The 106,172-nt window shown below is 42.3% G+C and overlaps 1 protein-coding gene across 5 annotated transcripts; it reads right to left on the bottom strand.

Moving 5' to 3' along the window:
- Positions 1–20,967: 20,967 nt before the first annotated feature.
- On the bottom strand, positions 20,968–105,111 carry qkia (QKI, KH domain containing, RNA binding a). Of its 5 annotated transcripts, XM_085441125.1 has the most exons (8): positions 104,695–105,111; positions 71,381–71,523; positions 60,719–60,835; positions 52,245–52,388; positions 31,412–31,499; positions 28,177–28,617; positions 26,110–26,184; positions 20,968–24,869 (listed from the first exon to the last, which is right to left on the bottom strand). In XM_085441125.1, the coding sequence occupies exons 1-8, from the start codon at positions 104,837–104,839 to the stop codon at positions 24,853–24,855; spliced, it is 1,170 nt and encodes a 389-aa protein (XP_085297251.1). In that variant the 5' UTR covers positions 104,840–105,111; the 3' UTR covers positions 20,968–24,852. The 5 variants fall into 5 exon arrangements, with proteins under 5 accessions (XP_085297251.1, XP_085297250.1, XP_085297254.1 ...); XM_085441124.1 differs by lacking the exon at positions 20,968–24,869 and having other exon boundaries at positions 25,330–26,184; XM_085441128.1 differs by lacking the exon at positions 20,968–24,869 and having other exon boundaries at positions 25,330–26,184; positions 28,318–28,617.
- Between the last annotated feature and the right edge of the window lie 1,061 nt (positions 105,112–106,172).

The raw sequence follows: 106,172 nt of genomic DNA, 5'->3' as shown, positions 1-106,172 counted from the left end.
GTGCTGCATTAACATCATCTAGCAGACCTTCTGAGGGTACTTCACGTAATCTTGGTAACCGGCTACGGGGGATCCAGGTTTCAAGCTTGGCCATGATCCTATTTTTCAGGTCAGTTCCTCTCGCACTCAACGATCCTTCTCCTATCGCACTTGGGGCTATGTACCCAATCTCGGGTGGGGGTGATGATATCCCCCCCCTGACCTGGCGTCCTGACTCCTCCTTGCCGTAGCATTTGTGTTGTACCTCGTCAATCTCTAGCTGTGAGAGCAGTCCCTTCTTTCGAATGTTGGAACACTGAGCTACTAGTTGTTTCGCCGTCATTGTGGATGTTGGGTATCGAAGAATCCATAGGTCCCTCATCCTATTCATGTAGCCCCTTCCGCCGGGGTTACTTGCGTAGTAGCATTCCAACAACGCCCTGTTTTCGTCCCTTGCCCACCGATGCCTTCTTGTTCCAGTAGCCCACTTTTCGTCAGGGTGCCCTGGTTCCTCAACACCTGACGCGGACCTTGTTGATCCGGGCGACGTCCGAGCCGGCATGCCTTCATATTTATCTGTCTCGCTCATGTCTGCGGTAGGCTTGCTTAGCATAGGGGGTCTAGCCTTAGGACCCTTACTGGATACAGACGCCCCAGGCAGGAATCGAACTTGCGATCCTCTGTTCCAAAGGCGTGTAGTTTAACCACTACGCTATATATATATAGCGTGTAGTTTAACCACTACGCTATATATATATATATATATATATATATATATATATATATATATATATATATATATATATATATATATATATATATATATATATATATATATATATATATGTGTTGAATGCTGAACTGTAGTCCACGAACAGCATCCTAACATAATTCCCTCTGCCAGTGTCCAGGTGACTCAGGGATGTGTGGAGCAGGTGAGATATGGCATCGTCTGTGGAACGATTAGTCCGGTAAGCAAACTGAAGTGAGTCGATGGTGGGAGGAAGTGAAGAAGTGATGTGATCTCTCATCAGTCTTTCAAAACACTTCATCACAATTGAAGTCAGTGCTACTGGACGGTAGTCATTGTGGCAAGCGGGCTGTTGTTTCTTTGGAACAGGGACAATAATGGACCGTTTGAAGCACGTGGGAACCACAGCTTGGGCCAGGGAGAGGTTGAAGATCTCCGTGAACACCGGTGCTAGTTGATCAGCGCAGGCTCTAAGGACCCGGCCAGGGATTGCATCTGGTCCTGCTGCCTTCCTGGTGTTCACCCTCCTGAAGGTGTTCCTCACGGCATGCTCTGTGATGACGAATGCATTTTCTTCACTGGTGCACTCCGAGCCGTTTGTTGTTTTAATTGCTGCGGCGTCGAAGCGAGCATAAAACGTGTTCAGCTCATCAGCCAGTGAAGCATCGGCATTCATCATTGAAGAAGCTGGTCGTTTATAGTCCGTTATAGTCCGCAGTCCTTTCCACAGGCTCCTAGAGTCGCACTGTCGTAGCTGTGACTCTAGTTTTTCCCCGTAGCTCCGCTTTGCCTTTCGGACCGCGCTGCGCACGTTGTAGGACGCAGCCTTGTATAGGTCCATATTACCGGAGACAAGCCCTTCATTGTAGGCAGCGGTGCGTGATCTCAGAGCGTCGCGGATGTTTTTATCCACCCACGGCTTCTGGTTGGGAAACGTTCGGATGATAGTTCTTTCTGCTGTGTCGTCCGCTAGTTTCCCGATAAATCCCACAACCGCTTCCGTAAACATGTTGATGTCATCAGAGCTGCGCCGAAACATGTCCCAGTCTGCGTCATCCAGTGCGTCCTGCAGCGCGGCCACCGATTGGTCCGTCCAGCGAGCGACCTCCCTCCTGATTGGTGGTTGCTGCTTTAGCCTTTGTTTGTAAGCAGGTATGAGGAAGATGGCGGAATGGTCCGATTTTCCAAATGCCGGCAGGGGTTGAGCCTTGTAACAGTTCTTGAACGGGGTGTAGCAGTGGTCTAATGTCCTCGTGCCCCGGGTGGGGCAGTTGATGTGCTGGTGAAGGTTGTGAAATGTCCGTTTGAGATTCACTCTGTTAAAATCTCCCATAACAATGAGTGCGGCACCTCGGTGAAGTGTTTGTTGATGTGTGAGAGCCTCATGTAGCTCACATAAGGCAGTGTCCGAATCCGCGTGAGGCGGAATGTAAACAGTGCAGGCAATGACCGCAGTGAATTCCCGAGGGAGATAGAAAGGGCGACACTTAACGATCAAAAGCTCCAGATTGGGCGAGCAAGAGCGTGTGAGTGGGGAGATGTTTGTGCTGTCGCACCATCTGTTGTTCACCATCAAAGACACTCCACCACCTCTTTTCTTCCCCGACTCCATTGTCCTGTCCATGCGGTAAACCGAAAAGAACCCCGTCGGCTGCACGGCGTGGTCTGGTATCGCTGGGTTCAGCCAAGTCTCGGTGAAGCAGAGGAGGTTGCAGTCCCGAATGTCTCTCTGGAACTTGATTCTGGCTCTGAGGTCATCAAGCTTGTTCTCGATGGATTGAACATTGGCTAGCAGGATACTGGGCATGGGTGCGCGGTGTGCGCGAGCCCGTAGCCTGTTCCTGATGCCGGCTCTTTTACCTCGAGGCCGTCGCTTAGGGTCGCGTCCTTTGTTCTCTCTCAGGATCTCCTTTGGCCAGGTTGGGTCCGGAGTTAAACATGGTGAAATGTTCGTGTACTGCAGACCAATAGAAACCAAAGTGTCTCTACTGTAGCGGATTTGTGTGTTTTGCATGATGCCCATGCAAGATTATCGCAGATATAGCAAAAAGTGACGAAAAACTGCAAAAAGTGGAGAAGTTAGGGCAGAGCATCCAGCACGGCAGCCGACCTCACCGGCGCCATTTTGATATATTTTGATATATAAAAACACCCAGCACGCCCCTGCGGGCGGTTTATCCTTCAAGCTCGGGTCCTCTACCAGAGGCCTGGGAGCTTGAGGGTCCTGCGCAGTATCTTAGCTGTTCCCAGGACTGCGCTCTTCTGGACAGAGATCTCCGATGTTGTTCCCGGGATCTGCTGGAGCCACTCGTCTAGCTTGGGAGTCACCGCACCTAGTGCTCCGATTACCACGGGGACCACCGTTACCTTCACCCTCCACATCCTCTCGAGCTCTTCTCTGAGCCCTTGGTATTTCTCCAGCTTCTCGTGTTCCTTCTTCCTGATATTGCTGTCATTCGGAACCGCTACATCGATCACTACGGCCGTCTTCTTCTGTTTGTCTACCACCACTATGTCCGGTTGGTTAGCCACCACCATTTTGTCCGTCTGTATCTGGAAGTCCCACAGGATCTTAGCTCGGTCATTCTCCACCACCCTTGGGGGCATCTCCCATTTTGACCTTGGGACTTCCAGGTTATACTCGGCACAGATGTTCCTGTACACTATGCCGGCCACTTGGTTATGGCGTTCCATGTATGCCTTGCCTGCTAGCATCTTGCACCCTGTTGTTATGTGCTGGATTGTCTCTGGGGCATCTTTACACAGCCTGCACCTGGGGTCTTGCCTGGTGTGATAGACCCCAGCCTCTATGGATCTTGTGCTCAGAGCTTGTTCTTGTGCTGCCATGATTAGTGCCTCTGTGCTGTCTTTCAGTCCAGCTTTGTCCAGCCACTGGTAGGATTTCTGGATATCAGCCACCTCCTCTATCTGCCGGTGGTACATACCGTGCAGGGGCCTGTCCTTCCATGATGGTTCCTCGTCTCCCTCCTCTTTCTTGGGTTTCTGCTGCCTGAGGTATTCACTGAGCACTCGGTCAGTTGGGGCCATCTTCCCAATGTATTCTTGGATGTTCCTTGTCTCATCCTGGACTGTGGTGCTGACACTCACCAGTCCCCGGCCCCCTTCCTTCCGCTTAGCGTACAGCCTCAGGGTGCTGGACTTGGGGTGAAACCCTCCATGCATGGTAAGGAGCTTTCTTGTCTTTATGTCAGTGGCTTCTATCTCCTCCTTTGGCCAGCCTATTACCCCAGCAGGGTACCTGATCACGGGCAGGGCGTACGTGTTGATGGCCCGGATCTTGTTCTTACCGTTCAGCTGAATCCTCAGGACTTGCCTGACCCTCTGCAGGTACTTGGTGGTTGCAGCCTTTCTAGCGGCCTCTTCATGGTTCCCATTCGCCTGCGGGATCCCCAAGTACTTGTAACTGTCCTCTATGTCTGAAATGTTGCCTTCTGGTAGTTCAATCCCCTCAGTTCTGACTACCTTCCCTCTCTTTGTTACCATCCGACTACACTTCTCCAGTCCGAACGACATTCCAATGTCATTGCTGTATAGCCTGGTAGTGTGGATCAGTGAATCGATGTCTCGTTCACTCTTGGCATACAGCTTGATATATATATATATATATATATATATATATATATATAAGAACAAGATCCGGGCCATCAACACGTACGCCCTGCCCGTGATCAGGTACCCTGCTGGGGTAATAGGCTGGCCAAAGGAGGAGATAGAAGCCACTGACATAAAGACAAGAAAGCTCCTTACCATGCATGGAGGGTTTCACCCCAAATCCAGCACCCTGAGGCTGTACGCTAAGCGGAAGGAAGGGGGCCGGGGACTGGTGAGTGTCAGCACCACAGTCCAGGATGAGACAACGAACATCCAAGAATACATTGGGAAGATGGCCCCAACTGACCGAGTGCTCAGTGAATACCTCAGGCAGCAGAAACCCAAGAAAGAGGAGGGAGACGAGGAACCATCATGGAAGGACAGGCCCCTGCACGGTATGTACCACCGGCAGATAGAGGAGGTGGCTGATATCCAGAAATCCTACCAGTGGCTGGACAAAGCTGGACTGAAAGACAGCACAGAAGCACTAATCATGGCAGCACAAGAACAAGCTCTGAGCACAAGATCCATAGAGGCTGGGGTCTATCACACCAGGCAAGACCCCAGGTGCAGGCTGTGTAAAGATGCCCCAGAGACAATCCAGCACATAACAGCAGGGTGCAAGATGCTAGCAGGCAAGGCATACATGGAACGCCATAACCAAGTGGCCGGCATAGTGTACAGGAACATCTGTGCCGAGTATAACCTGGAAGTCCCGAGGTCAAAATGGGAGATGCCCCCAAGGGTGGTGGAGAATGACCGAGCTAAGATCCTGTGGGACTTCCAGATACAGACGGACAAAATGGTGGTGGCTAACCATAGTGGTGGTAGACAAACAGAAGAAGACGGCCGTAGTGATCGATGTAGCGGTTCCGAATGACAGCAATATCAGGAAGAAGGAACACGAGAAGCTGGAGAAATACCAAGGGCTCAGAGAAGAGCTCGAGAGGATGTGGAGGGTGAAGGTAACGGTGGTCCCCGTGGTAATCGGAGCACTAGGTGCGGTGACTCCCAAGCTAGGCGAGTGGCTCCAGCAGATCCCGGGAACAACATCGGAGATCTCTGTCCAGAAGAGCGCAGTCCTGGGAACAGCTAAGATACTGCGCAGGACCCTCAAGCTCCCAGGCCTCTGGTAGAGGACCCGAGCTTGAAGGATAAACCGCCCGCAGGGGCGTGCTGGGTGTTTTATATATATATATATATATATATATATATATATATATATATATATATATATATATATATATATATATATATATATATATATATCCCTTGCCACTGAGAGTACACCTTTGCTGGTTCTGTGGAGAACAGCTGGTTTATTCTCCTGCCTTCTATCTCTCTGGTGTACCTCCTCAAGCGGCTGGCCAAGGCTGTGAGTGTTTGCTTGGCAGTTTCCAAGGCCTCAGGTATGGACAGCTTGCTGTATTTCTTATGTACCTTCTTTATATATACATATATATATATATATATTAGGGGTGCAACGATATTCGTATCGATATTGAACCGTTCGATACAGTGCTTTCGGTTCGGTACGCATATGTATCGAACAATACAACATTTGTAATTTATTTTATCAATTTTCCTTCTGACGATGCTGTCTGTGTTGAGCGCTCAGTGAATCTGTGTTCGACTACTCCGCCTAGGCTGCACTGTCCAGCGCAGATCCACTGAGCGCTCAACACAGACAGCATAGTCAGAAGGAAGAGCGCAGGGCACCTCCCCCACCCTCATTCAGATCTGGCGTTTGGAATTATTTTGGTTTTCATGTGACGTATGACCCTGAAGGTAAGCGAGTCATGGACTAAAGTAAAACAGTATGTTGGATGTGCCATGCAATGCTCAATTACATTGGTGTGAACTAGTGTGCTAGCGCAGTTAGCTCGTTAACGTGTTGGCCGTCTAGCCCCATGCACGGAGCGATCGGCGGTAGCTCGTTAACGGAGATTTGCCGTGTTGTGGCGTTAAGGTCATTTCAACGAGATTAACCTGAAAGCACTAGTGGGAACACGACGAATATGACTGCACATTTACGCCGACATCATCCTAGTGCAAAGACAAGTGGAAGCAGACAAAAAAAAGCAAGCATGCTACTAACTTTAGCCGAGTCATTTAGACAGCTGTTAGCACATGATTCTCCTTATGCTGCTGAGAATATAGCCCAGAAGAAGCGGATAGTATAGCTTTTATTTTGGAAAGAGCCATTTCTCTGTAATAAACTCTCTTTTCCAAAGATGAGTGATTCCTCAATCAGATACAGGGCTTGCAATATCGCTAGCCCGACGTCCGGAGCTAGCGATTTTTTCAGTCGGGCTACCAAAATCTATCTCTTCCCTGCCCGTCGGGCTATTGTAGGAAAAATATATGTCAATGCTTTTGCATTCTTTCAGAAATGTAGCTGGGTAATTATGTCATTGGCATCGGTGAGCCACTGTCAATATGTGACATATTGAAGTCGCGTTTGAATTTGCGCTTGTTTTTTTGCTTTCACTTTGCAATCGTGCGAACTGTGTATAGAGAGCGACAGCACTGATCTGTGAGTGATGATAATTTGTGCACCAATTCCTCTGACATCGTCTTATTAATCGTTAGCTTACTATGCAAACATGACAAGTGAAATCTCCCGCAGCAAGCTTAAACATGTGAGAGGTTGATCGCACAGAGAATCGCTGAGCTTATGTGAGTGAGTGTGTAAAAGCATTTCAGTTCTGCTGAGCCAAATAAGACAGGTCAGGGTGAAGAAGTGACAGCCTAAAAAAAAGCTTACCACAAAACGGAGAAGTTATGACAAATCAGACTATAAGGCAAAAAGAAAGTGCAGCTTTATGGTTTCATGGACAAAAGAATTTCTGTGGCTGCAATATGACGAGCTAAATAACCAGGGCTGCACATAAGTGGTCCGCAGGTGCGCATTCGCTGTCAAAATAAAAAACACGCACAAGGGTTAGGGTTAAATTTAAAAACTGTACTTTTGAGTTAAAATATATATTTATAATTTTAATAAATGACAAATTAAAAATGCATGAACATTTTTTTGTATCGAAAAAATATCGAACCGTGACACCAAAGTATCGAACCGAACCGAACCGTATATATATATATATATATATATATATATATATATATATATATATATATATATAGACCGGAGCAGTCAGCCGAGACTGCAAGACCAGACTGACCAACCTGTGCACTGCCTGGATTGATTACGAGAAGGCCTACGACTCAATGCCCCACCGCTGGATAATGGAATGCTTAGAATTGTACAAGATCAACAGGACCCTGAGAGCCTTCATCGGGAACTCAATGGGTATGTGGTGTACAACACTAGAGGCCAACTCCAAGCCCATAGCACAAGTCACCGTCAAGTGTGGGATCTACCAAGGAGATGCTCTGTCCCCACTGCTGTTCTGCATAGGCCTGAACCCCCTCAGTGCGATCATTGACAAGACTGGCTATGGATACCGACTACGGAACGGAGCAGTTGTCAGCCAAGAGTGAACGAGACATCGATTCACTGATCCACACCACCAGGCTATACAGCAATGACATTGGGATGTCATTCGGGCTGGAGAAGTGTAGTCGGATGGTAACAAAGAGAGGGAAGGTAGTCAGAACTGAGGGGATTGAACTACCAGAAGGCAACATTGCAGACATAGAGGACAGTTACAAGTACCTGGGGATCCCGCAGGCGAATGGGAACCATGAAGAGGCCGCTAGAAAGGCTGCAACCACCAAGTACCTGCAGAGGGTCAGGCAAGTCCTGAGGATTCAGCTGAACGGTAGGAACAAGGTCCGGGCCATCAACACCTACGCCCTGCCCGTGATCAGGTACTCTGCTGGGGTAATAGGCTGGCCAAAGGAGGAGATAGAAGCCACTGACATAAAGACAAGAAAGCTCCTTACCATGCATGGAGGGTTTCACCCCAAGTCCAGCACCCTGAGGCTGTACGCTAAGCGGAAGGAAGGGGGCCGGGGACTGGTGAGTGTCAGCACCACAGTCCAGGATGAGACAAGGAACATCCAAGAATACATTGGGAAGATGGCCCCAACTGACCGAGTGCTCAGTGAATACCTCAGGCAGCAGAAACCCAAGAAAGAGGAGGGAGACGAGGAACCATCATGGAAGGACAGGCCCCTGCACGGTATGTACCACCGGCAGATAGAGGAGGTGGCTGATATCCAGAAATCCTACCAGTGGCTGGACAAAGCTGGACTGAAAGACAGCACAGAGGCACTAATCATGGCAGCACAAGAACAAGCTCTGAGTACAAGATCCATAGAGGCTGGGGTCTATCACACCAGGCAAGACCCCAGGAGCAGGCTGTGTAAAGATGCCCCAGAGACAATCCAGCACATAACAGCAGGGTGCAAGATGCTAGCAGGCAAGGCATACATGGAACGCCATAACCAAGTGGCCGGTATAGTGTACAGGAACATCTGTGCCGAGTATAACCTGGAAGTCCCGAGGTCAAAATGGGAGATGCCCCCAAGGGTGGTGGAGAATGACCGAGCTAAGATCCTGTGGGACTTCCAGATACAGACGGACAAAATGGTGGTGGCTAACCAACCGGACATAGTGGTGGTAGACAAACAGAAGCAGACGGCCGTAGTGATCGATGTAGCGGTTCCGAATGACAGTAATATCAGGAAGAAGGAACACGAGAAGCTGGAGAAATACCAAGGGCTCAGAGAAGAGCTCGAGAGGATGTGGAGGGTGAAGGTAATGGTGGTCCCCGTGGTAATTGGAGCACTAGGAGCACTCAACATCGGAGATCTCTGTCCAGAAGAGCGCAGTCCTGGGAACAGCTAAGATACTGTGCAGGACCCTCAAGCTCCCAGGCCTCTGGTAGAAGACCCGGGCTTGAAGGATAAACCGCCCACAGGGGCAAGTGGGGAATTTTATATATATATATATATATATATATATATATATATATATATATAAGAAAATATCATTTTCCTAAGTGAACACATCTCAAAAGTTCTTCTTTATTGTTGTTTCAACACCCATCCAAGAGCGAGAATATAGTGTTTGCAGGAGGCGCTGAATTGAGAAAAAGGAGGACAAGATCACCAGGAAACCAGACAGAGAAAATGATACAGGAAGAAGACAACAGGTAAGTGTGCACACACACACTTACATTAAACATAGTTGTGGTGGGGAGTGGTCTGCAGTGCTGCTGCAGGGGAGGTGGACACACCTGAGCAGCATCATGCCTCGCCAGCTTCAAGTCTATGCTGACTGTTTAATGCTGTTGTTGTGTGTTTGTGACAGCAACTGTGAGGTAGTAAAAGTGTCAATAGAGTGTGCTGAATAGCATGTTCACGTGCACGTCATCGGGTCTGCCGTGGTATGTTTACACTAGTATTAGGATTGTAAGAAGCATTTTAAAAAGAACTTTGGCTGTTTCAAATTCAATTTAATAAAAGTACTTTATGTGATATTTTTGTTTTGTTTTTTTACACTTTGTCTTTATCTCACATTACAGTATAATCTACTACTACTTTATTATCTTCAGTAGCATGTCTCATTACTGAAGTAATCAAATCATGTTGGCATGTTGGCTGGGGCTCACCAAAACCTGTGCTCAGGGGTCTGTAACTTGATGATACAGGCATGAAGAAAATAATTAAAGGATAGATTTAACATCGTAGATTGTAAGTGCCATTTGTCTGGACTCCAGGACAGCATCACTGGATGTATCACAGTAAACATTATGAGGATGGAACCAGAAACGTTGTCACCCAAATGTTGTCTAAGGTTCTCAGTATTATGGCTAATATAATAGTAATTACACTTTTGCACTTTTGGTACACTTTTGCACTTTTGGTGGTACTGTGTATTATTTCACACAGTCTGGGGTTACTTCAATACAACAGAGATGATCTACTACAACTAAGCCGTGGAGATCTTCAACTAACATCCGAGTATCTCATCCCCCCGGAGATCGTTAAGCAACCCCCGGGGCTACCCGCAACAGCAAGCCGCAGGAGGAGACGTTGCGAGCGGAGGCAGAAGAGAGGCAAGCGGGGAGGCCTGTGGGCACGGCTAAAGACTAGTCCGTTTAAACCACCACTCCCGATCATATTCCTCTCCAACGCCCGTTCAATCCGTTACAAACTGGATGAAATACGACTGCAGATCGCCACTCGACGGACTTTTAATAACTGTTCGTGCATGATTTTCACTGAAACCTGGCTGGACAGCGCCATTCCCGATGCGGCTATCGATCTAGCAGGCCGCACCGCCTATCGAGCCGACAGGTCTGCGGACTCAGGTAAGAAGACTGGCGGGGGGCTGTGCATCTATATTAACAACCTTTGGTGCACGAACGTCACGGTAACGGAAAAACTGTGCAGTACAGAGGTAGAACTGTTGGTGTTAAAGTGCCGTCCATTCTATCTCCCTCGGGAATTTTCTGCCGTTTACATCTGCGCTGTTTACATTCCACCAGATGCTAATGCTAAGCTAGCGTTAGCACAATTGAGCAGCAGCATCAATAACAGCCTGGTAGCACACCCGGACAGTGTCTTTATTGCGGCTGGGGATTTTAACCACGCGGACCTGAAATCTGTACTTCACAATTTCCACCGTAATGTGAAGTGTGCTACCAGAGGAGATAGAACGTTGGACCAGGTGTACACCAACATGGCGAATGCGTACAGAGCCCAGGCTTATCCCCACCTGGGTCTGTCAGACCATCTCTCCCTTCTGCTACACCCAATATACACACAAAAGATCAAGAGCACTGGGATTACAACCAAAACCGTGAGAACATGGCCGCAGGACGCTATTCCGATGCTTCAGGACTGTTTCCACTGCACAGACTGGGATGTATTCAAGGTGCAGGACACTGACAATCGACACGCATTGGACAGTTACACCTCCACTGTCTTGGACTACATCTGTTTCTGTGTGGACAATGTAACAACTTGGAAACGATTCCGTGTGTTCCCTAATAATCCACCCTGGATGACACACGGAGTTCAACAACTTATTCGAACGAGGAACAACGCTTTCAAATCCGGGGACCAGGAGGCATACAGTGCTGCCAGGGCCAACCTGAGAAGAGGCATCAAGACTGCCAAGCAGCAGCACAGGAGGCGTATCGAGGCCAGGTTTGAGAACAACACAAACCCAAGGCAGGTCTGGGAGGGCATCAGGGCTATCACGGACTACAAAAGAAGAACACCATCACCCTCAGCCGACAGTTCTACTCTGGCTGAGGATCTAAATCTCTTTTATGCCCGTTTTGACAGGGAGAACACCGACCCTGTCCTGTCCCCTCTCCCCTCAACCGACCCTGCTCCGGTCCTGAGCACTCATGAGCTGAGGCGTGTGTTCCGGAGCATTAACACCAGGAAGGCGGCCGGGCCGGATGGAGTGCTGGGCCGGGTGCTAAAAGACTGTGCTGCGGACCTGGCGGACGTCTTCACCTCTATATATAACACCTCGTTGTCCTGTTCACTGGTACCATCCTGTTTCAAAGCTGCAACCATCGTTCCCATCCCAAAACAGTCAAATGTCACATGTCTGAACGATTTCAGACCTGTGGCACTCACCCCCATTCCTGCCAAATGCCTGGAGAGACTGGTCATTAAACACATCAGAGCTGCTTTTCCACCATCCCTGGACTCGCACCAGTTTGCATACAGGGAGAACCGGTCAACCGAGGATGCGATCGCCACAGTGCTGCACACATTACTGAAGCACTTGGAACACAGGAACACCTATGCACGGCTCCTCTTTGTAGACTACAGCTCGGCTTTTAATACCATCCGGCCATACAAACTCCGTCCCAAACTCCACCAACTGGGACTTAACTCCTCTCTATGCAACTGGATTGTGGACTTCCTCACTAACCGTAGACAGAGTGTCAGAGTGGGTAAGAATACCTCTTCCACCCTTGTGGTCAACACCGGTGCCCCTCAGGGGTGTGTTCTGAGCCCTCTGCTATACACTCTCTTCACCCATGACTGTATTTCCTCCTGCGCGTCCAATCTCATTGTTAAGTTTGCAGATGACACTACAGTGCTCGGACTTATATCCAACAATGATGAGACAAACTATAGGACAGAGGTGCAACAACTAGAGTCATGGTGCCACGACAATAACTTGGTCTTAAACACCAAAAAGACCAAGGAGATCATTGTAGATTTCCGGAAGAGGGGCCATAACAACCATCTGCCTCTCTTCATTGGTAGTGAGGCGGTGGAGAGGGTGAGCAGTTTTAAATTCTTGGGGGTAACTGTGACCGAGGACCTGTCCTGGGGCAACCATATCACCTCAGTTGTACGGAAGGCCCAACAGCGCCTCTACTATCTGAGGAGACTGCGGAGCGCACACATTCCCAGATCTCTGATGTTGAACTTCTACAACTGTGCCATCAGCAGCGTTCTGACGTATGGATTTCTAGTGTGGTTCCCCAGCTGCACCAAGGCCGATCAGCAAGCACTCCAGCGGGTGGTGAAAGAAGCTGGCAGAATTATTGGAACAAGTCTGCCAGAGATCAGTAATATCTTCCCCACTCGCTGTCTGAGGAGGGTGCACAGTATCCTGCGGGACCAACATCACCCTGCGCGCCACCTTTTCCATCTGCTGCCTCAGGGAGAAGGTACAGGTCTATACAGGCCAGAACATCCAGACTGGCCAACAGCCTGTATCCACAGGCTGTGAGGCTCCTGAACTCTCTGCCCCCCTCTCACGGACAATAACCATATCCAACTTCTTAACCCCTGGTAGAACCTCAAAATCCCATCCTTTCGTGAACCTCGGGACCAAAAATGGTCCCGAGGTTCTACCAGGGGTTAATAGCAATGAACTGGTCTGCATTGGTGCATCATATCTTTATTCTCTTCCCCCTCCTGCCCCCCCCTCTTTCTTAAATAGATAACTATCATATCTGATATCATATCTCACAGTACAATAATATTGAATGGGTTGCATTGTTGTATTTTGTCATGTTTCTCAGGTCTTTGTCTGAATTTCTACGAACATTATTGCTAAGGATTGTCTTATTGCATTGGAGTCACACTGGGTTAAATATGTACACTTGGGTTTTAAGGGGTATTTATTATTTTCTTCTTTTTTTTGGGTTGTATGGAAGCCCCAAACGCAATTTCATTGTTCTTGACAATGACAATAAATAAATAAATACTAAAATACTAAATACTAATTACTTTACAATGTAAATTGCCTCCAAGTGACTGTTGCTGTGATTTGGTTAAATAAATGAAATTGAATTGAACTAAACTAAATATTAGCAGCAAGTGAAAATATCAATTTGTCGTTCAAAATTATTCAAGATAACTAAGGTTTGTTTGTTTTTTTACCGTGGTTTGGAAATGTTTTTGGAGTCGCAAGAAGAAAATAAGCTGAAGGGATTGTCACCTGCAAAAAGCTCCAGAGGGGCCAAGTTCAGCTTGATAAAAGGGGAGACGATTTTTCTAAAAGATGTCTCACCTGCTAAAACTTGGAATGACACATATTATTATCCACTTAGGCTGCCGATGTCTTCTGATTCGCTGTGTTGACACATTTCCTCGATAGTAGAAATGTTTCCATCCTCCTCCCAAAAGTCCTGCACATCTCTTTATCGCAGTCTGGCTGACATACCCTGTTATTTTGTGCTCCGCCGCCACAACTTATATTTACAGTAAACTCAACTTGACGTGAATGCAGCAATGCCCCGTGTCACTATATTTTTCCCCCCCATTCTTAAACTGTTTTGAGGTGGGGGACATGTAGTCAGCGGGGACAGAAAAGCGACAGATCTGACAGAAGAAATCGCACATACACGCACACCAGTTAGACATCCTCTGTCAGCAATAGGTGACACAGCAGGCCTGCAGTATTCACACCTGTCTAGATCGCTCAACACAGAAACAGCACAAAAAGCAGTGGGAAGGCCTGTTGGATTGGCGACGAAGATTCATCATTTCGCCCAGACTAGAGCGCCGTGACAGATGGTTCTGCAATTTGATGTCTTGTAGCGACATCTTTGCATCGGTGCGTATGTGGCTGACGAGGAAAATGTCAGCGGGCCTTTAGTCATTTGGATGCATAATTCAAAATAAGTTATTATGAAGACATTGAAAGCAGGGGATCTGGTGACACGTGTGCCACCTACTGTGTTTTTTGTCACCTGTGCAACGAAACCAAGCGACTGATTTCAGAGACAGGGAGAAATACCCACGTCTGTCACCAAGTAAGTAATTCTTCTCCGATCTTGTGCTCTCCGCTATCTCGCTGTCTCAGGATGACCACAATCCAGCTGCTGGACTGTGTCACTCTGCACAGGTGCCCAAAAAACTATAGAGTTTCATTCATCAGTCTGAGCTTGAAACCTACAACAACTGCACCCACTAAAACAACTCACTACACACACATGCACAGCAAGAGAGGGAGAAACAGCTGCACCCTGATGAATGCCCTACATTCATTCCACAGGAAGCCGGTTCATATGTCACCACTGATGCAGCCCTTCCACTCTCCTCATTCAAAAACACACACAGGCGCACACACACACATATACTGAACTCCAGTTCTCTTTCTCTGATTATACTCCCAGCTGGTCTCTGCGACAAATGCTCCTTTGATGCGTCTTCCCGGAGGCCAAAGCCACCATCGGCATTCTCCTCCTCCTTCTCCTCCCTTCCACTTCTCTGCTCTCTTTCTGTCTCCCCACCAGCAGCTTCCTGCGTGACATTGAAAGTCGTGAACTTGCCGTCCCATTCTGCGGCAGCTCTGTGCTCCAGCGCGAGGACGACAGAAGAAGACAAAGAAAAGAAAAAGATGCCTTGTGATCTAGATTTTTCCTGCAGAGATGCCAGTTTGAGCTGGAATGAGACGCCCACTTCAAACCCATTTGTTTTTATTACTTACGGGTGACAATAAGTCATTGGGAAGCACCCAGAAGTTGTAGATTGCTCTAATTACCCAGCGAAGATGGGTCATTTTCATTGCAGGTTGTAAAATTTCTCTGGTTTTAGCAGATGGGCCTTCCTCAGTAACCTACAGTAGACATGTTATGTTTGATAATCAGGGTAAATACCTGGGAGAATGCCCAGCAGCCAACAGCAAACATCTTATATTGGCTCCATGAAATAGGAAAAGGAGAGGGACTCTTGTTTGTTTTGATGAATTTAATTTTCCACCTGGGCTTGCCGTGAGCTGATTGTGTACGGAAACACCACTTCACATCCAGTTGGCGTGTGTACAGAATGATTAATGTGTAAGCATACATACCTTTAGTCATTCTCTTGACGGGATTATGCTTCTCTTTTCAGCCTCCAGGCCCGACAAAGATTTTTATTTATACGACTCCAGGAAGAGCCGAGATTTTAAGCTCCTACCTTAATTTTGAAGGCCGTCATCTGCACCTGACAGGGTACTATTTAGATAATAACTCATGGAGCTTTGATATCATTATGGATGTAAATTAGGGGGTTTCGATGATTTTACTCGCTCACTGTTTAAGGACCACGGCCCTAACTTGTGTTACTCTGAAAATAACCATATATTTTTTTTAAATTAGGACTTTTTCCCCCCTTTTTCTTTTTAAAGTCAAACAAAGAAAAGATGTAAGTGATATCTTATTTTGTTTGCCACAAACTGAACTTGCACAATGCATAAATGTGACAAAACATAGAAATTACCATCAGGCATTTTAATGACTCCAAATGAGACATTTTACAATATGTTGCCTGAATTCAACAAACTGCTGGAAACACTCCTCAGAGATTTTGTTCCTGTTGACATGAGGGCATCACTCAGTTCTCGCAGATTTTCCAGCTGCTCGTTTGATCTCCAGTTCCACCTCATCCCGAATGTGCTCTATTGGATTGAGATCTGCTGACTATGGAGGACATTTAAGTACAGTGAACCAGTTTGTGACATGTTGTGTTATCCTGCTGGAAGCAGCCATTAGAAGGTGGGTACCTGTGGTAAAGGGTCAACATGGTCAACAACAATATTGAGGTTTGCTGTCGTGTTTAAATGATGCTCAGTGGGTACAAAGAGGCCTAAAGTGCGCTAAGAAAATATCTCCCACACCATTAGCAGCCTGAACCGAGGCAGGATGGATCCACAAATTCGGGTCCTACGATCAAGTCCAGACAACATTTTTCTAGTCTTTGATTATCAACGTTTGGTGAGCCTGACCAAACTGTAGCCTCACTTTCCGGTTCTTACCTGATAGGTGGCACCCGGTGTGGCCTTCTGTGCGGTAGCCCATCTGCTTTAAGGCTTATTTAAGGCTGTTGCGCGTTCAGAGATGTTCAAGATATGTTTGTGGCTCACATTTTATTTTTCTCTGTAAACCCTAGAAATGATTGTGTGTGTCAGGCACCAACTGCCACGTAAACTCACTTAAATCACAGTTCTTCATCATGTGGACACTTGAATCCCATGTGATTGGCTGGTTAGGTGTACCTAGTAAAGTGGCCTGTGCATGAGCACTAAAACAGGCATATTGTTCACAGAGTTGGGCTCAGCTGCAGACTGGCTAAATCTCATTTAGCATGTGGCATTTCAGTGCCTGCAGTTCTGCATACATGTGGCAACTCCTCATGCTGTATCTGATTTAATGAGATACCTGCGGTCAGTGTTGACGCCTGGTGCTTTTTGTGCAGGAGGTCCTTGTTGCTGCTCTCCCCACCACAGAGCCATCCCATCAAATATAAATGACTGCAGACAGAAATATTAACCATCTTCCTTGGATTAAAGTGCTACTGAGTGAAAACCAGATAAATGTCTTGCACAATTAAAACAGTAAAAACTCCAACAGGTCAGAAAATACCCTACTGATTACAACCTCCTCCCCTTTCCTTTTATAGCTGTTAAGAAGGTTAAGTGGCCTCCAGGACTCCAAGTAAAACATTATGTTTAAAATGGAAAACATAAAACTCAAAGATCAATTCGTGTATGGCAGCAGAGGCGTGACGTATTAAATTTTAAACACACCGGTAAGATAATCTAACCCCTTGCAGTCTTGAAAGCATTGGCAGATGCACGCGTGACATTTAATGAGTGAAACACAGCTATTTATAGGAAGCGAGTATGTAAACACTGCATGCTGCTCATTCAGTGCGACACGCAGCCTTTTAGCGAGCGGTCGACCTCGTGATGAGTTCGCCGTGTGCAGCAATGACAAGATGACACATCACTCCGCATCGTCAGCCTTTATTAAAACAGATCCGCCTCTAAATAGTATCACTGCTCAGTTTGCTGTAGAAGTGTCAACTTTTTAACCTGACGCCAGTATACTTGGTGTCACCTGTCACGCCTGATTACTAGCGGTCGAGAACGATTGACTGGACCAGACAGGAGTGAAGCGCGAGGATTTGGTGCAGCAGTAGTCAGCACAGATTTTAAAAGTCAGTGTGGATGCCGTCTCCAGAGAGAAAGCTTTAACTGTGTGACCCTCTTTGAAGGTCAGCATTTTACATTTTACCAACATCACACTCAAATCCAGCAGAGGGCTTGATCTCACTTTAAAGGCTTAGGTGAGTTATTTTTCCAGGATCTGAACCCTCACTTTTTTTTTTTTAAACTTCCTGTAAGTATAGCACACCTACCTACCTTTTCAACTCCCCAAAGTCACAGCAAATCCAAAGAAATGATGTTACCGATAAAAAGTGTGAAAAGGACGAGTCCAGGTAGAGCAGTCAGAGGGAAGCTTGTAAATATCGTTCTTTATTGCACACATGACATTTGTTCTCCTCATATTTATTCTTTTTTTTTTTCCTCTTTTTTGGTGTGAGCAACAAAAACTGGCATTACATGTTTTACACCCTATTGAAAAATTCTCAGTCTAACCCCGTATAATAAAAAACAAGATAACACAAAACAAAATAAAGACTACTTCACATAAAAACTTACAACTCCACAAAAAAGGAAATCTCACAGATATTGCATCACTAAATGGATGAGAAACTTACAATATATCATACTAGTATTTTTTTTTAGGAAAAAAATTGTTTTATACTATTAAATGCATATATATATATATATATATATATATATATATATATATATATATATATATATATATATATATATATATATATATATATATATATATATATATATATCATTATTTTTTTTTTAAAAGGAAGAAAAATCCAGTGGGGCGAATTTATTTCTGTATTTTGGTAGCATTTTTCTTTCAACCACCTGAGTGCTACATCACTGAGACCAGTACTGATTGGTTAAACCTGCCATTTAACTCATTGGAGGAATGTTTGTTAAACAGAGGTGAAGAAGAAAAAGAGATTGACAGGTGAGAAGGTAGTTAGTAGATAAATCCACTGAATGTCCTGTGACAGATTTGGAAAAGACAGTGAGAACTCTGCCAGAGATGGCAGCAGTATGCAACCAGCAGCAGTTCACTGCATACTGTGGTCCGATTAGAAAGTTCTCAGTGGATCAAATCGAAAACAGGACCCATTAAGCCAAAGTTTAATGGTGGGAAACATCTGTGACCAAATTCCCCCCTCTTTTTTTGGTCAAATTTCCCAGTTTAAAGAAAAAAAACAAAAGAAAAAAAAATGTGCATTGTGCTTGGGTATTTAGTTTTGTGTGCTCAACAAGCCAAGAATAAAAACAACAGCTTTTGGTGAGATAAAGGGAGGCAGAAAATTGGCACTTGAATGATAAAGTACAAAAATATATAATTTTCCAATAGAAGAAAGAAAAGGCACTTTTTAAACACAGCCGCGGTATTTTAGGCAGCGTTTGTAGTTTACTGTGCTTCAGACAAGAACTCCCACCGGCTCACTGTCTTTTTCATCAGCTCGTTTGTTGACGGGAGCCACTGAAAACCTCTCCGACATATAAAAAGGCAAGGCTTGTGACAGCTAGTGGACGGATGTTTAGCTCAAATTGCTCATTACGACACAGACAAGCCCATCGAAAAAAAAAAAAAAAAAAAAACCACATTAAAGGCCAATCCTAGATTAATAAATAAAAAGCTTATGTCTAACAATCAAAAATGCACAGCGAAAAAAATAAAATTACAATTTTTTGGCTTGCCTGTAATGTAATCTCTGCCTTTATTTGCTGGTGTATAAGCAGGTGTTAAAGGTTAAAGTAAAATAAAAACATGTTAATGTTAATTTTACAAGTCGAGAAATGTTAGTTTTGATGTTAGACACTTTAATTCTTGCTCTCCGCTCGCTGAGACAAGAAGAGAATTACAACAAGTTAAGGCCAAGTTGTTTTGGTTGCTGCAGATATTAAAAAGGAGGAAAACCCTCCCCCAAAATAATGATCTGGAGGCAACAACTCAGCGGGTTAAAGTAATAATCGGGATTAATGAAGTTAATCTTTTGCTTGTGTGTCAGTGTCAATACCTCGAGTAAAGAGTGGAGGGAGAGCTGAATAAAGAAAAAGGAGAAGAAAGCTCAATGAACCCCAGGACGAGTTTAATGTCAGCAGGAGGATGAAAAAACACGAAACAAAAAAGAAACCACACACACACTGGCAGTGTTTCAGACGAGGAAAATCCACCCTGGACAGAAAAAAGGTGATAAATACTAACAAGCTGAAAGCCATATCAGCATTCTTACACTGGAAGAAATAGTACGGTTGTTTTGATCCCAGAGCACTTCATATTGGCGTGGTGTACTGGTGTGTGTCTAAGCGTTATAGATGCTCCCAAATGGCCTAGTATTAGCCGTTATATCAATAAGCTGAATGGGGAGAAGTGTTCACCAAACAGGCAACAGCTGGTGATAACAGTAATGCTCCAATCCAGGCATAATAAGCCAGGGATGCAATAGAGGGAAAGTGGGGAAAAAATAAAATAAAATACAGCTTTAGACGTTCACACGACTGCCATCTATAAATTTGCCCCCGCGCCCGAGTGTCTGTTGTAAATAACTCACTACATCTATAATGTGCAGTGATGAGATGTTCTGCTCTTCACATTCACAGTAAAATTAATCCCTTTGAGATGACTAATATGAGTATTTTTGCACAGCTTGCGATTAGTCCTGCACTAACTAATGGTTAGAGATAGTGTGTGTGTGTCTGTGTGTGTAGGGAGGAAATGGGAGTTTTATCTTCTGGGGATTAGGACGTTTTGACTTTGCGTGTGGAGATGTATTTGTTTTTTTAATCAGTGCGCGCCTCGTTGGAGAGAGAACAGCCGACCCAGAGGTTAACCCGTGACCTCGAGCAATGTGGGGCTTGTTGTTTCAGACAGGGCGACACTTCCTGCCGTCTCACGGAGGGGGCGGCGGAGGGTCAGTGACACAGGCGGATAGGACAACTAACAAAAAGTTGCTTCGGAGAGAGACGACAAGACATAGCAGCAGTGTTGGGTGCAAGTATGAAGAGACTTTTTTTTGTTGGTTTCTTTTTTTGTAGTCAGCACAGAGGTGAGAGCGCGTGAGCGGCAGTGAGGGACATTTATCAACTCGTGCAGTTTCCTGTTAGATCTGTGCGTGTGTGTAGTGTGGTTTTATGTAGAGCACACGCGTTCATGTAATGTGCGTTGTCAGTCAGTGGAAGTGGTGGCAGGACAACTGGTTTTAATCGTGTTAGTCCGTGAACCAGACCAGAGGTAATACATTCATGAAACTGGTTATAAACACAAGACAAAATATCAGCAAGTTAGTAAAATTCTTACTAAGAATGTTTTATTAAAATAAATGCCAAGAGGTTAATAAGAAAAAAATAACAGCATACACCATGAAAACTAAATGCAAGCATGTAAAAATACTCGTGACAAGGAAAAAAAATAAACTAATAAAGTAGCTAATGAGTTAAACAAGCTGGGAATCAGCAAGAAAACAAAACAAAACGTAACAGGGAAAAAGGCAACACTCCCCACAAGAGACAGTTTTCAAGATGTAAAAGAGATGAGGGGAGGGGGCGGGGGAGAAGGAGGAGAGAGGGTTGTTTAAGGGCGAGGGGGGTTGCAGTGGGTTTCATTTAAAAAAAAGAAGAAGAAGAAGAAAAAAAAAGCACTCAGAAACATGATTAATATACATATAAAATGAGATTAGAAAAATACATTATAAACCTGTAACAATGGCTGTTAATTACATTATCATACATGTAGTAGGCAGGCCAGAGAGAATACGGTAGGCATAAGAGTCAACCTTTCCCCTGATGGTCTTATCCAGCCTTTCACAATGACACAGCAAGTTGTAACATTGCAGAGGGAATTTTCTTAATACTGTCAAATGCCGAATAACCATCTCTTGCTCCACTTTAATATTGCATTTCAATTTAATAAAAATAATAACACTGAAAAAGAATATTTCATTGACCTTTCACTGTAACAGCGTGATGAAAGAGCTATGAATAGAGGGGGAAAAAAAACAACAAAAAAAACCAAAACCGCCAAGTGTTATATTGGATTTAAGAATTCCTCGATTTTAATATTATTTCACCTTCCAGCAATAAACTGTCAGTTATTTCAACAGCTGAGAACTGTTTGGCGGTGAAGCGGGCCTCGCTTGTTTCATTATTCCAACATTTCAGCTGTCCAATTTAAACCTCATGATTGTATTGATAGTTTGTTGTCAAGCTGACGCTGAGAGACGTGGACTGGATGCTTTCAGTTTGCAGCTGTTGAAACAAAAACAAACAGGCGTAGTGGGGACGACCCTCCCCACCTGCTGTTCGCTCTTCCATCCACTCCCTTGAACATCATGTATTTTTCTTAGCTCATAATAAAAACAAACAAACAAACTATAAAAAAGGAAAAAAAAAAAAAAAAAACATGTTCCGGCAGACTACTGGGTCACGACTGGCAGTTCAATTTGTTCTAGGAAGTTAGTCAAAGTCACCAAAAATCAAGACAATATCTCATTTGATCGTTAGAATCGAAATAACAATAATAATAATTAAAAAAACAGAGAACACAATCTGCTCATACAGCAGAGTAAAGGGCCATCAGGTAAAAGGAAAAGAGAAAAAAAATCATTTCAGGAAGACAAAACCATGGCACATGTTTGTAGCTGGTCAAAACGACTGCTATTCTTTTTGCATAGAATAACTTCGGTAACGCCACGATACGGTGGCGGCTACCCTGCTCGACCTTTCAGAGCGTGTAACACCAGCCATTCCTCTCTGCGCCATCTTGGTGGGTGCTGGATATTATTGAACACAACTGGAATACTAGAAAACAGAAACCACTGTCGATAAGGCACTTTGATTTGATCTTTTTAAGCTCTCTAGGCGTCCGTCTCACTCTGATGCTCGCTAACTTTCCGAAGGGTCGTGACTGTTTTGGTCTTCCTTTTCCAATCATATTCAAGGTCAACAGCACTTCTCCCCCTCCCCTTCCCCACTTGGTCCCCCCCCATTTCCCCTATACGGTTTTAAACTTTTTTTCTTTATTTTTTTCTGATTTTGTAACTGCAAGTAAAGTATCAAAAGCTAAAATTGCCAAAAATAGATCTTATTTTTTCTCATCTCCAGCACCCTGTAAAATTATCTTTTTTTTTTGTTCTCTTCTGTATTTGAATATGCAATGACATATCTACATTTTTATATATTTATATATATATTTATATATATAAGACGTATGTATAAAGCAATTTGAACAGGCAGGCATGGCTTTCACATCCTATTTTTTTCTTGAGAGAGTTAAACAAAAGATTGTGGGCTCAGAAGCTAGACTATGATCACAGGGAGGTGTGACACATTGTGGATGCGCTTTTGGATCGTTTACCTCGAGTTTAAAAAAAGAAAAAAGAAAAAGAAAAAAGAAATTTCATCAGTAAAAAAAACAAAACACAAAAATGCAAGTAGGCTCAGATTATGCCAACTGCACGATTCAACTCATGTAAAGTCTTCAAACTGGGGTTAAAACTTAAAATACATTTAAAAAGAATTAGTCAAACGTGGAGATGGAAAAAAATGGCAAAATAAAACATCTGTTTGGCAACGTGGCTGATGAAACAACTTAATATAGAATCCAGGTAACATGGCAAAAGCATTTATGTACAGAACTTCAAAGTACCCCCCTCCCCCCTTTGCTGTCACTGTGTAACATGTTGATTTAGTGTTGATTAGCATCTCTTCACCTTAAAAGAAAACAGAGCAGTAATGGGTGAGAAATCATCTAAACTGACTGGCTGGCTGGCTGTTACAGCTGAAGGCAGGCACTAAAAATTCACACCCTTTTAAACTCTTAAAAATCACAAAGAGAGCCCTCTGTGAGACAGATGCATAACTGCAGATATATAATTCACTGGCAAACCCTTTGGCTAAATATGCACACTTAATACTTTTTTTTTTGTCTTTGTGATCACAGCTCAGCTAACTCATTGAGATTTTTTTTTGTCAAAATACATCAGGCACTGTATAGTGGATGTAGTGTGGATGGGGGGGCAATTTCCCTCTCCCTCCCCCCGAAGCCTCAACACACCCTACTTTCATTGTAGTATTAATTAAAAACACACACAAAAACACACAAAGAACCATCAGCCCAAGTAGTGACCTTCCCATCTTGCCCTTCATCATTTCTTAAGCTTCTGCAGCCTGCTTTGAACATCAGTTGGCGTACTGCTTTAGAGCTAACCACCTCGCCTTGGTTTTGGCTGGTCAGGTTTAAGCAAAAGCTAATTAGTCAAATATGAACAACAGGGGGAAAAAAAAGGACAAAATCAAGTGGAGAAAATGACAAAAAAAAAAAGCATTAAAAACAGACAGGAGAAAAACAAAACACATAAATCATAAAAAGCTCCTTTAGCAATCATTTCAGCCATGCTTTTTAAAAAATTAAATAAAAACAAAGACAGAAAGCTGTTTAGAGGGCACACCCAGAATGTGTCAGCTCAAAAGTACATCTTAGAGCTCAACAACTGAACTACACGTGAAATTAAACAAGTTAATGTGAGTGTATGTTCTCTTTCCTTCTGTTTCTTTTTCTCTCCCCGTGGGTGGGTTTTGGGACAGGGTGGGAGCAGGTAGACGCTCTTATATCTATATTTTGAGGGAGGGGAGGAGGGGCTGTCAATCTGAGGGCCATTACTCTGAAACCAAATGGTTTGCGTCAAATAAATACTCAACTTTGATTCATACAAGTGAGGTCACCACATCAGAGTAATTAGAGGAAGGGGGGTGGGGTGTGTGGGGTGGGGGTCTTTATTGCTATGTAATTCAGTGCAGATTTATGAGTCATACCACAAACACGTCCACCCAGTGTGTGATTCATGAAGAAAAAGAAAGAGAAAGAATGGGAATCGAACTCAATGAACAAAGGGAAAAAAATATTTATGAATATCACACAACTTTGTTGGGTTTTCGTTGTGTTTCTGTGAAGATTCTGCGTTGGTTTCTACTTTTTTTCTCTCTTCTTTTTTTTAATTTTTATTGTCAGAATGTGTTAGGGTAACTGTACGGGCAGGCGCCTCTCTCTCTCTCTCTCTCTCACACACTTGCGTCCGAGAGGCTAGCAAAAGGCAATTACCAGTTAACTGATCAGCAGGCAGGCTTGGGGCGGCTCGTCATTGGGTGAAGAGTTCAGAGGTCAGAAGGTCATGTGTTAGTTGCCGGTGGCGGCTAGGTGGTTAGAAACAAAAACAAAACAAACAGAAAAAAAAAGATAGAAAGGATATTAGTGTCAGCAAGAAGAGACTGGAATGACATCATTTTAACAATAAAATGAATGCAATCTCTTACGTCGCCCCCTGCTCTTAGTCCCCTGCCAACATGAGGTGAACCCAGCTAATCTCACTGCGATCATGGCGCCGCAACGGCATGATCCAAACTACTAAGCCCCACCCTGAATCAGGTAGCTTGGTGGTTTAAATAAAGCGCACATTGCCCCCAAAACCAAAAATAGAAGCAAAGAGAGGTCGAACAGACAAACAAAGTAACAAAAATCTAGTGTTTTAGTGTCGTTCGAGTTGGAATGCAAGCTCCAAACAGTGTGATTAGTGTTAAGGAGACTTAATAACTAGAGTTATGTGAAGCATAACTAAGACTAGTGTTATATGTGCAATGAATAGATGAATCGCTGTTTTCCGATTCGTTCTCTTTATTTAGCAGTATATTTTTATAGAATATAAATATACACAAAACCATAAATACATTTGATATAAAATGCTCAAATATAAAATGACAGTACCTCATGTACAACTGAAATATTAAAAATGTACTTTAGCTTTATTTCAATATATTTGCAATACACTGGAGAGAATGCAAGCTACCTCAGCTTATGTCTGTGCGTGCCTATCTTCCAGAGAAAAATCAAAAAATCAAAAATAAATGTAAATTTCAAGGTGAAATGGGGCCTGGTAGCAGCACGGCCACTTGCCTTATGCCTGCTATGTCTTTACGATACAGTATAGAAATGAGTCTCCTTTTTCTCTGCTCCCTATGAGTCGAGGAGATAAATCATGTATGGGAACAAGCCTGCCCCATTTTAGGCTCTAATCTCACATCAGAGGAATGTCATTATACACTTTCAACACTGCCTGCAAAGTACTACCTGTCCTGGCTTCACAGCTGCAAAAACCCAAACCTTTCAACATCACTTTTGCCTGAGCTTTGACATATACACAGTCTGCACATACTGCATATGTTAAGTACTAAATGTAAACAAAATGTGCATACCACAATCAACCATTTAGCTGGCGTGTGGCGATACGGGGTAGGAAAGGTGGCAGGGGGACAGGAAAACAAAACAAAATGCAATACAGACAATGTAGAAATTCCCAACTAAGGCATCGAGGCATAATACAATAATCACTGAAATGCATAAGTCAACATCAAAGTGTAGCTAAGAGACTAAACTGACCTCTGTCAGCGGTCACAATCCTTTGGTAAGGATGGACCCGCGTGTCATGCCGTCTCACTTTAGTAGCCATTGCACCTAGATTGTAACAGGTCCACAGGGTTAGAAACCGTTCACTTTGAGGAGGGCAAAAACAGTCATTTGTACAGTGATAACATTCACATTTTAACCATTATAATGCTCGGATTACACAACAATACACAGAATAACATAATACAGATTATAGTACATATACACACAAGCACGTCTTCTTTTTTTCCTTTTACATGTAGAAAAAATGCAGTAGAAAAAAAATTATACAACTTTTTGGAGATTTACTTGGTATTTAAAAATTCATAACTTAAGTACTAAAATTCCACAGTGCTCAGAGTTATATATGTGGGTGGATGGGGTGGTAGGTAAAGGGTACAGGCTCCAGGGCTGTCTAGAAAAATAATGTGATTCTTCCTGTGGGATCCAAAAGGGGAACAGAGAGAAATTTGTCTCTTCATTTTGAAAGGTGGGGAAATCCAATACAGCTCTGATGGTAATTGAATAGTGCCAGACACCACCTGCCTCTCCCTCTCTCCTTCATTTTCTCTTTCCCTTTTCAACATTTCTCTCCAGGTCAATCTGCTCACTAGCGGCACAGGCTGTCATTTCCTTCCTATATTTGTCACAACTGATTTCTTTCTACTGCAGCGGTTGACACCGCCTCGTATGCATCACAAAAACTGTTTGTGTGCCACACTATGTTCAAGTATTACAAATTTCAGATGTGTGCATGGATTTAAAACAACAACAAAAAAATGAAATAGAAAAACATTTCCCAGAGGAAGCGAGGACATGCGAAATAAGTTATAAAAAAAGATTTTCTTCTGGCATTATCAAGAGCTGATTTTTTTGGCCCATGACTACACAGCTAACTACACTACTCTGAAGTAGCAGATGGCCTGACATTTCTTTATTCTCAGAGAAGCCGTTGGTGGCTAGATACAGTAGCGCAGGAAACTGAGCCAAGTCTGTGAGTATGTGTGTGTGCGCGCGCGAGTATGAGAGGGAGCGTGTTCCACAGGGCCCTGTGTTGCTGAAAGCACCAATCGATAGTGTGAGTAAATAAAATGCACTAAGCTGGTGTAACCCTGCAAGTTAAAGAGAGAAAAGCCAGTCAGCTGCCCATGTCTGTTCTACACATGACTCCCAGAGGCACCTCAAATACACAGGTCAGCTAAAACCACACTTGTGTCTGCAAATGAATCTGTGAACATTAGTGAAGTGCAGTGTCAAATTAAATCTGGAAAGCGGCTAACAAAGGTTTCTCCTGCCTAACGCGGGAAACGGCTTTTCTTTTGTGTTAACTAGAGCCTTAATATAACATATGGGGACGGTACCAGGCCTAAACCTAGTTCTTTCTTCTTTGGTAGCAGATGAGCTGAGCTTAAAGCACCGTCGGGGATAAACACAACATATATTAGACCCCCCTCCATATTGGACTTTTTTTCTGACACAAAAAGTAAGTGGAGCGTCAGGTGTTAGCACAGCGCTCCGGTTCAACGGGGCTAGAGCTAAGACAATGGAGAGAAGGAAAAAAGGGAGTGAGTGGGGGAATTTAATGAACATCCCCAGTGGGAGTGAGAGAGGGACTATCTGCAGGCATTGAGGCCTGCCTGCAGACAACAGCGCAGAGAAATAATTTCAAAAGCTGCAGAAATCCAAGGGGATCTGCCGCCAGACTGAATAAACCTCTAGGCCAGTGCATGAAAGGGTTAGGGAGTGTGTTACTGTCAGTGTGCCTCGTTTCACGCTGAGGCAAGTGCAAGTCCACCTATAATAAACCTTGCAGACAAGAGGCAATATAAACCTGAGAGCGCAACTGTTTGGCAAGAACGTAACTAAACAGTGAATATCTTTAGTCTATAGAGAACTTCCCATTAGCCTGGCCCTCACACAAGGTAATTATTGCCCCCCATTGCCATTTAACAAAGTGTCCATGAGCAACATAGCTGGTCATCCCATCACCAAGAGCTTCATCAGTACATCCACCCTGTGAGTTTGTCTGTTTTGATCCTCAGGTGGACACGACATATTTACCTTTCAACAAGTCCTGACTGTGGCTCATGGAAGCCGCGTCCAGCACCCCAGCTCCGGGGTAAAACAAGCTGGCCTCTTGTCCAGGCTGGCTAAAGCTGGTCGCTGTACCTGCGGCACCCATGCTTCCCCAGGCTCTCTTACCTAGAACCCCACTATGCTCGATGGGGTACTCCAGCAGGGAGGTGGGTGCCAAGGCATAAGGGTACTCGTAGGGGGTGGTGTAGATAAGCCCGCCATCCGGTGTGGGAGGCACCAGGGTGGGGGTGCCATTGGGCAGCATGGCAGCCATCTGAGTGGGCCGGATGAGGTTCATGATGGGGGCCCCGGCTGGCGTCTGAGGCCGCAGTGCCTGGGGAGGCAACACCTGACCTGTGGAGGTCGCTATGAGGCGAGGGCCCTGAGCGGCTGCTGCCGCCGCTGCAAGAGAGAACGCAAGGGTGGCTGCCATAAGCAAGAGAGTGAAGGACAGGAACAGAAAGAAAGAGGACAAGAGATAAAGTGTAGTGTGGTTGAACAATATCACAGATGAAAAGTGAAGTGTGAAAATACGAAAGGGGGAAAGGAAGGGTGAACAGGAAGTGGCAGAGAGAGATAGAGAGAAAGGGGAGAGGAGCAAAAGGGAAAATTAGTCCATGCAATGATCATGGTGGTGAACCACAAAAGCGACAATCTTTTGCCAACATTGCCAAACAAAATTTAAAAAAATAAAATCACCCCACACACCAAAACACAAGACGCACAAAAATACTGAAATAACGCCATCATCCCAGTGCATCTGAAGCAGACCGATCACCACAGCAGCTACACATTCACCTACTGGAAATGATATGGGTGAGTTAAACGACACGCATGCCAACAGAAACAGAGCTGTTGACTTCATATAGAGGAGGAGGCAGTTTTTATGGCATAAATAAATAAATAAGCAAAATGAGGAGAATTTTGAACTTGATGTGGAGGTCAGAGTGGGAGCATTTAAACTTAAAGAAATGCCCATCCTCTGCAAAGTCAGCACTCAGTTTGTGTTGGATGACAAATGGACATACAAATATAATTCTTATTAGAGCTGGGCGATATGAGATTTTTTCATATCACGATATGTTTTTTTCATTTCAGGCGATAACGATATCTATCACGATATAAGCCAAATAACTATTTGTAAGATTTAAATGTGCCGTTGCTCACAAGTAAAATGTGAAATAATCAGCAGCTTGTTTTTATTTAAATATTTATTTCCCATAATAAGTTCAACAGGGTAGATGTACTTAAGGAACATGAGACTTTTTCAGATAAATAAAGACAAATATTGCAAACTACACAAAAGGCAGCCGCTAAAGCGTTTAAGTTTCAAAATAGAACAAACGAAACAGACTAAATTGTCAATTCCACTTAGAAACAAAATATTAATTCTAAAAATAAATCTTAGTTTGTTTTACAGAAGAACAGACAAAACTGACTAACTTTTGTCAATATCAAATAAACTGAGAACTAAAAGGAAATTCTCAATCTCTCCTTGTTGTATAGCTTAGCTTTTCAAACAGTTGTAACAGTTACTTTAGTCTGACAAAAGCCGAATGACGAATTAGCGCTTCCAGTCAGAGACTGAGGCTACGTCCACACGTACATGGGTATTTTTGAAAACGGAGATTTTCCGTTTCCATTTTAAAAAATAATCCCGTCCACACATAAAGGCAGAAATGAAGGAAAACGCTGCTATGAACATGCCAAAGCAGCAGGTGGCGCTAGATTCCTAACCGTGCAGAAATGTTGGCCAATCAGAAGTCTAGAAGCCTCGGTGGGAAAAAGTAAACAAAGCTGGGGCATAGAAGCAGAACCGAGTCGTATGTGTGGACGGACAGTAACTGTGTGTATATGTAAGCATTTAAACACTGCAGAGAGTAGAATTAACAGTAACAGTATTGTAGAAATTCATTTCACCGAAACAATAACGTGGCGCACAGTGTGACGCATGCACCAGTTTATTGTATTTCCAGACTTGCTTTCGGCACAATTTACAGTGCACGCTACTCTGTTTTTTGTCAGACTTGAAATAGCCGAAATACCTTCACACTACGGAACTTCTATGGCTCTTCCGTTTGACAATCTCTCCGGCATTGGAACCATCATCTGTTTTCTCTTCGGTCACGCTCGGTTGATTTTTCTAGTCGGCACACTCATTTCCTCCATTACGCGCTGGCTCCATTACCCGCTGGCTGCTTCCCAAACAAACACACGTGCGGCTTGGCACTTGTGCTGTACGTAACAAGTCACGCGACGTGACGCTGCGGCTGTGATTGGTTCGGCTCTGCGCTACTTAATTTGGATTGGCTGACCTTTTTTTTTTTTTTTAAGAGGACAAGAGCAGCGAGGTCTATCGCGATAGCTTAATTTCTCTATCGAGTAAAAGTTATATCGCGATAGATATCGTTATCGTTCTATCGCCCAGCTCTAATTCTTATAGAGGCTAAGCATTAGCATGTTCTATAAGCTGTGCCACACAAGCTTCCCCAAAGGGAAGCCTATTAAATAAAGTGCTTTTGTAACTGCAGTTGGGTGGTGGGCTACTTCATCATGGCTCCCATTTAGGCAGATGTTAAACGAGAAAAATTCAACAAAGAAATTAATCGCTTAAACTTTCATTAACAAAAAAAAAATGTGTACAGAATAACCAATTTTTAGAGACATTTTTAATTAAATTTTGATTAATTATAAAGAAAATAATCACATGCACAAGTTCAGATTAACTTGCCATTAAGTCAAACATTGGGGCTGTATATGATTTACATTTTCAAACATAATTTGGTGATTACAAAACACACGTGAATCAGCAACTGACATGCAGAACTGAGCAGGTGAAATACAGCAATGTGCTTAATATTTAAAGTCTGCCAGGAGCGAGTAAAACAGGGTGAATGCATGTGGATTGCAGGGGAAAGGATGGGTGGATGAAAGGATGGCAGAGAGGACAAGAAATATGGAGAAAAATGGAACAGAGGTATTCCTACTTATGGTTGGAAAACAGTTTTGAAAAAGAGGTCTGCTCATAGTCAGAGATAATATGATGTATGCACACAGTGGAGCTGACTGCACATTTATTTAATGAAAACCAAAAGTATGAGTTAATGGGAAATATTGGAAAAATATCATTAAAATATTAAAGGTTTTTATTATGTATGGAAGAAAACTGATGGATTATGGAAATTGGGGATGCGGTTGCTTTTCACTGCAGCTCACTTACGTGTTTTGATGTTGTTATCTCTGTATGTCCCATTGAGAATAGCTAGCTCCATCAGCTGCATCTTCTTCAAATTGTCCTCTCCCTCCGCCTGTTAAAAAACAAAACATTTTAATACTCACATTAACACACCTTACATTAATTAACATGAGCCGACAACTATCGGACAACTAAAACAATCCACATGAAGACCATTTCACCTAACCGCATGTCTGGCTGTTGCCGTTAAATCATTTGGACACGACGTGTCATCTGCTCTCCAGAAGCACTGGTTGGACTGGGTTTAGGGAAGCAGATATGAGATAAGCTAAAGGGCTGTTGTCGTGGCAGAGTGCCTTGTTGTTACTAAAATGCTGACAGAGACATTAAGTGTGGGAATGCATATTCATAATCCATATCAGAATGATAATTACTGTAATTTTCTTTGCTCCCTTGTGCGCAATCAAATGCGCAATAACCGCACTGGCTAATGTCAGTCCTGTCAATTAATGTTTGGATAAATAAATACAAAAGCAGCAGCCACTGTCATTATCGCCAAATTAGGGGACTGAAATTATTCACGGAAAGCAATTAAGATAGCACCCCTCCTTCCTCCTCCCACTCACCCATCCATTCCTCCCAGTTTCTTTTCTGCACCTCGCCCCACCCCACCCAAACTTAATTTCCCCTTAAGCTACCGAACATCCAATAACCATGACAACACAAACCCCTCCCTGTGATTTTCCAGGTTGTACGTCATAATATAGGCACAGTCTTACGTGGCTTATTCACAAAACCGAGGGTGCACGTGAAGCCTTGCTGACCTCAGGTTAACCTCAAGTCAGTTATTGATTTTATACCTTTTGCTGGTTCATGGTAAAATTGTGACACTTGTTCCCTCACTAGTTCATCTCGTAGGCACATACACTCTGCACCAGCATTTAAACGCCTCATGTGTGCACAGAGTAAGGCAAACCTGTCAGGGTGGCAGGAATGAAAGCAGAAAGGCAGATACTGAACCTCCTCCGTTTCTCTATTTTGTCTAGGTGCAGAGTGTGTCTCCTGGACTAATTCACAGTTCAACAACAGCCTGCAGCTCCATTCACAGGACGATAAGGGAAGAAAAGACGTGGAAGGAGAGAGAGAAAGAAACGGAAAAAGAACGAGGGCTCAGAGTTAAGCCCTCCCCTGAGACTCCTCTTCAACACAGCCACCGAGAGAGGAAGAGAAAGAGCGAGGTTAAGCAAGAGAAAAAGTGACAGAGGCTGGTCTCTTGACTAAATATAAAGCTGTGGCTTCAGAGCAGTCACAGCATTCAACAGTGTGTCTGCGTGTGTGTGTCTGTGTGCACACGGCATGTTTAGTGTACCACAGAGCTGCCAATTAATGAAGCAAGGAAATTTCTTTTCCTTCGCTACCTCCACTGTGATCTGTCTCTCTTTTCTTTTAATAGGGAGGTCTTAAAGCATGAAAACGACACAGAATTATTCCAAGCTGCAAAGGCTGATCAAACAATAACTAGTGATTCAACAGACATGTTTTTATTTTCCAGGTAATTAGAAATTGATTGATTAAACAAACAGCTTTACATTACCAATAATTAACATCTAAATGATCATTAATTTCATTCAAAATGGCGTTCTAATATTCACCTCTGAATCAAATATTTTACATCTAATCAAATGACAACTTATGCTAACTAGCACATTCAGAAATTGGTTAAAAATAAATAAATAAATCAAGCTACAGGCTTGAACGGTGCTGTATGACAGACAAGTCAAGACAAGGTGTTAAAATAGCAGCCAAGCACTATTTTACTCCCTCGCCATTAGCTTTGGAGGTGAGCAAAGGGCCGCTTGACATGCAGCTTCAACACTAACTGAACACGGCCCAGGTCAGTCGCTAACATGGACCAATAAACCCTCTTCAATAGAGAGACAAAATCAGTACTAATTAGATGCTGCAATCTCTACGTAAACAACCGAACACGTGAATGAACAAGCCCTGCCAATAAACATTAAATCCAATATCATCTCTGTTTCTTCCATTTCTGGGATCACCTTTAGTTACTTACGTTACAAAGTCAATATAATCATAGTGTCTACAACCTTGCGCAGTCCAGAAAGTGGGACAAGCCTGCCGTTATTTGCTAATGACTCTCATAAATCAAAACAACCATTTATTCTCCTGCTTCCCTCTATGTGTGTGTCTGGGTCTCCCTAAAAGTCCATAATCCTTTCTCTGGAGCTGGCTTAAGCAAACGTAAGCTTCCCACGTCCACAAGTATGCTCGGGTACAAGTGATGTAAATTTCATCATCAGACCCAGAGCATGAGGGTTCGTGCAAATGTCTACATACCTGCCTGTTTTCCGGAACCGTGGAGAGAATTTACATTGTAATGCACCAACTACGCAAGCGCCCCGGGTGGAGGACTTCAAGAAGACTTGAAATAAAATATTAGAAGAATGAGTACTCGGCTGCCGGGTCTGTATCCGTAATAGAGTATAATCAAGGCAGTCAAATTGAGGGATGAAAAGTAAAGAGAAAAAAATACAAAATGAATCACATAACTACTGCAGAGGAAAATCATGACGAGGGGCTGCATGTGTAATACTTTCAAAGCTCAATATGTTTATTCTGACAATAATAAATCACACAATCTTGCCCGTGTCCCTACATGGAGAGCTGGATAAAGAATACCAATTCTGCTAAAACCACACTTGCATTCAAGTTTTATTTTACACACAAGCAGAAAAACCTCTAACTGTAATTTAAATGAACTGTCTCTTATATTAAGATCAAGCCCTTAATGAGCACATAGCATCCCAGCAAGCTTAGTGCAAAGAACACAGCATCAGTTTGGTTGCAACAGACTAAGACTTAAAAAAGAAAAAGACATAATAATTAGCACATTTCAGGGGTGAGACTCTAAAGTATATGACAAAACGATTAGGGGTTACTTAGTAGGAAGCTACAGATCAGGACATATGCATTCAGGGATGTGGGTGTTACATGTGTTGTGTGTGTTGAGCAATGATGGATCTGCAGGGCTGTGGGGGTTAAATGGGTGCAAGGGGAAGGGGGTGCCACCATCCATCCAACTCTGCATAGGTGGCACACTGCCTGTTGAGAGGAGAGAGACAAAATAGAGGGCAGCGAGAGGGGAAAAGCACAGATGCTGCTGCTGCTGCAAGGATGAGGTGTGCATTGTTGTGTGTGAAATGTGTACATCCTCAGTGGAGGGCTGCCGATATAGCTCCAGCCTCTAACAGTTTGCTCACTAAACCCCCCAAACGCAAGACAGATCATTTCTGTTTTACATCTGAAACAAGCTCATTTTCTGCATCAAAACACAAAATCCCTCTTGCAGCATTGCCACCACTTTTCTCTGTAGTAGGTTTTGGGAAGTGCTGGTTGTATTAGTGCTACAGTTTGAGCAAAACAACAACTGAAAAATGACAGGCTCAAAATGGCTAAAGACACAGCCATTTACACGGGCAGGAAACAAAAGACGGTACTGCAGAAATCATGTTGCTTCCCCCCGCAGAAGCACAGATTAGATAAATGATGAACGGTACCTGAGAGAGCAGTTAACACTTAAATGTTGTCTTGCTCAAGGTGTCGTCACAATTAACAGACTCCTCAGTCGGCATGCACAATAAATAATAAAATCTTCATTCTGATGCTGCACTAAGTGTGTGTGAGAGCTTCTTTGTGTGTGTCTGTAATGATCTGGCTGCTGGAATTCCCTAGAGATGAATAGCTCCTGGATTACAGAATGAGAGGGATGGGGAAAGGAAGTTTTCTCTTATCATCTCTTACATGCACACATGAATGTGTGTAACAAACACGCACACACACACAGACACACACACGCTCCTGTCCATCAGTGAAAAAGCCACTCAATAAAGCTGCTCTATCCACAAGAATCAGATTCAATCAATGAGGCCTATTTGTGAAATCAGCAGAGCGGTAAAAGCTATCAGGGACAAGCAAGACGGAGGGATGAGGGAAGGTGGCGGAGGAGGAGCAGGCAGTGTGATGAGCTAAAGCAGGTGAGCCATGTCCCAATGCCTACCTGACAACCCGGCGATGAGGTCACTAGATGCATGCTAAATTACTGTCACGCTTCACTCTCCCGTGCCTCTTCTGATCACAGCTCGTGTCAGCCTTTTATATGAAAACAAACTGTAGCTAATGCTAGTTTTTATTAGACAATAGTGTTTAATGGCATTTACTGCATGTGCATCCCATGAATGATTGTGTACACTCACTCTCGCCCTGACACCCCGATTGAAGGCCCTTTCCTTTCCCCTCTCACCCACAGAAAAATGCAACAGGCGCCTGGATTAGGTTGGATGAGTTTCCTCATGTCTATGACTGCAACTGAGGGGGAGTTTTTGCTCATATCTGGCAAGAGTCGCAGTCTATGCAGCTCAGCTCAGAGAGATGAAATGATGAGCAGTGAGAGATACAGAAAGAGAAGTGGAACAAAAGGGTAACAGGAGGAGAAAAAGCGCTGCGGAGCAAGTACAAGAGAAAGCGTGAAAGATTGTCCTTGAGTTGGTGGAGAGATGGAAAGATAGGTAGGAAGAAGAAAGGAATAGCTGAAGAATATGAAACGAGAAAAGACAGGCAGAGTAGTGAAAGCCAATTTGTCTGCTCCCTAGTGGGATGACACTGGCTAAGGCCTGCTTTCCTTCCCTGGCCTCTCTGCCAGTCATCACAAACAGCCGTACGCACACATGTGAGTATACGAGCGCACGCACGCACGCACGCGCGCACACACACACACACACACACACACACACACACACACACACACACACACACACACACACACCTTAGGCCTTAGCAGGGCTAGGGTCAGGCTGTCTCCAAACTACTCCAATTACCTCAGCGGTAAATACTGCCTGCCCTAGCTGCCTCCTGGGGTATAGGGAGGCAGTATGTGTAGAACTGAGAATGAGAAGGGAGGGTAAGTTTTTCAGCAGAGGGGAGTGAAGGAGATGATATTGGGAGTCTCGGGAAGGGAGGAGTAGGTGACTTCATGTATATGGGTGGAACTGGCAGTGGCGGCAGCTGGTTTCTCCCCCCGTATCCCTCCCTCTTTTCACTCCCTTTTGGTTCCTTCCCAAACTCTAACATCTGGAGGGAAATGATTACTCTTGCTATGCTGCCAAGACGACTTATCAACAATTCCACACTCTCCAGAAGTGGAGGGTGTGAGAGAAGAGGATGGAATGAGTACTTGTAGCAAGCTTCAAAACATCTCCACACTAAATAGTGACAAGAAGTTTAATCAATGCAAGATAGTTAAAGCAAACTTGGAACCTGGACGGGGGGGAAGAAATGAAAACACTTGTGCAGCAAACCTAATTCCAGTGTTTTCATGGACAAGACTGTAAATCAAAGAGATGCTCTGGAAATGAAAAAAAAAAAAATCCAACATGCCACTCATATATACAAGTGTGTCTTTCCACCAGGGAAAGACACAAACATGCACGCACAGAATAAAAACATATTAGACCTTTATCACTTTTCAGCAACAAGACCATGTATCAATCAACTACAGGGGAAAAAAAAAAAAAGTCTTATAAATGGGCATCACATTTTTATCTATTCTCTTTCATTAAAAAAGGCCCTTTAAAGGGTCTAGTAGAGTAAGTGCTGTTTGCCCTTTTTCAAATTCACTGTTGCACTTTCAAAGGCAATTTTCTTGCCTCTGCCTTGCTCCTCAGCTTTTGTGAACATATCTGCCAAGAGAATCAGGCCTCAACTGTATTTTCCCTTTCCCCAAAGACTAACAATGCAATCTCCTGCAACTTTGCTTTCTCGCAGCCTCATGCCTTCACAACATTCCCGTAAAGCCTCTTTATTTCTGCTGAACTTCTTTGCTCCCGTCCTCACAACCAGACAGCTGTTAGCGATGTGCGCCATTAGTCATGCTAAACCACCAACACACTTGCTCATTAGCATAGAAGTGAACCTGACTCCAGTCAGATTATTACAAACGCATCACGGCTGCTCCGCCCCATCGCTGTCAATCAGACAGCTTATCGAGGTACGGTTGAAAGTGGCACATATAGTGAGGCGTTAACTCTTCTGTTAATACTTCTCTTTCTACTTCATAACAAAGCTCAAGTGCCAAAAGCTCAGGCTCAGAAGTGCCAACTCTGCTCCGTCTGGAGAAGCATCGGTTGTAGCTCAGTATGTAAGACATATGTTGCAAAAGGGTATTAATTTAATTGCATACTTTATTCCTACAGCTTCTCTGGGGTTGTTCATAGCATGTGGTGTAGGTATGGGTGGTAGAAACAGCCTGAGCCATGGAACTGGAAATGGTTACTGGATCTATGGGGCTTATTACAGCCTTTTATTGTACTGGAGAATAGCGAAGTGGGCAGCCTTGGTGCTTGCCGATAGCCCCATCAATATCAACTGACAGACCCATACAGACTCTGCCACGGACAGGAGAAAGGACAAGAAAATAAGAAGGGAAACAGAAATACTTTTTTTTACTGAACTAACTAGAACTTAAAAAATATATATCTTTTTTTCTTTCCATGAAAAGCTTTTCCAGTAATAGGGAAATAGCCACGCAGAAATTCTGAGTGATCATGTTTATCCTTAGAAACTGGGCTGGTATTTCATGTAACATATCAGCATTAAAAGCAGATTAAATTTCATATGAATAACCTAGAGAAAAAAATGTACACAGATTTAACAGAATGATTCAGATATAATTAAAGCTTGTTGGCCTGCTCTAGCTTTGACAAACCAATGACGTTACAAGCTAAGAGAATAAAGGATCGTGCAGTCCCACCGTGCTGTACAACCTAACTAACAGCTGTCGGATTCTCCTGAACACTCTCATCTTCGTTTTGCTTGCCTGACAATAAAATTCCCTTTGCCTGCTCCCACATTCCCAATTTTCACTCACAAGCTCTACCTTATTCATCCATTTCCATTTCATTTCCCCCCCCTTCTGCGCTGCACTCTGTTCCTGCCCCTATCTTTATCCCTCATTCCAGCATACTGCCAGACGGTGTATTGTTCTGTCGCTGCGATCCCTTAATGCCATCCAATCGAGCAGGGAATATCTTGAAGGGATTTGGCCAGGGATGATTTGGGAGCTTTAAATACTGCTAGGGGATTTGCATCAGATTCAGAGATCCTGACTCAGAGCTGATCACTGGAGCTTTCTCCCGAAACAGGGATCCAAGTACCTGCTGCAAGATGTGGATTCAACCCTGGAACTATTTGGATGGATGTGCACATGTGCAGGCCAGCAATTATATTTTAAGACAACTTCCTTGGGTGTCCTTGGGTTATCTGGCTCAGTGCAACCTGGGAAAGCTAGAACTGTGACTCTCAATAAAGGAACAAGTTTCAGTTCACTCATTGTGCTATAACTCTTAATTACCAACATCAACAAGAAAGCAAAGGGTTTACCATGATTCTGATGATTTCATTCACTAAGTAGCACAGAGCTATGAGGCATCCTAGCACTTCCTACAATGCACTGTTGAAAAGTATATTTAGTTTTATTTAGTATGCCAGTATTGCAGATGTTGACTGCATCCTCTGCTCATGCAAAACCACATTCAACATAGCTGTTTGGAAGAAAAATACCAAACAGGCAACGGAACTCAACTTCTACCACGGGACGACCAGTCAGCAATCGCCAACAAGTTAACATCACCCCTAACAAACAAAAGCAGCGCGGAAGAGAAAGACAAAAGAAGGGCCCTGCGATAAACAAATCAAACCAACCCAAGTGAGATTTTTAAAAAAAACAAAAATCTGAGGGAAAGCATTTATTCTCAAGAGACCATGGAGGAGGCAAGAAAGCCATCAGTCCAGAGCTGGCTGGTGGGACTGAGAGAATGGAGTTTGAAATGACTTGAACGATGGCTGGCAAAGCGAGGCATCAAAGCCTGTAGGAGCTGAATTTGATGGGCAGCCTTTGGGCTTTCAAAGCGCTGAGCTCTACACAATCCTATTTTCCTGCCTAAACACTGGGACACACTGTCGCTGGAGAGGCAGAGATGAAAGCTCCGAGTGTGTGCGTGTTTGTGTGTGTGCTTCCTCTTCACAGATGTTGCAGCTTGGCCCTGGTATGGGCCCTGAGGAAGTTCAGAACATACTGTGGGTGGACAGTATAAAGTGGCGTGTGCAAGAGACAAAAAGACAAAGTGGCAAAGAGACAATGTGCACAAGTCTTGATCAGCACTGAGCTGTCGGAGACAGAGTTCTAACTGCAACTCCCCTGAAATTGACTCGCAGCCATGTGCACATTTCTGCATTTCCTTGCCTCTCTGTAAAAGGATTAAAGGGACCTTCAAAGAGCAGCAGAGAGATTGGCCAGGGGCCTGCAGGGTCCCTTTCCTCACCACTGGAGGACCAGGGCAGATTAAAAGTGCCCGGGCTGCTCAGCCTGCCTTGTTACCCGCCTTTGCTTTCTGCGCAGTGTATTAGGACACTTGAAACTCCCCCCGGAGGAGCCAAGCACAACCAGGTGGATTAGGAAGGAGGTTATTTTACAATGATGTGAGGGACCTGGATGGGGACCAAAGAGCACGTGTATGTGTGTGAACTGAAATTAAAAGGACAGTACAAGTGGGCCAGGCAATTTCATAAGTGGTGCCTGTGTACACAGAATGCACCCTCACAGGGGATCATGGGTGACTGAAATCTAAATGAATGAGACAGGAGAAGAAACAGGCCTAATTCTCCTTAGACAGAAAAAATGAACTAGATGGATTAGCAACAGGATGAGGTTTCAAGGAGAAATGAAGAAGTCAAGAGAGCGCGTGAGAGAGAAGCTGCTAAGTGTGGCGAGTTTGGTTCAACAACAAAGGACAAGCCATCACAAATGAGACCTCTTCGGTTGTTCAGCTAGTTTATATTGACAATTAATTACTGACCAATTACCCACTGTGAAATTTGATGGTCTAAGAATATAGTTATCCTCATTTTACATCCAATTTACTTGGCTCTCATTTGTAATTTGCATGGCAGCACACATGCATGGCAGTGCGCTTCTTTCTTCTTTCCACAACTCTTCCCAGCCGTGAGTAGGTGAACGCCAGAGGGATAAAACAAGCAGGAGGTGGGGAAGGAGATGAAACACACCATTCAGCATGAATATTATTGTAATCTGAATCTTCTCCTTGCTTTGGGTTTTCAACATTTCCTGTGGTTGGCTCTGTGAGCAGACTGACGATGAAGGAACAGTGGGGAAAGTGGAATACAAAGCAACAAAACCATTATTCCTTGTTCATATGTCACTAAGTGCGTGCAAGCAGCTTACTACAGGTGCACATCTAGGTAGGTGCACACATGCAAGGAATTTTATCAAAACCGTTTGACAACTTCTTTCCAGATGTGGGGACAGCCGACAGTCAAACTAGACTAAGACTGTTTAAAAATATGGTCCCAGTTTAATTCCAGGCTACTTCACTCTTTGCAAAAATGTTCTGTTTGTGGTCATTACGCTGACAGACTAACTATAGTATTTTTCAACACTAAATTCATAGCATAAACTATCCGTAAGGTGCCATTAAAAGTAAATGTATAAGAAAAGCTTATGTGGGTGGAGAAGCGAGGAGTAGGCCAAATTGCTAAATCTTGAGATAAAGTTAAAGTTCAACAATCAAATAATATTCTAATGAAAAAAATAATAAAAATAATATCTATGTGTACAACCAAAGTTCTACTGAATATTCGTGTCCAACATGAAACTAGGCTTTGAAGCCGAAGCCTTCCAGGCCCTCGTCTTTTCTATCAGCGGTGAGTCTCAGTACACCGGTGAGGATAAAGTTGGAGCACAGCATGAGAACAGAGCTGTTCAGCAGATTTATGTAACCATTAACTAGTCCAAGACTATGTAAGGTTACTCTAACGTGTTCTCAACCTTATCTGTACTTGTCGATGTGCTTTGTTATGTAAGACGAGATCACCAAAACGCAATATAAGTGAGCTGCCTGGCTATATGATGTGATGTTAGACTATTCTATATTTTCATCACATCTTATTTGAAGTGTTCCCTGTTTTTCCCTGTATTTTAATCTACATATAGGGGGGAAAATGGCCAATTTTAGTTCAACTCAAATTGGTTGAAGAAGTCTGCCTGCCTGCCTGCCTTTGAGCTTTACGGCCAGTAAATTAAAGAAGAAAAGGACAAGGCCGGGGAAGGTAGCCAAGATTAGACAGGTTGCTCCCTACGGGATTACAGTTTCTTTAGGGTCAGAACCACCTGTCTGCCGCCCAGGAGAGTGGTAGAACTGGAGATGACGAGGGATGGGCAGATGGAGATGTGGAGGGGAGAGATGGCAGGGGAGGATCCCTAAGGGGAAAGACCAGACCGAGTCCCTCCGGTCAGCATTTGAGCTGAGAGGAGGGACCTGGCACACAACACAGAAGCTCACCAATTACCACATATAGTAGAGCGATAGAAAATGGAGGAATGTGTGTAACTAGATGATCAAAACTGGGTCCAAACAAGTAACAGATAAAGGAATAGAAGAAAGTATTGAATAGCCTTTGTCCTTTCAATCACTTCTACAGAAGAGAACTTCTGTTCTCATACTTTATGGAGTAAAATATGAGAACGACAATGAAAGAAATGTCTTTCGCTATAAATCATGAATTGATGTAACTGTGCAACTGTGAACACACAATAAATAGCAGTGTTACAAAATCAAGCGTACGCGCAGCAAGACCAGCACAATTACAGGTGAGAAGTGGAAACCTTTTTCTCAGAAAAAAAACGAGAAGAAGAAGAAAAGAAATTAAAATGTATGCAAACAGATTTATATGCCAACAATGCTGGCCTTTCATGGTGATTGATGGCTTCCCTTTCTGCACATTTCAGAAGTAATAAACACAGAAATATTTCCTTCTCTTCTCTCTTAGAAAGGCACAGAAGGAAGGTTTGGGTAAAACAAATGGCTCAGAGATTCCAGATGTGTGGTCATTTATTTTATACCCAGCTTTCCCCGCTGTACTGAAATGTTAGCGAAGGTCTTGTCTGAGCCCGCTTTCAAATGTAGTAAGTTAACACCAAACGGAGGATGGCTGTGTTTCATTGTTGATTTGGTGTGTAAAGTATTACTGAAGAATGGGTGTTGGGGATAAGTTTGTGATTTATACAGCCAATCCAAAAAGTTAAAAGGAAAGTCTTTGAGGAGGGGATGTATAAATGTCAGTCTGCACGCTTGATTAAAGAGCGCTTCAACCTGACATGGCCGATCACGGTCACTTCTTAAAAAGTAGCCCATTAAATGACATGCACTAGTAATCATTATTGGCATAAGTGTCAGAAAATCCACATCTGTTTCCTGTGGTAACAGTTCAAGTGTTCCACTTCAATTACCCACTTATCACATCTAGACCATTAATCAGAGCTGCTTTATACATCACTATTTTAGTGTTTGCTCTTCACTGCTCTCCTGGTTACAAGGTTTCAATACGAGTCTGTGTGGTACTTGTCTCAAATGTATTAGCAAGGGCACAGAAAAGGTTGGATAAATGAGTAAAGAGTGTGAGCGCTGAAGATGGATGATGATGAAAGTGGAAGACAAGAGGATGGTTAGAAGTCAGAGGTCTCAGTGCCTCCAGGCCACATTCTCTACCACTTCACACACACGCAGACACACACATGCATACACACAGCCAAACCAAGAAAAAAGCACAATTGCACTGAAGCAGGAGCACAGTGATGCAGCCTTGCAGTCTCTAGCAGGGGTCACCATGTCAAGGAAGCCAATTAAAAAGATGATTAACATTCATGTGGGAGAAGCGTCATTGACGTGCAGGTGGGACCACACACCATTCACTCACTCACCCACCCACCCACACCCACACACATATATCTATATAATGGGTGCACTGAATATTGCAGTCCAGCCAGTTGTAGCTGCGATGTCCTGGGAGGTGGAGAGCAGGAGGTTAATATGATCCTAGCCAGCTCTTTCATTAGACTGATGAAGGTAATAACAGCCTACAGGGAAGGAAGGGCTGCCAGATTGACTAAAACCATATACCCACAACCTGAAAGCAACGTCTGCAAGCCTACTTGAGCTACCTGGCATAGTGAGATAATAGCTACTTTTGTCATTCACCGCATTTAAATGCAGACAAACCAAACATGGAACGAGAACTGACATGACGTCATGCGATGTGTGAGTCTGATGCCCTTTCATTCCGTAGCTGTACTGCAGACCTTTCAGCTAGCTTAAAGAAGACAAAGGTAAAAGTATATGAAGAAATGATGAACCAGTCATTTGCGATACTGCACATAAATACAGAGCCAGTATTGCAAACACCAATAACAATACATTAAGGTGCAAATTTATGCAATGCAAATTTAGTTGGCTAAATATTAAACTTAAAAAACATATCCATCCTATCTGATCAATACCAACACCAACATTGGTATCGATACCATCAATATTTGGATCAATCTGCCCAACTCTATCATGAAGTTATACTTTTACACAACTACGTAGCACCTGTTGCAGAGTATTTTTTTTAGAAGTCATGTTCATTGAGCACAGTTAAGTGCATGCATCACCAAAACACATTATGAAGAAATGTGAGCTTCTATTCATGGGTATAGCCGATATCATGCATGGCTGAGAATGTGAGGCAGGGGAGCAGATTAAGAGTAAATAAAAAGAGGATGGTCGTGATAGGTAGCCCCAACAAAGAATAAACATCATTAATTGGGGAGGCACACATGGATGGACACAGCCAGATGGTGTTTTGTGCTCATTTGTCATACACTGCTGACAGAGAAAGAGGAAAGAGTGAGAACCAGAAAGAGAAAAAGGAAGAAAAAGGTGTTTATTGATTGCAAAAATCTGCACACTGCTGCCTAGAACACACTTTTACTGTGCAAATCTACCTCCGCTTGTTCTGCACCGTCTTCTCTCTGTGCCTTTCCAGACTGAGTGGTTCTGATGGTGCTGCCATTGTACACTCTGCCAAGCCGGATGCATACTGGTGAGTACAGACCCAACACCCCACAGATAGCCAAGCTTGGCATCCATTAAGGTCCATCTGTCTGCCTTTCACAAAAACACCCTCTACTGTATGTTCTTTCTCAAAGGTGGCCCACAGGAGAGAACAGAAAAGAGAGAAGAGTGACAGGAGACTCAGGAGAGCAAGAGACAGGAACAAGAAAAACGGGGTTGAGTGGATTTGGGGGGGAAAAGAACCCTAGTGTTGGCATGAAGGGACTCCAAATGACAACCAGCTGGGCTCTCACTTTGCTGCTTGCTGTTCAGGCATTTATAAAATTGAAGAGAGAAAAGTGGACTGAAAACAATGTCTTATTTTGCATTATGTGTACTAGAACTTCTAAAGTTAAAAAAAAACAAAAAAACAACAACAGTAGGATGGAGTGGAAAGTAAGAGAGATGTAGCACAAGAGGGAGCAGTAAGTCTGAGTCAGGACTGGGTTTCCACCATCCCACAAATGGAGAGTAGTGCTCAAGGCCATGGGCTGCTCAGGCAGCTACCATGCTCACTTTGTTCTCTGCGATGACAGTTTCATTCAGAGAGGCATGCACTCGGCTCCCCAGGGCCAACGTGCCCCTGCACCAACCAGCTCTTTCTTTCTCTGTTTGCTGTTCTCCTTTCAAACACAACCCTGCCTGCTTTTTGGATGTTCAATGTGTATGTGTGTAAGAATGTCAAAGGAATCAAAGCTAGCCGGCTACCCCTATTAATATACTATGGGTAAGTGCTTTACTGTCACTGCACTGAATCAGATGTAGACCCTGCTGACATGAGAGCCTGTAGACCAGATACGGTCATAAAAATGCCTGAAATTTAAAACAGAATTGACTCACTTTTTCTAAATAGTATAAACTTTGTAAGCAGCTCAATTATCACTACACAGCAGAACATTTTGCTTTGTTAGAAAGAGTGAAGTGCCAAGTGTTTTTTTGGGGATTGAGCAGACACACTATAAGGCAGAAATATAGCTCTCAAAGAATCTGAAAAAGTAGATTATTGGCGAAATCCATAACGGCACAGATGCAGGCTGTCTCACCCGGTCTCCAAAGAGCCAATCAGAAGTCGAACAAGGAAACATACTAGCCAATCGTGTCTAGACTGGAGGTTCACGAAAGGATTCCCTGTGCATTGCAGGACATATCAACTCACTCCTCTACTAAAAATGAAGGTAAGCCCAATTTTTGTTTTTCTTGCTTTGCTATATCTATAATATGAATTAGCATTTCTGGTGAGATGAGCCATAAACACAGATCACGCCATAAATGAAGCTGTGATACTGCAAAGCGATCGAACGGCCAATTCATAGGCGACCTGCTTTACCTCCTGAATTACAGCTACCCCACATTTATGTCTGGAACAAAAACATTAAGACAGCTCATCCAGTTCCTGTATCAGAAATCTGTGAGCTCTATGCAGAGTTTAAAAAAAAAAAAAGGCAACACTGCTGCTCTCTTTTCCTTCCTCCTGCACACTCTCATACACAGAATGTTACACAATGCATCTCTTGGCTAACATAGTTATTAATAATAATAATGGATTGCATTTATATAGCGCTTTTCGGGGCCCTTAAAAAGTAAATCTCTACTAAATAATTTGGAGACCACGTCTGCCACACAGCTTGCAGTGAAACAGTCAGGCCACATCTCAATCAGTGATATCACAGCAGGCACTTGCTCCTAAGAAAAGTAAAGTACCTACACCGGCCTGATTAAGAAGGGGTGTGGCCAAAGGTGCGGCGTGCCTAAATGTTTCATACAGAGGTCATGTTATTGTATTTAATGGGGATTATAAAGAAATTGCTGTGGCACCCCCTGTGTGTGCAGCTGCCAAGCCAAGACTTCATTACACACCAGAAAAAACGTTTTCCATCGATGCTTTGTTTGAGGTTGTGAGTACAAGTAAGCAGTAGATCATTAATAACATGTGGAAGTAATTCAGATGGATTTGGACCTAAGCGTATGTCTGTTTACACAAGTCAGCTGCAAGCCAATTCTTATTTGTGATGACAACATCATTCTACATAATCTTGGCATACACAAAAATCAGGGTTTTGGGGGGGATTTTTTGCCTCTCTCTTAATTGGCCATGATATTCTGTCAATCACAGGATAATGCCTTCCTATAGGCTGATAATCTTTGCTCTCCTGCCCTTCTAAGGATAGTGGGGAGAAGTGCAATGAGCCAGTCAGGGTTTATGCATACAACTGTGCAAGCTGAGGTTACCGAAAGTGCATTGGGGTTCTGCTGCTTGCTCTGTTTGAGGCCTTAACGAAGGACTCAAGAGATGAGAGCAGCATTTTTGTCGGTGTCTATGCGAACGCACGCACGTGGACGCATTTTTCTGTGCAAGCGCATGTGTGTGTGCGCACTAGCGTAGGATCAGTGAAGTAAATCCACACTTGAAAGAGTAGCTCAATCAAGCTCTTCCACCAATCTCCCCCCGCCTCCCTTCCTTTTGCCTCTCAACTTGCCGTCGTTCCCCTGCTCCCAGTTCATTTAGAGTTGAAGAGTTCACAGGACTAAGGAGTGAAAGAGCAACACACGGGGCAAAGATGAAGAACTACCATGAGCAATGCAGCAGCCACTGGCTAAATGACAGATAAAATGTAAATACATCATACAAACCCACAAATGAGCCGAATGATTTTACAAGTCATGCTTTTTAAGAAAATTACATGAGAAATAAGCTCATATTGTTTCTGTTAAATGCACTTATTTAGCCTAGGGAAAAAAGTTTCATTTTGAATAATTAAACGAAACCATTACTGTTAAACAAGCTTCTACAAACTATTTTCTTACTAAAAAAAATAAATAGTATGAACGTGACTGAGTTTAGTTGGCTAAGCAAGTGGGAGGAGAGGATTTTCACTGCCAGACATCCTGGCTTTTAATCCCAATTCAGTCAATTGTGAGATTATTTAAGAGCAAAATTATTATTATTATAAAGCCTTTAACTTCAATTTAAGGCCAGATTTGAAGAACCTTTGGTTATCCCGCATCCTCCCCTCTTTGCTTCCTTTCTGCAGCAGGGACCTCGTCAATGACAAGTAAAGCCTTTTCCTTGGAAGGGAATAAAAAGCATGACCTCATTTTGTGTCCTGTGCGATGTAATAAAGGCGATTTTACGCTGCCAAACGTAGAGGAGATGCCCTTCATTAGAACTGTGCATACTCAGCGTGTCCATACTTTAATCCAATTTAGTTTAGCATGATAAAGGGCATTACAGCCACCCAGTCCCACACATACTCACGACACGTATGCATTCAGATGCAGGAAATAACAGAAGAAAAGAAAGAAAGAAATGCAGAGCCCTTAAGAATTATTGGGTAGATAATGCACTGCCCCAGTATTTAGGAACATCAGACAATTATATTGAACCCAGGGGCCAGTCAGAGTCCTCTGTGGTAAGTAAAATCTATAACAAAGTCAAACTTGGTTTATTTCTTGCGTCAATATAAAGTAGAGTATTAACTAAAAATATGTCTTAGCCGAACAAGCTTTAGCATTTTTTAATAGATATGAATGTGAGGAAAATGTGCTTCCCTTATTTCATTATATTCCAAAGCAAAAACAGGACACATGGATCCTGAGAAATCAGAACATTTATATGCAAATTTGATAGGTTCAGAAAAAACACTATCTATCTAATGTCTAACTAATGGAAAAAACTTTTCATTATGGTTAAATGAACAAAGATGCTTTGCCTGAAGGAAAAATAGCCTTTGGCAAACTGCATCTGGTCATTAATTAGATCCATAAAACTCTTATTCAAATTAAGAGAGAAACTTTATGAGCAAAGAGATTTCATTAGTGTCTCAAAAGAGCAAGAAGCTTTCTTGTGTTTGAGAAATAAAAGAGCGGCTCTTTACTCCACTCAGTGGTTCAGGTACCAAATTAAAAGACTGTGTGTAATGTACTTGTAAGGGTGCAAAATGCACAGAGATTTCTAGGAAAGTGATAAAGTTATTTTCATGGCACTTGATTCGGATTAGTTTTAACATTGAGCAGCTGCCATTATCTTAAAAGGTGTTGCTGTGTCGTGTTGACACGTGTGCCAGTGACTCATTCTACTTATAATAATGAAGCTTCCAGATATGGCCTTCATCTTCAACTGTGAATATAAAAGTCTTTCAATATCCTCTGTACATAATTACAAGTCCCCAAACTAAAGTCAGGAAATGAGAACCAGTTCCAAATTGTCCAATCCATCAGAGTAGGATGTTCCCTGGGTTACTTTTTTCTTTTTATTGATGCCAATGTGTTTTTCTGACTGTTGAGTCTTGCAAAAACAATGTTGTTAAACTCATGAATCTACTTTGTTGGAAACTTCTAACAAAAAGGAGTCAAGATGAAAAGGAGGAAACGGTGCAAAGCATGGCTTCATTTGAGAGAAAAAAGGATAGCAGTGCTAGTTTTAATGGCTTTAAAATGATCATTTCAAGTACGGGTGGAAACACCAGCAATATGCCGAAACATCTGTCTACACAACTTGGGCTTAAAACAGGAATCCATTAGACACTATTGCTTCTCAGCTAGGCAGCATACATGTTACAAGGGTAAATACTGCATGGTATATCCGTACAACACAGGCGAGCTTAGCAATTTTTTTCTTCTTTGACTTCAAACAACATTTTTTCCCCCCCTCACTGCATCCATTTTAAGTTTTGACTGACTGTTGCTACAATAAAATAAGGGAATTCAACCAATAAGGTTAAAAAAAAAAATCAATTAAGTGTGGTATCAGTGAAGTCATATCAGTTCCCTAAGGAGCTGTGAAACACTTCAGTATTCAAAACAGTCAGCGCCTAAACAAATGACAAGTAAGCCGAATACAGACAAGAAATACACCGGCAAGATGGCACGAATTAAAGCGCCTTCCACACTGTCTCAAAAGGGCCTTATACCGCTTTGACAGACAGGTTAGAAACATCACAGAAGACAGGAGATGCATGATGCCGCTTCCTGTGGCAGACGTGAAGCTCTAAACTAGGGCTGCTCGATTATGGCAAAAATGATAATCACGATTATTTTCACTGAAATTGAGATCTCGATTATTTGACGATATTTATTTAACCCTTTAATACCTACCATAGAACCAAGTACGCCAGAGCTTATATTATTTTTTTACATGTTGTAGTGCCATTTGTGGGAGCATTTCAAGTTGCTATACAACTGTTATAGCCCATATTTTAATAATATGTATGCATTAAGTCCATAGTAACTACATTAATTGCAAAAAAGTGCAATAAACTACAAAAAAAAAAAATTGAAAATCGTTTTTGTTTTTTTGTTTTTTAGGTTTATCCCTCAAAACTTTAAATACAAAAAAGTTGCAAAAAATAGTTTACAACAACAGGAAATTTATTTTGAGTGTCTTCATAGTTTTATTTTGGAGATACACCAATTTTTATATACTGCAGGAAAAACGAAAAAAACAATCCTATGATGCAAATTTGCAAAGAAAACAGCAGGTGCATCAAAATAAACTATTTCCAGCTGTGCAATTCGAGTTCTAAGCATCCCAGAAACTATTCAGAAAAGTCAAACATGACCAGTATAGGCTTTTAAGGCCTACAAGTAAAAAACTACATTTTCCGCGAAAATGACGTCACTTCCGGTTTCGGGCAGGAAATGGCGGACATGCGATAGTTCGCGCTGACGTCTGTTTCACTGTGGGAAGTGTTACGAACAGCTGATCGGATCGGCAAAGCGTGTTTCTGGAATATTATGTTTTTGTTCCTGCAAGCGCTTTTTATGCAATTTTTGCAAAGCTTTATGTGGAAGGAAACCGTGACCTAGGACAAGCTGATGGCATGAGATGTAACACAACTCCTCTGGTTTCATATGCAAAACAAAATATTGCGCTAGCTTACGCGGTTCCGGTTCTACAGGGATTTAAAAATAGCTACACAAAACAGAGCGTGCTGCTCTGACCAGCTTTAAAGGGTTAACAATAACAACGTATTGAATAATGACTTTAAAAAATAATATAAAATAGTGTGCAACACCACTGAAGTTTTTTTTTTTTACCTCTCTTTTCAACCAACAGCAGTCACTCTCCTCTCCAAATAACTTCTGCTTAGCTTTCCGAGCTTCCCTCAGGTCCTCTTAGTCAGCGGTCTCCAACCTTTTTTGCACCATCGACCGGTTTATGCCCGACAATATTTTCACAGACCGGCGTTTAAGGTGTCACGGATAAATGAGGGAGGGGCTAATAATCGGCTCAGTCATTTTTAATGATCGTTGAAAGCCCAGATCGTAATCATGATTAAAATTCGATTAATTGAGCAGCCCTACTCTAAACTGGTCTAAACGAAAAGATACCGTTCAGGGCCCTAGAATGATGCAATGACAAGGATTTGTTTTAACTCTTTACACTATAAAACAACATTTTACAGTCTCCCCCATTATGAGTTTTGACACCTCAGTATATATCAATAAAAATGTGGTTTGACGACCATTAGGATGGTTTCCAGGTCTTTTCAAGCATACAGTAGCTGCATAGGCAGAGACTACCCTCACTAACTTCTGATGTACACCCAGTCATTTTGTTCTATAAGCAGACCAGAAATATGAGAGAAAGCACTCAAGGAGCTTCAAGGGGTAAAGAGGTAAACCCCATTTGTTTTAACAATTACTTTCCTGATGTGGCAGACCCAATAAAATAACTAATAACCCTGAGCTGACACATGTAAACATTTGAATTAAAATATAGCAATTTATAGTCTATGCTTGTTTTTCCTAATACAACACCAGGATTCAGAGAGCCTTTCCCATGAGAATTTCTATATAAAGTTTCAAACATGTTGGTCTTAGAGCTAAATAGGTGACTTCAACTTAACTCTTGGGATTCAGGTTTCCATTTTATAAGTCTGAAGAGAAGTTTGTTCAGCTACTTTTTGACAGATTGATTAACATACAGCTCTTACTGGTGTGCATCTGAATATCCCTGTAATCTTATAACCCCTATATTGATGTGTTCAGATAAAATTTTTTCCCACTATTGAGCTCATTTCCACAAATGTTGACTTTCTTGGGGTATCGAAGGCATCATAACTCTGACACTCAAACATTACATGCTTGTAATTGTAATACAGTTACAACTGGGACAAACGCTGTCCTTGTTGCGTATGTCCCTCCCCGGGCGAAAGAATCTTAATGTGAAGCACACATGTAGGAATAATTATGCATTAGCACGATAGAATGCATGAAGGACAGCGGATTAACAAGGTTACAAATGCAAGTAACACTTTGTTTAACCTTGTAAGGCTGATATTGGTTGGCCCCATTACCACAGACCTCCAACCCTGTGCATTGCCACCTGCTGGTAAACCTGTGCCTTCAGCTGCCCTGCCCACCTGGTCACCACAGCTAAAAGCAAAAATATGCATTGCATGCCAAAAGCACTACCAGCAGCTATCACCAGTGGCACCATGTAAGAGGAAGTCTTGGCAGAGGGGAAGCGGAGATGAAATGTGGCAGTCACAGGAGGTGTGTACAGCTAGCTATGTTTTTCCACTCCGCTGGAGGTACAGCCAACCTGTTCTCCTCAACTATATATGGAAGTAAACAGGATGCTAACAGCGGGATAGAGGTAGTATGCCATATGTAGGTCGGTAATCTTGTTGTTTTGACCAAAAGCTTCTCATAGGACCATAAATTTAGAGTCAATATAAGTCCTTCATCTTCTGGGAAACTCAAATGGAGAACATTAAATCTCTCATTAAACCTCAAGCTGCTACCATTGCATCCATCCATACATCCATCCGACCGGCAAGAGGCAGAGTACAAAATGTGTACGTATAAACTTGTGGACAGTATGTACTTACTGCAGGTACAAGGAGCTTCTTGACCTCCTCCACTGCTCTCCTCATCTTGATCTCTGCTCTAGCCTGTGTGTCTTCCACTGTGATGAGGACATGAAGGTCTTCATTTAGGTGTTCCCAGTTTGGCTTTCCTCTGTTCTGCTCCTCCTGGACAGAGAAATAGGAAGAGCGAGAGAGACGTTGAGTGAATGTGACAGTGTGGGTGTGTTAGAGTACCAGTGCAGTAACACGGCATATCAGAGAAAGTGGAGGCGAGAGGCAGGCATACACAGAGGACGACGGGGCCCTGTGAAGAGAGGCGGGATGACAGGGCCGGCCCTTTAGTCAGCTATTTAGCTTTAACTTTGAAAGGACACCCTTCTTTAATAGATCCCTCGCTTCGCAGAGACAAAGATGACAGCTAGCCCTGCAGCAATTAATATCAGTGAAAGATGGATGGATCAGAGAGAGATGGATGGGGATATTTTTATTTTATTTTATTTTTTAAACCGCAGCAACTTCACTTGTTGGAATAAAATTATAACATAGCTAGGGCTCAGAGTATGTGAAAGTACATGAGTGTGCATCTGCCTCTGACACATTTTGACATACACTGTAAGGGCAACAAAGGTTCGATGAAGGAGTCGTTTTCCTTCCTACAAAGGCAGCAGCACAGTACTCTCAGGGTCCCAAACTAGCAATAGCAGCATCTAAAAGGAAAAAATGGGTTGTATTCAAAACCACCATCACTGCTAGATAGCCTTTCAACACAGTTAAATAGGAAGCAGGCTCAAAATTGAAATTTGGCAGACTGAAGTTTAGAGAAGCTTTATGTTTTCAGTTGCCTCCATGAAAAGCCCAGTCATACCCAAGTCGTGTGAAAAAGGTAAAATGGGATATATGTACAGACAAAAAAAATCCTACATTTGCAGCAAAAAAATAAAAAATGGGATCAATTTTCAATTTAGCATAGCTACTTTCCTCCCTCTTCTTGTTGCCCGGCTGACAGTAAATCTAGCGAGCAGACACTGAGAGCGCTCTAAAAAGCTTTTGAGGTTGGATCGCATGTCAGCGTACAACCATGAAACCCAGTGGTTTGAAAGCAGACTACTTCCCCTTGAGGTGAGGAGTTGAGGTCTAGGTTGTCTGTAAAAGATACAACCTCAGATTTTGATGTGTGACACCACATTATAGCACCAAAAAGGGGAAAAAGGGATAATAATGCTCAAATGTTTCAGTTCGTGAAGACAAAACGTGTAAAGTGAAAATGAATCTGACTGCATTGTAAAATCAGAAATGTTTTTCCAAAGGAGGTCAGAGTCTTGAGGAGTCAGCTGCATACTCTCCTGCTGTTGTTCATAAATACTGTATCGTTTACTCCCGCCCATACAAACCACCTCAACTCCAGATCACGGCTCATTTCTGAGTAGTAGGCGAACTGCTGCAAGGATGTCTAATTACAAACAATGCATTGCAGTGCTCTGCATGGGGTCCACCTGACATGATTTCAATATACTCAACGAGCACCTCAAAGTGAGGTGGAGCACGCACGCACGCACAGTACTAAGAGCTTGAGCTGAGTGCCACCCACCTGCTTTCTACTCCACAGAGAGCTGTTGCCATGGCACTGCTCTTTACAACACACACACACACACACACACACACACACACACACACACGAAAGTTCAATATTCCACTCTCGTTTTCCCCTTTTCCACACATGGGTGTGGGTGGGAGGGTTGTTGGGGGGCTAGTTTTCAGCAGTCAGGCCATTATTTCACCATGGCTGTTTGCTTATGGCCTATTAGGGGACATGGGGACTGGAACGTGACTCAGCACTTTCTGGAGGGGACAAGACAGAAAGGCCACAAGGGCTGCCACTGTATGCAGGACACAGTATGAAAACACATGGCTGACACGTAAAAGTATTTACACTGACAGACTCCTGCTCAAGTTGGAACCAAAAAAAGATTAGTCGGTCACATGCTCGTGCACATATGTGTGCAAAGTGTGACCACCAAAGCTCGGACAGATTCAGATTTGGTAAGGATTTTATCCAAATATATTGGGGGGTGGGGGCGATGCGTACACCCACACATCTCACACCAGCATGACTGCCTGAGAACAAGGTCACTGTGTGCCTCTGAGAGAATGTGACAGCATGACAAACAGGAGGAAGGCTGGAGGGGGAGGTAAGAGGAGACCTACCAGGAATATTGGGAAGGCCTTTGAAGACAATGTCCATGCTGGCCAACATCAAATGCCACTGCAATAACCACGTACCGGAGGGCAATGGATTTTGGCAAAGCACGTAGCATGAAAAAAATAGCATGGGGATTGCATCTATAAACACCATCTAAGAACAGGATCAAGGGGAAAGGCTGCTAGTCAGCTATGTTGCCCGACTTCCAACGTCTGTGCAGCACCTGTTAGCCCGTTGCATTTCACACCTCTCAGAAAACTTAAGGCCTCAATTCTCACCACATGTTAAAAGGTTACAAAAATATAGCACTGATATTTTTGACGATCCCTTTTTTGGTTGTCCTAAAAATCGTGATTCAACGTAGGCTTTTTAAACTTATTTCATGATCTGAGTAGTTATTCTTTACAGTCAGGTACACTCAAAAGGATCTTTGGCCATGCGGCGCCACAATTTTATTGTTATTTTGTTGGTATTTGACAGTCTAGCTACTGTTTCAACTCTGCCTTTGCTACTCTGAACGGCCCATTTGCTTTTGATCCTAAAGGATTTCCCAACTAAGGTCAGAACAACTGAGGCTGAATGCAAGCAGGCCAAACAGGTGCAGCAGAGAGCTGCAAGGACATGGAAGGACAAGAGAAGATAAGCAACGCTGGAGAAGAACAGTAAGCACTGAGGGGAAAAGATATAACTACATATTAAATGAAAATGAGCCAGATTACAGAATAAACACAGAAAACCAACATATCCACCCCCAAAATGTAGATGACAGTGGTTAAAAAACTCAACTTATCAATAAACAAGATCAAAAATGACAGAGTGAACATGACATTACTAAACAGGTCACCTTTAAATCTTTGTGGCTAAAGGACATAGCCACCTATCACAGAGGAAACAAAGACATGAATTACTGGGTAATACGGCAAGTGTAGCTGCACCCTCTGCTCAATGCCAATCACATTAAGGGTGCTCAAAACAGACCAAAAACAGCCTGCAACACAACTCCGTTACAAATAAGGCTTTTCAGATTGCAGGGAGTACAAATCATTCTCTCAGCCATCAATACCATATGGATGTTGATTTCATTTTAAAGTCAAAGTGACTTTGTGCGACACTTTGTGTCCATTAGGTATTCGGCTTCAGTCAGTGTATTGCAAACCAGGCCTCAAGTGACCCCACAGGCTCTAAGCAATGGGACATATTGTTTTTAGGGTGTATTTTATCCATTAGCTACAACAACTAAACTAATGTTACTAAACTATTGTTAACAGTTGGTCATTACAGTGATTAAGTATAAATTCAAAAACATAAAAACAGCTTGAAAGAGTTAGAGCTATAAATATAAAATGAGAGAAAAGAACCAGGCAGATATTTTGACTCGACATTGTTTCCCTTAAGTTGTTCAGCTTAAGGTAAACATTGCTAATAACCAGCCATTAATATTAACTAATTAAGGTAGACTAAATTATTCACTGCTTTCTCTCTCCATGCACCAGCATCTGTGCACTGAAAGCATGAAGCCGTAATACCTGCATGTATACTCTGCTATTCTCACAGTGTGCCCTTTTGCGGTTGGATGGTGCCAAGTTAACCAAGGCGCAGCCCCGATGTCTACCAGCTTTTCTGGTGTGTAATCAGCCTGGCAGCCTGTGCTTCTTCCACAATCAAATATTAATGTTCACAAATTAAATTGGATTTTATATATAATTTAGAAATGTACAACACTAAATATCCGCCTTAGTCCTTTTCTATGACAGTCACCTTTTAACCCCCTAAAGCTATTTGCAGAGGAAAAACTCCAAGGCAACTAAAGTAACACCTGGACTCTGAAGACTTAAGTACAAAGAAGCTATTGTGGCTCTATCGAAGTGCATCCAAAGATGAGGAGCTAAAAAAATAAATTAAAATGTAAACAAAACAAGTAGGTCTGCTGCAGAGCCAGCAGGCTAATGGAATTCAGTGTATTGACTGCCAATGTCACATATTAACTCTTAAGCAATAAATGCAGGAGCTGTAGTGTGACTCTGTCTATGGGCTGGCACAAGCTGATGGCTCAAATTGGAGTCCGATTCTATTCCATCAGTGACCATGCTGATAGCACAGTTTTAGCCATTATGTTTTGGGACAATCAGCAAAAAATACAAATCAAAGCAAATTCACTTGATAGAGAACATTTTTCAAGTGCAAGTCTGAAAGGACATTTAGTGTGACTCTAAATAAAACAGCCATCTAAGTAATTTCACCATGTAGCAGCCAAAATAGAATTAGGGAATTGGTTTTGCAAAAGGGAAGGGAAATCCCTTTTCTGCCTGTGCAGCGGTCGATACAGCGTACCTGTAATTTAATTGCAGTTGTTCTTGCTGCTGTTTTGCATTAAGCGCGACTGCGGGAGTGGAAAACAGAGACCAAAGCTGCCACGTCAGGTGAAAATCTGATTGGAATATGGCTGCAAAGAGAGTCCTTTTTAGCTGTCAGAAAAATAATTACTCAAATGTGTCAGAAAATCTTTCATCTTTCCAACCATACTTCTCTATTAAGAGATGTTGCAAAAATCTACGTGTACCAGTCACTCTTATAGAGACCTCACAAGTTATTTTCATGTGTTAGACTCCCCTGTCTCAGCCTAAGCTGGATTTCAGATGCCTGCACATACACACAGACATTTGTAGTAAGTTCACTATTTTCATATTCTGTATTTGCCTACCATGCCAAACCATAAATGATAAAAATACTTCTGCTGGGCTCTGTCCATTATAGCTGCCCAACATCATTTTAGCGTCAACACTACGGTGTGCAGGCCTGCAATCGTTACATCACAGGCCGTGCTGCAACTCATTTGACAAAGAGTGTGTCATTACAGAAATATCTTGCCTCAGTCCTGAGGAAATGTCGATGGGGACTCGGTCAGAGGCACAAAACAGATTTTTCTCTAATGTTTTTTTTTCTTATGTTAAAAAAATTAACATTTAAGAAAGAACGCTTTGCACTCGATTATTACTTAGGGGCAAGAAATGCAGCTGTTCTAGGGAAAATTCATGAAAATCACTTTATTTTTCCATCTTGTCCAACATGTTTCAATTTCTACTTCAGATATTCTATTCTAAATAACCCAATGCTGCACCATTAGACAAAAGACATTTGTTAACTATGCTTAAATACTGTGCTTGGAAACAATTAAATGACTACAGTTTTTAATTTGCACACAAAATACTACAGCAAACAAAAGAAGACTGCAATGCAACGTAAATTTGTGTCAGGCAGCCTAAAACAAAACATGATATGTGTTGGTACATAAACATACAACAAATAATTATAATCTGGTGTGATTAGATGTTCAGGATTACAAAAATCTCCATCACTCGTCATCCATCAGTCTACCCTATTGTTCTCTTCACCTGCTTCTTTCCCTCTTATTTTATTTTCTGCTTTTCTTCTCTCACTATTGTTCTTTACTTCTCTTTCCCATTCCATAGCTCCAGTGAACTGACTCCCTGTCAGGCAGTGCGACCCAAGAGGGAGTAACCAGCTGAATTATTGAGAGCATAAAAATGCTGCTGCTAATGGATCCTGAATAAACACACTGGCTAAGCTGCTGCCGTGGCATCCTCTTCTGCCACGGGGCATCAAGCTGAAAATACTGAGGTTGAGAATGCAGTGACTGGGAGCTCCTCACGCAGCTTTATTTGCAGCTGAGCCACAGCCATGAGACGCTTCAAAGCTTTTGGGGTCCTGTAAACAAATCTCATAGTATCTATTATGATTTATGGATCCAAAAACAGTCACATTATTAGGCGTTTTCCTCATTACGCACTGTAACGCAACATTAATGGGGGGAAAAAAACAACATTAGTGGAGTGTTGAGTGATTAATGTAATTAAATCTTCAGTTATAATTTTGTTTAAAGAAAGATAATCGAAATAGGGAATTATTGTGCTGCAATCAATTTTGTAATGGTGTTCTGGTTTTGTCTCTTTTTATGAGTCCAGCAAATGCCTTTTCCCCAACAAAGGTGAAACTATACCAGCAAACTCCTGAAGTGGAGACTAGTGAGCTCAACTTCCATCAAAACAATCCTGTAACCCTACCACCTAATTTCTTTTCCATTCACTTATTTGTTGTTCAGTTTAATTAAAATTTAAACATTTTTAAATTCCACAAATGTACAATGTTTTTAGTCTCGATAAGTAATCCTCTCAAATAATGATTTTTTTTGTAGCCCTACATGGGTGTACGTTAAAATCATAGCACAATACTAGGGGGGAAAAAGAGAGAAATGAAATAAAAAATAATAATAATAATAACTATAATGGATTTGGAGGAGGAAACAAAACCTTTTCCTCATTTACTTAGATTTTCTATGTATACACAGTATTCAGGACCATTTATGAAGCATTTTGAACATGAGATCATTTAATTTCTAAATATCAAGTGGGGAAATGATCCTGCTTGCTTATGTGTGTAATATTTGCCTTGACAGGTCCCATCACAGCATCACACACACACAAAACAAACTGGCACACGTCATTAACTTTTAACACAGTAAGAAATAAGGGAGGCAATCATGGATTCACGTAATGAGCTAAAACAAAAGGATGTGTGGGCTGGTACATGTGTGAGCATGCTTGGTCCCATTAAACAACTTCGGGATCTAATTCCAAAGAAGACGCCGCAGCTGAGCATCTCCATCTTGTTCTGTGATAATGAACTTACTCAAATGGAAATGAGAAGGAAAGATAGAAATTAAAATACGAATGAAAGAAGCCATAAAAAAAGAGGAAAAAAAAAAAGAAAGTGGAGCAAAAACACTGGGCCTGCAGCAAACTGGATCCTCTAACATATGACTCAGCTGGAATCTGTATGATCTATTGGACTATTCTGTAACTGTTGGACTTTTTTTTTTTTTTTTTTATGTAGGAGAAAGGTAAGTATTTGGACATGGACAAAAGACATTTCTGCAACTGTTAAATTACAGCTGCTTTCATCACACTGTGTCAATGCACTGGTCACTTTTTTATTGTTAAGCCAAATATCTAACCAGCCAATCGCATGGCAGCAGCTCAAAATATTTAGTTGGGTCAAGACAACATGGTGAAGTTCAAACTGAGCACCAGAATGGGGAAGAAAGGTGATTTAAGTGACTTTGAAAATGGAATGTTTGTTGTTGTCAAGACAGGCTGGTGTGAGTATTTCAGAAACTGTTGATCTACTGTTGATCTGTGGAATTTCCCCACATAGCAATCTCTAGTGTTTACAGAAATTGGTCAGAAAAAGACAAAATACAAAGTGAGAGGCAGTTCTCTGGGTAAAAGTGCCTTGTTACTGAAGCAAAAGCGGGCTTGATCTGGTACTAGCAAGGTGTACCTAAAGAGTCACCGATATGATGATGAGCAATTGGGAGCACAAAGAAAAGGAAAATTAAAAAATGAGATATAAATAATGAGTTAATTAAATACAGTCAAAAGCAGCCTTTATAGGAGGCTTTGAGGCAGATGGGCAAAATTTGCAGTTAATTGAAACAACACATCTTAAAACTGTCAATTTGTCCTTATATTAACTTCCACACAATTTCCTCAGGGATTAATAAAGTATTCTTATTTTAAGGGCATCACTAAACCTGATCTGACAGACTCGAAATCTTACTTCAGGGTGCATTTTTGTTGCTGTTGTCTTGTTGTCAGCCATACTTTGGGATTGTGTTATGATAGGAATTTCAGCAAACTTGGCGTCTGACTTTGACCGCGTCTGAGATTTTTAGGACACACACCTATGGTATATCAATTTGAAAATCCTACGTCGTCTCATTGGAGTAATTGTGTCCATGTCACTCGCACAGAGAGACAACATCAATACTCCAGGTCTTTTATGACTGTGGGCTCAAAATGTTTCACATCATTTCATTTTATTTACCTAAAGAGCACAGTTTGTAAATAAAATAATGCAAAAGGTGGCATTGTTTTGCATAACTTCAGTCCTTTGTGGATATGTAGAGACCTTATATGTCTCCAAAGTCAGCTCGGTATATCCAGAAATAGTGGCTGCTCCTGGCCTTGGCCGACTGGTTTACTACTGGCTTCAATACTTTCCACTGCGCAGCGTTTTGCAAACAGCACTATCAGATATCAGGATGCAGCCACTGGGCATTAGCTAAGCATGTGTCTGCTTCATGTTTCTTCAAGACCAGAGGGAAGCTTTTTGTGTGACCACTGGCCCAGAAACTTTCGCAATATTGTGTGAAAATTAAAAAAAATATGAGTTTTCCTCTTGTATATACCAGGCACACTGCCACTGATGATCTTACCTTCTTTTTGTCTCTCATGGAGCTTTTTCCTCGCACCATGATTTTGCATCCCGTTTCTGCTTCCAACTGTTTGGCTGTGAGTCCCCGCGGGCCAAGGATTCTCCCCACAAAGTTATACTGCAGAAAGAGAGAGAGGGAAAAAAAATAAAATAAAATAAAAAAAAAAGAGAGAGAAAACCTTGTGAGTCTATATACAGACACATAAAAGACAGAAAAATTTACATTTTATTTACCTCAGAGAAACCCTTCATAAGCAATAAGCAGTTTCCATGAGCTTTCAAAAAGCATGACCTCAGCTTTGTTGGATATCACGCCTCTGCTACAAAGACTACACGCACAGCCAAAACTACCCTCTTTCAGCCTTTCAGGAGCCATTTTCACACCTGCACTACAGACCTGAACTTTTCTCGACAACAACACTGGAGGATTTGTGTCTGAGAACACAAAAGTCCATATCAGTCTGACAGGATATTAAACTGACCCCACCCTGCCAGTTCCCTATGCAGTGTAATGTCCACTTCACTTAAGCAAGTACGCGTGCAGGTGCCGTCCATCATGTGTTTTCTGTGATCTACCAGGCCATGCTTAACCCAAAATAGATTTTTTTCCCTTGTCTGACACAAACAATCTGCTGTCTACTAAATGTAGGAAAGGAAAAGTTGGTAACCAGCAGATACAGTTCCTCTTTTTTTCAGTTTTTTCCCACCTATTTGACTGGAAAACTGTGCTAAAATAGCTGCACTGGTTGTATTTTTTGTCCCTTCACCACAATGAGAGCACGATCAAAGACGACAGTGAGGTTGGCTTGCCCCAACAGATGTCAAAATGATCTCAAACAAAAAATAGAATATTAACTACACAGGGTGTAGTCTGGGTGGGCATGGTGGAAAAAGAACAAGGGAAATTGAGGTGGAAAGTGTGCTAGGGGTTGTGAAGTATGGCAGTGTGTTTTGACACAATTTTATTATCATGGCCCCCCTTTCACTGGTGAGTGGCTGTGGAGCTTTGTACCACAAGGAAACAAATTTGCCAACATAATCCTCTTGACATGAAACTGGTTTCCAACAGGATAAAGAGAAAACATGTTGGAATAATCCAAATAAATTTTCAGCCAGAACGAAAACAGAGGGTAAGGAGGAGCACAGTGATGTATAAAAAGGTAAACAAACCACCCAGGTTTCAATAACGTATGCTGGTGGAGAGCATGACGGGTAAGAGATGCCCCCTCCCCCCTTCTTTTTCTACCTGAAAATGCTCACTGCCATAGCGGAAAGCTTTCCTTGACAATCAGAAGCACAACTATTCGTCTCTTGGGCTGTCGCAATGAGCTGTGACACCACAGCATTAAATTCTTAAAACGCAGTCACATCTGCTTACGCACGCCACCGCACCAGTGCCTCTGCAAAATCCAAAAGGCTATCAGAGGAGTCACATTTAATTACAGAGGGATTACAAATTTAATGTGATGTTGCCAGTATTTCCCCTAAACAACATAAATGCTACTGAGGACAATCGAAAACTCCGGGCCTTTTGTTTTTCTAGTCCCTGTCGGTGGGTTTTGCCTGCATCCCTGGCCTGTCTCTAACAGGAAAGACACACCCTGTGACTGGAGTCTCCCACAGACGATCATGGCGTGCTGCTACACAGGCTGCAAGCGTGCTTTTCTCTGTCACAAGGCAACTGTCCGTTTGGTTAACTCGAATGCAGGAAACTGGCACAGGGGCTACATTTGTGTGTGTGCCAGCTGAAGGATGTAAGGACACCTGTCCTCGGAGGTCAGCCACCAACGAGGTATGTTGGCCTGCTTCTGACTTCTACATAAACACACAGATGCATGCACAGCCTTGAGAAGCACAGAAGAGAGAGCTGTCTGTCTGCATCACAGCTCCCGCTGCAGACGAGGGTGAACCCTGAGTACTGTGGTACTCCTACACATACCACACAAACACACAGTTTCTAACCCACTAAACTCAAGCTACAGTGATGTGTGTTACACTCTGCTAACAACAGTGGTGACATATTTGAAAAATGCTTGCTATCAAATTAGCAAATACAAGGTTAAAGAGAAAGAAAAAAATCTAAATGTATATGTAGATTTCTGTGCAGATATGACATGTGACAGCTCCAATTGGCCTTAAAACCTACAATATAACCCATCAGTCCCAAAACTGACAGATTTATTCACCGTGAATATATTAAATACATATATATTACACACCAAGCTTAAATCATCGGATTATAGAAGGGGGTAGGAGAATATCTGATTAAAACTCTGAGGTGGCAACTAGTCGAACCACTCACCTTTTTACAGCAGAGGTGTACAATGTGAACATGATTATGCTGTGTTTGTCAGAGAGCAGTGACACGAAGGAGGAAAGCAGGAAGAAATAAAGAAAGGAAAAAGTTATGATGCCACATCTTGTTTTACCACTACTTGGGAAATGATTATGAGTAAGAAAGGCCAGCACCAGCGCATTCTCGTATTTTTCACACTGTGCAGGTAGACAAGCTAACTACTCAACTCCATCTGACGGGTCCTTGCAGATAAAAGAAGTGTGCGGATTGTTATGGCCCCAGGCCCTCTTGCAGTGGTGCTGTCTCTATTGAGTTGCAGGGGTTCCTGTGTACAGCTGAGTAAGACTGGTGGAAAAGCAGAAAACCCAGCGAGCACTCTGCACAGCTATTTAAACGCCACGTGCCTCGTCTGGCTTTGTCTCACATGTCCATATATTGTTTGCACACTTCACGTTTCTTCCTGTAAGTTTCAAAAATACATATATATGTTAAGCTGGCAGTACACCTCAGTTTTTTGCTGTGACGTGACTACGCGAGCATTTCAACAAAGCAGCCACCTATCATATTTAAACTTTGCAATTTGAAATGTAACACTGCTGTAAAGAGTGAAGCCACATTTACTCAGTAACAGAATAAAGCTCAGCATTTTAATTGTAGTGGATGGCTCGCTTTGCTCCCTGGTCTGCAGTGAGGGTTTGACACTCTTTTCATGGATGTTGATATGCTTTTACAAAAAAGCGACCTCCATTTTCAGCCACTGGAATGTAGAGACAATGAACAGCCAAGCGGGTGAGTTATCAGAAGGGTACAGGGCCCTCGACTCTGCCAGGAACTACACTCAGTACAGCCAGACAGGGGAGAAGGACGGATACTGTGCCCTGACTGCCAAATGCACTATCCAGTCTTCACCCGGGCCTGCTAAACTATCAAGCTAGCTTTCATTTTCTGTCTTCCTGCTATTAAATCAACTCCGTGCTTCTGCAGACTTAAAAAACATCTGGGAGCCATCATTTTTCTCGTCTGGACTTCCAGAGCTTTATTATTGATTATCGTCAACAGATCTATGATTTTCCTCACTAAAAAGAAAAAGGAGGGGGGTTGGGCTCGATTATTTACAGTAGTAGAAAATTGCAATGGAAGTCTTCTCTTCAGTTCTTGAGTTCAGTGTCACGTTATCTGAGTTTTCTCAAAGTTTCACCCCCCCCCACAAAAAACAAACAAACAAACAACACAATACAAATACAAACATATACAGTATTCACACATAGCTCATGTGTAAACACAAAGACATACAGATGCGCACACATTCATACTCACAAAGCCCCCTCCAGGACAAAGGCTTACACTGACATTAAAGGGCCTTTGTTTAGTCCCAGTTATCGCTACTCCACAGACGGGTTATGCTGTGTGCATCTACGTCTCTGTCACTGTGTGTTTGTGAGCGTGTGTGACACAATGTATGGAGTGAACTCTTACAGACACCCTCGGCATACAGAGCTGCACGGGTTTGTGTGCACGGGCATTCTGGTTTTGTGTGAACTACTGAGAAAAAACAGCAGTTCCACCAACAATGCTCACAGAAGCAGAACAATTGTGCCTTTGACGGCGTTTGTTTGTGGTGGTGGGGAGACAGGAAATGAGATCATGCTGAGGGTTCTGACTGTGTGCGTGGAAGGCTTATCGAAGAGCCGGGCAAGGCCAGGAGCAGAATACCAATCACTTATTAACCAGCCTTGCTGGGCTTATGGAAATGAGGAATAGTTCATTCAGTGCAATGCATCATGGAAAGGAGGAACCTGGTTACACCAGGCACCATCATCTCTCCCCATCTTTTCACTTACTTTACTCTAAACCTCCCTCAAAGTCTGAAAGCATTATTGCGAAACAATGATATCCAGTTTATGGAGGCTTTACAGAAGTTACCAGCCCGCTTAGTTGGTAAAATACATCCCTTTTGTTTCCATATCCTCCCTTCTGTATCCATTCATAGCTTCTGGAAACTCTGCGGGCTTCCTTTTCCTCTTTGTCAGGACCTTGGCGTTTCCTTTGCTTATCTGTGACCCCCACCCCTGTAGTGGACAGGTCTTTCATTTAATCACAGACAAGCTCCCTGCTTTTAGTCACTCATTTATCTTTGGGCTCTAGTGTTGCATCACTGAAATAATCCATCATATTTACCTTCACACTACTGCTTGATCCCTACCCCTGCCAAAAAACAGTATAGAAGGAATATGAAATGGAGCAGACGGGTGTATAAACTACTGAAACCTGCATACCTGATGTTTGGGAGGGACAGAGGACAAGGCCATAGGCTGATGAAGGAGTGAAAATTAGACTTAGATTCCAGTGGTGACATTTACACCTCAAAGCCCTACAGACTTCAAAGCTCTCTATTCAGCACACCCAGCATTTAGTGCCTAATCCATAGCTCCTTTGATAATTCTGTTTGGGTTTATTTCGGGGTTGCAGGCAGGGTGGAAATACAGACGAGTGAGGACGGAGAGATGGAAAGCATAAAGATTGATATCGGCTCAAAGTTTGGAAGATGTGAGTAAAGAAAGCAGCGAGCAAAGTTTGTAACCCTTTAGATAAACAAGAAGCTGGGATAAAAAATAAACAAGTAGAAACATGCTCAGTTACATTCAGCCTCACCCCTATGGTTAAACGTTACATAATCACAATGAATCAATAGAAGACCGAGAAAGATGTGGATTACTGTTATTCGTGTGATGCTAGCTTTCTCAGGAAAACTTGATGCCGGTTAGTTACATCTCACCAATATCCATTTAGTTTAACAGAATTATGCAAATTCAGGTAAAGCTGTGAAATCACACTTGCATCAGCTGATTAGCCATCAGCTTCTTTACTCACTTGTACTGATTCATAATATGACAGCCAACCATGTAACTGATAACAGCTAGTCATACACATTCATAGCCTGATCTGCTTCTAGCAACACCCTGTGATGCAACAACTTCCTGTTAAGTTTTCGGTAATGTTGATGTTGATATCCAGCATTTATCCTGGCGTATTAGATCTCCCAGCAGTGTCTCTCATTATGAGCTATTTCCAATAAATTGTTGATTCCTTCAGGAGATTGTCTTTCAAAAAAATAAAAAATAAAACAAATAATGTTGGTACTGACACAGATATCAAATTAGTATAGTTGATATTTACATCCAAGATTTTTGTTCAGCAGTAAAATCCTGGTACTTACACAGCACTCTTCAAGCATTAAAAGTGATTTTCTCCCACACATTGATACAGTGCTTTTTTCAGTGCCTTCAAGTGCTTTCCAGTTATCGCACACATGCAAATTGATGGACCCATCAGGGGTGACTTGGACACTCTGGGATCAAACCACTGACCTTACGACTGTTAGACGAAACGCTCTATTACCTGAGCCAGAGTCCAAACAGGACAGGTCTTGCCAGCTATCTCTGTTTTTTTGTTTTTTTTTAAGTCAAAGGCATGGATATTAGTATTTGCTCAAAAATCCTGTATCAGTGTGATCTAGTATATGTATGCAGGTAGTGTAGCACTATTGATACAAGCTGACACGACAGTGCAGTGCAGTCTTTGATTCCGGTGTGGTCGACCTGCTTCATTTTGTCCTTGATTCTCACTTTTCACCCTCCGTATCTGTCAGCTTAATGATGCACAGACGGACGGGCCAAAGCAGCACGTGGCACCATCCACCCAAAGTATGCAAGCACACGCTGCTGCTACACAAGCTGGCATTAGTGCGGTAACGGAAGCACGTCTAATAGCTTATACTTTTGCTCTTCGTCATTTTAACTGACAACAACAAATAGAGTTCTCGCTGCTTAAATTATTATTGTAATTACCTTCTTATCAAACGGCTAACTGGAAAACCATCCGTTCATCAAATTATCAGCATCACGCATGGCTGGCTAGCTATAGTTATCAAAATCCTCCTCTCTGCCGCTCTACCAGTGTGTCGAGGTGAGGTGCGGGGCGGTACATTTCCAGGACTCGTAATGACTTAAGGGGGTCAGAAGGATATCAGGAGCTGGCATGATAAGTGATGACACCCTCATGGGAGCAAGCTTAATGACTTTCCCTGTGTGCAGGGACCTGGCTGGTTTGGCCGGGCAATTTTTCCGCAGTGAAAGAGAGAGGGCCAGGACATTCTGTCTGCTCAAACCACCAGAGCCTCTTTCTTTGCTGTTCGCAAATCTGGGTGCCTTGCAGTGAAGCACCATGATCCAACAGAACACATGAACACACACACAAACACACTCAGAATTCAAATAGTTAATGGACTTTTTCTCCCTCTCTCTCCCTTTTTTTTTTTTTTAAACCAACTCATCAATGTATAGAAAATATAGTATCTTTCTATTGTCTTTTTTTTCTTATTTGCAACAAGATTTACAGTTAAAAACCTCATTTGAAGCTTAAATTCTTTGGAACAATGAAAGGCTGGTGATCCCCCCGGTGCTTTCTCCAAATATAAGGAGAGAAAATATTTGCTCCTATTAAGGAGACGAGTTATTTGCAGTTTACAGATCGACTAATTTGCTTTTAGAAACTTTAAAAAATAAGAAAAAATAGAAACTCGCATGGACTTCAAACATCTGCTCCTGTGAGGTTCTTTGGTTTGGAGACAGCTGGTGTGGTGAGAGAGCGGAAATGGGACAGGGGCTTAAAAGGATTTCATTACTGAGGTAAACAACCTTAAGTGCCATGACAACACCCAGAACACTAGACAAACAGAAAAGACCAACAGCAGAGACTTAGCTAGGGTGTCCCTAGCTAGGTTTTTTCCCCTTTTTTTTAAATAAACAATTTTGGCTATACAAGTGATCATTTTCGTCTTGTGGATGCCCCCGAGCTTGTGACAAGTTCAGACGGTCCTGTTTACCACTTGCTCAACAGCTTACATCCAACTGAGGGTCTCATTTCACAGAGTCAGCACAGCAGAGGTGTCTCCCCCCACCTCTCGCGTGTGTTTTCAGTCCTAAGCATTTCTCAACACCAGGTGACCTGCCCACAACCCACCTGGGCATTTAAGAGTTGGCACATACAAATACACTGGGAATAAAGTGGAGACAGACGCCATCTTAAAAAGATATGTCACACATCCTATCAGACGCCTCAAGGTCAACGGAAATGACATGCTGAGCTGTCAGTCAGCTGCCTATCAATGTGTATGCGAGCGTGTGCTTGGAAGAGAAGCGGAGCCACAGATAGCATTTAATTGAAGGTTGAAGTTATCAGATAGCCTGCGACTCAGCTGTCAGTCAAGACGCAGTCACCACAGTGACGCTTCGCAGTGTTCTGCACCGCTGACGACATCGGGAAATGGCTGACTTTGAAGAATGGCGAGGGGGTGGGGGAGACAGACGCGCAGGCAGACTGAGTGATGGAGGCGCACGCATACACAAACACATTTACAGACAGATGTGGGGCACACAGGCCAGAAGAGGGACACACTTAAGGGAATTAGAGTAGGAGTGTGCTGGCGAGGCAAGTTATTTTGGTAGAATTGACATGCCGCACTGCATCCAGGCACCAGGACAATCTAATTATCTACTGGTGAAACCTGAGCAGGGTAAACATAGGTGATCTGACAGAGAAAGCGTAAGAGAGCGCGTAACCTCAGCCTAAGGATATAGTATGAATAAAGGGAGTTTTTAAAATGGAAGTGAAAACTGAGAGGAGAAAAAGTAGATGCCAAGAGTTCCACAGATGGGGAAACGGCATGAATGATGACAAATGTTCCACGGCAGGTGAGTAGATGCCAACAACACAAAACAGGAGACTTGGAACATCATTCTCCGTTTTCTTGGGAGAGCCTAGACTTGTATCAGCAAGCCACACATACATGGATTTTCAGTGGGAGGACTCTGGGAAATCAGACAGAAATGTAAAAAGGATGGTGAAATTCCCCAGTCTAATAATCTTTCATTACACTTTCCTATCCGTTAGAAGTGGGCAGATGGGGATAAAAGGGACATTTTTCCCTTTGCTTCTTTTCTATCCCCTCGTGCTTCCTCCCCCTTTTTCTTAAAAGACTAAAGGCTTCTTCTTTTTATCATCTTTAAAAGCACAAACTGTAGAACCGCTGTCTCTCCGTGTTAAGACAACCATTTTAACTGTTTTATTGGGAAATCAGTTTAACGCGCAGCAACACTTTATCTCCTATTGTCTGCTGCTCAAATAGTCAATGCCAGATTTCATTTCCTCTCTGTCCACTAACTTAAAAATCCTAAACAGCAGCGAGAGCAGCAGCACAATCAAACGGATGACTACTCTTCAACTTCAACTGGTAGCCTTAAAAAAAATTACATATCTGGCACAAGATTACTGTTGGCACCTACACAAATATGATTTGGCAATCATGCTGAGGAAGTTTTGCACGTGTTCCAAACAGGAGAGCTAAAATAAATAAATAAATAAATAAAATAATCATTTAATCTGGACTTGCTGCCGATTTCTCCCAACTGCAGTCATCACATCTAAATTTAACAGTAAGTCTGCCATTGTCCTCTTTCCCTGCTGACAGACTGAATGGCCATGCTTGAATGTGTTCACCAAATGAAAGCAGAAAACAAATAATTTGAAAAATGTCCTATTTTTGTGTCACTGAGTTTCAGTGTTCATCTGTGCTCACACTTCTTTATGTGCATGTCAGTGGGTGTGCTAATTTGTGTCTGATAAGGTCATCAGTGAGTCATCTTGACCACCAGGGGGAAGCCTAATTAATTTAGTAGCTTTCCAAACAGCTTATAAACAGAATACAAGAGTTACAGCCCTGCTCTGCTCAAAGCAGTGCAGCAAAGCGAGTGAAGGGTACACCAAGGGTCATCTGCGGATGCTGCACTTTTAATAGATTGTGTGTGTGTTATTTCATTAGCATCTCTACAGTCACAGGTGGCACCCACTGCTTCACACATTTTTATTGAACTTCTTCGCTTAAAAAAAAAAAAAAATTGCATTCCTGTGCAGCACAAAACCCACACACAAAGAACACAGAAACTTCTGCAGTAACTGAAAGCAGGCATCATCTCTAAACAGCATGTCACAGTCGATGATCTCACTAAGACGACCACCATGCTCTTAAAGGCAACTGCACATCAGCTATGACCACACATGTCACAATTACAAGGCAAACACTTAAGGGTCACTTAAACTGGCTGGAAGTCCCTTAAGAGCCTGAGCGCAGACGCTGGGCCTGGTCTCAGGGTGAGATGGAGCTAAGCTGATCCTAGCCAGTCCCTGGTGCCTTTTATCAATTCTGTCAGGGGGAAAATGCAATCCATGCCCGACTGAGCCTTGGCCTGCTCTACGGTGTCTCTTATCCTCGTCACCTCCCTCCATTCATTTCCTTGCTGCCAGCTGCTGGGATTATGAAGAGAAACGCTGCTTCTCAGGACGTGACACAATCATTCATGTGTGCGTCAAAGATTACCATGAGCACATAAATGTGGCCGACTGTGGTAAACGCCTTACACACACGTCCCAAAGCTTTACACGCAGACACACATATCACTCTGCTCTGTGCTGCCACCATCCTCCTCATCTCTAGAAACACCATGGTACCTCCACCGTGTGCTGCTTCCCCCCCTGCCCCAACTGTGTGTATCCATCTCTCCATCACAGTAAAAACCAAGTGGTTACTCTAAAAGATTTTCATTCCCTTTTACTGAATATTTATGAAATTGCAGTTTACTTTTCTTGATGCTTCTTTTTTCAATCCCCCGCTTTCTCTCGCAGCACTAATCTGCTGCTGAGTTGGCTCATAAACACCCCAGCATGCTGCGTTTTCCACAGACCAGGACCAAATTAGTGTGCAGTCTGACAAAGTTGTATCAGTAGTACATTAACAACTTGGTGCACACAGTGTAAGTCGGGCAGCTAATAAAGTAAAAAGAACAAGTCAAGGATTGCATGTTTATCAACTAAAATATATTTTTTTAAAAGAGCAAAAAACTGAAAGGAAAAAGAACAGAACTGAGAGCAGAGTGCATGAGCAGTGAGCAAGTGCTTACAACAGTCATGAGATATGTCTTCAGTGCTGACAGACTACAGAACTATCAGCAGCTGTCGTTCCCATGATGACACATCACAAAGACACATGGCCTAAGGCAAGAGGACCAACAGTGTGTGTAGAGGTATTTCTGCACAAGGACCAGTATGTGAAAGAATGTCTTTATCTGTTAACATGAACTTATATGAAAAATAAAATCTAGTTTCTCGATAAGATTAAGATTTCTTCTTTAATACACTTTCCTCTGGCTCCAGTCTAAATATTAATCCAGCAACCATTCAGGCAAATGCTCTGATATTATTAGCAATGTGATGCAACAGCAAATGTGAGAGACGTGTAACCCTGATACTCACATCTGGGTACTCTTTGACAGGCACAAACAGTTTTTCCTGCAGGTGAACGATGGGTCCGACTGGTTCGGGCAGCTCCAGTGGGTGTTTGTCCACAAGGCCATTCACTGTGTCGCTGTACATGTCTTTACGCACTCTGTTGATCTCTGAAAGACAAAAATATGTAAAGTGCGGTAAGCAACTGCATAAAAACAGAGCAGTGACACTTAAAAAGAACGGTGCTAGATATATCACTGTCATATTGATTTTGACTTATGGGGAAAAGCCTAATGTAGCATACAAATCTTTGCCTTGCGTAATGTTTGTCTTTTACAGATAAACAACTGCGTAACTTGGCTAATATTAACATAGCCTTTGAGTATAAAAACGTGTGAGCATTAATGTTTCCTGCTTTCTACAGAAAATGGCATTTTTTCCTACTACAAACTGCTCTGAGTAGAAACAACAAATCTGTGATTGTGTGCAAGTTAGTCTATGAGCCGGAGACAAAAGTTAAACACTGCACTATTTACAGGTTAAGGCCACCGACTTTCTGTTCTTTCCCCTCAGAGGTTGTTCTCTAACAGAGCAGCCTGTGCAAGAGCCTGAGCAGGAGACCAGATACAGGGGAATCACTAAGGCTTAAGTATATGCCGCCTTTAGATCTGATCCCCCTATCAGATAAAACTAATGGACCTCTCTCTCTTCCACACGCACATGCTGCCGACTCACTCATACACATGTTCAAGCAGCACACCCCATTTTTACTCCATGTGTAGCCCGATGCATACAATCAAACCAGTGTGTCTGCAAGTCCTGGTATGTGACAGTGAAACGAGGGTCAGCTGCTGCAGGGCATATTTCTGCTTTCCAGGTTACCCTCAGAGTACGGTCATAGTGAATCCAAAAGTGCAAAGACGACGCACTCTGACGTTTGTGCCATAATCATATGATCTGCGATAACACTGGTATACAAGTTAACGTGACAAAATGTTAAAAAATTAATTGTCATATAACAATATCACTGACATAGTAAGACAGTGTTTACCTTCCCCCAGCGTGCACAACAAGACAAGCTCTTACATGTTTGACAGCAAACCTCTGATGATGATTTAGCACATAAAACTAAGCTACTTCAACATTCTCCACCATAGCACGTACAGGAAAACACGCCTTCGAGTACAACCAGGCTAAGAAGGCACGTGAGGAGCACATTCTAGCAGATGGTCATATGTGACCCCAAAGTAAACAAATGAGTCAACCAAGCATTGCTAGAGAACTCAGTGGTTGCACTCCATATGACAAGAAGAGCAAACAGTGAATGGATGTTACTGTAGCAGGTACATGGTTGTAAAGGAGACCTTTAAGCAATGTTAAAGAGCTCAACCCAAGACACTGACACCTTTTTTCCCCAATAGAGTCACACTTTGAATTAGGCAGTTTGTCATTAATGACAAATACCCTTCATTTCTTGCACTTCTAAATGCTGCTGCCTGCAAGCTGCAAGCAATAAAACATTGTTCAGTAGTTTTGTTTTCTATATTTTCATAAATATCACTATTGCAACTTTTCCTGAAATACTGTGATATCATTTTGTGGCTATGTCACCCACCTCTAGTATGAAACAGCATGAACTAAATTGTAGAGCTGGCGAGGCCTCAAGGAACCGTGTGTGCAGGGTGGAGTGGGGGCGGCTGCTAGGCACTTTTTCCATCACCCATGAGACCTTCTGGCAGTAGGGAGCTCTATATTAAACTGCAGCAGGGGAACCTGACACTCAACTATAGATGCCCTCAGTAAGGCATGCATGACAGGCGAAGCATAACCCTGCACCTATGCAAAACTGGATAGGTGGGGTGAAACTTGCATCATCAGCTGCTTGTTAAAATTTGCAATTATAACAAAAGACAAAATAGCAGCATTAGAAAGGGCAAAAACGTCCCGACAAATCTCAGCAAAGCAGTTTTCCCTGACGATGTCTCAATTACATTCACAGGCATGTCTTTCTCTTCCTGTCATCTTAAGCAGATTAATACTTGTTGGAAACCTTTTACTACACTCACAGTAACGTAATGAGTGGTCAAAAATAAAGTCATCCTTATTTTACCCGTCAATGTTCCTGTTGGATCACATAATTGTGACACATTTCCAAACTTGGTGCAGGAAGAAAAGAAATTTCCTGCATTTTTATCTAATTTCGTATTATGAACAGCAACCGGTGCTGTGGTTTAAAAGTGCCAACAAAATGTTTTAATTTTTGGACAGTGGAGAAAATATATTTCCTCATATATTGACTTTATGTCCTACAAGACACCTAGATACAACATTTTTACTGCTAAACTGAAAAAGAGTTATCTCCGGACATGGCAATGAGACTAAAAATTTGTCACCAGTGAGGTCACAGACACTGACCAGCACACAGCTAAAAAACATCTGGTCTGCAGCTGTGTGGACAGCACCTGCAGAAGACATTGGAAGAGTACAAACAGGCAGCCAGGAGACTCGGCCCCAACTCCTTTCCAAACCACATGACCTCAGTACTGTGAGGACCACAGATACTCCCAGCCCTTCCCAAAGATGAATTCATCCTCATGGTATCTTGCACAGAAAACAGATTACATCACTCCTAACCAAAACAGCAGCCAGGCAACGTCTTAGCTTTGGTTTGACACATTATACGGGGAGTAGACCACGACAGAAGGACAAAACAAACAACATACAGGAAAGGCAACATAGTTGACAACAAATCAACATGTATTGTGTTTTAAAGAACCCTTGAATCAGAAAAACCTGAACACGAGCAGGTTTAATTTCGTTCCTTAAAAATAAGTAATCACCACTAAAGTGCAACTAAAACCAAGTTCTATAAGCCTTCTCAAGACAATGAGCGAAAAAAAGAGTTATTCAACACCAGTAAAAGCAAGTCAATGACAACTAAAGAAGAGATCTGTAACTTAAATTAAGAAATCACTTCTCTGTATACGAGGGCGTAACTGTGCTTGATATGAATTTCATATTTGGAGTCATGGTTCGGTATGTTTTCTCTACAGCAGAGAAATCATCCACACACAAAAAAATCCATTAACTTTTTAAAACTTTACAAATGCATTCACACGTGCTCGACTGGCAAAAGTTCAACTGTAACAATAAAGGCACTCAAATGCTGTGAACAGTCAATGAAGAGAAACTCAGTTTAGTGTCAAGCATAAAACAAATCAAACAAAAAAACACAGTAAAGAAGAATGCAACATAACATAACAACACAACTGAAGTGAATAAATAAACATCTCCTGCTTGTTGCTTCTATTTGACAGATACTGTATCAGCAGAATCCTCTGTATTATTATCCTTATTGTAACTGTATCGTAACCACTCTTGTTATGAGGTAATTCAAGAAAAATACACGTACCATTACACCTATATCTACATTTTTTTTTTTTTATTACACTAGGTCTGATTCCGGGAACTATTTTTTTCTTCAAGATAACAAAAGAAAACCAAAGGTGGTATTCATATGTGACAATGCAATCCAACAACCACCAGCGGCCTCCCCACCCCCTTCTTCTAATTCTATTTCCTCTTGCTGAAATGCCACATTAACATAAGGAGGCCGCGCTGGGCCATCAATGGAGACGTGCGGCATTTGACAACCTCTAATTTCTGTGCGCCAACTCTTTTCTGAAGCGCTGCGCTCACCTAAAAATTACCCCCTGCCTCGCACGGCCGACAAAATCATTTGTCTAGCTGTCCACCCCGGCAGAAAAGGCTGATTTTGTAACAAAGCGTGCATGTGGGATCACTATCTTGGATGGGGGTTGGGAGGGTGTCACCCTCTTGGAAAAGAAAAGAGACGGGGGTAAAAAGACGAGACAATCAAGTGGAGTGAGAAAAGACGTTAGCCGCTGAATGAGACTTTTTCTTGATAAGTGGTATTAAATGCAAAACCCTACTAATGCCACAGTAAACCCTGCAACTATGGTCACACATCACCCAGCTCAGTGTGTCATCTCCAACCTGACTCAGCTCTTCACACAGACAACTCTGACAGAAAGAGTTGTGTGTTTATTTACCTGTGGGGGTGGCTCCACATAGACATAGGAAGAAAGCATAATATATCTGTTTAGTTTTTTTTACTCAGACATCTGTCAAGAAGAAACAAGTATTGACCTTGAGAGCAGGGTGAGGGCACAGCGGAGGGTTTGATGATACAAAGACAGAGAATTATAACCACAGTGCTGAGCAAGCAGAGTGCAGCTGAATTCTTCTAGACTCACGCTGCTCTTTTCTGCCTCAATTTAAGTTTTTTTTTTTTAGAAGCATTTCACTTTATCGTTCTCTTTCTTTTGTTTCTCTCAGCTTCTGCCCTTTCTTCTCAATTTTGCGGTGAAAAAAGAAAATGTCACAGACTGAGGCTGCATATCTGTCTGCCCTTTGTCAAGCAAAAGAGACAATTTCTCCTCATCTTTGCCGTGATCTTAGCAATGGTTAGAGACGTGTAACTAAAGGGAAGGGTGTGGGAGTGAGGAAGGGCAGGTGAAGCGCTTTTAAAAGGCAGTGGACTGAGAAATATGGGAGAGGAAGTGTCTGTAAGATGGGAGCCCATATTCAGTGAGGTTTGGGGAGTGGATATTAACTGAAATGTTCATTCTTGACCTTGGAAGAAAAAACTGATCGGGAAAAAAGAAAAATCTTAAATCAACATCTGCTCAATTATTTGAGCCTACCATCAGTGTGTGGCTGTCTCCATTTGGCTTAAATGCACTTTTTTGTACACGGCCTCATCATGTGATAACATCAAACTCTTTGACAAAGTTTGTGAGAAGTTAAAGAAATCACATTTGATTTTGTTTTATTGAAATTTAAGAAGATGCCTGATTTTCAGTGTCCATTTCAAGGGGTCATATTACTAGAACGTACATATTTCAGGGGGTGTTTTTTGCCCCTGACAATTAAAAACACACCTGGGTAAATGTAGAGGTCAGTGGATTTCCTGCTATGTTGGAGAATTTTATAAATTAAACATGTATGTAATGAGGAAATAAATAAAACCCTTTAAAAAAAAATTCTGATATCGCACAGGTCATTTTTGTTTGGCAGAAAACCTCTTGGGAACCCTGATGTCACTGTAAGTGATCTGTAGAGACCATAAGGACCATACATATGGTGTTTTTAATCCTAATTTACCCTTAAGATATAAGCCACTTGATGACTCTTGGTTTTATTTACTTGTAGATTTAATTTGAATCTAAAGTTACGGCAAAATAAAATATGGTGACATCGTGTAACAAAACAAAAGCCATACATGTGGTGATTTTTAAAGCCAATTGATCCTCAAGATAATGCCTCGTGATTTTGATCGTCTCAGGCCTCGACATTTAATGAAAATGTAGATGAATTAGGTGAAGCTACATCACAGAATGACAAAAAATCTCATTCTCATATAACAAAACAACAAGCCTTGAAGAGAAAAGGCAGCGTCACTGTGCCACCTTTGCTTCTAACTGGTTCTTTAGCAGGAAGTCAGACTAGCAGTCCCAAACAGAAACCATATCCCTGTCAGGGCACAGCACCAAAAAAAAAAAAAAAAAAAAAAAAAAAGGGGGGGGGGGGGGGTAGACTTGGGAATTATGTGCACACTGAAGCAAAAGATCGAGCGCAAATCCATTATGTGTATCGAGTTATTTAAGTGTCTGTGACACTGTCAGCCAATCACAATTGGCCACTGCAAACTCACAGACATGGACAGAGAAGCTTTTCTTGTATTTACCCAGCCAGATGTTTAAAAACATGATCACACAGGGGCAGCACATGCTGAACTAGGGCAAACAATTCATGAGCCTGTGATGAGAAAAGGCACACGACGAGAAAGAATAACCAAGTGAGGTAGGTCAAGTTTGGAATCTGAGGTAATGTATTCAACCACAGCATGAAGAAAAACACAGTGAGTGAAACAGAGAGGAAGGGAGATCAAAATTGGAGCAAAGAGAGAGGAAATAGAAGAGCGAGAGTAAAATTAAAAACAATGGAGAGGTCCAGCAGGAGATCCTGTAATCAGGTTTAAGACAGGTGAACATCACTCAACTAGACCTGCTCCATAAGAGAATGGGAGCAAGTCCATTAAGAGCCCAAAAATAGACACGTTCCATAAATGCTTTGTCTTCACCCTGTAGCTCACAGCAAACCGTCCTCTGACCATGCAGAGCACATCTGTCCCAGTAAGTACTCTGCATGTGTGAGAGACTGTCAAGAGCGGGAGTGAAAGCAAAAGAAATATAATGGTTGAGCAATCAGTGTGATCAGCTTTGCCTAAGGAAAGCTGCTTTAGATGCCTAGTGATGCCTGGCATTAGCCTGATATTATCTGGCACCTGAAGCAGATCCAGTCCAACACCAATTAATCTTCAAACCAAAATGATCAAATGTTCAACCCTGCAGAGAGACATAGCCAGTCCTTCCAGTTTAGGATGATTTAAGATCAAAAACCTGTAGTGTTAAAAATAATAATAATCCTCTTCATGCTTGCACGTGCATGAATGCTCAATTCATGTTTTAAACAGGGGAGGGGGGAGTGACTGGGATCTCAGGTAAATATAGACTGAATGCGGTCGCATCCAAAAAACTACAGCAATCAAAGATACACCTAAATGTGGCGGTGCCGAGTGAAACAAGACTCGGGCGAGGAACAAGCCTTTTCACTTAAAAGCTGCGCACTTCAGCAATCACAAAGCCTGGGTACCCCTTGCAAGCGAAAGGATTTGGGCATTTAATGCATTCCTGCCCTTTATTCACGGCACAGACGACTTTATCCAAGACGACACTCCACTTCAACAGTTTAGGGGTTTGGCAGGCCAAGCATATGAAAGACGGGGGTTTCTTTTAAAGCAGAGAGCAGAAGTATAGCGCGCACTGGTGGGGCTGACTGAGCCATGAAAACGTATGCATTTCTGGGTCTTATCGTCAACTCACAGCTGTCTCTCGCTACCCCTCCCTGTTTGTGGAGGGGAGAAAAAAAAAGTTTCCCTATGCTTCCGTCTTATTTTTACTTACATATCTTTGATTTAACAGTAGGCCTACACTGCTAAATCCTTTGATGTTCATGCACAGTCTATTCCTGCGCTGTTAATGAGTGCTGTCTTATATACATAGTAACCAAAATAAGTTTACATTTTGAAATATAAAATTCTTTACTCTGGGAAACAAATGTAATTGAATCATTATTAATTAGTGTATTAATCTTTATTAATCAGTGCCGAATGTTATGTCTGAAATGTCATTTGTTGCGCATTGATAGTCCCCGTGAATAAGGTAATCACGGCTCATGTGACTTTATGGTTTCCAAGTAAACAGCAGCAACACTGAACAAAGAGGATTTAGATAACTGTGGATCAACATTATTCAAGCCAATTAAGCCAGTATTGTGCCTTTGGAAATGGCTATATCAAACACACCGATCATTTGCGAAAGCTTCACCCGAGTGTGTCTATTAGCAGCGTAGCCGTGTTTCTTGCAATGGTTATGTGGCTATATTGAGCAAAGCACAGTGTTATTTGTCCCCGGCAGACCGCACAAAGATTTGTCTTTTAAGCACAAAATTCACAGTTTGTCTCTTTGCTGACCTGCAGCAACAGCAATACAGAGAGGCAATTTTGCACAATACAATTTTATTGCTGGAAGATATACACTTAGTCTGAGCAACCCAGACAGCTGAAGCACAATATAAACTTTGGCACAGAACATTTCGGGGCAGAATGAGGCCAAAGGATTTTGTCACCCATCCCTTACATACGGGTTGCTCCAATAATAGGGGGCTGCTCAACATTCTACCAGGACAGGAGAAATGATATGCAACTGCAGCGACTAACAACTTTTTATTGTACGAGAGTACTGCGAAAGGCTCGGAAGAGTACTCATTAAATTTAAAATTTGTGCCAAGAGGTCTCTGTGAATGCTAATTAGGGCTGCCACAAACGATTATTTTGATAGTCGACTAGTCACCGATTATTTTTGCGATTAGTCGACTAATCAGATCATCATCCATTGGACGTAAAACTACAGCTTATTGCACCAGCAGCATCTGCTCTTATATAACTATCATTAGCTTACAGCTTTAAGTGTTTAAGGTCTGTGCTAACTAAAAATAAAGACAAGATGATAGTTTATTAAATTTTAATGAAATTTGCAGATTGTTTCGGTGAAGTTTAATAAACTCCTTGCTATCTAAAATATAACAGGACACTGGAGTAGAGCAGGGCGATATGGCCAAAAATATTTATCACGATATATATTTGAAAATTTGCGATAACGATATAACCAACGATATAATTGATGCGAGACAAAATACAACTCCACAACATTACTAGCGCAAAAAGACAACCTTCCATTTATTTTCACTTAAACAAGAAGCTGGTTTTTATGTACATTAAAGCTTTATAAAAATGTAACAGTGCAAATGCAAATTCCTTGCTGAAAGTTTAACCAAAAGGCATTTCCAGTAGAAATGGGCTGACATAAGAGGTGCTTTGCAACATTAAACTGCAGTGTGCAGTACGTATTTTTCGGACCATAGGGTGCCCAGGATTATAAGGCACATTACGCGAAACAAAGCAGTCAGATAAATCAAACTTTATTAAACTCATTCTTCTTGCTTCCTCCACTTCTGTACCATTGATTCATTAATGTTGAATTCTCTGGCAGCTGCTCTATTCCCATGTTGTTGCAGTATATTAATGACTAACCTCGTATTGTGGATGGATTATCTCAGTTGTTCTCCTGAGTGAAGTTTGGTCCGTTTACAGCATCCTGCCATGCGATTGCATTTGTCTCTAACCATGAAGAACCTTCACGTTAACTTTTATAAGTGGAAAAGTGTTAGTGTTCGTCCTCCAGCTTCACTGTTTATGTTATGCTAACATAGCTGTGTCGCTAGCGATCACGTAGCACATTATTATATACCAGCTAGCCCAACTTCAGTAACCCTACAAACGTCACTGCTGTTTAGTTTCCTGTCTTCATTTATGTTGGAAGTGATAGCAGAGCTGTACGTTTGATTTTTTTCAGAAATCTCTCAGTCAGAACATGCTACATCATGCTTAGGTAACTAGCGAAACTAGCGAGCTAACTTCCGCTAGCTTCCTGCTAACTTCTAACTCCGTTAAATGTAATACATTTTGTTTTCATGGATGCCTGGAAGTTAAACTTCATAGTTACACCTGGTAAAGCAGCAATGCTGATCGTTTTATTAAAGATGAAAGAATTTAGACAGTTTTTAACTCTTAGTGATGCTGCAGTGTTCGTTTGACCTGAAGCATACGGAGTTTAGGACCCAGATTACTCCCAGATTTAAGTCGTGTATCTGACGGACAAACACCAAACCAGTTCCACATCACTGAAGTTGCACCATTTTTACAAACCAATTCTGGTTCATCTGTTTCACTCAACAATCGGCCATGTGTGTATGAAAACAAAGGCACTGCGCATGCGCGTTTTACTCATATTCTATCGCGATATTTCATTTTCCTATCGTTGCCTAACATTATACCGGTATTACCGTGAACGGTATAATATGGCCCAGCCCTACACTGGAGTATATTCTGGAGCATCTCACACTTCTGATAATCAGCTGTCTGCTTGACGTTTATTCAGCTGTGTAAAAACTATAACTTTAATCTCAGACAAACTGATTTACTCAGGAACAAATAAAATACAAAAAAAAAAGCCAAACAATAACATTTTAAGTTATCTAAGTGACTCATATATATTTAACCTGAGTAGCGAAAGACGGCGGTGGGTTTGAAAACGATTTGCGGGGAGTCCGGTGTTCTCACGGCTCTAGTTAGCCTTGCCCCCGGCTCGCTAACGAGCTAGTGGGTAACAGATGTCTCCGAAAACGTCGGAGCGCTTTTGAAAATATGTGGTGTCCTGATAAACTGAGCAGATATTTGAGGTTTACACAGCTACATTCTCGCCTGAAAATATGTTAAACGTTTATTTTGTGACCCAGAAAGAATAATAAGAGTAACATTAAAACTAACTAGCTGCCGCCATTGTTGGAAACTGCGCTGGGCCGCGCTATGAATTCTGGGACACAGCTGCTGCTTCTTCTTCTTCTTCGGGGTTTAACGGTAGCTGACATCCTTGTACATGCAATGCTGCCATCTTCTGTTTCAGTCCGTTATTACACTCTTAAATCCTGCCACTTATTCCTGCGTCTTTTGTGATCTTACAAAGCTTCAAACGACGCGTCGACTATTAAATCAGTCGTCGACGATTTTGATAGTCGACGTAATCGTGACTAGTCGACAAATTGTGGCAGCCCTAATGCTAATGCATCTCAACTGTCAAATTCTAAGTAGCACACAAAAAAAAATACAGTATATCTCAATTTTACTTTACAGCGACTTATCTACACAGTTGCTTAACCCTGACATGTGGATATAAGCGCTGACCCCCACAGGCTGAGGGGGGACTAAAAGGCTCTAGACAGAAATGACGGTGCGGTTTGCAGCCAGAGGGAGAGATTTATGTTGTGTGTCAGGGATTTTCCTGAGGCAGGCTGGGTAGAAAGCTCCAGCGTCAGGTCTTTAAGTAGATAGGCCACTAAATAAACGACTGGCATAACAAGGTTTCTGGATTCTTTCCTGCCTGTGCCTGGTTTAAAAAAATAAAAAAATTAAAAAAAAAAAGAAAGAGGGAGAGAAAAAAGAAACACAGAAAACACATTCACAAACACACTTTTACCCATCACTTGGTTAAAGTGCAAGCCACGAGAGAGTGGAGCTACACTTTCAGCCAAATTAGGGATGGACGAACAACGACAAAAAAACCTTACATACAGCAACGGTAACAATTTCTGTCTGCGACATAAACTATAGCTGGGAAACAGCAGCAAACATAAATGCTGTGCGATTGTACACACACGTCTATATCTCAGCCAACTCACTCCCTGAAAGCAGCACGTTCTGCTCTCTGATTATCAATAATGAGCAGAAGCTGCCCGAAAACACACACACACGTAGATAATAACTCACACAACATTTAAGCTATGGGCTCACCAATGCTCTGATATCATGCGCACAAATGCACACATAAGCACATATGATACACATAAAAACAAACATCCAGCCGAACATTAAAACACCCACACACGCACAAGCTAATGAGCCTGTGTGTGTTTATAGGCAAGGCTCCCCTGAGACAGTGAACCCACAGAAATAACACTACACACGGAAGGAGGAGGGACACTGCCTCGGAGAATATCTGCTGAACAAATACAGCAGGAAACAAGAAGGAAATGGTGCTACATCTCTCCTCTAGCTTGCCTTAATAGCCACTGCTTTATATTTAGTCTGGTGACAAAAAGACAGATTAAAAACAGAGATTAGAGAAACACACAGCTGCTCTACATTACGCTGTTCTCCACAGTCTCACGACTCTTGACTGGTGAATTTATTTTATCATGATGACTGAGAGCAGGGGGAAAACTGAGCTGCAAAGTTGTAGTTTGTAACAAAGGTGAGCCTGTTAATATAACGTTATCTACTTTTAATAGCTGAGCATTAGGATTATTACAACAAATGTGTGCATGCTTGAAACAGAAAGCAAAAGATTTATGTGCACAGAAAACAGAGTTGGTGGCGAAACTAATCTCAGAAGTCATCAAGTCAGACTAAACTGCACACAAATACGTCAGAACACTGTGACGTCGGGTGTCATGGTTTACCGCCTTCTCTAGTCACCTAAGAAAATATATATGCTCAAAGCGGGGTGTGTAGGTGTCTTCGTGGCCAAAAAAAACAAAACAAAAAAAAAAAAACAGCAATCAGTAAAGCCATTAATCATAACCTGTAGCAAATGCTAGGTTTCCTGAGGCTGTCAGAGTGACTGCATGCAGGAAGGGGGAAGAAGTGCCAGACTGAGTATGGCTTTCTGCGGCTGCTGACACAAACAGTGACGGTATGCTGTAAAAAATGTGTGTCATTGCACATTAGTTTGGTGATTAAACTGCGTAAACAGACAGTGAAGAAGAGGAGAGAGGATCCACAGGAAAGGTGTGGCCAAGGGTGAGGCGATAGAGAAGCAGGAACAGCCTGCAGATCTGCATTTGACTGGCCACAAATTCCTTCTACAGATTGATAATGACTGTAATGTTTGAAAAAAAAAATCGTCACATACATAAACAACAAGCTCTACAACAGATGGTATAATAATGAGAGAAAATAAAGAGAGCCTAAAATCCAGAGAACAGTAAAAAAAAGAAAAACAACAAAAAAACAGAAAAAAGCTCTACAAGGGGTTTAAAACTGCACAAGTATACCTAGGATGCTTGCTGTTATTTTAAAAACAAACAAACACTGGGCAGACCCAATAATCATCAGATTTAGATTTTTTTTTTTTCCTGTTTACAGCATTTCGAAGACGAATAAAAAAAACTATCCATCTCATTTTTAAAAAGCATCATCACTTTAATTTCAGTGACATTTTCTTTTCTTGCAAAGTGCTGTGAACAGTCAAAAAAAAGCACCACATTAGCAGCGTGCACATAGTTCTGTGCGTGAACTTTGAAAGACTCGGGGTTGTCTAACAAATCAACAAAATGTCTTTACCGTCTCACAGCAGCAAACAGCCCTTGTAAAACAAAAGAGGCCATTTGATTAGAGTGACTGCTGTCACTTGATAACTCCCATCAGCAGTGAAAGCTGAACAGGTGCAGATACCCCTGAAAAAGTTAAGACAAATATCCTTTTGTGATCTCACAGCTGGCACCTTTTGTTTTAGTACATATCTCAAATAAAAAAAGAACAGGATTATTACTAAAAGGTGATTACTAAAGCTATTAAGCTGCAAAGACATTCAAGGTTAATGCCTTTGGGATGGTCTGGAAGAAAAAAAATGTAAAAATAAATAAATAAATAAGACAAGCAGAAAATTTATTTGCCATCTTTTGCCATTCCACAACATTTTCTTTTTAAAACCTGCCATATTTGTTTACATATGGCACTACATTTTAAAACAAAGTACCAAATTTATGGTAAAAAGAGGAATATGTCTCCAAAACTCCTGTCCTCACATCAGGACCGCCTTTCATCTGCACCAAAATGACATTTTCAGTTGTGTTACATGCAAACAAAGTGTCCAAAGAAGAAAGTCATATGACAAATATAACAACAACTGGGATAGAATCAGAATCAGAATGTCTTTAGTGTCATTGTTACAGGTACAACGAAATTAAAAATGGTCCCCAATCAGTGCATCATCCCTAACAATATCAAAATATAAATAAAACAATAAAATCAATAAATAAAATACTTAAGAATAGTATTAGCAAACTTTCACATCCATTACTACAAATATGCTTCAGTCAGCGCATAGATTAATACAAGAGTGGCATGATGGACATTTTTTTTGTAGCAGTATTCAGATAATTTAAAGGTTTGATTAACCTACAGTAATGATTCAGTGTAAATCAAATAAATAGTGAGCACATTTAAAACCCAATTCTAAACAAAATAGCCCAAACAGGCACCATATGTGGTAGTTTTTTGGGGGGAAACACGCAAACAGAAATGATAGCATACCGTAGCGTAATAATGAAATAAAATCATTATTTAATGACAAATTTGAAAAAAAGAAAAAAGAAAAAAAAGAAAAGATGTCTGATATCCAATCAATCATATGTGGCCAAAATAACAAGGTGAATAATTTACATGTTTCCCAGATGAGACACTGCAAAGCCCTATCCTCCTCACTTCCCTCAGCTCAAGGCTGAAATTACCGTTTCACACAGTATCTGCAGAGCTATTAGGACTTCAGTCTAAAATTAGAAAAGGGGATCATCACATTTGATGATGTGGAACTGCTTTATGGGGCTGTCTGTTGGTGGGGGGCAAGCTGGCAGCTCAATGAGCCAGAGGTGTGCCAGTTTTGTGCACTCCATGGGGTCTACCATACAGAGTGAGGCAGGGGAGGGCAGCTCAATACCGAACCATAATGGTTTACTCTTAATAGCTGCCCGCGAGGGGCCAAAGTTCATTACTCCCTGCATGGCGGGACTTCTGATCGGTCGAAACGTATAAGTGCAATCGCACTCACACATTTACACTTCAGGGAGGCACCCCAAGGGGAGTGAGCAAGGTGGAAAGCTGTGGAAACTGTTTACTTTCCTTCACACACTCACACAGATACAATTCCCTTACAGGAAGCACCGGAGAGCACGGTACTTAACAGAAAGCTTAAACTTCTTTCTCATTGCTAATTATTCAGCAGTTTTGAAAAAAAAAAAAAAAAGTTTGGTGCTAATACTCTCCTCAGTTAACCTTTAAAAGTAGCCCAACATGCTAGCTCAGCTAGAAAAAAAAAAGAGAAAAAAAGACAACCTAATGCACACAAATGCAGACTCAGACTGCTTCTAAAATACCAGGCAAAGACTATTTTACTGCTGCTTTTGCCATCTAAAGAGGGAACGATATGTAGCGTTAAATTGGAAGCCAAAGCAAAAGTCATTTAACAGGCTGGCTTTAAGAGAGAAGCCTCATGAGCTGAAAATGGTTTCACAAATTTGAGAGGAAATACTTTGTCCCCAAAAAAGCAGCAGCACAAGGAGAAAGCGCATCTGCTTCCCTTACATAGACCCTACAAACTATGCTTAGTTATGATGGGAACTGTTAAAACTTGTGGGTTAATTAGTATTAACCCAAGCACACAGAAAAACTAGATTGTTCTTCTGCATCCTGCGGGAACTCATTTCTCCACCTGGCAGACAAAAGATTGACTGTGCTGTGCGGTGACACACAAGAACCCTTCTCTTACTTTGCTTGTTGCCCATTTAACTCAACTTTTAATGTTTCAGTCAATGTAGACGCAAACAGGCATTTCATCCGCCAACGCCCCAGGCATTATGCTTACAAATCAGGACTTACATTTGAGACAGACACACACACACACACACACACCTCACAACAATGCAGAGGATGCTATGTAAAGTGAAGCACAGGATGCATTCTTTGAGCTCCACAAGATGTGAGAGCATGAGATAAGGAATGGGAAGAATAACAGGATGAAGAGTCAGGAAGCTTGCTGATGTGGTGTGTGTGTGTGTGTGTGTGTGTGTGTGTGTGTGTGTCTTGGCCCGTTTTGTGTTGACGCTCGCCTTCTGGACGGTGAAAAAAGGAGGTATCCTTTTCCTCTTTCCACAACCTGGAAGGGGCGGGAGGGAGTTCAAGAAAAGTATCATTTCCTGTCAGTGGCCAGATACAACGCTATGCCTCAAAGATGCAACCCAGTGTCTGGCAGAATAACTTTGAGCTTAAAAATACACAACCACTTAGATGGTGAGCTGCCGTTCATTTCATAATATATTTTTGCTGTGTGTGCACACAGCTGCCCCCTTTTGTCACGCAACAATTCAAGGAAAGGTCCAGCTGTCAGAAGAGGAAGTGAGGGGAAGGAAAGGCTCCGACTGTCAATGTGACTGGAGGAGATAACACGCGCTGTGCTTCCTGTCCCCACCCCTGTAACTAAGGAGACCACAGTGCACACAACCAATGGCGAGGATGGAAGGGAGGATTATTTGGATAATTTGTAATACCCCCTACGTCGTCTTTGTGAACCGATCTCTTCCTCAGATGTTTTTCCCCTGACTATACAATTTACCCATGCTTCAACTCTTTCCTACAAACCGATCAGAACCCACAGGAAGCCGACAAAAAGCTGGTTTACCTGAAGGTCGTGCAGTGGAAGATTGGCATATTCAAAGATCATTCCATCACGTAAACGCTGCCAAGTGACGGCACAGAGAGAGTCTCAGACAGATGCACATTTTAACTGTAAACCTTGGGCAAAGCCTAACATCAACTGAGACTTCTGATTTTTGGCAAAGAACAGATGGGAGCAGAAGCTTGCAAGAAGTGCGGCACTGAGAATGTCAAACAGAAACAAAAATGTTTATTTAAAAAGGGGAATTTCACTTCTAAATCACATTGGCACATTTTCCATTTGCCTGTAGTGATTTTTATCTCAAAATACCAGAAGAATATAGACGAAAAAAACTGAGCAGAAGTCTCTATTTTAAGAAATCATAACTCAAAAATACTAAATTCGCCTAGTAAGCGGTTTCATATAGGAACTTAGTGTAGGAACAGTTTTCTTTCATTAAAAGTAAAAATAAAGTCTGTTTCCTAAAATCACAACCTGGTTATTCAAAAAACATTTAAACATTATCTGCACTTTCATGTGGAAATGATTTTATTTGTAGCAAACTGCATCCCACGGCAAAAGTGGTATGCACCGAGCTTATATTACAGAGTCGGCAAAATGGATGCCATTATAGACGATGATGACCCTTCTCAATGCATGTAGGTGTGTGCTTCCCTCTGTGGGGTGAGAGGGTTGGCTGGTGAATTTCTGAGTAACCTGGTCATGATTTCAGAAACCGGATGTCTCCAAATATCCAGTGTTATAGGACCCTTATTGAAATAAGTACAGAAATAGACACATTTTCCTTATAATTTTGAATAAAAGATGGAAGACTAAGTATGTTTTATTCATATCCATTTCCATGGAACAATATGTGTGTGTGGGGGGGGGGGGGGGAGTTAAGGGTCTCTTCAGGTGTCCACAGAGCAAACTCAACCTCAACACTTTCTTAAAGCAAGGCAAGCAAGTCAGCTTTATCTTTTGATCTGGCTCAAAAGATGAAGCCGACATAAAATATTTACAATAAATATTACGAGGAAAATACAAAATAAAATATGATGCAATTAAATTAAAAAGCAGTGCAATAACTCCTGGCTTTATGGATCTTGTCATAACCAGTTACTGGTTCAATAGGTAAGTGCAACCATAACAAATGCAGTCTGCTCTTTCATATAAGCAATACAGACGTTTGAGCACGTATTTTAAACGCCTTTTAATCCACCAAATGAGAACGTTAAGCTTTAAAAATGACAATTAACTTCCCTTACCTCCTCTCTAATGAGTGTCAGACAGTATACAACAAGACAGGAAGACTACGCATGTATTGTGTACCACAAATAACAGAAACCACTGAAACATTTAGTCAATCCATAAGTTAACAAATGATCTGTAAGGCTGGCGCTTTGCCCTGCTCTTTCCTGCACTCCACATTTTTTACTAAACTCAAATTTGTGCCAATGCACATTAGTAGTCACCCTGCTATGACAGCTATATTCACCTGCCATTATAGCAATACAAGCTTTAATGAAGCATTTCAATCTAACGCTGAAATTAAGTAAGGTGCGTGCCTATAGTCTGTGTGCAGAAAAAGCTTGAGAAGGATATGAGTTATACATACAGGAAGACAAACAGGTTACATCACAGATTATATGCATGTTGTGTGTCTGTATGTCAGCTTCTTTTATCCCCAGGCGCTGGGCCTGCTGGGGCTTGTAGCTACCATCTTAAGTTCCAGTCCAACAGCCACTCAGTCGCTGTCCCTGGGTGTGACAACACACAGACATCCCAGCTGCTATTGTGTCTTTGTGCCGGCTCTTCATCAGCTTTGCAGTCTGATGGGCCCTTTTTTTCCTCCAGTATTTAAATCTTACCACTTTAAACGCCTACACTTGTTCGAAACAAATTAGGCATACAAAAACAAATGTGTTAAATATCTGTATAGATATGCATGGTCCTCTGCCAGAACAGGAATTATTCTGGACTAAGTATCCAAGGACGCATTGTGTAAGTGTTAGATAGTCATAACTCGGACTGTTCTTTATAGAGTAGCTGTATGTACTAAACAGGCCTGGCACGATGCAGACACACTTAAAAACTCTCCTGCTATGGGATGTACTTCCAGATTGCTTATCTTGAAGGACACACAACAACAAAAAATAAATTTCAAAAAAGGAAAGGGCTCCCCCTCACCTACCCTCTCTTCTATCTGTAGATCATAAGAAAAACTGCACTTTAGCTATGCATCTGTTTGGTCTGGCTGCCCCACAGATCAGCCATTTGATCTGTTTTGTCTGCCAAGTCATGTACCTTTCAGAGTATTTAAACAGAAGGATTTTAAGATTTTGAAGAGCTACAACAACTAGGTCAGAGTGTCAAAAAGGGAGGAGAGGAATATGAAGAAGAAGAAAAAAAAAGTGGGAAGCGCTGTCGCTGACTCAACTGTCATTAACCAAGCTTCCACAATGTTTAAGCCTTTAAACACTGATCTGCCTCAAAGTGCTTGGGTGTGGGGTGGGGTGGGCTTAACAAATCTGCAAGTGCAATGTACATGTGCACAATTACAGCCAGCGGACGCAGGCATGTTGTTTCCTACCAAACGACGATTGAGCTTGGCAGTGAGTGAGTGGAAAGCTGAGTGCACGCTTGGGTCCTGGGCGCAGACAGTTAGAGCTGGGCTGATGCAAACCGACAGACAATGTTACAGGCCTTTAATGTCACCACTGGTCCTCACATGAAAGAGGCAATGTAGCCCCAAGGCTGGATTTTTGCCCCACATGCGAGTACAGAGGGAGGCTGGAGAAGTGAAAACAAATGGAAGCAGAGAGTGGGAGAAGAAAATAAAATAAAAAATCTGGAGAAACAGGAGATGAGAGGGGAGAACAAAAGGCAGAGGGGAAAAAAACAATGATGGGAAGCTGTAGAGTCAGCCTGATAAAATAAATAGGTGAAAAGACAAAACTAGGAAAAATGAGTCACTCCCTGGGGAGAACAGATACCGATTTTTCCCCAACAATGAAAACGTTGCTTTTGCCGAGCAACACGTTATCAAAATGGAAGGCAACGTAACACAAATAGATGAGACGGATGCATGTACATGTTTGAGGCAGAAAGGAAGAAATGGGAGGGGGAAATAAGGAAAAAAAACTATGTGTATGTGCATTTTAGAGATGCAGACAGAGCAAGATTTCAAATGGTGATGAGGGAGGAGGAGACAGAACCAAGGTCTGGTTCATTCAGAGTGTCAGACGCTCAATAAAAATAAGGTTTCAGGAAGAACTCCCATCACAAACAGCCTAAAGTAGTGTCAGACAAATACTCTCCAGGAAAGCAGAGCAGGGAGCTGAAGAGAGGGGATTAAAGGGGACACAGAGAGAGACAAGTCCATCTCCTAGCAGACTATTCTTCACCTTAAGGTGTCAACAGCAGCTGGCACCTTGGCACCCTGCTCATGGCCACACCTGTCTCTCCTGCTGGGTCTACACACCTTCCATCCCCAGCTGCAATAAATCTTTTCTTCCCTTGGAAGGAAGGCAACTAAAAAGGCAACTAAAAAGAGAAAAAAAAATATTTTTTTTTATTTATTTATATATATATATATATATATATATATATATATATATATATATATATATATATATATATATATACACACCAACACAATGCTGGTAATCAAAAAAAAAAAAATCTCTTAAATCACCATTTTCAATGTCAGCGAGCTTATGCTGGCACCTTCTGTAATAAAATCTATACACACCAGCCGGAGAGAAGCGGCTGTATTCGTACCCAGGATGTACTGACGCAAAGGGGCGGGCAGTACTTCAGCATACTGTCAAACAGTGTTGTTTATTTTTATTTAAACAACACGTTTTTCTCGTCCAGCAACCACAAGTGCCACAAATACAGGAAAAAAGGACTTAAAAGCCTTTTTCAACCACTACTTTGACAGAGAAAGTGCTTATAGATTTGAAGCTCCTTCAATAAACCACATTAATCATTAAACAGTGACCAAATTATATTTTTTGGTTTTATTGTGGCAGTTTTACTGTATGTCACAGTTTATTATTTATTGATACTATTTAATTAATAGGCTCATTCTTCTGACAGGCATGTATGGAATATAAAACATTAATTAAACAGAGATAATAAAATAAAAGCATGTGGCCAAACTAATAAATCTGCTCTTCTAACCTCTAAGATTTGAACACAAAATAAATACTAGAGTCAGGCCATAACAGAGTACCTGTTATGGTTTCTGTTAGATGTAATGGCACTTTTTGTTTGCCACTGTTTTTAAACAATGTCAACATCTGGCTCGTTAGCATTAATGTGTCCACAGCCGAGAGCAGCTTTCAAACAAACTCTGTTTGGACTTATTCTTCCAAACTTTGCAGCACAAAATGATTGTATTGCCAGGAAAAAGCACCTGTTAGCCTCTAGCTGGGTTTCTCCTGGCAAAATGAGCCTTTGGGGTTACGCTCATAAGCACGATTGGTCCGCTTATAGTTAAGGGAACAAGCGTGTTAACTTACTTAGCAGAAGCCTGTATTGTTTCCTGTTATTTCTGGCCATTTGACAAAATAAAATAAAGCATTTTAATCTTATCCAAATTAAACTACACTTAAATCAAAACAGCTGTCTACTTATTCTTTTTTAAATAAATAATAAAAAAAATAAAAATCACAGTTCTGGTGATTTTCCTTTGGTGGAAGGGTGGGTACCAAGTTTGTTTTTCAATGCAGGAAGCGCATTTATTAACCTAGAGTAACATGTTCATTATGCTGGCCTCATCTGGAGCTGTCTGTACCCCGCCTGCAGTGAACTTTAAGCATGGAGGGAGCCTGTCCAGGAATGAGACAAGACGAGTCTCATTTTGAGACTGAAAACCTTACAAAGAGCTGACCCAACTCCTTCCTGTTATATTTTTCATCTTCCATCTGTCTTTATCGCTTCTGAATGTAGCAACAGAGTCTCAGACTGCCACTTGGCTAACTAGCATTATGTAGGTGGTGAAATTTAGCAAATGTGCAGTTTTTGGTGGTACAAATAGTTTGTGTTACAAATTACAGAACTCATAGTTCAGTAGAATTGGTTACATAATATCAATTGCCTTATACATACAAATTGACATTAATAGACTATAAACTCTTTGATCTGCCATGGTGGTCTTTTTTTCTGCTCACCTATATAATGTATGATATTGTGTCAGGAATACCACCAGCAGTATGCAGCAGCTTTATAAAGTGGTACATCCAGGTCACATTATTAACCAAGTGGTAAATACAGAGTGTAAAAAATTAACTGCAATCCTCTGGGCTTTTTTGACAGATAGCACTTGTGTGCATGCTGCTATGTGAACCGGTAGGAATTACCCAGTGTGTGAGTCTGGCCCATTAGAGCACAAAAAGCCATTGTGCATCATTTGCTGAGAGGAGGAATGGGGAGACAGAGGGGTGGCGTGTGGAGCTGAGGGAGGGGTCAGTGACCTTCTTCATAACCAACCAGATGACCTCATTCACAGCACATAGGAATCCTCTGTCTCCCCCCACTGTTCTTTATCACACTCACCATCCTCCCATTGCTCTCGGAAGCCTAACTCGCCTTTTTTGCTTTCAGCGAACACAATAAATTAACTGAGTGGGGACAAGCTCATGCCCTAACCCTTTCATATAGACGACACATTCTTTCCTGCCAGTTATCCATGTTTTTTATGCCAGTCTTTCCCATGTTGCACAAAGTGTGACAGGGACTCTTTGTTTCGCCAATTAAAGCCTAATCATATGAAAACACCTATTGTTTCTGCTGTGTAATCTCCTCCCAACCCATGCACTGATAAGGATAGGCAGACTTAAGCCTCGCTACAAACAGACAAGCAGCAACAAACACTAAACGAACACAACAGGCTCAAAACTGGTTCACTTTCTGTCACAGAACTTAGTTCATGAGCTGCTCCTGTCACCGTGGGCTGCATGTGCTGCACATGGGCATAAATTATGCTAAGCAAACCATGTTTTGTATTACAGCAGAAGACTGCAGGGCAGACAGCCACTGTAAAATACAACTGTGCAACACATGTAATTGGAGTTGGGCCAGACAGTTACTATGTGTGACTGTGTCACTGAGTCAGAGTAAACCCTGTTCAATCAACTGAACCACTGCTGTACAGGTTGAAGGAACAATGACATAAAAATCTACAGAGGACAAAAAAAAAGACTGCTGTTTGTAAAAGAAATGTGTGCACCTCTATCCAAGACAACATAACTCCATCACTACAAACACGAATGAGAACACCAACAACAAGGACAGTACAGGGACTGCTACCTGCAATTAGTGTGACCAGGTGTCCCACTTAATGTATGGCTGCACAGCATTTTTATCCCTCGTCTCCCCGACCCACATATTGAGACAACATACCACACTTGGATTGGTTCAAGCTAACAAAATTCAACACGCGAGTCTCACAAGAAACATGGCTGCCAAAGACATGAGCCGTTTATGGATGAATAAATAGAAAAACTCAGAGATAATTAGCAGAAAGAACAGAAGCTGAAGTAACACTTTTAAACCACTGTAACACTGTGATGACATTAAAACTGTAAGACTATCACTCAGGGGCATTAAAGCAATTTTTAGCTTTTATTTATCCTCGTAGGAAGTTGTAAAATGTGCATTTAAATACAATAAACAACATCTGTTTATGCGCCTGATCCCAAATCTCTAACCTGTCTAAAAATTAAGACCATCTCATGCCACATAAAAATCTTTTCCCCACCACATGTTACAGGTCTGCTACTGGTAACGTGCTGTTTTATTAGATAAGAGGGACAAATGTTGCCTGGTATTAGTAATAGAAACACTTTAAACTTGAATATCTGCTAAAAAAAATGATGCTCCTTTACCAGCATCTTAGCTTGTAAACTAAGAGAGTTCATATGCCTATGTCATCTACGCCAGCGGTCCCCCAACCCCCGGGCCTCGGACCGGTACTGGTCCGTGAGTCGTTTGGTACCGGGCCGCGAGAGTTGAGGCTCAGGTGTGAAATGTATGGTTTTCAGGGTTTTTAGCGTTATTTTGTTATCGTTTTTATCGTTAACTCTGTTTTCCTGGGTCTTTTCATGTGTGTTATGAATAAATCTTCTTTTTTTTCGGTACCGGTACTAATTTTATTTTGTTGTATTTATCCGCAACACCTTAAAGGCCGGTCCCTGAAAATATTGTCGGGCATAAACCGGTCCGTGGCGCAAAAAAGGTTGGGGACTGCTGATCTACGCCTAAAATAAATACATAAAAAAAGCCTTCCTGCATGATTTGATAGAGGACATCCTCCTTCACTCTGCTGACATGTGTGACAAAACCAGTTTCACAGTCTTTGAAACTATCTTTATAACTGGTAAAAGTTAAATATGTCAAAGGCCTCTCTTGATTAAAAACGAAAGTAATTTAGTACTCATATAACACAATATCGAAGCTTTTACCCAGTATATAAGCATTTAAGAGAAGTCTGCATGCATGTGAAATCCTTAACATTAGGGCTGCACGATTAATCGTTAGAAAACCGCGATCTCGATTCATACTTATGTGCGATCTCATTTCCAAATGACAACGATTTAAAAAAAAAAAAGAAAAAGAAAAAAAGACGACGATTGTACCGCATTTTGATCCGGGACGTACTCTGCATGAAAACAAGCGCTCACTCTTCCTGCTCAACAAATGACAAGGGCGGAGCCTTATACCACGTGATACAGAAGCTGTGCCATGTGATGCTAAAATTAGCAGGGAAAAAACAACGGAGAGCACATCAGGGATGACGAGAAAGTGACAGGAGAAAATCCGTCCCAGTCAACCACCCAAACATCAATAACGGGAACCTTATACAGCGCTTCCCTATACCTGTCGAACTCCCGCAGGCACAAAGAAATTACGGAGGCTATCACTTATCACCTGACCAAAGATATGGCTCCCATCGACACTGTGCAAAACGAGGGATTTAGGAAAATGATCAACACCCTAGACAAACGCTACACAGTGCCGTCCTGCAACTATTTTTCTATTGTTGCACTACCTGCTCTATACATGCAGTGTCGAGCAACGGTGGAGACGGAATTTCAAGCAGTACAACATTTTGCGGCAACAACAAAACGTGAGAAATTTGTTGTTTTTATGTTTATTTATTGTTTTTATGTTCAGTCTCAACTGTTAGGAAGTTGATGTGCAGTTAATAAGTGCAATAAATATTTATACTGGAAAAGAAAATCGTGAGAGAATCGTGATCTCAATTCTAAGCCAAAAAAATCGTGATTCTCATTTTATGCAAAATCGTGCAGCCCTACTTAACATTGAGGAGATTTCTACAAGATGAACTCAACTTTTTTGTGGGGGTTTGGGACTTCAAACAACATCCTGAAAATATTTATTATATTTACAATTGTTTGGAACAATGCTGACATTATTTCTGGCACCGGTTTGTTTTTTTTTCTCAGAACTGTCAATTCTGTTCAAAGCAGGACCAGAGAAATCTAAAGGGACAACAACATCTAAAGAACAATGCAGCAAGCGTCTTTACAAGAGATCGACTGCATTCAAGATGAAAAGCCGACTGCCCTGGGTAAAAATACAAACAAAACACGACTCGCAAAATTCTGCATCATTGTGTAATTAGAGCTCCCAAACCAGAAAAAGTCTGTGAAGGACACATCAAACGACATCTCAATCTCTGCCTTATCAAACTGGACGCCAGAAAGCTTGTTTAGAAATGTCTTTAAGACAATGACACGTTTGAAATTAAAATATAAGAAACAGGTGAAAAATACAAAAACCATAATAACTCATAATAACAATATATAAAAACTGCAGCTTTAAGGCAGCAGTGCAGATGCCAGATTAAAAGTTGGCATTGAAGCAAATGGCGCAGTATACAGGCTAAAGGCATCATTTTGCAAAATTATGCAATTTACAGTGAAATTTTTACAGCACGTTGCACAATGACACAACTAACAAGCAACAGTACTGTGAATAGTAGAGTATGGCTTTTGAAATGCAAGGACGGAAAACGTGTTGAAAGCACGGTGGCAAAATGCTCAGTAGTGATCTCACTGCCTCCTCCTACTTCACTTTCTTTGGCCCCTACAGGAGGTTATGGCAGCACTGCCTGCTCTTGCCAAGCTTCACAGAAACAACAAGGGCTGCTGAGGAACAGTTAAATTATTCATCTCAGATTCATCAGCCTGCGACTAGTTAGAAACCCCTGCAAAGGCTGAAAACCACAGGCAGACTGATTTAACGCTGGGTGTTATGAATAGGAAAGGGCCAGAGGACGCTTTGGGCAAACGGGGGTTATATGAGAGTATAGAAATGTTACAAAGCTAAAAAAAAAAAAAAAAAAAAAAAGGGGGGGGGGGGGGGGGGGTAAGAAAGAACGTTTCTGCACTTTGATATTTCCACAGGAGTTGAATCAAGTTTCCTGTTGCTGGCTGTTAGGGAAAAAAAATTTCACAGAGTCAAAGACAAAATTATTCATCGAGCATTTCCAGGCATTTAAAGCAAAGGAGTAATTCCTACGTGTCACGGTGGCATTCGCATTAAGCCGAGCTAAAACACTCTATGAGAGCAAGTGTGGGGAAAACAAACACCAGGCTGGAGGTTAAGTGTTCTGACTGTGCTCCGGTGAAATTCCTGAGCTGGCTGCCAACGTTCGCTTTGCCATTCCTCCTCTGAAAGGAGAAAGAAAATGAATGCAGATCGGTGGGCGAGTGAGACGGGAACAGAGTGAGCATTCAGCTCTTCTTTTTTTTCCCCCTCATCTCCTTTTATGATAAAAATAGGGGACGAAAACAGGATATGGTGCTGGTCAATTATAACCAGTGTATGTGTTGGGACAGTTCAGACTTTAAAAACAGAGTGGAAAGGGGAAAAAGAGAGAAAATGAGGTGGACTTCTGTGAGTGAGGCCAGTGGGAGAGCTGTTTGAGGCATGCAAAGAATGTAGCAGGGTGGGGCCCATACTTCTGTAACTGAGAAATATAGCGCAAGTTGCGTATTTATATAAATGTGCAACGGAGGAACCAGATAAGAGGTGATTCATTGTGTAATCTAAAATAAGTAATAAAAATAAAATAAACAGACAGGCTCACCTCTGTGGGTCTGGAAACAAAAACAAAACAAAAACAGAGCTTGTCACCACAGCAAGAAAACAGCTCCCCCTCCCTCCCCGTGCCTGTCTGAAGGAAAACAAACCACTGAGTCCCCCTCTTTATAGCACTTTCCTGTCTGAAGCAGGCATGACTTCCTGGATATGTTATTCCATCAGACACAAAAATTTAAGACAGATTGTAAAAGCTGACAAAACTTGGGTCAAATGCAATGGTGGAGCTCTAGTTTTAGAGACGGGAACAAGTAACCCAATTTACTGAACAAGTCTGTGTCAGGAAGCTGTTGTAAGATTACGACATCCCTCAGTTCATCTTCCGCTTTAATCCTGCTTGTCATCATCTAATGAAACACAGAAACAAGTATGACTCCCACTTTAACAAGAACCACGATTTTCCAGGAAGATTTCCGGTCCATCTGGTTACCTTACTCTCTTATTGCTCATTCTGATGCAATGGCTCTGCTTTTAGGGAAAAATAAAGAGAGATAAAACTGCCTGCAGCCATGTGTGGCCTAACAGCCAGCAGCATCATAAGGAAAGACACTTAGTCTTGGCGACACAAGCCTGATAGTCAGCCAGGCAGTTGGGGCAGGGCACGAAGACAGGAGGCCAGGCAGAGAAATCGCTGATAAGGAGTCCCCAGCACTCACGGGATTGAGTCCTGAGATAAGACCCTGGAACTGTCAGTGGATGACTTTATCATACAGCATCCACAGGGTGGGAGTGGTTTTCTCGGGGCGAGAGCAGCACCAGGGGAGCAAGATGGCTCCAGGGCCAGAAGCTGCGGTGGGGTAGGCAGAGGTACAACAGAAGAAAGTGTCAAGCAAATGCTGTGACTCTGTTTCCTTCTACAAACCCTCCACATCACCCTGTCAGACTTGTGCCACCACCTAATTTATTACCAGGGAGGAGAGACCGCGTAAAGGAACCACATTAGGGCCAGAGTAAGGCCCACTAGTGTGTCTACCTGATGTGCATGCACAATCGTATATATGCAACTGTTTGTGGTACATCAGGTATGATTCTCTACTGGATTATATACAGAGTTTCTCCTGTCTCAAAATCGGACTTTAGGGGGAAGGGGTGGATGAAAACACATGTACAGCAAGCACAACTGGGCCAAATGTAGTTAAGGGAATGAGTCTGTGTTACTATACTAAACAAAGATCTGTTTATTTCCCTGATATTTCTGGTAAAAATGCTGTTTAAAGAGAGAGGACAGATGGCTTGAAAGAGGAGTGAAAGAAGCCATCTATGTCCACTGTGAGCAACCATCTTTGAACAGAGGCGGGGGTTTACGACACCAACTCTCTGCCATCTATAATCCAGTTTTGAGATCCCTTCCCAGACGCCTTAACGCCCACTCACATCCTGGGCCATCTGACCTCAGGAATTCGCATGATAAGGTGGGGCCAGGTTTCACAATGAACACACCCAAAACTCTGGCTGATTGGGACCCACACCCAGTTTCACACCTAGGCTCAGGCGATTAGAGGATCATCAGGGGGTCCTTTTGTCCCTCTGTGGGGGGATACTCCCACTAGGTTTATATCTGGGACTCTCCACCATTTGACCTTAGAACGGAAGAAGCTTCTCGGATGAGAGGTGAAACGTCTTCAAGCAACTTAAAGAAGTCCAGACGCTTTTCTTTGCAAGCTCCTTTGACTGCTGTTTAAAGAGTTTTTTCCTTGGTAGAAAGTGTTTTAAAAAACAAAAACAATATTCATATGCTGAAAAAACCCACATATAACAGCAAGAGCACGTTTTCAAAGTCACGGGACGTATGCTGGAAGGTGAACCAAGTTTAGTGCTGATCTCAGCACATGAGAACTGGAGGAACACTGGTTCAATGAAACGCTGTAGTGGTACACTCCTAGCATTTCTAGATTATCGGTAGATATGAGAAGTTAAAACAAAGAAGTTAAAAGGTTAAACATTGCTGCCCTCATTAGCTGGTATCTGAAATAGAGCTTGCTTGAGATTATTTCATGTTTTGTTAACATACGACACAAGGGAACTAGTGGAACTATCATGTTACGACACTGCCTGTTGCTAGCCGTAGCTGCGGCCCCAATGGACGCTGGCGCTTCTTTCTCGCCCTCTCTCTCTGACAGAAACCATTGTGGTCCTGTTGTTGTACCTGTAGAAAAATGACTAGATGTATGACAACTGCAGTAAACTAGTATTTAACTACGCAAAAGTAGCAATATAGCTACTGTACAGGTGTCTGGGTGCAAGCTTGGAAGAAAGAAAAACTGCAGCTGCTAATGCTTGCCGCTCTTATCTAATAATGTGTGCATGCAATGCGATGCATGGATCAAAGAGCCACAGAATTCAGCAACATTTAAAACACAATTTTATTCTATAAGAATATAATTAAATGTTTTAGAGAACTGTTAAATACTTTTAGACTAGCTGAGCATCTGGAGCTGGGACAACCAGGAACATCCCTGCTATAGACACCGAGAAAGGCAAAGTAATGATCAGTTTACCGTAGTTCTTTATTGTTAGATAACATATGCAGAAAAAACCCTTCAGAGTAATTTACCTGCCGACAGCTATATAAGAGGCACTGTGTGGGTCATATGCAGAATAACCAATAATCGTAATATACTTATTGAGCAATCAAAATAGTTATTGGATTCCGCTCTAGGGGATTTAACAGGTTTCTGCTTGCAACAACAGCCTTGGCCTAACACCCCCCAACTTTATCTGTGTTCCCTTACAGCTCTGAGCACTATCTCACTTTGTGAGCTGTGCTCAATCTTGTTAGCTGCTAAATTGATTGCATGTCAGAGGTTACTGCAGGTCCAGCCCTGTGCCGAGGAACGCCAAGGGTCAAGCTACAGTGGGAGGGCAGTGCAGCAATGGCAGACACAGGAATACAGGGGGAGGAGAGGGGGGACTGCTATACACGAAAGACTGACAGAAATGTGGGACGTCAGGTAGAGAACAGAATTCAGACTTCCAGCAGTCACCCATTTATCACAATCTGTTCACTAAAACAGCTGTTCCCTGAAGACCAATTCCCCACAAACGCACCACAGTGGACAGCAGACTGTTTGTCCTCCAGAATGCTGACAGCTCTCACAGGAATGTCCTGTTAAAACGTGACACACAGAAATAAACAAGCAGACACTAAAACTGTATGCAAAGGGAAATGATGTAGCTAGGAACAAGTGGCACATTGCACCACGTGGCTTCACCGCACAATTGCACATTTAATCTATTATAGCAACAATCCACAAAAATAGGCACATTGCTAAGGCTGGGTATTGTGGCCCAAAATGCTGATTTTCCATTTTGGAGGCTAATGGATGATTTACTACGTCAATGTATTAGTTTACTCGCCACTCAAGACAAATCGTGACTCAAAAACAGCTTATTAAAATAAAACTGAAGGCCTGCACAAAACAAACAAAGAAAACAGCACCACTAGCAACTGCTAATGTTTACATATTGCAATTATAAAGAAAAACACTAAGAGCAGCTGGGCAACAATAACAAAATAGCGAGAGGGAGTACAATGTTATTCCCACCAAGCTAATGCTTGTGTAATTTCTCTTTGCTGGTGCCCGGTCTTGTTACACAAAATGAAAGTAAGACCACTAATGTTAGCCATTTTTAAACTGTGGTTTTTGGAATTGAAACAGAAGCTAACATGTGAATCGCATTGCTCCCATTTTACAACATGCCTTTGTCTAAAGTCCTGAGCAGCTCTGCTGTGCAGCTGCTGTTAGTTTTCAAAAACTTTACATGTCTTTGCAAAACTGACCAATTTTTATATCTGTGGAGTAATCTGACTACATTTCTTCATCTTCATTTCATCATAACAGGAGCTCAGAATAAATATATTGCTGAGAAATCTGACTATTTTGCCCACCCACAGACACTCATCAAACTTCATGGCAACAACTAATAAAAATCTTGCCTTCAACATTTCCCGTACTTCACTACTAGGACTGCATTTCTAGATGTTATACAGTCTGTCTCCTTCTACCAAGAGAAAATATAGCAATTTGAAGCAGCTTGTTGGCAGGCAGATCGTAAATAGAAATAAAAAAAACTCCACAGCAGGTGTCACCTCAGGGAGATGAACAACTGCAACGGAAGGGGATTTCAAAAAGGGGGGCACGTCAATCGGCCAGAGTGACCTTGAGGGACAACATGCATGCTGGGAAAGTAACGGGGTCGTCCGTGCACGCAGGCTTGCTAAAACAGGGCGGGAGCGGTGTTCGCACAGGAGGGTGGTGTCGGCTTTCTTGCGCACATGGAAACAGCTGTGTAGACATGCACAAAATGCTGGGCGGGAGGGTGAGGTGGGGGAGATGAGCAGCTGTCGGAAGGGTGCACTGAGAGATGGGAGGAATTGGGAGAGTTTAAAATATTCAACTGCAACTGGTTATATTTTTGCTCTCATTAGCAGCACTTAAATCTGACAAAGGAAGGCGTTTAAGCCGTTCAGTCACATTTAAGCCCACAAAACAGACTCAGAAAGCAAAGCCCATCCTCTGAGAATTAGTTTTAAACAATACACAAAAAACGTCCAACACTAATGTAAAGCTTTATCAACAAATTAGCACAGTCATTAACTTTTTGTTGTTTGGCACAGTATACTTGCCTTCATGGGACACCTTCAATGTGCAAGAAATGGCTGAGATATCGAAGGCACGTAGCATACTCCGTGGGGAAAACAGCGTAACTTGTTAGGTCAAATACAAGTCAGACCTCAGTCTATCCAGTCTGACTAGAAAGGAAAGAGAGATGCTATCTTTACTACTCAAATGTCAACTACCAACCGCCATTAAAAACTTTTTTTTTTTTTTTAAATCACAACTCTACACTACTTTTCTGAACTTCGGGAGGAGCAGACATCCAACATCACATGAAACGCAACATAAACAAGCCTGATTCTACTAGATGTGGTGGGGCCTGCTTACAATATATACAAGGGGACGAGGGGACCGAGAGGAGGTCTGCTCCAAATACCACATCAGAGTTTTGGCCCCCTCCACAGGGAGATGAAACCAAACAACAGAAGAAGCCAGACAGTCAGTCAGACAGGCCTTCACTACCATCATCTGATACACACATGCAACTTTTAGCAGCAGGGTAAAGTTTGGGCTGGTGCCGTGGAAACCCTCAAAAACATCAGATGTGCCGTTTTAGAGGAGCGAGACTGGGAAGTTACAAGTGATTTCTTAAACACCAGAGGACTGGATGGTTTTGCAAGTTTTTTAACAACGGGCGCTGCAACGAAGCATCAGACCAGAGCACCGAGTCGCTTGCAGAAAGCAAATGCAATTTTTATCCAACTCCTCCTTGACTTAAGAGTCCGTTTAATGAACACAACTGGGAACCTTTATCAGCTCAGCCTTTTTAGTATTCCTGAGATGCAAACAGATACATTTTAGTTGGCCCCATGTATAAAAAGTCAATAGACAGAAATGCATTATTTGCATGGAGTTCTTTCTTTTTGAGGGGTTAACTCAAAAGTTTACCAAAAGCAGCAGGGCTGAGCTGTTAACAGTGTGGATGAGAGGGAAAAAAAAAAATAGGAGAATACATCTGCTTCCTAACTCTCCCTCAAATGAAAACACCAACACACCCAGCAGTCCCACATGACTACAATAAAAGTGCAAGATATTTCATCAGTTTTGTGAAGTATTTATGGGGTGTGGAGACGATCAAATTGGAGGCCGAAATCATTAAAAACAAAAAAATACGTGTGCATTGGAGAGCTGCAGATTTTCTGAGAACATCATGCATAAGATACTTTAGCAAGCATCAAACTAAATAAAAAAGATGAAGAAGTGCAATTTTCTACTAATAAAAAAGCACTATAAAAATGTCCTATAGGCAAATGAGAAGACTTCACTATTTACTGCACCAAAGCAGCACCCAGGCTTAAACTTAAAGTCAATGTACATCCGTTTAGCGTTATGCAAGCTTTAGTTTCATAGTGGCAATAAGTAAACAGCTCCGCATTTGTCTTGTTTATCGCCCATCAAGACGGCCAGAAAATCTTTGCAGACCGGTTTAGCAACTACATACTACAGAGCCTACTCATCCAGACATGTTACCGAAACTCATAGGCATGCGCTACTTTCAGGTCCTCTTTCCTCTTAAGAAATAGCCCGTTCATGCTGTAGCTTACGGGGTAGTCTTATTTTTAAATTCATCGTGATGTCCGATCCAAAGCTACACACAAAATGCATGGGGACAGTCTGCCAGGGGGCTGTGGCGCTCTCTAGTGTCCCCAGCTCAGTTACATAAACCACAGGTCCAACCTTCCGCTTAGACCAGCTTATGATAATGATACTATCAACATAAACGGCAAACAATCCTGGGTTATCAAAGCCACAGGGGGTGCCAAAATCAGTGACAGGGCGCAGGAAACAAATTCTGGCTGCCAAATCCAGCCTGGACGGCGCCGCTGACAAAAAAAAAAGGGCGACGCAGTTTTGGTAGGGCAAGCTTGACTGGTTAAAAAAAAAAAAAAAAAAAAAGAGGGGAAAAAAGAAAACACGACGGCAGCTGCAGCAGGGGAAGGAAATACAGACAAGCCCCCCTTCTAGGTTTTAAGGCAAATGTTGTAGTAGCCAAAAGAAGAGGGAGAAAGACAGCGGTGCCGCGTTTAATGAAAAAGTTAGACGGCTGAAATAATCTTCCGAGTACCGCCCCCCCCCCCCCTCCTCGCAGCAACTCAGTGGCCATTGTTTGGGCAACAAGCAGAGACATTCCGCCGTGCTGTTAGACTCGGCCGCTGGGCAACAACTAACACGACCCTCGGAGTAAGGCAAAAGGAGAGGAACACGAGCAAACCCAAACACCCCCCAACGTGTGTTTATAGCAGTGTTAAGCACAGCAATTGCAGTCTGTTTATTACATACGTGGCCAAGTTAACGCCACTGCCTGGTTCTTGAAGAGTTCAGCAGACACCCAGACAGGCTAGCTGAAAATGTTGCTAACCCGAGCGGCTAAACTGCTGTGTGGAACATGTGGAACCAGGGCCCCAGAGATTCTTTTTTTTTTTTTTAAACTGAGAACAACATTTGTATAACCTGAAATAAAGATATTTTTATATCTTTATTTATTTTTATAAACTTGCCTGTTAACACGTCTGACAACATGACAGTGATATGCGATTTTTATTTCTTAGGCAAGTAAGAGAAAGTTTTCATCTCGTCGTCACAAAGTCAAGAGAGCAGCAGAAAACTCCGGTGGACTCGGAGCTCAGGGAGAAACAAACTCGCTCCGGTAGGATACTAGTGCGTTTCTTGGGTTGTATTGTGGGGCAATTCTCACTGGAAGTTGGTACTACTACGCCTGCCACCGCCTGGAATATCGGGGTGCCCTCTGCTAGTGTATCCCCGGGTTTCGCTAACGATTTGCGGCAGGGATGCCCAGCGAAGCCGTGCCGACACCGGACTGCACCGTGGTCATGCTTTAACCCACTCCCCCACCTCTCCAACGAGGAGGGTGTCTCTCCAGAAGGCCACTTACCTTCATCCAGAAGCCTCTCTAGGTGTGTGAAGATGCCGCAGAGATTTGGCAAACTGGTCATGAGCTTCTTCTCGTTCAATAATTGCATTAAATAGTCGGGACTCGGCCTCGGTCGCTCCTTCACTTCGACCTCTCCGACCATCATATTTGCGGCGAGAGCGGAGAACAAACCACCGCGAAGCACAGAATCCTCTTTTAAGGAAAAGAGAAAAAAAACGAAAAAAGAAAAAAAAAACTTGCGGCTCCTCGTTTCCCTCCTCCTGATAATCAGAAGACTCTGTGAGACCCCCCTAAAATCAGGTTTGGTTTGTTCTTGTTGTTTGAGTGGAGAGGGGGGACAAAAAAAAGAAACCGTTATCTCCCTTCCACAGACTCGTGCGCTGTACTCTCCTCTACGCCGTGTGCGCTCGGGGACGTTCGATTCCACCACTGTAGGCGCGAGAGCCTGTTCCACCGGAAAGGGTCCGCCCTCCTTAACGCTCATTGGACATCTTGCTTTACAGAGTAACCAATCATTCCTCAGATCCGAGCTACAGGGGCGGAGTCGAGTCGTTAGCGGAATGACGGACGGGTATTGTAGCCAATGAGACGCAGTGCGCAGGAATGCACATAATGCTTCTAATATGTTGTCAACAGAATAGAACACATTTACCTCCTCCTTCCCCCAAACTAACAGCAACATTTTCCAGATTTAATCTTAGTCTCTCATTCTTTGTTCCTTAATAGCCTGACACTGCCATAAGTAAGTTCATAACTGTCATACCACACCATTCATGTGTGTCAAAGGTTCATGCAGTGGAATGGCTTCATTTTAAGCCCAAAGAACAAACATCAGACACAGCGATAATTTCACCTAAGATATTGTTTACAATCAGATTTTTGTGTATGCATGGATATGTAGTATCCTGATGGAAATAAGAATACAGGTGTCTATACAACCTATAGTGCACACTGCTCCCTACACACTGCTCCCCGGGCGCCTGCTTAGTGGGCTGCCCACTGCTTCACTGAGTGAATGGGTCAAATGCAGAGAAAAAACAAGTAATTTCCCCATGGGGATCAATAAAGTATCCATTATTATTATTATTATTATTATAGTGGCTGAGGCTTGGAGGGAAGCTATTAGAAGCCTGGATACCATTATAATTCCTACAAAGGGATATCAATAACATATTTTTTCATCTTCCAAATAAGATATGTCATTATTAGGAGAGCCATACAACCTCCAGTAAAGAAATGCTTTCATAATTAAATTTTTACCCCCTAGCAACATAAGTTGTAAGCATAGAACAACAGAATGACTGTCTCCAGAGTCTTTAGATGTGGAGCACTTTCAGCCATTAAGTTGCTCAGCTGTTCTCATCGCTGTGGTTGCATTAACTTTTTCATTGGCGAAAGAACAAAGAAATCCTTTATATTGCACAAGGACATACATGTTGTGTCAAAACTTCAGCCCCGCTTGTCATTCAGACTGTATG

The sequence above is a fragment of the Copadichromis virginalis genome, linkage group LG19 (genome assembly GCF_057382275.1).
Source record: "Copadichromis virginalis isolate Kocher_CV1m ecotype Utaka linkage group LG19, C_Virginalis_male_GT1.1, whole genome shotgun sequence".
Lineage (NCBI taxonomy): Eukaryota > Metazoa > Chordata > Actinopteri > Cichliformes > Cichlidae > Copadichromis > Copadichromis virginalis.
The sequence above is the reverse complement of the archived record's forward strand: the minus strand, read 5'-3'. Positions and strand labels throughout refer to the sequence as shown.

Bases quoted from the DNA above. Each gene is read 5' to 3' on its own strand.
- qkia (XM_085441124.1), bottom strand. From the start codon at position 104,839: ATGATGGTCGGAGAGGTCGAAGTGAAGGAGCGACCGAGGCCGAGTCCC. The intron at 71,524-104,694 runs GTAAGTGGCCTT...TTTGTCTTTCAG, and splicing joins AGAGAGGCTTCTGGATGAAG to AGATCAACAGAGTGCGTAAA. The intron at 28,618-31,411 runs GTAAGTGAGCTG...TGCTTATGGCAG, and splicing joins AGATAACAACATCAAAACAC to CCACCCTTGCGTTCTCTCTT.